Source organism: Coptis chinensis, chromosome 8 (assembly GCF_015680905.1).
Source record: "Coptis chinensis isolate HL-2020 chromosome 8, ASM1568090v1, whole genome shotgun sequence".
Taxonomy (NCBI): Eukaryota; Viridiplantae; Streptophyta; class Magnoliopsida; order Ranunculales; family Ranunculaceae; genus Coptis; species Coptis chinensis.
This window is the reverse complement of record NC_141463.1, coordinates 42025712-42169890: the sequence shown is the minus strand read 5'-3', so window position 1 is coordinate 42169890 and position 144179 is coordinate 42025712. Positions and strand designations below refer to the sequence as shown.

The window sequence follows — 144179 nt, the reverse complement described above, 5'->3', positions numbered from 1 at the left end:
TATTGTCAACCCGAATCAAAATATGACTAAATGCCATAAACAACAAGAATATAAAGTTAAGAGATCAAGGAAAGGAAAGACCAAACACCCCACCCCCAAACAAATTTTATACAACATAGTTTAAAAAATTTGTTTAAAAACGTGGGTATTTTAAAGTCAGATTCCCGAGACTTGCTAGATTACTATTTTTATGGTTTTAATAGTTTTTACTTTTTATGAATACGAATTAATATAAGGGAAAACAATAAAGCAATAAAGAAATAATTCACACCATAGAGAGACATGACTCAAAAACCTAGAAAACATGCAAAAGTGGAAAACGTGGATTTAGGATTCGGTACTTACAGCCACATACTCCAAACTATAAGATTGGAATGGAGTACACCGAAGAATAAAATGAGTCATTTATAGTCAGATACTCGAGACTGTATTTAAAACATAATATTAACCTGCAGTTTACCATATATCAACAACCGAAAAAGTTGGGGATCTGTCCATACATAATTTACACGTAATGCACCACCGAACAGAATCAAGCACCAAGATGGCCTATGACGCGGTGTAACAGAATGAGAGTGAATACTGGTAGATCTAGAACCTAACATAGCATGCAAAGTCTTCTTGTTTCTCCAATGAAAGGGTGGCCAAGTGAATGATTGTGAGAAACTAGATGGTTGTGGAAGATATGGTAGATGTGGATGAATTTTAGAAGTAAGGAATGGAAGAAATGAGAGTGTGGGTTTATCACAAAATTAATTTATGGAATGGGTTGGTATAATCACACAATTGAAAATGAAAGTATCAGGTGGCTCTTGAGGTAGTATTTTCTTACTATGAGAGTTTAGAAAATCATTAAGCACAGGGGAAACAAGAGGGTCAAGTGCAAACTTAAGGTTCCTTTGAAAAGGTGAAAGGAGGGGAATATTGATGGAAAGTCAATGAGTGACAGGATGATGTGAGGTGGGTGAATGGTGCTCAGATAGAGCTCTCAGGTCTAGATCATCAGAAGCTTTTAGATATGTAAGACATTCTTTAATAGGTGGGCTAGAAGAATCACTGGGATAATGGGTTAAAAATTCTTCTTCTGTCATAGAGTCAAGGGAAGAATGGATATCAATAGGAGGGGACTTGTGGGGTGGCAAAGAAGAGTTGCAAAAGAGGTGAAGGAAATCTTCCTCGATTTCATCTACTTCCATGGAGTCCTCGTCGAAGTCGGAACTTCTGAAGGAAAGGAATTTGTGCATCTAATTATTAGAAAATGTGTTTTTAAAATAATCTTGAGCTAAACTCTCGATCATGCTAACTTTCCCATCGATAGTCATATCAGGTAACTGTTGTATCATTTTAAAAACATTTACCTCAACAGAAAGATGGCCAAAAGACATAGACATCGAACCATCGCGGTAGTTTATGAGCGCGTTGGCAGTTGCCAAGAAAGGACACCCTAAAACGATAGGAACAGAGTCATTAGCGACTTCTGTATCGAGGATAACGAAATCAGCTGGATAGTAGAAATCTTGAACCTTAACAAGCACGTTTTCAACCACACCCTTATGATACTTAATAGAACGATCAGCTAATTACAACGTCATTTTAGTTAGTTGCATATCTTGTAGACCTATATGTTTATATAAATAATAAGGGAGTAAGTTAACATTTGCCCCCAGGTCTAATAGCACAGTTGTCGTATGGGTATTTCCTAAGGTGCATTATACAGTAGGACGACCAGGGTCCTTGTACTTAACGATTCCATTATGTTCGGATAAAGTTGAAAACTGTTCAGTTAAAAAGGCGTCTTTAGGAATATTTGTTTTACGCCTAGTAGTGCACAACTCTTTGAGAAACTTAGCATGGTGTGGTAACTTTTTAATTGCTTCAAGAAAAGGTAGGTTTATCGTTAGATTTTTGAAAACTTCCCTAATCTCATCAAAATTCGTATCCTTGGTTAACATGGCTAATCTCTGGGGAAATGGTGGTTTCTCTCTATATTTAGTATATGGATCAACAGGATGTTTAACCTTGGCCTTTTGTTTATTAGGTTGTGGTTTAACTGGTACCTCTACAGGGGTAGGATCTTCAGTTTCTAGTTCGGTATCTAGTAAGTTTGCATTTGTTATGACTACTGGTGGTGTAACGACGGCCATATTTACGGCGTTATCAACCACTTTGCCATAACGGAGAGTGGTGATAGCATTTAACTCACCTACATTTCCATTTTCATTACTAGTATTACCGTTTACCTCAAAGGTTGTGTTTTGTGTTTTAGGATTAGGTATAGCTTGACCTAGAAACACACTTTTTGGTTGTACTTTCTCTTGGGTTAACTGCTGTAAGGAAAATAGGATGGACTGTAAAATCTATTGTTGGGTTTGCATGAAGGCTTCAAAACGATCCGGTTGTGGAGGAGTGGTTGTTACAGGATCTATCTCACGTTGATTATTAACGGATGGGTTGTGATAGTTATTATTAACCGGAACGATACCTCTATTAGCATTATAATTATTATTGCTATTATTATTATAATTACCTTGTCTTTGTCCTTGTCCTTGTCGTGGTAGAGCTTGGTTGTAGTTGTTCACTGACTTAATATTTTGATTATTAAACCCTGGAGGTGTAACTTGTTGATTATTTCGCCAACCGAAGTTGGGGTTTTGTTGCCAAGGTGCGTTAGGTTCGCTATTAATGGAACATACATTGTCCGACTGTGCGGATGGATGTTCATAGACTAGAGGACAATAGGAGTTAGGATGCGCAGGACTCAAACATAAATTACATGGAATAGCATTGACATTCATGACAGGGGTAGGCTTTTGTTGAACAGAAATAGCTTCTACCTTTTTAGTGAGAGATTCGATTAAAGTTTTAAGCTCAAGATCAGATTTAATCTCAAACATACTGGCAGCCTTAACTGTTGAAGAAGAACTAGTGAAACGGGGGATATCGTTACTACCCCCAAGTTATTATTACGCTTTATTTGATCTTCTAAAAACCTATAAGCCTATGAGGCTCCTTTACTGAGGAAACTACCCCCATTCATTATATCAAGGACCTTTTTGTGATGGTGTAAAATCCCCTTGAAAAAGGCAAAAAGGCTTTCAATTAATGTAGTTCTATAAGAAGATCAAGAAACGTTCAAAAGGAGGAGGATTCTGGTGGAAAAAATGAATCTTGTAAAGCATTTCATCTGTCTTTAGTGGTGGGTAAAACTGTTTCATAAATAATTGAACAAGTTTGGCCCATGAGTCCATAGAATTAGGCGCTTTGGCAGTTAACCAAGACGCCGCCTTGTCAGCTAGGGTGAAAGGGAACACCTTCAGTTTAATTTGTTCTGTGCCTACCGTAGGATGATGGAATGTGGTAAGAACTTATTCAATCCTATACATATGCTGATAAGGCTTCTCATGGTCTAACCCATAAAAAACTGGCAACAAATTAAATATATTTGGGGGGATTCGAAAATCCCCCATTGGGTATGCAAGAATGATGCAAGACTTAGGGCTATCGTTCAGGGCCTTTTAAAAGTCAGAGAGAGGAGTCTCTCTTTCTTCAGCCATTGCTTCAGGTGTAGTGTGTGGTATACTAGATAGGTGTGTGCGTTGACATTCACAATAGATTACGTTAGTTGTTTTTTCCTTATCTGACCTTAATCTCATGCAAGGCTAAGTCCAAAGTTAAAGAAACACGACAACAGTCAAAACAACCCTGATATACTAGAATAAATCCTCTAACATGAGAGGCGAGGAGTGGAAAAAGGAGTACCTAAATGTCTCCTTGCTACGCGATTGAATAACATCTTGTATACGCGATTTCAGTGTATGCAAGAATATAGCAACACTGAATAGCTTGAAAAAAATGAAAGTTTGAACTAACTTGTGAAATCGGGCTTATTCAGAAGAGGGCGCGTGGCGCGCTTGGAATTAGCCTAAGCAGGGCATGAGGCGCGCTCTTGCCTTGGACAAAGTCTAGGCACTTTAGAGCGGGGCGCTCTTTTATTTGGTCTGAAATGGGCGTGGGGCGCGCTCTTGCCTTGGACGATGTCCAAGCACTTTAGCGTTGGGCGCGCTTAGAATTTGCCTAAGAAGGTGCGGGCACTCTCTTTGTATTCCTGCAAAAAAAATTAGTTTCTGAGCCAAACAAACACAGTTAGAACCAAACAAGGGTGGGTGGGTTTCATGTGACTTTGGTAGGATTAACACTAGTAAAGGAAATGAAACTAAGCAAAACTAAGATGGCAGCGGCACCATTTGGTAAAACGAAAAAACAATATTTTTACCTACTCTTAACTAGTTATGCTATGAATAAGTAAAACTAAATGAAATTTACACTATATATCAAAGTTCTACTCTCGTGAATCAAAATATAATTGGAGTAGAGAATTCGTTCCACTCCTAGCTCGTTTAGATGTAACAATTCCTAGTTTATGTAATTCTAACAAAATCGATGAGAGTAATGAAATGAAATTATGCTAAGACGGTGATTTAATGCTAATAGAAATGATGTAATTTATACTATGGCAATTCAATACTACGATGTGAATATGGGAAGGAATTAGGGGAATTTGATTCCACCTTGATTCGACTTAATAAACTAGCATAGAATTTGTTGTAATCCTAATCTTTACGTTTTCACGTAAAGGTTGGGTATTTCTAATCCCTAATTATTCATGGCAATCTCTACCAACTAATAATTAGCATGTGAAGCAATTAAACCCATTCTCATGGTGAACTAATTACTTTCTAGAGTAGAATAGATTATTACAACCATTTCAAGGCTAACACAATCAAGTTTTCATCAAAGCTTTCTCAAACCCCTCTAATGGAGATTTTAGCTTTGATTCATCAAACTATCATTCATAGAATAAGAACAATAAGAACAAGACATTATTGAAAGAATAATAATTTCTTTATTAATCTACTTGAAAGAGTCTAAGAATTCAAACTGTATTAAAACTGAAATAAAACTAAGTTTATAGATAACTAACTAAATTATGGATCTAATCTATATATCCTATGAGTGATGCTTTAGTCCTATTTATATAGAAGAGGGCCAGGTATACAGATTCGTGCATGGGCTTTGGAGCCATGTTTTGGGCCATAAAATCGAGTCCAAAACTTCGTTACTTCAGTCCACAAAGGGGTTTTCTGCTGCAAATGGCTTCAATAGTATTTTCTTCTACTTTTACTCCTCCGATTGGATCAAACCCTAGACCATTAGAAGGCTCGTTCCGAGCTGGTCATTTTGACATATGGTAGGCTCAATTCCGAGGTCTAAGTCCAAAGCTAAGGCCTGCGGAAGTTTTGTTAACTTTTGTGCGCTATTTCTACTCGCGTTGACTTTGACTTTTCAGCTTGATTGGGCTTTAAAAAGGCTTTCTCTCCTTGAATCTTGGCCTTTAATCATAGAACTTCTTAGTAGCCAACCTTTGCTCCTTTATCTCGCAAAAGGGACACATTTCTACACAGAATTGACTCCATTGCCTGAAATAAATAAAAACACGTAAACAACACTAACTCTTATTTATTAATCATATAATTGGTCTAAAAGCAATATTGTTAAGGGGTTAAGACTACAGTTTTAGGCTCTTATCTGAAATCATCACAGAGATGTTTCTTAAGCTTTTTCCTTGCAACAATTTTAGATTTACCTCTTTATTGACGGGTCGGCTTCAACTGTTGCCACCAAGACATAACCTCCTTAAATTCCATTATAACAAGTGTCACTTGTTTGTTATTGGGCACTTCCCTAAATTCCATAACCTCCTCGACAATACCGATCCAATCAATCAATTCATCCAGTTGCAAACTACCATGAAACTCGGGTAAATTAATTTTCAAACCAGATTCCCAACACCTGTTTTCTCTGGGAGGTGGAACAAGCGGTAGGTCATCTTCATCCTCTAAGGTGGCAAAAGGATTAGCCTCTTATGCCTCCAAACCATCCTCCCCTAATGGTGGTTCACGATCTTGTGGTAGATCTGTCTGCCGATTTAGGGTTTCTAACTGGCGGGTTAGCGATGCAACCAGCTGCCTAGAAAGTTTGGTCATTCGCTCACGGTCATATACATCTTGCAGAGCAGCTACTCTCTCTCTCTCTCTTTCTACCATGACCTCGATCTTCCTACTAGCTTAGACAATACATGCCCAGTTCATTACTGATATGATTCTGACACCAACTAATGTATGACTAAGAATGTTAGCTCTCAAACAATCCAAATATCTCTCCTTTAACCAAGAAAAGATAGTAAATAATCAATCTTTAACCAACAATTAATTGAAAGTAGAATAATAATCAAGAAGTGTCTTCACTTATCCTTACTAGTTTTGAGCACGTGGCGTAGGTCTATGCACAATTCATTTGTTTTGACCAACTTTCTCAAAAAATCCTACATATGTTTTTGCCCCTAAAGTATACTAATTATTAGCATGATATCCAAATGCTTATCTTGTAATTTAAGAAACCAAATAGGTAGAGAATCGTCTAAAGTGATTGTATTGATAGAGACAACTCAATGAAGAAGTTGGCCCACAACAATCATAAAGTCAACCTTCTTCTTTACCTTTTAGCCCTTAAAATCTCATCAATATTACAATGATATTTAGCTGACTTTATGGTAATTTTAGCTGGAAACTAGAGACAAAATCGTCATAAATGGTGTGAACGGATTTGTCATTTTGTGCGAACGGATTTTCCACGGCTTCCCAGCTCACTTGCCTACGCCTCATTATAACGAAGAATAGATATATGTGACCTAACAGACAAGAAAATATGGACCAAAACAAAGGCCCAAAACTACCGAAAGAAAATAAACATGTAATAAGAATCACTATAGGCGCACACCTATTATTTGAACTGAAACTACGGGCTCCCGCCCATGTTTTCCACCTAACAACAACTAAACTTTTGATGCACCTATCTTCCACCTAACAACAACTAAGCTTTTATGCATGATCAGGAGCATCCAGGAAACTAGCTATTATGATTTCCCATCTAGTGGGGTATGTAATAATACTAGTTAACCCTTTTTGTATTTGTGGCTAGCTGTTAATATATGTGCATGGCACGAAACTAAGTTAATGAGTGATTTTGAATTCGAGTTCAAATATCTATATTTGACCCTGTTATTCTTGTGTTTATTAGCAAGACATCAATCTGTTGGGGAAAACGATACCAATCAATCCCCTCTAAGATAGCTTGAATGAACACTCTATTCTCCAATCGAAAAATCTAAACTTTCACTACAATCAACTTAGCAAGACCAACTCTCTAAGCAATCAACAACTATCACAAATAAGTAATAATAATGCAAAGAAAGTAAAACATACCACAACACAAGATGTAACGTGGTTCGACCAATGATACCTAATCCACAAGAGCAAATCCTTTATAAGATTGGGAAGGAAGATTACAATCACTCCTCACAAGTCTCTCCAACACTTACTAGATCTCTCTTCTACAAATCTCTCTCTTTACAAGCTTTATCTCTTTGTAAGGGCTTTATCTCAATTTTGGTTTCTCTCAAAATTGGGTTTCTCTCACTTCTGTGTTATACTAACATATGAGAGTATTTATAGACTCCCAAGTTCCAATTTGGTTTTCTAAAAGAATTATAAACCCAAGTCCAATAGGCAACTCCAATTGGTTTCCAAAACGAAACCAGTTTCCAATACTTCAAGAGGTAAGGGACCCAACAATGTCCCCTCCCCGAACCAAGAGGGGGAATACTTCCATGTATTCCCAAATCAGTGGGAGGTGTGCCACCAATCCGGCGGTAGCACAACAAGCATTGAATTTGCCTTTGGAAAAAACCTTGTTCATCATATCCGACCCATTCTTGTCGGTATGGATCTTCTTTATTAACAATTGCTTCTCTTCAAGAACTTCTCTAATCTAATGATAACGCACATATATGTTCTTGGATCTAGAATGAAAACTCGGATTCTTGCTCAAATGGATGGTGCTCTGACTGTCACATACAACTACAAACGGTTTCTGCTTTAGCCCTAGTTCATTAAAGAACCTCTTCATCCATAATATCTCTTTGCAACACTCAGTTGCTGCAATATACTAGGCTTCTGTAGTAAAGAGGGAAACACACTTTTACAACTTCAATTGACAAGAAACTGCTCCCCCTGCAAATATAAACAGATAACTAGAAGTAGATATCATCGAGTTAACATCACCTGCCATGTCAGCATCTGTGTAGCCTTCAAGCAAGGTCTTACTCCCACCAAAACATAAACACGCCTTGGAAGTGTCCTTGAGATATCTCAATATCCACTTAACACCTTCTTAATGCTTTTTACCCGGATTTGACAGAAATCGACTTAAAACACCAATGGTGAAAGCAATATTCGGTATTATATACACCATTGCATACTTCAAGCTGCCTACTGCGGATGCATAATGAATCTTTTCCATTTCATTCTGCTCATGCTCACCCTTCGGACACATACCTTTGGTCATGCAAAACTAGCCACCAAGCGGACAACTGATTGGCTTCACTTGATCCATGTTGAATCTCTTCAACATCTTCTTAATGTATCTTTCATTTGAAAGCCACAACTTCTCACTCTTTTTGTCATGAGTTATCTACATCCCAAGTATCTGCTTTGCTTGACCCAAATCTTTCATCTCAAAGGACTTACTCAAGTCTTTCTTTAGCTTGGATATCTTGTTGATGTTCTAGCCAACTATAGACATATTATCCACATAAAACAAGAGCACTATGAAATCCCCATCTAGAAATTTCTGAATGAACACACAATGGTCGGAAGCGGACTTCATGTAGCCATGCTTCACCATAAAGGAATCAAACTTTATGTGTCACTGTCTCAGTGCCTGCTTTAATCGATACAAGCTTTTTTAACTGAGACCTCAAACCCCTCTGGCTGGTCCATGTAGACATCTTCTTCAAGGTCTCCATGAAGAAAAGCTGTCTTAACATCTAGCTGCTCAACCTCTAGGTTCATACTTGCGGTCATACCCAATACTACCCGGATAGAAGTCATCTTCACTACAAGAGAGAAAATCTCATCAAAGTCAATCCCTTTCCTTTGACCGAATCCCTTCACAACAAGGCGAGCTTTGTGCCTTGGGTGAGGATTGTTCTTCTCATGCTTGACTTTGTATATCCACTTATTCTTGAGAACTTTTCTCCCTGTGGGTTTCTCAACTAACTCATAAGTGTTATTCTTATGCAAAGAATCTATCTCGTCATGCATGGCCTTCAACCACTTTTCTTTGTCTGTACCTTCAAGTGCCTCTTGATAGTACATAGGTTCTCCACCATCCGATAGTAGCACGTACGTATGTAGTGGATACCTGGTTGAAGCTAGTCTCCCTCTGTCAGACCTCCTTGCCCCATCTGCTGGTGCCTCAGGAGGATGCACTTCTGCTTGCTCTGGTGGTGGTTCATGCATCTCATCTGCATCTTCTATACCAATAGGTTCTATCCCATCATGAGCAATAGGATTCTCATCATGAGCTTCAAACTCATGGTTCTCTACATTCTCAATGCCTTCTGCAAGTTCCACAGTAGGAACTTCTGGTTCTGAATCAACAAGATCATTGGTGAAAGCCTGTAGCTTCTCACCCTCCTCAAAGTCTGCTATGGTTTGGTCTTCTAAGAACACAACATCTCCACTTCGGATTACCTTCTTGTTAATCGGATCATAAAGTTTGTAACCAAACTTCTCATCCTCATAACCCAGAAAAATGCACTGCTTGGCTTTGTCATCAAGCTTGGATCTCTTATCCTTGGGAATATGAACAAATGCCCTACACCCAAATAACCTCAAGTATCCATAATCAACATGTCTTCCTAACCATATTCTCTCTGGATAATCACTATTCAGAGGCTTCGAAGGCGATAAGTTGATCACAGGTACAGCTCTGCGCATTGCTTCTACCTAGTAGCTTCTTGATAACTTAAAGTGAGACTACATGCATCTCATCCTCTCTATAATAGTATTGTTCATCCTCTCGGCTATACCATTGTGTTGCGGTGTCTTGGGAAGGGTGATAAACGTAAAAATGAATAATCTTACCTACGAAATAAAGCGATTAAACTTACAAACGCAAGTAAAACTAAAACTATTTACGTGTCTATATTTATCAAAGTTTCTACTCTCAATTCTATCGAAATAGAGTGGAGTAACAAGTTCGTTCCACTCCTAGTTCTCTAGCATGTGATGTTTTCTAATCTAATTAATCGGTCTTAAGTCTAATGAGAGTTTTACGAGGGGGAATTATACTACGATGCAATATGAAATTGATTATTTGAATTTAAACTACGAATGCTATGGAAATATGATTGTTTTTTAATCTAGATAAAGGATTAGAGGGGAATTGAATCCACCTCGAATCCAACTTGATAACCTAACATAGGTTCTTGTATCTCGATTCTTACGTTCTTACGGCAAGAATTTCGAGTTCTAATCCCTAGTGTTCATGGCATTTCTACCAAATACTAACTAGCATATGAGGTCGTCCACCCATTCTCATGGCGAATCACGACCTTCTAGAGTGGAATAGATTCTACAATGCTTCTACACTATACCACTAAGTTTTCATCAAAGCTTCATCAACCCGTCTAATGGAGGTTTTAGCCTCGAATCATCAACCCATCATTTCCCATTAAATTATAACTACACATCATATCAAAATTCTAACTTTACTAATCTAAATTAAACAATAATTGAAATCTAATTAATTAACTAAGAATGAAATAAGAATAAGAATTTAAACTAGATCTATAAATGCAAATGACAAAAATCAAAATTGAATAATAATAACTATTTTATTTATCTAATTAAATGACGAACAATCATTCAAGGAATTAAATAAAAACAAGATATGAAACTAATTAAATTAAACTAATTAAATCTAAGGAAAACTAGATCTAGAATTAATTAATGGAGGCTACTAATCTAATCTTTAATCTAGGTCTAACTATCTACCATTAACAAAGAGCTAAGCTTTTGTTTTTATACTTTCAGATCCAAAAATCGTGCATGGGCTTGGAGCCATGTTTTGGGCCAGAGAATCAGGCCCAAAACCCAATTTCTTTAGTCCAAAATGGGCTCTTCAGCTGCAGTTGGCTTCGACAGATGTTTCGTCCACTTCTGCTCCTCTGATTGGCTCAAGTCTTGGACCATTGGAAAGCTCTTTCCGAGCCGGTCGTTTTGACATAAGGTAGGCCCAATTCTGAAGTCTAAGTCCAAAGATATGGTCTTCGGAAGTTTTGCTGACTTTGTGTGCTGTTTCTGCCCGCGTTGACTTTGACTTTTCAGCTTTGACCGGACTTTAGAAAGGTTTTGTCTTCTTGAATCTTGGCCTTTAATCATAGAACTCCTTAGCAACCAACCATTGCTCCTTTATCTAGCTAAAGTGGCACATTTCTGCACATAATGGATTTTGAAGCCTGAAATGCATAAAAACACGTAATCAGTATTAACTCTTACTTATTATTCACATAATTGGTCTAAAAGTATGATTATTAAGGGGTTAAAACTACAGTTTTGGGCTCTTATCAAACGGTCTGCTCATGACGAATCCCATGACTTTTGCAATACTTTTTAAATGGCCCAATGTACTCTCCCCCATTATCTGAGTGAATACACTTCAAAGGTTTCCCTGTCTCTCTTTCCACCATGCTAAAGAAAGTCTTGAACATGCCAAATACTTCATCCTTAGTCTCCAAACTATATGCTCATATATTTCTTGATGTATCATCAATGAAAGTCAAGAAGTACAAAGCTCCCCTGTGGGACTTTACTTTCATAGAACCACATAAATCTTTGTGTACTAGCTCAAGGACATTCTCCTTTCTGTGATAAGGGAATCTTTGGAAAGACACCCTCTGTTGCTTTCCAACCAAACAATGAGTACATCTATTTAAATGCGTACCTTTTATGTTTGGCAAGGCCTTTTGCTTGGCAAGAACTTCCATGTTTTTTTCCATGTTTTTTTCTCCCATATGACACAGTCTCTTATGCCATAGTTCGGAGGAAGCTTCTTCTTGTGCCGCATTTAACTCTGCTTTACACAAGCTAGCTTGTGTTTTGTAAAGCGAGGAAGTTTTCTTCCCTTTGGCTACTACAATGGAACCTCTCCTCAGTTTCCATACCCCGTTACCAAACGAGTTTTGAAAGCCATCATCATCTAACTTCCCAGCGGAAATTAGGCTTAGCTGAATGTCAGGGACATGTCTTACATTTTTGAGTGTCAAGGTGTAGCCGACATTGGTTTCTACATGAACATCCCCAATGCCTATTATCTTTGAGTCACCACTGTTATCCATCTTTACCTCACCAAATTCATCACAGCTGTAGGTAGTGAAGAATCCCCTATGCGGTGTGACGTGATATGATACTCCTGTATCTATCACCCACTCTGTATCCTGACATGAGGTGCTAACACAACACTCACCACAATCTGACACAATTCCCACTAGACCATCGTCTACTAGTGCGGTAGTTGATAAGAGCCCAAAACTGTAGTTTTAACCCCTTAATAATATTATATTTAGACCAATTATACTTATAATAAATAAGAGTTAGTACTGTTTACGTACGATTGTGTATTTTAGGAATTAAAGTCAAATATGTGAAGAAATATGTCACTTTTGCAAGAGAAAGGAGCAAACATTGGTTGCTAAGAAGTTCTATCTTTAAAGCCTAAGTTTCAAGGAGAAAAAGCCTTTTTAAACCCAGCCAAAGCTGAAAAGTCAAAGTCAACACGGGCATAAATAGAGCATAAAAATCAATAGAACTTCCGCAGGCCGTATATTTGGACTCAGAACTTGGAATTGGACCTACAATATGTCAAAACGACCGGATCGGAAAGCGATTTCTAATGGTCTAGGATTTGATCTAATAAGAGGAGTAAAAGTGGACGAAAAGGCTATTGCAGTAATTTCTAATAGAGAAACCCCTTTTTTTTTATTGAAGTAATTAGGTTTTGGGCCTAATTTAATGGCCCAAAACATAGATCCAAAGCCCATGTACGAAATTGTAAACCTAGCCATCTCTTATATAAAGAGGACTAAGACACAACTCTAGAGAGCACCCATTAGATAATAAATTAGTTTTCTTCTTTAATTTTAAAACCTAGTTATTATTTTATTAACCTAGCCACCATTAATAAAAGCCAAGTTATTGTTATTATTTCTATGATGTCTTATTCTTTTAATTATGATAGTCTAATGAATTTTAGCGAAACCTCTATTAGAGGAGTTTGATTAAAACTTTGATGAAGACTTGATGTGTTAGTATAGAATAGTTGTAGTAAGATATTCAACTATAGAGGGTAGTTAATTCACCATGAGAATGGATTTCAATTGCCTTACATGCTAATTATTAGTTGGTAGAGATGCCATGAATAATTAGGGATAAAAAGACCTAACCTTTATGTGAAAACATAAAGATTAGGGTTGCAACAAATCTACACTAGCATATTAAGAATTAATCAATGTAGAATCAAATCCCTCTAATCTCTTTTTCTCATTCATATCTTCTCATTTTTCTATAGTATAATTTAGAATATCTTAATTAGTTATTTTCACCATATTAGTATAATTAAACAATTGCTCTCATTGATATTGTATAATTGTTTAAGTTAGAGAAATTATTACATCTAAGCAACTAGTAGTGGAACGAATTCTGACTCTAGTTTTATTATAAGATAATCGAGAGTAGGACTTTGATAACAAATAGAGTTAATCCATGTTTTTACTTCTGTCGAGTTTAATTAATTAAGTAGGAGTAAAAGCCGTGTTTTTACGATTATGAAATGGCGCCGCTGCCTAGCTAGTTATTGTTTTTACAATTATCAAATGGCGCCGCTGCCGTCTTAGTTATGTTTAGATTAGTTTCTCTTCGTGTTTTCAATTCTACCAATATCCCACTTCACCCACCCACCCAATTGTCTGTGTTCTCACTGTGTTTATTTTTTTTTCAGAAAAAATAGGATTTTTGCTCTTGGAAATTTTTTCAACATAGTACTCGGAGCGCACCCACGCCCTTTTAACTCTATTTCTGAGAGTGCCCGCCCTCTTATTAATGGATTTTTTATTTCAAAACAGTACTTTGATCACACCCGCACCCTTGTGTACTCTATATTTGAGCGCGCCCGCGCCCCTTCTGAAGAAAGCCCGATTCACAGGTTAGTCACAGGCTCTCTTTTTGTTCAAGTTATTTTTTATTAAGTGTTCCGAACTTCTTCAATACATTGAGATCACGTATCGAAGACGCTATTCATTCGCGTAGTAAGGAGGCATTCCGGTACTCCTTCTTTTACTCCTCGTCTCTTCTGTCAGAGGAGTTTTAATTCTAGTATATCAAGTTGTTGTTTGACTGTTGTTAGTGGTTTTTTTTTTTTTTCATATTGGCCTTAGCCTTATGTAAGATTAAGGTCTGGTAAGAGTAAACCATCTAACATTATGTATCATAAACGTCAACGCACATGCCTATCTAGAATATCACACACTACACCTGCATCAATGGATGAAGAAACAGAGACTCCTCTCTCTGATTTTTACAAAGCCCTAACCGATAGCCCTAAGTCATGCATCGTTCTTGCAGACCCAATGGGGGATTTTCAAATTCCCCCGAATATATTTAATTTGTTACCGGTTTTTCATGGGTTAGACCACGAGAAGCCTTATTAGCATATTCGTAAGATAGAACAAGTTCTTACCATATTTCCTCATCCTACCGTAGGTTCAGAACAAATTAAACTAAGGGTGTTTCCTTTCACCCTAGCCGATAAGGCGGCATCTTGGTTAACTGCCCAAACGCCTAATTTTGTGGACTCATGGGCCAAACTTGTTCAATTGTTCATGGAACAGTTTTACCCACCACTGAAGATAGATGAAATGCTTCAAAAGATTCATTTTTTCCGCTAGAATCCACATGAATCCTTTTCAGAGGTCTGGAATCGTTTCATTGATCTTCTCATTGAATTACCGCATTATACCCTTGCGTAAGACACGCTTGTTCATGCCTTTTTCAAAGGGCTTTTACATCATCATAAAGAGGTTCTTGATATAATGACTGGGGGTAGTTTCCTTACTAAAAGAGCCTCAGAGGCTTATAGATTTTTAGAAGATCAGTCTAAGCATAATAATAAATGGGGGGGGGGGGTAATCGACATCTCCCACTCCGCTAATTTTTCTTCCACAGTTAAGGCTGCGAGTATGTTTGAGGTTAAATCTGATCCCGAGCTTATAACTCTAATCGAATCCCTAACAAAAAAGATAGAAGCCATTTTTGTATTCAACATAAGCCTACTCCTGTCATGAACATCAACTATCTTTCATGTAATTTCTGTTACAGCCTTGAGTATACCGACTCTTATTGTCCTCTTGTATATGAACAACTCTCACAACCACCATCACAGCCGGATAATGTTTGCTCCGTTAATAGCATTCCTAATGCACCTTGGAGACAAAACCCCAACTTCGGTTGGCAGAATATTCAACCCGTTATACCTCCGGGGTTTAATAATCAAAATGTTAGGCCAGCAAACAACTACAACCCAGCTCCACCACGACAAGTACAAGGACAAGGTAATTATAATAATTATAATAATTATCATAATAATAATAGAGGTATCGTTCCAGTTAATAATAACTATCACAACCCACCCGTTAATAATCAATGTCAGATAGTTCCAATCACACCACCTGTGGCCACCACACCTTCACAACCGGATCGTTTCGATGTCTATATACAAGCTCAACAATAGATTTTACAATCCATTAATCAATCCATACAACAGTTAACCCAAGATAAAACCCAACCAAAAGGTGTGTTTCCAGGTCAAGCTATACCTAATCCTAAAACAACAAACACAGCCTTTAAAGTAATCGGTAATACTAGTAACGAAACTTTAAACGTAGGTGAGTTAAATGACATCACCACTCTCCGTTCTGGCAGAGTGGTTGATAATGATGTAACTATGCCCGTTGTTACACCACCAGTGGTCATTACAAATGAAAATTTACTAGATACCGAAATAGAAATTAAAGATCCTACCCCTATAGAGGTACCAGTTAAACCACAACCAAAGAAGAAAGCGCCAAGGATAAAACTCCTATTGACCCATATGCTAAAGATAGAGAGAAACCACCATTTTCCCAGAGATTAGCCATGTTAAAAAAGGATACAAATTTTGATAAGATTAAGGAAGTTCTTAAAAATCTAACGATAAACCTACCTTTTCTTGAAGCTATTAAAAAATTACCACAACATGCTAAGTTTCTAAAAGAGTTGTTCACTACTAGGCGGAAAACAAACATTCCAAAAGACGCCTTTTTAACTAAATAGTTTCCAACTCAATCTAAACATAATGGAATCGTTAAGTACAAGGACCCTGGTCGTCCTACTGCAAAATGCACCTTAGGGGATACCCACATGACAACTGCTCTATTAGACCTGGGGCTGAGCGTTAACTTACTCCCTTATTATCTATATAAACAAATAGGTCTACAAGAGATGCAACCAACTAAAATGATATTGTAATTAGCTGATCATTCTATTAAGTTTCCTAAGGGTGTGGTTGAAAACATGCTGGTTAAAATTCAAGATTTTTACTACCCAGCTGACTTCGTTATCCTCGACACTGAAGTCACTAACGACTCTGTTCCTATCATCTTAGGGCGTCTTTTCTTGGCAACTACCAACGCGTTCATAAACTGCCGCGATGGTTCGATGTCCATGTCCTTTGGCCATCTTTCTGTTGAGGTAAATGTTTTCAAAATGATGTAACAGTTACCCGATATGACTATCGATGTATAAGTTAGCATGATTGAGAGCTTAACTCAAGATTATTTCAACAACACGTTTCCAGATAATCATATGCACAAATTCCTTTCCTTCAGAAATTCCGACTTCGACGTCGACTCCTACAAAGAGGAAGTCAACGCCCTTTTTGAGTCTACTTTTATCTTAGATCCTTCTGTAGCTCCATCTTCTGAGTTTGAAGACCTCTTACCTAAATAAGTTTTCACTACTCAAGACGAGGACCCTCCAGAAGCCTTTTTACCCATTCCTCCCACCCCTGTGCTTAAACCTCTTCCTGCTGAGTTAAAATATATCCATCTTGATCCGGATGGTAGTCATCCGGTGATCATATATTCTTAGTTGTCTGCTGATGAAGAGGCACATTTGATTAGGGTGATTAGGGAACATCGTTCCGCGATCGGTTGGTCCCTAGACGACATTAAGGGGATTGACACTAGTGTATGCACGCATCGCATACATTTGGAGGATAATGTGAAGACTTCACACGAACCTCAGTGTCACTTGAACCCTACCATAAAAGAGGTGGTCAGGGAAGAAGTCTTATGGTTACTCGATGCGGGTATCATATATCCCATCTCCGATAGCGAATGGGTAAAGCCCCAACCACGTAGTTCCTAAAAAATTGGGGGTTACCATTGGGCGTAAATGCTGCAGGTAAATATGTTTCCACACAAGTTCCTATGGAATGGAGGATCCGTATTAACTACAGACGCTTAAACGCAATGACATGGAAGGATTACTTTCCTTTACCTTTTATATATCAAATGCTCGAACGTCTAGCTGGTCATGCTTATTATTGTTTTTTAGATAGCTACTCTAGCTATTTTCAAATTATTATCGATCCTGAAAACCAAAACAAGACTACCTTCACATGTCTTTTTGGAACATATGTCTATAAACGAATGCCTTTTGGCCTTTGTAATGCTCCTGATACCTTCCAACGGTGTATGCTTCATACCGTTAGTGACATGGTGGAGCACTTCATGGAAGTTTTCATGGATGATTTTTCTCTCTATGGAGACTTTTTCAGTGAATGCCTGTCTAACCTTTCCAAAGCGTTAACATGGTATGAGGAGAAGAATCTGGTTTTAAATTGGGAAAAATATCATTTTATGGTAAAAAGAGGAATAGTGCTAGGTTATATTGTATCTAGTGACGGCATAGAAGTAGATAAGGCCAAATTAGATAAAATAGTGTCTCTACCTATACCATGGACTATCTGTAACATTAAAGCCTTTTTAAGCCATGCAAGTTTCTATAGACGTTTTATCAAGGATTTTTCAAAATTAGCTAGGCCTTTAACTAATATGCTTTTAAAAGATGTCATCTTTGATTTCAATTATGACTACAAACAGGCTTTTGAAACTTTGAAAACCGCTTTAATATCTGCACCGATTATACAGCCTCCCGATTGGTCTAAACATTTCGAGCTTATGTGTGACACTAGTGATTATGCTGTTAGTGCGATGTTAGGCCAGAAACTAGATGATAAGTCCACTGTTATTTATTATGCTAGTATGACTTTACATGATGCTCAAAGAAATTACACTACTTCGAAAAAAGAATTTTTAGCTGTGGTTTATACTTTAGATAAGTTTTGTCCTTATTTTGTTGGTTCAAAGACCTTAGTCTACACTGACCATGCAGCTCTTAGATACCTTCTCACCAAGAAGGATGCTAAACAGAGATTGATCCGATGGATTCTTCTCCTGCAAGAGTTTACCCTAGAAATTAAGGATAAACGAGGGGTCAAAAATGTAGTCGCCGATTACTTATCTAGACTAACAAATGACTGTGATAATGATTATGAGTCCATACCCGATTCTTTTCCTGATGAGCAACTTTATTTTATTTTTTCTACACCTTGGTATGCCGACATTGTGAATTTTTTAGTTTATGATATTATTCCAGATGTTTGGTCAAAAAATGAACGTAATAAATTTTTGGCCAGAGTTAAGCTATACTACTGGGATGAGCCCTACCTTTTTAAGTATTGTGCGGATCTGATTATTCGTCGTTGTATTCCCTAGTGGGAATATAATGAGGTTTTATCCTTCTGCCAGGACAAAGAGTGTGGTGGCCATTTTAGTGGTATGAAAATGGAAGCTAAAATTCTTCAATGTGGTTTTTATTGGCCTACCTTTTTTAAAGAGGCCCAAGTTCACTGCAAGACGTGTGTTCATTGCCAACAACTTGGACATATCACTAAATGTAATATGATGCCTTTAAATCCCATTATGGTACTTGAAATTTTTGATGTATGGGGCATTGATTTCATGGGTCCTTTTCCTATTTCCCTCAATTTTATTTATATTCTTGTTGTCGTGGACTACGTTTTCAAATGGATAGAGGCCATGGCTTACCGTAGCAATGACCATAAGACAGTTGTGTTTTTTTGTTAAGGAATACATTTTCTATCATTTTGGTATCCCTAAAGCCATCATCACTGATGGTGGAACGCATTTTTGCAATAGAGTTGTTGCTTATTTAGTTAAGAAGTACGGAGTTACCCATAAGGTGGCAACTCCTTATCATCCACAAACTAGTGGCCAAGTAGAAGTCTCTAATAGGGAAATTAAAAAAATATTAGAAACAATAGTCAATTCTGATCGGACAGATTGGTCTAAGCGTCTAACATATGCCTTATGGGTGTATCAGAGAGCTTTTAAAACTCCTATAGGAATGTCTCCCTTTAGACTTGTGTTTGGAAAACTTTGTCACTTGCCCGTTGAATTGGAGCATCGTGCTATGTGGGCTATAAAAAGCCTGAACTTCAATATTGATGAGGCAAGTGTCAAGTGCAAATTGCAATTAAATGAGCTTGAAGAAATCCGTAGCGATTCTTATGATCTCGTGAAGGATTATAAAGCTAACATGAAACGTGTTCATGATAAACAGATCTTGCGTAAAGAGTTTGTAGTTGGTCAAAAGGTTTTGCTTTATAACTCATGTTTGCATATTTTCCCAGGGATTTAAAACCCGTTGGTCTGGTCCTTTTCTGGTTACTGAAGTCACCTCTTATGGGGCAATCACCTTGGTAAATCTCAGGGACAACAATACCTTCCAAGTTAATGGCGAACGTTTAAAACATTTTCACGAGTTAATGTCCCCAGATGTGGAGGATGTCCTTTTACAGGACCCTGTCTATGAGGACTGACCTTTGATGTTTGGTGTAATTCCTTTCATTTCCATATATTGGTAAGTGCACCATTAAGGTAACAAGGCCCTCCCTTTAGAGTGTGTGGTTGTAAGTACCAGAGCTTAAGTCCACGGTTACTCTTGCATGTTTTCTCAATTCTTTTAGTCATGTTTATCTAAGGAGTGATTTATGTCTTTATTGTTTTATTGTTTTTCTTTATATTAAACCTTATTAATCAAAACTAAAAAAAATTTAAAACCCTGTAACAGTAATCTAGCAAGTCTTGGGAATCTGACTTTAAAAGAGCTACGTTTTTTAAACATTTTTTTTTAAAACCTTGTTTTCAAAAATTTGTTTGGGGGTGGGGTGTTTGGTCTTTCTATTCTTGATCGCTCAACTTCCTATTCTTGTTGGTTATGCTATTTAGTCGTACTTTTATTCGGGTTGACACTATCTATGAATTTATATTTCTTTTGATCACATAACTTATGTCATTCACGCATTTCGAGGCGTTTCCCATTTTCTTATATGTCAACCACAATTAGATTTGAATTTTTTTAATAGATCATTGGATTGTACTTTCTCTGCTGATCGTTTTCATAGCTCATTCGCAAAAATCAGACCGTTAACGAATCGGGAATTTTAGTTTTAAGTTATACGAGGCATAAGACAGGATGGGCATTACAGGATTTGTTTTGGGCATGGGCCCAAACGATTTAAATCCTACGCGGTCATGTGCCTCGTACGTGACTCCATAAAAATTAAAAATTAAAAAAAAAGAAAAAAGAAAAACCCACGCGTTCTTCTTTCTTCCTCGCCTCCATTCCTGACCAAAGAAAAACCTTGAGCACACACAGCCCTTGGGCCAGACAAACTTGAGAGCACCCATGCCCTAGCCTCCACACAAACCCTTATCAAATTTCAATCGAGTGATTCAATCACTATTCCCCACCTTACATTCACCACAACTTCCAAATCCAAAACTAAGTGGCTCCTAAAACCCCAAAGATTCTTTCGGAACAAATTTTTACTGCTCAACAATTTCCTCTCTTTTTTTGACCGAAATGTGTATTAGGAAGTGGAATGAGCTGTGGTATTCTACGAATGATTTTTATCACACTGATTTGGTGTTTGATTTTTATAAGAAGAGGGAGATTGATGGTCGTACGATTTTTGTAAAGGCGAATGATAGTCAGAAGGAATTGACTACAGCAGTGTTGTCTGAGATTACTAGCATTGAGCAAAGAGACATCGTTGTCATAATGTAGGAATCTTAGTTTGGTGGAATGGGTCCTTTTATGATGGAGACTGTAGTGGAAGGACTGTATAACCCTGGTTCGCATTGTGTTTGTCAGACGTCTCTAAGACTTCCTACCAATCCACTGAGCCACAGCAAGCTGGTTTCGTCTTAGAGACGTAAAACCCAAAGATAAGTGACATCAATTTGAGTTGTCTGCACATTCTCTAGACCCTTCAAAAAGAGGTATGGGTTTTGCATCCTTAACTTTTTGCTAGCAGTTGGTAAATTGACCGCAGCCTTCCCTACATTGATTACGAAGGTTATGTTGTACTTGGGATGTGTTCCAAAGATTGGTAAGGTTAATTTGAAGTTGCATGAAAATGCACGTATTTATTGGGAATGTATTCAGAAGGGTTAGCATTTGCCTGAGCTTTTGGGTGCTGAGATGGTATCGGATGAGGACGATGCGGAAAACATAACATGTTTTGATGCAGACGCTTTGGAAAGGGCTACTACGGATGTAGCCCGCGACTCATTAGTTCATTGTGGCCTGCAAACTCTCCATAACGAGTATGAGACGATTCGTACAGGCCAACGTTCTCTGTGTGACCTCTGTGAGGCTATTCAGACTAGGCAAGGTTTTATTGTCCGTAGCCAAGCAAACTTTCAGACTAACGTGGAGACTCTCGTCTAGAGTAATAATGAGTGTTGGGAAGCCATGGATGTTTTTATGGAGCAATAGCGCACGTTTCAAGTAGAAGTTTTACTGCACCTTCCACCTCATGCTGGTTCTTCTTATGCTGACTCTAGAAGGCATGAGCGTCATAGACGTAGGACGGATAACTCTGGCCCTTCCTCATCTCGTTGCTAGTTCTTTAGTTGTATTGTTGTTTTTAAGAATTTTTTTTCCCTGTTTTAGTAGAATTTTTATTCCGAGTTGTTTAGTTAAGTAGTTGATATTGGATTATGTATTTGGTTGTTATTTGAATTTCAAGTTAATTATTTTTTTGTCCAAACATGCTATCTATTTTTCATGAATCCCACCTTTCCAACTTGTTTAGGGGTGACATTATTTGTTTAGCATTGTATTTACCCTATCCATATGTTTTTGAAAGTTAATATTTCAAGGTTGGAAGAATATAGTTTATATATGAGCATGGTGCATGCTAATGTGGTGTAGCTAGAATTAGCTACTGTTATTTGGTGCAACCTCAAAGGTTAAAGGCATTGAGATTGCTATTTTGATAGGCTGCTAAAACCATATAGAATTGCTACTGAGCATGTACTTTTAGCTATTTCTATTTTGATTTTTGGAAGCCTTTTCTTATTCCATCTCTTTCTTTATCAATTAGGGAACCTTAAGGACCTTTGTTTGAGAAACTAGTGCTTTATAAATACATGGCACACCATATACTTCACACCACACCTCTCAATTTCACCTCTCAATTCATACCAACAAATAGTACTTTCGCGCCACAAGACTCTCTCTCTTTGCCTTTTATAACAGAGCCTTTCGCACTCCAAGGTCCCGATCACAGAATTTTCTTTTGTCAAAATTAAGCGCACCCGCCCCCTTCCATAGGCTATTTTGAGCGCGCCCGTGCCCTGACCTCAACACACCTCCAGTTATGTTTTCTGGGGTTTTCCGCACTCACTACAAGGAGTTTAGTAATGTATTTGGTTGCTATGAAATCTCCTCAAATCATACCGGAGCAGTCTTTTGAAGAATTACTTGTGAGTGACACATATGGGTACTGGTTCCGCGACTTGACTGTGCAGTTAGGATGGCAGCCTCTAATGGTAAGCGCGAATAAAACTTATTTCCTTGTACTTACTGCTTATTTCTATGATCATTGTAAGTTCTTTTATCGACCGGATGGGGAACAAGTGTTCTCTGTCACCATTGATGATGTAACAATGGATTTAAGCAAGTTTTTGTTGGGCTTTGCTATTGGACTTTCTATGCCTACTGCCCAAAACTCATGGGGTTATATGGCTGATAATAGGGGTGGGCAATGGGTCGGGTCGGGCTAGCCCGGCCCTAAACATTTAAAGCCTTTCAGTTATTAGGGCCGGGTCAGCCCGGCCCTAAAGTCCCCATAGGGTCGGGCCGGGTCAGGTCATAAGTCTAAATTTCAAGCCCTAACCCTACCCTAAGCCCTCTTTAACAGTTTAGGGCCGGGTCAGGCCGGGCCTATATATTTTCTTCTTTTTATTGCATCAGTTTTAAAACTCATTTATATTACAAAAAAAAATCAAAGATTTGCAAACTCAAAGTCCCACCACTTTGAAATTTGAATAACAACCAATCTAGTAATAATTTTTGATAAGTCCAACAATTTAAAATGCATATCCACAATCTAATAAACTGAAGTACATAGAGACTCATATTTATATTTCAAAATTACAGTTAAAATGCACAAGACACATTTTGGAATGAGCTTTCACTGACATAATTCCGTTATTTCTTGTACTCAAATCTCACCAAAATTACATTTAACATTGAAGAACACAAAGACAAATAAGAGTATGGAATGAGTTTTTACTGACGTCAACCTATTTTTCATTAGGCTAGTGCCCAGTGCTCATTATTGTTCTTGGCGACTAGGTTAGATGGGGAGTTGTGAGGTGTAAGTGAGTTGTGAGATAGAAACAATTAGGTTTACAAGTTTTTATGATATAAGACAAGTTATTATAAGTACTCATACGGTAAGTGATAAATTACAAAGGACAGTGTTATTTTAATTGAAAATATGTAACAAGCAGTTGGATAGTTTTAGTTGTGTATTTTATAGTGAAATTATAACTAGGGCTTGGTTAGGGTCGGGCCTATGTTTCATAACCTTAGCCCTGACCCTGCCTTAGAAGGCATTAGGGCCGGGTCGGCCCTACCCTAAACTCTGTGAGGGATTTAGTTGTGAGGGCTTTATAAAGCTTAGGGTCGGGTCGATCAGGGCAGGGTTAGGGTTGTTAGGGCCAAATTCCCACCCCTAGCTGATAATATGTACATCTACAACTATGAGTATTTGCATGACACCTATGGGGTGGGGATTGTTCGTATAGAGGACCAAGGGCAATATAAAGTAGCCCTTGTCCCTTAACATTGCACTATTATGTTCTTTATCATGTTGAATATCTTAGGGGAATGTCATTTTTCTTCTGCGAATAATGCCACTTGTGAAGGCTTCCTTGTTCTAGCTGAGGGACGTATGCTCTATGACCTTTCCCAGACCTTAGTGTCTAGTTTAGCACGAGCCCATAGTATGAAGCATAAGTACCTTCTTATGCCTGTCTTAGTTTGCCACATAATGCTATTTTTCTTTCCTGAGTTCTGTACCCATTTCACGGATTAGGTTATTGTGAGACCCACCAATTGCATTATACACTCTTTCCGTGCGATGATTTGGCCGGGGTGGAGGCTACAATCTAATTAGGTTGCACCTTACACCCTATCCGACCAAGTGGCGCTTAATAGGTTAGGAAAGATAGATGATAAATGGTGTGAGGCCTGACAAATTACCATGGCTTGGCAGGATGCAAAGGAACCTTACTTCTTTATAGAAGAGGAGGATAACGCTTAATGTTGGATATGATGTAAGTTTTATTTTTTGTTAGTGTCTGCTTATGTCCCAAGCAATTTAATTTTTTGTTATTCCCATAACGGGTGAAACTCATATAGAGTTGCGTCTGTTTTTCTTTACCTATATTAGTATGTTCGAAATTTGTTTTGCAGGTGTTCTAAAATTTTCACGCGTTTTAATGGTATTTTCTATCATTCTTATTTCTATACTTTGAGGACAAAGCATGTTTTTGTTTAGGGGTGGCATAGAAACACGCGTAATTTAAGGCACCTATTAGGATATATATATATATGTATAATATGCATTTGTTTTATAGTAAAAAAATAAAAATATATATAAATAATAAGTATTTATACTATGCACTTAGGAATATTGGTATTGTTTCTTCTTCTGTGATGATAGTAGTCTAGAAGTTTCACGTTAGCTCTTAAATTAGAATAGTTTTTAGAAACTTAGGTTAATATGTAGATAACATTCAATGCATCTTTCCATAAATATATTGCATGAGCAGCTATGTTTGTATTGACCGTAAGCTTCTAAAATCTAGGCTAGAGTACTTATTCTACAAATCCTATGAGAATATAGCCTAAAATCCTTATATGAGTGAAATATTTGAGTAAAGACACAAGGAAGAAATAAATTCCGAATAGAGAAATCACACGTCCACTTGCTTGATCACTATACCATATCCTAACCGAGAATTTAGGCCCTTTTTAGATCGATATAGCCAAAAATTCAAACCTATATAAAATTATTTACCGCTAGTTACCCCTCTGAGCCTTTCTTTAGCCTTTTCATAAGCCACAAATCCTTTACCCTTTTATAAGAAACAAAACAAAATAAAAATCAGCCTACCTATTTTTGAATGAGTCTGAGAATAAAGATGAAATGAAGAAAAGAAAAGAGAAAGGCGTGGAAAACCAAAAATTTGTTAGTTGCTTCAAATAAGAAAAGAAGAGAAAGTTTTCATCAAAAGAAAAGAAAGAAATAAATAAATAAAATAAATAAAAAGTTAAAACTCCAAAAACAGAATAAAATGAGTCAAAAGCCTAAAGAAAAAAAAAAGAAAAAAATTGATAAGGATGGAAACAAAGTGTAGAAGCAAAGTAAGAACAAGGTTTTCTCTAATTATATATTTTGAAGACTCTATTATCTCAGACTTATCCTAAACGCCTTATATGAGTTAAATATTTGATAAATAACACAAGAGAGAAGTAAATTCCGAATAGAGAAATCACACGTCCACTTGCTTGATCACTATGTCATGTCGTAAGAGAGAATTTAGGCCCTTTTTGGATCGATATAGCCAGAAATTTAACCTTATGTGAAATAATTTTCCACTAGATGCCCCTCTTAGCCTTTCTTTAGCCTTTCATAAACCACAAATCTTTTACCCTTTTATACAAAACAAATAAAAATAAAAAAATCGGCCTACCCATCTTTGAATGAGTCTAAGAATAGAGATGAAGAATAGAAAAGAGAAAGACCTTTGAAATCAAGAATTTGTTAGTCGCTTCAAATAAGAAAAAAAAAGTTTCCATCCAAAGAAAAGAGAAAAAATAAAAATAAAAAAATAAAAAGTTAGAACTCTAAAAATAGAATTAAAAGAGTCAAAAGCCAAAAAAAAAAGAAAAATATGGCTAAGGATGGAAACAAAGTGTAGAAGCAAAATAAAGAACAAGGTTTTATCTAGTTACATAATAAGAAGACTATATTATCTTAGATTGGTTCTTTTTGAATATCAATTTCCTTCATTCTTAAACCATCACCTAATCTCCGCAACACTTAATAAAGACCTCTAGCTCAATTAGGAATAGATTAGTGTGATAGTAAGTGGCAGATATGTTTGAATAATCATTGAGTTTGTAAGGTAAAGTGTGCCTACTGTGCACTGGAGTCAGCGAAACTTGAGTGGAAAAATTAGAGTATTTTTGTCTTGACATATTTGTGAGGACCTACTTAAGGACGTTATTCCAAAGTTTTAGAAACGGACCTGTTATTGCATTTCATAGCATAGTTCAATATATATATATACCCGTATATGATTGATTATTATGCACGCATTAGCTTAGGTTTCGAATTGATTATTCTATATTCATTGCTAGTGAAATGTATATATATCTAAGAAAAAATAAGGAAACAGTAATTTTATTTCTTACTCGTTGTAGTATAGATGAAATTTGTGAGTACCTTCTCTGGAAAACTCTCACAAGGAAATAACTCGTCCACTAGGGAATTCCTAGTGGTTTAAGGCCTTATTGCATATGGTCAATGCAATCGCACTAGGCGAAACGAGATTAGTTAGAACTCCATTTTTGGTCATTTATTTTAATTTCTCATATTTGCTTGAGGACAAGAAAAATGCTGTTTGGGGGTGGTTTGATAAGAGCCCAAAATGGTAGTTTTAACCCCTTAATAATATTATATTTAGACCAATTCTGCTTATAATAAATAAGAGTTAGTACTGTTTACGTATGGTTGTGTATTTCTGGTATTGGAGTTAAATATGTGAAGAAATATGTCACTTTTGCAAGAGAAAGGAGCAAAGGTTGGTTGCTAAGAAATTCTATGTTTAAAGCCTAAGTTTTAAGGAGAAAAAGCATTTTTAAAGCCCAGTCAAATCTGAAAAATCAAAGTCAACGTGGGCATATATTGAGCATAAAAGTCAACAGAACTTCCGCAGGTCGTATCTTTGGACTCAGACCTCGAATTGGGCCTACTATATATCAAAACGACCGTCTCGGAAAGAGCTTTCTAATGGTCTAGGTCTTGATCCAATAATAGGAGTAAAAGTAGACGAAAAGGCTATTACAGTAATTTCTAGCAGATAAACCTTTTTTTTTAATTTAAGTAATTAGGTTTTGGGCTTGATTTAATGGCCCAAAGCATAGCTCCAAATCCCATGTATGAAATTGTAAACCTAGCCCTCTTCTATATAAAGAGGACTAAGGCACAACTCTGGAGAGCACCCATTAGATAATAAATTAGTTTTAATCTTTAATTTTAAAACCTAGTTATTGTTTTATTAGCCTAGTCATCATTAATAAAAGCCAAGTTATTGTTATTGTTTCTATAATGTCTTATTATTATTCTTTTAATTATGATAGTCTAATGAATCTTAGCTAAACCTCCATTAGAGGGGTTTGATTAAAGCTTTGATGAAGACTTGATATGTTAGTATAGAATAGTTATAGTAAGATATTCCACTCTATAGGGTAGTTAATTCACCATGAGAATGGGTTTCAATTGCCTCACATGCTAATTGTTAGTTGGTAGAGATGCCATGAATAATTAGGGATAAAAATACCTAACTTTTATGTGAAAATATAAAGATTAGGGTTGCAACAAATCTATACTAGCATATTAAGAATTAATCAAGGTGGAATCAAATCCCCCTGATCTCTTTTTCTCATTCACATCTTCTCATTAAATTGTCATAGTATAATTTAGAATATCTTAATTAGTTATTTTCACCATATTAGTATAATGTAGAATATCTTAATTAGTTATTTTCACCATATTAGTATAATTAAACCATTGCTTTCATTGATATTGTAGAATTGTTTAAGTTAGAGAAATTATTACATCTAAGCAACTAGGAGTGGAGCGAATTCTCACTCCAATTTTATTATGAGATAATCGAGAGTAAAACTTTGATAACAAATAGAGTTAATCCATGTTTTTACTTCTGTCGAGTTTAATTAGTTAAGTATGAGTAAAAGCGTGTTTTTACAATTATCAGTAGTATCTTGGCCTATGCTTCCGTTCCTCTTTACCATGTCTTCATGTACACAGTTATTCTTCTCATCCCTCTTTAGTGTTCCACACTCATACCTGAAGTGACCTTTAGTGGCACAGTAGTAACATTGTCTTTCTGCCTTAGGAGTTCTAGCTTCACCCCTAGATTTGCTTCTGTCATCACCTCTAGAATGTGATGGTTTTTTGCTCTTACCTCTCTTCCGCTTCTCTGTGACAAGGATATCTGAGTGAGAGGAGCTGCTTCGTGAACCCCTTCTTGTCTCCACATTCAACAATGCCTCGATAGCCATCTCCATGGAAATGATTCCATCCTTAGCGGCTCTGCCAAGAGAAACTGCTAAAGTCTCCCAACTATCAGGTAGAGAGTTTAATAGTAACAAAGCCTCAACTTCGTCACCCATATCAATCTTCATTAAGTGCAACTGATTGATGGTATTCTGTACTTCATTAAGATGCTCAGACATTGAGGAACCTTCTTTGTACCTCATGAACTTCTTAATGAGAAGTACCTTGTTTCCGGCCGACTTCCTCTCATAGAGGTCTTCGAGTTTTTACCATAAGCCAAAAGCGATAGTCTCTTGGGATACATGGTGGAAGACACTATCATCAATCCACTGTCGAATGTACCCAATTGCTTTTTTGTCAAGCTTACTTCACTCAGCTGTCGCTATTGTGTCTGGTTTTACTCCTCCATTCTCAATGGGTTGTGCTAAATCCTTGCAATAGAGCAAGTCTTTCATCTTGGCTTTCCAAATAATGTAGTTACCTCTATTCGGACTAGTCATATGAGTGTTTACAAAATGTTCCATCTCAACAAGCTATTTCAACTCAAACCTCCTCTCAGGAATTTTATCGAACACCTTCCGAGCAAGATTTGGATAACTATCTTTGTGATTAATCTAACCACGCCTCTGATACCACTTGTTGGGGAAAATGATACCAATCAATCCCCTCTAAGATAGCTTGAATGAACACTCTATACTCCAATCGAAAAATCTAAACTTTCACAACAACCAACCTAGCAACCCTAACTCTCTAAGCAATCAACAACTATCACAAGCAAGTAATAATAATGCAAAGAAAGTAAAACATATCACAACACAAGATGTAACGTGGTTCGGCCAATGATATACCTAATCCACAAGAGCAAATCCTTTATAAGATTGGGAAGAAAGATTACAATCACTCCTCACAAGTCTCTCCAACACTTACTAGATCTCTCTTTTATAAATCTCTCTCCTTACAAGCTTTATCTCTTTGCAAGGGCTTTCTCTCAATTATGGTTTCTCTCAAAATTGGTTTTCTCACTTCTGTGTTATACTAACATTGAGAGTATTTATAGACTCCTAAGTTCCAATTTGGTTTCCTAAAATAATTAGAAACCCAAGTCCAATAGGCAACTCCAATTAGTTTCCAAAATGAAACCAGTTTCCAATACTTCACGAGGTGAGGGACCCAACACAATCTTCTCCCTTGCGGTCCAAGTAATATAACGGTGGATAGAAACATACAAAAAGTAAATTATTTTAGAATTTTAAATGATGGCCTGATACTCCAAAATTAAATAATATTACAATTACAACACAATTATAAATCATTAGAAGCGACTGACACTCTATTTTGTTAGTACAATAACAATGTCCATTGAGAACGTTTTTTTTCTTATTGGAGAAGTACATGACTAGTATAATGCTATTACAAGTTCTAAACTTTTTATTTCCTTCATTATTGAACAAAGCTTAATTGTCTCCTTTTTTCGGTTAATGGATAGCGCGCCACTTTCGCACAAGGCGAGAATAATAAACCGTGAAAGTCCTCATGGAAGTAGACAAAAGCATCATTTTAAATGATATAGTGGTAGCGTAGTCAGAGCTTTAGACATGCGCAGTTCCCTGATGCCTTATTCTTTGGAGCAGGAATCTGCCATAATACCTTATGTTGAGACATTGGATAGTACAACTGGGTCAGAATTGCAGTATAATGAAGATTACAATGCCTTTAACATCCTAGAAGTGGATGTTAGAGATGGGGAAATGTCAGATGATGATGAAATCTCAGTCGAAGAAACCGAATACTTTAATGATAGGAATACAATTCATTTGGAACCATCTGAACACACCACTCTATTGTTCCAGAAAAAGAAGGGCCCTGTCTTGAGATCACATAATAAACCACAGGATGATAATGCAAGCAAGAATACTGGGAAGAAGAGTAGGGGTCATCTCAAGGGTTCAAGAAATAAAAGACACCGTTAAAGATGATTGCTCCTTTAAGTATATGGAATGTGAGAGGCACCAATAACATCCAGAGGGCTAAGGAAATAAACAAAATTAGGATTGAGAAGAAGCTTTGTTTTTTTGGTCTCTTGGAGACAAAAGTTAGAATCCATAAGTATGATGAAATAAGGAATGTATGTTGCCCTTCTTGGCAACATGTCCACAACTATAATAAGAGTCCTGCAGGGCGCATATGGGCCTGCTGGGTTCCTTTCTTCATGAGTGTCCAGAAAATTTCAGAATCATCACAGTTCATTCATTGCAAGGTGGTCTATCTTCCGGAAAATGAAAAATTATTTTTGACAGTGGTATATGTAAGTAACTCCCATTCTGAGAGGCTACAACTATGGCAAGATATCATGCTCATCAATAACTCTATAAATGGCCCGTGGTGTGTTGCAAGGGATTTCAACAACATTTTGTTTGCAAATGAAAGGGTTGGAGGAGAACCTATGCATCCTCAAGAAGCAGTGAACTTTAACTTGTGTTTCCAAGGGGCAGGAGTTTCGGACCACTCTCCCATGGTTTTACAATGGATCGACTTCAAGAGTTCTACAAAGCCTTTCGGATTCTGCAACTTCTGGGCAATCCAAGATGGTTTCCTTGTTGTGCTAGAGGATGTTTGGAATACTCCCATCTATTCCAACAGTGTATTCCAACCATCTATTCCAACCATCTAGAGGATGATAGAGGAAGATGGAATACTCCCATGTATGTGCCGATTCAGAAACTCAAATTACTCAAGGAAAAGGTTAGGCCGTGGGCTAAGCTAAATTTCTCCAACCTTCATGAAAGAGTACTCAATGCCAAGCAGGAACTACATGATATTCAGATTCTCCTACAAAAAAACCCAAATGATGCAATGATTGGTGAACAAGAATGAGTGGCATTGAAGAAGTATAAAGACCTAGCTCTCGTAGAAGATATGGATATACTGCAAAAAAGTGATTGTCATTGGATGAAGGATGGGGATAAAGGAACTACCTATTTCTTTAATTATATCAAAGAAAAGAAAGCTAGGAGTGGTATCTGGTCTCTCTTTTCAAACCAAGGTACGGCCTCTGGTCAACATGAAGTGGTTGCGCTTATGGTTGAGTACTATAAAGCTCTATTAGGCTCACTTGCTGCCCCTGTCAGTGGCGAGGATTTACTTATGCAGCTACAAGTTTGAGAAGTAGTTCCTCCTGCTCTACAACAACAACTCGATGAATGTTCAACTGAAGTGGAAATCAAGCGAGCCCTTTTTGATATGCCGGATAACAAAGTGCCAGGTCCAGAAGGTTTTAACCCATTTTTGTTCAAGCATTGTTGGAATGTGGTGGGTTCAGACTTTACACGAGCAGTCCAGAATGTATTCACAACAAACAAGATACCCCGAGGAGTTAACGCCACCTTTTTGTGTGTCATCCCCAAAGTGAGCAACCCATCTAAAGTGGAGGACTTAAGACCCATTGCACTTTGTAACACTATTTACAAGTGTATCTCTAAAGTCCTCACCAACAGATTCAAAATTTTCATAGATTCACTCATCTTTTCAAATTAATCAACCTTTATCCCTGGAAGATCGATACAAGATAATATTCTTTTATCACATGAACTCCTCAGAGGCTATGATAGGAAGAGAGGAACACCTAGGTGCTCTGTCAAGCTCGACATTCGGAAGGCTATGACACGGTAAGCTGGGACAATATCTCATGCATGCTAAAAAGATTTTAGTTCCCATCTAAGTTCATGTCATGGATCTATATGTGTATTTCTTCTCCCTTTTACTCAGTGTTAGTGAATGGTGTTCCCGAGGGTTTTTTCCCTGGAGCTCGAGGTCTTAGACAAGGAGATCCCATCTCTCTGTATCTCTTTGTTATGGTGATGGAGATCTTATGTTGTGTTATCAAAGGAAAAATATGCTCCAGCCAGATGAAGTACCACTCGAAATGTAAAAAAATACAAGTTACTCACCTAGCGTTCGCAGATGATGTGCTTTTTTTTTTTTTTTGCAAAGGGGATGTGCAATCTATCTATGCTCTCAAAGACTGTCTTCAGGAGTTTGGGTATGCTACTGGGTTTCAAATTAATTCTCATAAGACAACCATCATGACTGGTGCTTTAAGTCAGCAGGCTGCTATGGATTTGGCCAATATCTTGAACATAGAACTTGTGAAACCTCCTGTTCGATATCTGGGACTACCTCTACTCTCCGCCTGTTTAGGCATTAGAGAATGACAACCCCTCATTGAGAGAATCACTATCCGTATTGTTGATTGGAAATCTAGGTTATTGTCTTATGCTGGTAGATTACAGTTGATTTCTTCTGTTCTTAGCCAATTCCACATCTATTGGTCCAGAACATTTATTCTCCCTATCACTGTCTTAGAACAAGTAGAAAAAATTTGTGCTAACTTTCTTTGGTGTGGGACTGATTCCAAAAGAAGTCTTTACCAAGCAAGTATACATACTATTTGTAAACCAAAAGAGGAAGGAGGGTTGGGTATTATGAATATGAAGGTGTGGAATAAGAGTGCATATTGCGGTCTCGTTTTCAAAGTAGCTGCAAAGGATGAAAGTGTCTAGGTTGAATGGATATGGCAGAATCACATCAAGAAAAAATTCTTCTGGACCATGAATATTCCCTCTGACTGTGCGTGGTCCGTGGAGGAGTATACTCAAAAGCAGAACTGATGCAAAAGAGCACATCAAGTACTCTATAGCCAATGGTGAGAATACTCTTATATGGCATGATTTGTGGTGCAAGAATAGTCCTTTGCTCTTCCACTCACAGGCAGTTCTTGAGCTCCATTTTCCTTTGGATGCTACTGTAAATCAACTCTCACATAATGGTACATGGAGTAGTGTCATCCATAATCTACAATGTGCAGAGCTTAAGGAAGACATCTTGAATACTATCATTAATGACCATTGTATGAACCTCAAAACTACAAATCAAGACTGAAGAGCTCAAACTTAACCAAGACTCAGTCTCTCTTTCTCTCTCTCTTCTTCTCCCTCTTTTTCCTTTTTTTTCACTGTGCGGCCCCCCTTTTCTCTCCATCCTTTTCTTTTTATATCCCTTCCTCCTTCCATCTAGATCGTCCACCTGTCTTTCCATCCCTTGGTTCCCTTTTTTGTCGTACCCCTGCCACGTCCGGGGTCTAGGGTTCTACGGTTATGATTCCATACTACTCAACTTCCCCTATTATGTTACATCCCATTCATTATCCTGTTGACCTAGTCCACTTCTCATTACTGGGCCACTACAAATACCCCTTCTCGACTCCGCGGTTCTGTTAAGGGACTCGGGGTCGAGAATTCCCACCGCTTTCTTTCTACCTTTACAGCTCATCAGGTTCTTCATCGGTTTGCGTGTGAGGTTGATGGCAATCATCACGCGTATTTTCTACATCCCCTCGTACCTCGAGCTTCCACGCATCACCCTTTGCCTGGGTCTACTATCCGACTCTTCATTTTCTCAATCTCTAAAAATTACTCTTCTATTCTCCTTCTCTTCCTTCTCTCATTTTCATTTTCCCCCTCTCCCTTTGCTTTTCAACTACTCTGCCATCTTTTCTTTTTCTGACCAACCTCCGACTCGCTTTTGCTTTCCCCGTTCTTTCGGTGACTCTCTAGTCCTTCCAGCACATTCTTCAGGCTTATCACTTCTCTCTTCACTCCTCTCGGTAAGTTTTCTTTTTAGGCCTTACTCTCTTTTGCTTATACTGTGTTTTGAGTTGTTCGATATCTTGGGTCTGTTCATCTTCTTACCCAATGTCGAGCTCCAAAACCGGTGACTCTTCCTATTCCCAACACGACAGAGTATCCTCTCCCCCCACTCTTGCCCCTGCTGCGGTCCCTTCCACTTCTGGTTGTCAGGCCCCTTTACTTCCAACCCCATCTAGATGTCGTAGTCCTAATTTGACTGCAATTAGGGCTACCTATGGTATTCTAGCCGATATAGTGCTGGAACACGTGCCATCTGTCACCCATTACCCACACCTGGTTCCACGATGTCCGGGGTACCTTGTAATCACTGTAGGTCAAATCATCGCCGGTCTACGGATTCCTCTCACCCTTTTAGATGTAGAGGTGTGCAATCACTTCAATATTCCCCCCTGCCAAGGTATATGGAATTTTTGGAGAATTATGTACATCGCGAACTCGTACAATAAAACCGGCAGACCCAAGATTACAAGCCGCGATATCTACTCTCAATATTATATCAAAATCAGTACTAAAGATGTTAGTACGTATAGGGTACCAATCCTTCTGTGTACACCCTCAGAAGCAATCCTTTGTACTCCGTGTCACAACCTCAGACAAGGTATGGTACCACTACCCGTTATACGTGTCAAGTCCATTTCTTTCTGCAGACATTCCTTCTAATTTAAATCTTACCCACCTCGCCTTCATAAACCGTGGTGAGTTCCTTATCTCTTCCCTTCTCTCTTGATGTGCTACACGTGTTATCACTAAACCGCGGTTCCTTCTTTGTTTTGCAGGTTGGCGGCTAGATTCCAAGTCCAGAATCTACTCCAACATCTCGTGTCCCATCTTCCAAAGGCTTCGTGAACTCGGTCATGCTCAAGCCGACCACCTGGGCATCCATCCCACCACTGCTACTCCCCTGTTGCCAATCCCCGATCTACACAATATTGGAGGTTTCTCTACCCTATTTTATTGACCGCCCTATCCCAAAGAGTGCAAACCCAGAGCCTCTCCTTCTCCAAGGAAAAGGCCTCGCACCCATACCTCCTACCGACATCATCCCCGCACTTCCTCTCGCTCCCCCGCCTCCCTTGAATCTCACGATCCCACCCACTCCTCGGCTCCTGAAGACGTCCCTTCCTATCGCTCTATCTCAAATTGGGACGATCAGTACACTTCACCTTCCTCCCCTCCTAATGATATGGATGTCCGCAAACAAAAACTATTCGACAGTGATTCTGATGAGGATGAGGTGGTGGAGGTTCCCTCCACAGAGGTGCAGGTTCCTACTGACCAGCCTCCGTCCAAGAGGCAGCGGACTACCGCATCTGAAGAACCTGCCCCTATCACTCAACGGACCTCCGCATCTGAAGAACAAGCCCCTATTGCTTTACCCTTTCATCCTGCTATCTCCTCCCCCCGCACATGTTGATCTGGCAAAGAACCAGCTCTGCCTACTGCCCCGGCATCCGAACTTGCAGCTGTAGAGGACTTTTGTCCGATTTTAAAGGTGAACAATCGTAGGGAGAACACTGCGGACTCCACTCTGGACAATGCTGTCGTAGCCTCCTCCCTATTTTATAACGCTCACTTGCCCAAGGACATAGCATATGTGGACTGGGGTTCGTTTGACCAACACCGTACTTCTTTGTATACCAACTGGGAAAGGGTACAACTTTTTTTTTTTTTATCCATCTTCCTCTTTGATCCTAGGTGAGCCTAGATATCTCCTTTATGATCCGTGGTCTTTTCAATGCCAAGAATAAGGTGGCAGCCCTGGAGCAAGAACTTAACGGCCCTGCTGACTAAGAGCTGCCTATGCTGGACTCCAATCAGATCTTGAAGCTGCCAATTTGGCTAAAGTCAAGGCACAGGACGAGCTCCGGTCCGTGGAGTCATCTCACGAACAATACATGGATAAGGTCAACGAACGCCTGAGCCATCAAAAGGAAATTCTCCTCCAACAACACCAACTCAACTTGGATGCCCTCACCTAATAGCACATGGAGGTAGTGGACTCCTCAATCATAAACATCAGGATGCTACCGCCCAACTGTTGCAGCAGCACCAAATGGACATGACTGTTCTTCGCGACCGCTTCAAGGCCCTGGCCGACAAGAGGGTGGCCAAGAAGATCCAGGAAGAGCATTCGCGGCTCACACAAAAAGGCCGACTTCTCCCCACAAGGCCTACCACTGGTGGTCGAATCCCCTGAGGTTGCAAAGGAAGGAATATTGGCCACGGATGTCATTCCAGAACACCCTGTGATAGAAGAAAACCCCTCCCCAGCGGCAGCCACTGATGAGACCACTGTTGCAGCCACTGAGGAAGCTACTAATGAGATGACTGTTGATGATTCCACCTTGGGAATGCCCTAGACATCTTTTTTGTATTAAGACACTGTTACAAACTCATGATTTGTCTCGCTCCATGTTTAGTGACTATGATGTTTGATTTTGCTTAGTGTGCATGTTGTCTTTTTATCTTTGAGCTTTATATACTTGCTTAACTTGCAAAGTATCTCCACATATAACTTTTCACGTCTCTGGTCAGTCCTTTGCCCTCTCTTTAGCGCACTCCTGAAATTTACACCCCTGAAGCTTTCCACACCTCATTAGGGCACTCCACAGCCTCGGCTAAGTCATGCAACATGCCCGATTAGGTGGTGCAGTCTAATGAAGGAAAATTTCTTTGCCCTATGTGTCTCGCACATCTCTCGTCCGTGGAGGGCTCACCCCACTCTGTGGGCTCGCCCAGATCCCGTGGCCTGCTGGAACCACTCACCGTGCTCTAGGCTCCCCCCAGCACTAGTTTCAGCGAAGGGCTCATCCCCTCGGCTGCCTCTCCCTCTGATGGGCGCAGAAGCCTGATGGGGTACGGTCACTCTCCTTGCCCCATGAGTTCTCTCACATCTCTGATCTGCGGAGGGCTCCTCCCACTCCGCAGGCTCAATCAGTCCATGAAGCCTGCTAGAACAACTCATCTTGTTCCATATTCCCTCTAGCTCTAGCGTCAACGAAGGGCTCATCCCCTCCGCTGCCCCTCCCTCTGATGGGCGTGGAAGCTTGAGGGGGTCACTCTCTTTGCCCCATGTGTCTCTCATATCTCTGATCTGCAGATGGCTCAACCCACTCCGCGGGCTCGATCAGGCTATGAAGCCTGCTGGAACAACTCATCTTGTTCTAGGCTCCCTCCAACACTAGTGCCAGCGAAGGGCTCCTCCCCTCCGCTGCCTCTCCCTCTGATGGGCATAGAACTCTCCTTGTCCCATGCGTCTCTTGCATCTCTGATCCGTGGAGGGATCAATCCACTCTGCGGGCTCAATCAGGACATGAAGCCTGCTGGAACAACTCGTCTTGTTCCAGGCTCCCTCTAGCACTAGTGTCAGCGAAGGGCTCATCTCTTCCGCTGCCTCTCTCTCTGATGGGGATAGAAGTCTGGTGGGGTCACTCTCCTTGCCCCATGTGTCTCTCGAATCTCTGATTAGCGGGGGACTCATCCCACTCCACGGGTTCGACTAAGCCATGAAGCCTACTAGAACAACTCCTGTTGTTCCAGGCTCCCTTTAACTCTAGTGTCAGCAAAAGGCTCATCCCCTTCTGCTGCCTCTCCCTCTGATGGGCGTGGAAGCTTGATGGGGCCCCCCTCTCCTTGCCCCATGTGTCTCTCGTATCTATTGTCTACTATCTGCATCCTTATTTAGACATCATACATAGCAAACAAAATTCTTTTCACAAAAGTGTTGTGGTCTTATATATTTACAACATCTCTAGCCCTTTGCCCTGGACTTTCCTTACATTACTTTGTAACTTCATTACATTCAATTGCAAAACTTTTTCAACATTCTTACATTCCAAGGTTTTTCTATCAGTTTACCTTTCATTGTTTATAAGTACCCGACCCTCCTACTTCCACCATAGTGTATGGCCTTTCCCAATTTGGACCCAATTTCCCATATTTTTCCCTCTTTGTACTTGGAGTCACTCGGCAGAGCACCAACTCTCCTATCTTGAATTGCCGCGGCTTGACCCGCTTGTTGTATCGCCTCTGTAATCGCCTATGATACTCTTCTAATCAGAGGCGGCCGAAGCTCTTTTCTCTTCTGCCAAATTCAAATCCCCTATCAAGATGCACCAATTCGATCCCTCCTCCACAGCCTTAGTTCGCATGGTAGCCGCCACCATCTCTGAAGGAATCATGGCCTCTACACCGTAGGCTAAGGCAAATGGGGTCTCCTTAGTGGTTGTCTGAGGTGTGGTTCGATAAGCCCAAAGAACATGGTTTAACTCGTCTGCCCACGCGCCCTTCTTGTCTTCCAACTTCCTTTTAAGGTTGTTCATTATCATTTTGTTGGAAGACTCAACCTATCCGTTGCCCTCGGGGTTGTAGGGGGCAGAGAACCCCTGTTTTACCTTGTATGCTTGCAGAAACTCAGTCACCTTTGCTCCTGTGAACTGTATCCCATTATCTGCAATGATGGCATATGGCAGCCCAGACCAACATATGATGTTCTCCCATAGAAACTTAATCACCTGCGTCTCCTTCACCTATTGCAAAGGTACTGCTTCTATCCACTTGGTGAAGTAGTCCATGGTTGCCAGCATATACCTCCTTTTGCCACTAGCCATGGGCAACGGTCCTACGATATCCATCACCCACATAGCAAAAGGCCACGGACTTGAGACGTTATGCAGAGGTTCCGCGGGAGTGAATATCAGCTATGAAAATCTCTGGCACTTGTCACACTTCTTAGCAAATTCCACAGCATCTTTTTTCATATGGGGCCAGAAGTAGCCCTGCGTCAATAGCCGGTGTGCCGTAGTTCTCTCGGCGGAATGGCTCCCACAGTCCCATTCATGCAATTCTGCCAGCACCTCCAAGGCTAACCTCGGCCCTAAACATTTCAACAATGGCCCATTAAAGTTCTTTCAGTACAGTTCACCTTCCAACAAAACATATCTTTGAGAAGCCTGTCCCAACCTTTTTCTTTATTTCTTATCTGTCACCTCCCTTCCCTCCAAGAAATGCTTAATGGGATCCATCCATCCACCTTCTTCTTCTGTAATCTGACACACCTCTATCACTTCCTCTGTGCTTGGTTTCTCCAATCTTTCTACCCGTATCGTTCTTTCCTTAGACCCAGGTATGGCTGCAGCCACGTATGCCAGGGCGACCGCATGCCTATTCTCACAGCGACCCAAGTGTACAAATCTGAGTTTCACAAACTTGCTGGACCTTTCGTGCATCACCATTAAATACTTAGCCATTCGCGGACATCGAGCAGCGAACTCTCCATTTTCCTGACACACCACTAGATTTGAGTCGGAATACATGGTCAGTTCCTTTACTCCCAAGTCCTCGGCCATTCTCAACCCCGCTATTATTGCCTCATACTCTGCTTCATTACTTGATGCCGTGAACCCAAGTTTCATAGTCTGTTCTATTCTATTATTTTCAGGCGTAACCAACACAACCCCTATGCCGCTGCATGCGTCAGTGGCAGATCCATCTGCGAATACTCTCCACCCATTCCTCTTATCCCAAGGGTCTAGTAGGTCAGGCTCTACATCCCTTTTCGGTTCCATGACCATCTCTTCTCCCCAAGTAGGATCTTCTGCGGGGAACTCTGCCAGAAACTCCGCTACAGCTTGCTCTTTCTCTGCAGTTCTTATCTGATATTGTATCTCGTACGAACTAAGCATCACTGCCCATTTCAACATTCTGCCTGACGTCTCTGTCCTTAACGCTTGTTTGATAGGCAGGTTGGTCACCACCACCACTGAGTGTGACTCGAAGTAGGGTTTCAGCTTCAGAGCCGAGAAAATTAAAGCAAGGGCATACCTCTCAATTCTACTATACCACGTCTCTGCATCCAACAATGTTTTGCTTTGAAAATACACCGGCTTCTCCACTCTGTCGACTAGACGGACAAGAACTAAACTAACTGCATACTCGGTAGCCCCCAAATACAAGTATAATTTCTCCCCCTACTCTGGTCGTGATAGCAAGGGAGCCTTACCCAAATACCTCTTCAACTCTTGAAAATCCTCCTCGCATTCTGATGTCCACAAGAAATTTGGGGTGCTTCTCAGTAACTGATACAGCGGTCTAGGTTTGTCAGATGATTTGGAAATGAACCTATTCAAAGCCGCAACCCTACCCGCAAGCCGCTGCACTTCCTTGACATTCCGTGGTGACGACATCTCCACCAAAGCTCTTATTTGTTCAGGATTAACCTCTATTCCCCGATGAGTAACAATGTAGCCCAAGAACTTTCCCGTGGTCACTTCGAATGCGCATTTCTCTAAATTCAACTTCAAATTGTACTTTTGTAGTATCTCGAATGTCTCTCTTAAGCCCTCTAAATGCTCCTCCTCATACCATGTCATCTATGTATATTTCAATCCCCTTACGAATCTTGTTTTTGAACATTTTCTCTCCCAACCGCTAGAAAGTGGCTCCGGCATTCTTCAATCCAAATGGCATCCTTGTATAGCAATACGTGCCACCTTCTACGACAAATGTTGTCTTCTCCTGATCCGGTCCGTACATCGCGACCTGGTTATATCCTATAGATGCATCCATGAACGAAAATATTTTGATAGCTATCTATAAGACACTCTACATTCACATCTATAAAATCGACGCACATACGAACCTTGCCATTCTTTTTTGGTACCGCAATCACATTGGACAGCCAATATGTGAATTCCACTTCTTATATTATTCCAGCTCCTTTTAAACGCGCAACCTCTTCACATATGCCATTCGCATACTTTAGTCTAATGCTCTGCATCCTTTGCCTCACTGGCTTGGCATCCTCTTTCATGTGTAGCCGATGACACGCAAACTCTGGATCAAACCCCGTAACATCCTCAATTACCCATGCAAACACATCTTTGTTTTCTGACAAGAATTGTATTAACTACTCTTCCACTCCTCCGACAACCTGGACCCTACCGATGTGAACCTCTCTTCCTCTCCTTCCCCAATATTCACTACTTCAATCTCGTCGAGCGTCTTCGGACCCACCGTTGACTCCTCTTCCCCCTCCACAGAGGCGCACTGTAATTGCTATGCCTACCTCTTCTTAGGGTTTAAGTTCTCTTCTTCTGGTCCACGGATCAACCGTTTCACTATACCCCTATGACTGTTCTTGGCTGTCACCTGATCTCCGCGAACTTCGTACATGCCCATCGGGGTAGGAAAATGTTTCACTTGATAGTATGTCGACGGGATTGCCTTCATCTCGTGAATCCACCGCCTCCCTAAAATCGCATTGTACTGAGAAGAATAATCTACCACCATAAACCGTGCAAATACCGTCACTGGACCAATGGTTACTAGCAATAAGAGTTCTCCCATAGGCTCCGTCATACTCCCATTGAACCCATATAAATTAGTTTCCGGAGGCCTCAATTGCCTAGGGTCAATCCCCATTTCTTCCAAAGCTCCTTTGAATAACAAATCTACCGCACTACCACAATCGATCAACACCCTCTTCACCATGTAATTGCCCATTACTACTGTGATGAGTAACGCGTCTTCATGGGGAGAATCCACTGCCCACAGATCCGCACTGCTAAACACGGTCCTGTCTCTGTCTTCCGCTGTCCCTACCCTTGGTCGCGGCCTATCTATCCCGTTATTGATCTGCGGGATGCTCGCGGTTCTCCTCACCTTATCTCTATGAGCATTATGACTTAGTACCTCTCCACTAAAAATCACATTAATAGTTCCCCAAAGATTCGGTCCCGGCGCGACAAAGCATCCTCATTCTCAGTACCCTCACAAACTCCCTCATCCTCCCTTTTTCCACCAATCGCTGAACCAACCACTTTAGTGCATAGCAGTCGTCAATCTCATGATTTCGTATCTGATGATAGGCGCAGAAAGGTTTATCAGGCAGTTCTATTGGCATGTTTCGTGGCCCTTCATATCCCTACAGGTTCTTAATCAACGACAATATTTCACTCAGAAGTTTATTCAGCGGCGTCACTTCTACCTCGCGGTATGGCTTTCTTTTTCTAAACTTCCTTCGAATCCCCTCTCGGCTCCTTTCGCCCTTTGGGGGTATCCATGATACTCACCGCTTTCCTTTTTGGACGCCCCCGCCCTTCGGTGTTCCTTGTCTTTCTCCAACGATAGCACTGCTTTTCCTGACCTCTTAGACTCCTTCTATATGGTGTCCAGATACCTGATATATTTTTCCTCCCGCGGATATAGCTCATGCAAGGTTGCAATCTCATTCTTCGCCACAAAATGGTGTACTCCCGTTCCTGGCCGCAACCCTCTTTCAAATGCGATCACTGCGGTTCTCTCATCCAGATTTTCAACCTTCAATGTCTCAGCCTTGAATCGACACAGATACTCCTTCACTGACTCCGTGGATCTTTGTCGAATATTGAATAATGCCGCGATATCCACCACTCGCTTTTTCTGGTATATGAAATGATCTATAAACGCCTGTTCCAACTCTTGGAAATTACTTATGCTTCCCGCTGGCAACCGATAATACCAGTCCGACACCCCTCCTTTCAGACTAGTCGGGAACATCATACAGTGTAGTCCATCATACTGCGCCTCTTGCCAGAGAGGCATATGTTGTCGGAAATGATGGATGTGGTTAGCCGGGTCTCCTTTGCCGTCGTATCTTTCGAACCTAGGTTGGTTGAACCTCTTCGGCATCTTTGATGCCCAAATGTTGTCCACTAAAGGATTGTGATTCAATCCGGCTACCACTTGGCTAGCCACTCCCCCACGACCTTTTGCCTATTGTTGATTCGCCTTTCTATCATTATCTATCATCTCCTGAACTTGCTCCATGGTCAACCCAACCACCGGGTTTTCGACGAGGTTCGGCCCACCCTCTTCATCGTCAGACTCCTCACCTGCTTCTTCCCCTTCTTCTTCCTCCGCTCTTTCTTTTTCTCTCCTCAGTTCGTCGTTCTCTTCTCTCAGTTTCCCAATCTCCTCTCGCATAAGCCGGGTCTCTCTTGTTTCATGCTCCACTTCTTGATCTCCCTTTTCATCAATCATCGCCTCTGGTGTTGGCTCTTGCACCACTGCCCTCTTTGGTCTACCTACCCCTTTCTTCGCTTACGGTGCCATTTCTGCCTTCTACAATCTCTTCGGTCCCCACAAACGGCGCCAAATATATGAACCTCAAAACTACAAATCAAGACTGAAGAGCTCAAACTTAACCAAGACTTAGTCTCTCTTTCTCTCTCTTCTTCTCCCTCTTTTTCCTCTTTTTTTGTACTGCGGCCCCCTTCTTTCTCTCCATCCTCTTCTTTTTATATCCCTTCCTCCTTCCATCTGGATCGTCCACTTGTCTTTCCATCCCTTGGTTCCCCTTTTCGCCGTACCCCTGCCACGTCCGCGGTCTAGGGTTCCGAGAGTTATGATTCCATACTACTCGACTTCCCCTATTATGTTATATCCCATTCATTATCCTGTTGACCTAGTCCAATTCTCATTATTGGGCCACTACAACCATCTTCCAGTGGACAGAGTGATATGGAAACCACATCATAGTGGTCAATTTACCTCCAATAGTGCATATGTTGCTTTGAGTCGACAAGGACTAAGGGTGAGATGACAGCGATTTGTGTGGGGAAAGTTGGTAATCCCACGACACTCATTCACTTGTTGGCAACTGTTTTCTAATAGTTTGTCAACTCAAGACAAGCTTGTCTATAAGAAGATCCTTAATCACTCATCCTGTTGTTTTTGTAATCAAAGTCGAGAGTATTCCAACCACCTATTCTTCGAGTGTCCTTTCTACTGATATCATAATAGGTATTAAAAGTTTCCTTGGTATTGCAACTGATTCAAGGAGTTCAAATAGGGAATGGTCCTCCATCTTGAGAATCTATAAAGAGAGGAAACATGTGGGGGAGATCTATAAAGTATAAAGAGAGGAATCAAAAGACAATTGAAGTTGTATGTATATTCAAGTTCAAGTAACCTCCTTGATTGATACTGCTGAGACACGGTCCTTGTGTGCACCAGTCACTAAATGATGCAACTGGATACCTCCCCTGAACCAAGAGCAAAATTGAATACTGATGGAAACTTGCATGGTCCTGACACAGGTCATGGAGGTTTGATAAGAGATAGTAACGGAAGGTCATATTCACAGGGTCAGGTGGTAAACAGTCGGTGATTTTCCAAGAGTTGAAGGCAATCGAGATTGGCTTGAGCGGATGTGCATATATGGATATCCATGGAAGTAGAATGGAAGTAGAATCAGATTCGTTGATAGCCGTTCAAGCTATCACCAAATTAGCTGCACCTCCTTTGCTTGGACTTAGGGCCTATAGAGTTTTTATCTTTTGTTGGGCCTCGTATAGATAGGGAACTATGTATGTTAGCAGAAGAGGATGCTAACTATGTATGCTCGTTTTTCTTGATTAATACAGGTGGGGTCTACAGGTGGGTCTCGCATCCCTAATACTAGAATACATTGTTCCACTTCTAAGGAGACCAATATGCTCAACTAGTGACAGAGTTAAGTATATATAGCTGCAGATTATCTCAATGTTCATAGCAAATGTTGTTCAGACTTGGACCTCAGTTTCATACATCAGTTTCACACATTTACAGTGAAGTCTGAGCTTTCATTCAACTGGTACTTGAATAATATTGTGTATGCATCGTTACTTTCCACAACTAGGGGACCCCAACCTTTTATTAATGACAAAATCTCAACCTTTCATTAATGACAAAATCTCAAGTACAAACTCTTGACAGGTAATCCGCAACCTGATTTTCTTCTCTGAAGACATCGTTACTTATTAGTTACGCAGTACCAGATATCTTGCTATTTAAGAGCAATAATTAAAATTAATATAATTACTATATTTCTTGAGTAAGCTCTCAAGTATCGACCACCTTGATTATCGTTTTCTCTGTTACTTCCCTCACCCAAGGGGCAATAATGTAAAGGTTCTTTAATCTAGCTACTTGATATCGGGGGTGAAGTTGCATTGGTGAATTGGAAGCGGATGCACGCTTAAAATGTTGATCATGCTCTTTTGGGGAGCTATCTGTCTACAGTGTCTTTGAATGAAAATTTCGATGTTTACCACGTAGATACCTTTTATTAATTACTTCCTCTTTTAGTGAAAAAATTCGCTCTTCAGCGCTTAGCTGAGACAAGGACAACTTTAGTAATTAAAAGATCAAAGCAAGAACCATATATAGAGAAGGCAAAGGAAAACTTTAGTTAAAGATAAAAGCAATAACCATATATGTTATTAGACTTCTGACTGCCACAACGCCATCTTAGACCCTACTACATAATCTAAACCACGAACAAACAGTACTTACTAAACACAAAAAAGAAAAATAGAAACCATATGGACCTCCAAAAGCCTCATTTTCCCTCCTCATTTAGCTTCAAAGCATGCATTCACGTCCTTCCGCCTTCTTGGCTTCTAGCCTGAGCTTGTTGGCTGATTTCCTTAGTCCTCTGGCCCAGTTGTCCTGAAGTTTCCTGCATGCGACGCTTTGCAGCTTCCATCTGATCAGGCATTTGTTGAACCTTTTCACCCAGTTGTTGAGCAACCTTCCCACTTACCTGACGCACGTAATTCATGATCCAAGCCAAGGCTGACATTCCAGTAAGCCCGAACGCACCGGATGTGAGAAATCCAATAACAGCAAGCCCAATCGTGATTGCAGCAGGTACTATCACTGGGCTGAAAAGGATGAAGACGGGGGTGGCCAGAACAAGGGCGATAACAGTACCAGCTAAGGTAAGCCCAGCAAGAGTTAGAAGAAGACCACCTAAAGGAAATAGTGTGATCACAGCAATGACTTGAGTGGCTTTTGGGCCCTTATCAGGTAGCATGCTTTTGATAGAATCAGTTGGGACATGTTGTTGGCCAGGGTGGTGTTGGCCTTGATGTTCAGCCATTGATTGAAATGCTTCTTGTAATATTTGACTGTTTTGTTAAATTGTTCTGTGAGAGAAATTTTGATAGAGTTGGTGAAGAAAGATTGAGAAGGGAAGGAGTATTTAACAACTAACAAGAGAGAGATGAGTGACAGGTGGAGGTATTGTTTGACACTTGTTTGAGTGACGAGGATTACGGACTTGCATGGAAAACAAGTCTCTTGCGGTCCAGCTCCACATATTCGTTGGTTTGTGGTTTGGTGGTGCATTTCATGTGCATCCATTTCCTACTTAGCTTGTAATAGCTGGACTAACTGTTGGGATTGACTGCTCTGGTCACCTAATCTTTCTTTAACAATATAGAGAAGGTATTTATGGTATTTAGGGAGATGCGCAGTAGACAGTAGTGTACACTATAGTTTATGGATCAGCAGATTCGGTTCGTTTCTTCTTTCAGTTGCCATGCTTATTAAGCTCCTTCGATCAGTCAGCTGCCATGCTCAATCAAATTGAATTCCGCTAAGCTACTATTTCCCTATAATAGTCCTAAGAAATCTTACTATTTAGGCGACCATAGTATATGCATTAAATATTGTTTTTTTTTTTTTTTTTTTTGGTAAACCTGTTTTAAATGAGATCAGTAACTCTTTGATACTGGCGGAATTCGAGCCCAGACCTCTAGTATCATCACCTAAAAGTTTAACCGACTTTGCTACTGCACATTAAATATTGTTTCAAACCGGAGTTCATAATCAAGACCAAGGAGAACTACATAACCCTTTTAGAGCAGAAAATTATAAGCAATGGATGCTGCTGATTGCTTCAGAGAAGGGTCCTAAGACCCAGACCGGTAGGGATCTAATGCTAGATGTCGGAAAGTTTATTTGGATTAGACTATTGCCATGGAACACACTTTTGAGACCGTTCTGGACTTCTGGTTGCTTGAGTTTTAGACGCTTGGGCTGGAACTTGGTAGCTAAAGTCGCTAATTGTACCCATTAATCGGGAGCATGGGAGCCCTGCACAATGATGGTACACGTAAGGGCGGGAAAAACTATCCCAGCTTACTTATCCGTTCTAAAGCATGTAAACTCCAAAACGTTGTATTCCAGGAGAGGGATGTGAACTGATATATAGTTTATCTAACGCCTAGCTAAAAAGTGGCTTTGTTTACTGGCCACATTAACTTGTTAATTATTATACATATATAGGTTACATCATGGGTACAGACATGTACTTGTTTACTAGGAGAAAGGAATGAGCAAAGCAACTTAATTCTATTTGCTTGCCCCCGAGTCACCATATTGTAATTCACTTTCAAGTTCATCAAACTCCCAGCCCCCAATCTCCTCTGTTGAGTAGTCTCTGCCATCCTTCCCGAATTCTGATTCCAGCTTAGCAAGTTCTGCTTCTGCGTCCAACAACTGCTCTGACTTGGGTGATGGTTTCTCCAACTTTTCTTCTTCCCCAGGAGGTGGCGTTGTCACAGCTGTAGGTGCTGTCAGATGCAATCGACTCTTCTGCGGCGTCTCTTCCCTTGATGGTGGACTCTCCATTTCAAGAGTTGGTCTCTCAATGGAATCAAATTCTGCTCTTATTTGCTCAATAGAATTGAAAAGTTCTTTCACTCTTGCGTCTTCTTTTCTGCATTATCAGGGACTCCAATTCTCAAATTTCAAGAGAATATACAATGGTGCATATGCAGGAGTAATACACAGATTCATGTGTAAGAATGATAATTTCTTCGATAGGAGTACCATACCCAGATACTTTTCCATGTAGAGCATAAAATTGTTCTTTCATGTTATCCACTACACTGAAGGTAGTTACAATCTGCAAAGAAAAATGAGGAAAATATTTTCGGAATAAAATCTAGCCAGGTAAATAAAAGAGACTGATGCCTAATCTAAAGTGAAAAAGATTGTGCATGTATGATATGATCTGACAAATATCAAGGAAGAATGAAAACTGATGAACAGAAATTAGATCTTTGGATCAAAATTCTCCACGAACACCTCGAAAGGAACTATGAAAGAGATATTTAGGATACCCTACTACGGAAAAAAAACACACTAGAAGCAAAGTACACTTTTGTGATATTTAAATGCAAACTGTGCACACCTTGGCTTCATAATCAAGATATTCCTCTTCAAGATTTTTCTGCGGATTTATAATTTGGGAATTCTCACTAGCTACACCAGATGCCATCTCTGACCTGCTATATTTGACAAAGACAGAAATTAGAAGGAAGGGTAGAATGATACTCATGCCAACCATCTAGTTCAACAAAATTTGTCTTACCCTTCATTTAAATTCTTCATGTTCTCCACAAATTTTCTGATACGGGTGATAGAAACCCCCAACTCCCCCTATGCAAAGATACGATGGTGCATGCAATTATGAATATATTTCATGAAAATGTGGAGAATAATAAGACAAGGTACAATTGCTAGCTCATATAAAAATATCTTACCTTGTAAGCGGAGAGATGATGAACAACAACATCCAAGAAGTAGTTTCCAGATTTGTCCAACTCATCACTTGAAGATGTGGAGAAACAGATGCCAAAAACAGTCATAATCTTATTAAAACTTGGTGCAGGATCTACAACAGTTTGAGCACATAAAATGTATGTGTTATATATGATGTAATAATGGTCTAGAAGAAAAGGAGCTTCTCCACTCTCTAACAAAGCCAAATGGTTAGTGGATCACCTTCCAAATATTTTTGTGTGGACACTATGGAAAGAAAGAAACATGAACAAAAAGAAAAGTAGGGGAAATCAAGAAGCTTCTATTCGATTGGGCATGTGCTACATCATTCTTTACAGGTGTAAGATTTGTTGGTTTCATGTGTCATTGCGATGGGATAGTGAGATGAGTGAGCTCTTGCAAGGGGTATTAGGGGAGTGTAAAATTTGGTCTAGTGGCTCCTTGCTGGTTGCTACTGGGACCCATATCACTATGATTTTTATTTTCCTTCTAATACAAAGTGAATTTTACCGATCAAAAAAGAATACATAAACAATGTTCACAATGTTCTAGAAGAAAACAAAGTATGCAGTATGTACTTGGCCTGCTTATCCTTCTGCTCTGTGTACGAAGACTGCAGAACCCAGGTATCCTCAAGAAAATTGATCCATGTTTTGACAACATCAGCTTCTACTCTACATGAAGAGATGGATCTTGACTGCTCATCTTCCTAAATTGCAGAAAATACAGTGAAGATAAAGAACAGTATACCAGAAAAATGACATATCAGCTCCATAAAGGCTTATCGGTCATTCAACAGTATCGTCGTCAAGAAACAAAAGCGAGCATAATACCTTAGTTTTCAAGTGTGAAACTATTTGATTGTTTGCTTCATCAAATTGCTCCCTCTCCTCCCTAGTATTATGTAGACGTTTAAGAGCAGAAGACAAGGATATATTCACCTGCAATGATTTGAGGTAAGCCATTGACTTTGACATTGATGTGAAAATGCTAAATTGCCACAGGGCTCAAGCATGACGAAATGTTTGAATTAGGTTCAATAGTTTGTTTACCCCAGTTACATAGTAACTGAACACTGACATTGTGAAGGACTTTCAGGTCATTCCAAATAAAAAAATTCACTGATTTCCAGACTTCAAATGCTCGACTCTTGTTTTTAACACTCACTTTAGATAGGTCACTGGAAGGAATAAATAGAAACAACTAAATTTTTGTTATTTATCTTTGAAACTGAACAATTTCCCATATGACTAAGGTTGTTTCGTCATTTGAGCAAAGATTGTGGGTGGTGTTGAGGAAAACAAGTGATTTTTTTTGAAAAAACAATTTTAAGAGTCGGGTTACTCTGCCATTGAGCCTATAGCCTGAAGGCCCGATACATTTTATCAAACACTGGTAACTTTTCATGAATATTAGTTAGTACAAAAACAAGAAAGTACAAAAATGCATCCATGGATTGACCAGAGAGCAACATTATAGAAAGCTTTCAAGCAGATCGATAGCAGGTGCAGATCTTCAATTTGTCCTTTTTATAGAGTCAAATATGATATAATTGCTAAGTATTTTGATCTTATGAAGAAGTAACAGGAGAGAACGAGACAACCTGAGAGAAAAATGACAGGATTAAATAGGACAACCTTGGCACTACTTAGAAAGATTGATAGCTAGGGTTATGATCCATTCAGAATAAATCCTAGGTAGTGCATGAGATTAATTTTCTGATATTTGGATTACAAGATAATGTGAGGGAAAAACTTTAAAGTAACAGAAAAATGACACAAAAAATAGATTATTCAGGAAGAACAGTTAAACTGGTAAAGAGTTGTTTTTTTTTTTTTTTTTAAATTGGTGAATGAAAAGATAGAGCCAGAGGTAAGAGCATGAATACCCTTTTCAATTCAGCCTCAAGCTCATCCCTTTGTGTTTCAAGAGCTGAAATCTCTGCAGTCAAATCCTGTAAATAAGACATTAACAAGATGGTTGGCAACATATTCCTTGAGGCCAAAATGATCCATAATGGCAATAGATTGCATAATACAATTATTAATCTATTCATGCAATCAATATAACCCCAAGAGGAAACATAAACAAGAGGTTGTCTATCAGAGACTAATTCTTATTTTCCTTGTCTAAGCAAAGCAACATATCATTTATAAGGGGAAAAATGAAGGCACAAATATACAGTATCCTTTAAAGCTAGTCATTAATGGATGCAGGAAGACGGACATAGTGGACGAAACAAATACAAAGACCATTACGGTGCCCAGCAAACAATACTTTTTAAAAGATTTGTTTCATATAAACCAAGAGAAATCACAGGGAACAAATGATTCTCACCTACACTAACTAGCAATGAGAGAGAGAGAGAGAGAGAGAGACCTCATAATGTCCATCAAACGAATATGTGGGGAGTGTGGTTGGAAAGGAATAAAAGACATTTCAATGGTGAGATGAAGACAATGGAGGGAGGTCAAAATGTCCATCAAAGGCCTCTTATTTTTCTGGTATAAGGTGCACGTAAAGACTCAAGATATACCATTCGAGCATTCTGTGTGTAGATGAGAGAGTCTATTATGTTTTGAGAGGATGCTCTTGTTTTGCAGCTGGTTCCTTGGTTTTCTTGTTTGGCATTTTTCCTAGGTTACATGGACACACCATATTTTAGGAAAAATCTGTATCAAATACGTATCCACGTGTCTGTGTCGGACACAACATGAGAACATATTAACTGTGATATACCTCAATTTAAAATATTTTTTCGTGACAGATATGGACACACAGATCAGAGCCAATGTAACTTAGTTTTTTTTCTCTTTCTAGCTTTAAATCCTTGTAATAGTAGGACATTTCATCCTACTTCCTTTTGATTGGAATTATATCAAATATATAACATACCAATCAGAGAGAGAGCACCTCATCTCAACTTTTGAAGAATACTTTGAAACATAATTTAAGCATGAAAGATCATGATTTTATGACACAGTGATCACTTGACTTCTAGAATGACCAAAAGTTCTGTCAAGCTAAGTGTGAAGAACATTCTTGTTCTTTACAGCAACAATACCAGACAAGAAAGGGAAAAAAAAGAGAAAATTGGTCGACAGGCACTAAAATGCTGTCCGGTGGACAGCAGCTTCCTATTGGACAACATAAGCCCATTTACCACGACAGATTAAAGTAATCATTAAACGAGAAAAGGACAAAAATATAGGAAAAGTAAAACAGAAAAGGGAGAAGCAAAAAATCCCAACTCATCCACTGTTAGTCGGAAAGAACCAAAATCCAGAGTTTGTTATTGTTCAACACCCAATTAACAAACCCAAAAAATCCCAACTCATCCACTGTTAGTCGGAGAGAAGCAAAATCCAGAGTTTGTTATTGTTCAACACCCAATTAACAAACCCCACTTCACCAACCCAGTTGATTATGTTATGTTCGACTTATGGATATATCTTTCTTGGTTCCAAGGGTTCCTTTGCTGGTTTATAGCAATTTCCAACCCATTTAAACAAGAAATTAAGCAATTTCTTTTAAGGATTTTATCAAATTGAAGAATCAACTTTTTTGTCTAGTACGATTTGTGGATTGAACATTGCTGGGGTAGTGGGTAATGTACGCAGTTGCTTCTCAACAAAGTGAACGGTTTGCTAACTCTGTTCCTTCAATTTCCTCTTTTCCATTTCATCTTTTTATTTTATATTTGTTTTCAGTTAAAATATGACGCAGTAAATGGGCTTATGCAGGCCAACCAAGAGCTGCTGTCAATGGGACAGCATTTTAATGCCCATCCACAAATTTTCTCTAAAAAAAAGTTTGGGATATACCAAGCAACTGATGCCACAGGACAGTTTCTGTCCACCTAATCGAAACTTTCCAAGAATACTTAGAAACAGAAATCTAAGCATGAATGGTGGTGGTGCTATGAGGCACTGATCAATTGACTTCTAGAATGACCCTAGCCACCTAGGATCCCCAGAAGTTCTTCCATCTGTAGGGAACATTCTTGTTCTTTACAGAAACAATACCAGACAAGTAAAAAGAAAGGTTGATGAAGACCAAGGAACTTAAGCAACAAGACAGCTTCTGTCCACCAGGTGCACAGGATGCATGTGCAGAATGAGAAGCATGCTTGACTGTTTTCTATACTTTTGACTGTTGACTGTATAACTACAGTTGAAAACAAATGTCTAAATTCGACCATATCTATCACTTGGAAGCGGATATCAAAGGTAGTAGGCCCAATGACTCCGACTATAAAAGTGATGCAATTTGCTATGCAACTGTTAATATAAATGAAAACATAGGAGGGGAAGAAAGATCTAGGTTTACTAATCTAAGAACGCCAAGTTACTTGGACATAACAACAAAACTTTCATACTTAGAATCAGACGCCTCCACAATCAAAGAACCAAAAGGTTTCAAATTTACCTTCTCAACTTCACTAACTTCACTGGCTTTAGCAACACGAAACTTTAGCGCCTCTTCTTTCTGATGCCTGCTTACAACATTCAAAGAAAGCATTCCATAGCAAATTACACTAAGGTTGGTATCAATTAGTCATGGATTTATATTATCATAACAAGGTAATAAAATTTAGTAGAAGACAAATTACACTTGAATCTACAACACCACAGGTCAAAGGGACCTAGAAAACTGGATAAGACTGAAAGAATGTTTGGTATGAATGTCGGAAGTACTGATTTCAAAGGATTAATATATATGGTTGTAATTCTTTGAAAGAAAGGATGATATATATGGTTGTAAAACACCATGTCCCCATGTCTAAGAACATAATCCAAACTCTTTAAAGACTTTAGACAATCAAAACAACAAAGCCTTTATCGAGAGATGATCCCTTTGAGCAACGCTGAGATGCATTCAAAGTCACTGGTTTTGTGACAGAAAATAAAATCACGCTCCTACGCAAATGCAGTTAGATAAGAAATTTAAACAATGATCCAACGATATTTTTACGGACCTGTGATCTGAAATACGCTTTTCTGCTTTTGAAGTGGAACTTGCAAGAGAATCTGACAAGATCTTCAACTTGTCAATCTACGGATCAACAAAAAGAGTTGAAAATAGAAAATTAACATGTGATACCCATAAAATCGAACAATATAAGAATAATAGATAATAAATCATGATCCTAGTATTGAGTTGATCAGTGACATTACAATTGTAATTTTCTCATTGTGCGAGTTGGCTCCATTTACCTAATTGCTTTAGTATCTTGCTAAGGTTAGTAGTTGATGGGAGCCTGTATACTTCCATCGTTAGTAAGTGTATTGCCTATAAATGGATTCAAATTGTACTACTACAAAATATAGAATAAGCTACATCAGTTATAGGAATTACAAACCAAATAGAATCACAAACAACTTTTCAAACTAGACCACCTTTGTGCACTTTGTAATTTTTTGTGGATGTCATCTCCCCACCAGGGATAACATCCCTGTAAAAAATAGGCTCATTTGGAAATTTCTAAATATGCCAAAGAGGGTTGTAGGGTTTCAATTCTAACATTTTATGTTTACTTAGTGCATATCTTATTTATGGCATAATATACTCCACCTCTTCATCTAGAAATGTCGGTGTCAAATTTGAGTCGTGTGGGGTAGGGGCACGCCGGTCACGGCACAAAATATGGAGTACCCATGCAACAAAGTATATAAATAAATAAATAATTTGAGCTACCCAACCACACTAAGAAAATTTTGGATTCCTCATTCCTTAAATTAATTTTTCGTGATTATGTCATGAGATGAGCCATGCAACGTGGCTCCCTAAGCACTAAGGATTTGGTTCCCTATCACCTCTAGGCTTAAACTATAGATATTAAATAATGTTGGAGATATGAGTTTTCTGTTTTATTTATTTACTTGTCTTTATGTGTATGGTGAAACTATCATTGATGTGGGTGTGTTTAACATTATTGTTTCTATAATATAAAAGGGTCCACGGTCTGGAAAAAGACACAGCCGTGAGATTTTTTTCTCTCCTTCACAGACCTATTACTAAAACTTTACATGGTATCGAGCCATAGGGTTGATCCTCTCTCTCTCTCTCTCTCTCTCTCATCTACTCAGGCACATCTATGTTTACAATTTTTTTTTAGGTGCTGAAAAATGCCTATATGGTGTTTGATGTTTTATCTGGTTGCTATTTGATGTGTGTGCTGCTGATATTTGGTGTTGGTTGTTGTCTCGTCTGCTCGTGAATCAGTTCTAGTGGTAATTTTGTTTTATCAGACTTTCTTTTATTACTCTTTGTGATTGGCTGTTTGTGACTATTATTCATGACGGAGGAAAAACAACCGCCACAAGCGGTAAAGGATGATGATTTTTTGCCCAAATCCATTACTGCTAAAAAACTAAATGACGTCAATTATCTAGCATGGGCTCATGCAGTACGGGTTTATTTACGGGGGAAGAAGAAACTAAAATACTTAACTGATAATCCTCCTGCAAGTACTGACACGAAGCATGAAGATTGGATGTGTGAAGACTCTATTGTGATGGGTTGGTTATGGCATAGTATGGAGCCCCACATTGCCACCACAGTTGAGTTCTGCGATTCTTCAAAGAAAATTTGGAACTCCTTAAGTGAGTCGTTTTCTCATCAAAGCAATGTGTCTCGGGTGTATGACTTGTATGAGCAAATTTTTGCTACAAAACAGTCTGGAAGAACCCTTTCAGAGTACTATGGTACTCTTAAAAATTTATGGGAGCAACTACTACAGCATAGACCCTTTACAGCTGATTTGGAACAACAAAAGCGTCACTGGGAGGAGTTCACAATTGCTACTTTATTACGTGGGCTAGATCAAGAGTTGAAGGGTTTTAAAGATCAGATTCTCGCCAGTGAATCTTTACCTACCGCTGCTAATGCGTATTCACGACTTTTAAGATCTTCACTAGGCCAAAGTTCCACTCCTAGTCCTAATCTTACAGAGTCATCAGCCTTTGTCTCTAGCAGTGCTGGTCGAGGTGGTTTTCGTGGTGGTTTTCGTGGGGGTCGTGGAGGTCGTAGTCCTCGTGGTGTACGTGGTGGACGTACTGGTGGACGAGGTGACAGGAAGTGTGATCATTGTGGTGGAACCAATCATACAGAACCCTACTGTTGGATTAAGTGGGGTAAGCCAGAATATGTGCATCAAGTTTCTGACGCCCAGCAGCCAACACAACCACCCATTTCATCTAGGCATGTGCCTTCTAATTCTGATACTCGTGATGCACTTACCACTCAATTGAGCGAGCTAGTTCAAACATTGAAAAATGTGGCTCCCCATTCATCGTCCTCTACTGCTACCTTGGTTAATTCAGGTAATGTTGCATGTGTGGCCCATTCTTCCCCATCATGGGTCATTGATTCAGGAGCTAGCTCTCACATATCCGTAATTGCATCCTTCTTTTCTGATTTGACTCCTATAAACCACCAGATTGTATTAGCTGATGGGTCTTCCCGTCCAGTACAAGGGATAGGTGTTCTGCACCCTAGTTCTTCTTTGTCTTTATCATCTAGTCTCTATGTACCCAAGTTTCCATTTAATCCTTTTATGCCCGGCTAACCAAAACTTTGAATTGCTTTCGGTAACATTTTCTCAATCTTCTTGTGTATTTGGGACCTCTTGACGAAGAAGACGATTGGTTCGGGGCATGAGAAAGATGGGCTATATTTTCTAAATTTTGGTGAAATCCCTACTTCTTCATCCTTTGATTGAAAATTGTTTAATTTCCGCTTAGGTCACCCATCGTTAGCAAAGTTGCGGCTAGCTATCCCTCAATTGGGTCATGTGTCGAGTCTAGAGTGTGAGGCTTGCCAGTTAGGCAAACATCATCGTAGTTCCTTTCCTAGTACTAGTCATAGTCGTCAGTCACAGTCTTTTGATGTAGTCCACACAGACATATGGGGTCCTTCTCGAACCAAAAGTATGAATGGATATCTTTATTTTGTTATATTTGTTGATGATTTTTCTCGAATGACTCGATTATTTATGATGAAAGAGCGGTCTGAGTTGCCTCGCATTTTTTCTGCATACTATAACGAGATTTTTACTCAATTTGGTAAGCGAATTAAAGTTATTCGATCTGACAATGCCTTGGAATACACTCAATCTATTATGCATTCCTTTTGTGTTGATCGAGGTATCATTCACCAGACTAGTTGTGCTCATACCTCGCAACAAAATGGGATTGCAGAACGAAAGCTTCGCCATTTGTTAGATGTTGCGCGTACCTTGAGGTTTAATATGCACGTACCCAAATATTTTTGGGCTGATGCCGTCCTCACTTCTTGTCACCTTATTAATCGTATGCCATCTCTAGTCTTGGGTAATCAAACTCCTTTTTCTCTTTTATATTCCGATAGTTCTCCCTTTCAACTAACCCCTCGTGTTTTTGGTTGTGTTGCCTTTGTACATATCTTGGATCCTGGTCATGACAAGTTATCTCCCCGTGCTCGCAAGTGCATATTTCTTGGTACTCGCGACTTTCGAAAAAGGTACCGATGTTACAGTCCTGATGCACGACGTTATTTTGTGAGTGCTGACGTTACTTTTTTTGAGTCCACTCCTTTTTTTTCATCACCTGGTCAAAGTTTATCTATGGATCTTATATCATCTCGTGAGGGGGAGCATTCCTTGCCTTCACCTACTCTTCCAATGCCGATAGCACTGCCCAGTGATCCTCCTTCACCTACTCTTCCGATGCGATATAGCACTGCCCGGTGATCCTCCTCCCTTTACAGTTTACCAACCGCCGCAAATATCGACAAGGTGTTTCTAATGCTCCATGACCAACTACTTCTCCGTCAGAGGCTCCTCTTGCTTCCTCCTGTGATTCAATTAATGAGCCCATTGCAAAAAGGAAAGGTACACGTTCTTGCACTCTACATCCCATTAGCAATTTTGTGTCCTATCATCGTCTTTCCTCTTCATTGCAGTCATTTGCTTTCACTCTTTCTTCTGTTTCTATTCCTTCCTCTTATGAACAGGCATTGTCTTCACCTGGTTGGAAACGTGCTATGGATGAGGAAATGAGTGCTCTTTACAAAAATCTTACATGGGAACTTACTCCTCTCCCTGGTGGGAAACATACAGTAGGATGTCGTTGGGTCTTCACTATTAAATACCTTCCCGATGGTTCTATTGAGCGCCTTAAGGCGAGGTTGGTGGCTAAAGGATACACACAGAGATATGGAGTTGATTACTTAGAGACTTTCTCTCCTGTGGCTCGCCTTAATTCTGTGCGGATTCTTCTTTTTCATTCTTCGCTAATCGTTCTTGGCCATTATATCGACTTTGATATAAAAAATGCTTTCCTTCACGGTGACTTACAAGAAGAAGTCTACATGGAGCAACCTCCTGGTTATGTGGTTTCGGGCAGCGAGCACCTTGTTTGTAAACTGCATAAGGCTCTTTATGGCCTTAAGCAGTCTCCTCGTGCATGGTTTGATCGTTTTAGTGCTGTTGTCATTGGCTTTGGCTTCCAGCGTTCTAACTGTGATCACTCTGTCTTTGTGCGCCGCTCCTCAGGTGGTACCATTGTTCTTATTGTATATGTTGACGATATTATTATTTCTGGAGATGATTCTGAAGGAATTACATCGCTGAAAATGTATTTGGGCCAAAAATTCCATACTAAAGATTTGGGTGCTCTTCGGTATTTTCTTGGGATTGAAGTTGCTCGCTCTCGACAGGGTATCTCTCTATCCCAAAGGAAGTATGTTCTAGATTTGCTTTCTGAGACAGGTTTTTTGGGTGCTCGTCCTATTGATACTCCTATGGATTCTACTGTCAAATTGGATGGCGAGCAGGGGGAGTTGTTTGCTGATGTGGGCAGATACAGACGCCTAGTTGGGAAGCTCATTTATCTTACAGTTACTCGTCCAGATATTACTTATGCGGTTGGTGTCGTGAGTCGCTTTATGCATGCTCCACGTCAACCACATTTTGATGCTATTTATCGCATTTTGCGATATGTGAAAGGTAACCCAGGGAAGGGTTTGTTGTACCAGCCACTGTCTTCTTTGTGTGTGACGGGATATAGTGATGCTGATTGGGCTGGTAGCCGTTTTGATAGACGGTCTACATCTGGCTATTGCACCTTCGTTGGGGGTAACCTTGTGACTTGGCGTAGTAAAAAGCAAAATGTAGTTGCTCGTTCTAGTCTGGAAGGAGTATCGTCGCGATGGCTCACACTTTATTCGAAATGTTGTGGGTTCATTCTCTCTTGAGGGACATGGGTATTGATGTTCCTACTCCAATGCAAATGCATTGTGACAATCGAGCGACCATCTATATTGCTAGCAATCCCGTCTTTCATGAACGCACAAAGCATATCGAGTCGATTGCCACTTCATTCGTGGACCTACTATTGAAGAAACAGATTACTACTCCCTATATTCGATCCAATGACCCGCTAGGTGATATATTCACGAAGCCATTAGCTTCGCCATGTGTTTCAAAATCTCGTTTCAAGCCGGGCATGTTTGATGTGTATGCTCCACTCCGGGGAGTGTTGGAGATATGAGTTTTTCTGTTTTATTTATTTACTTGTCTTTATGTGTATGGTGAAACTATCATTGATGTGGGTGTGTTTAACATTATTGTTTCTATAATATAAAAGGGGTCCACGATGCGGAAAAAAGACACTTTTGAGATTTTTTCTCCTTCTTCGCAATTACTAAAACTTTACAAATAACTATATCAATCTTCTAATCAGGGTATCCTGCCGGTAAGAGGTAAACAATTCGATGTCGGGCCATCAGTCGAAGCTAAAGCTTTGATGATTCCAATATCTGAAATGCAATGTGAAAGCCACGATCTGGAAATGAGTCCTCTAGCTCTAACCATGTATTCGAAAATTGAGGATACAAACTTAAATGCCGAAAATGCTTTTTGGAATCTCCTTCTGGAGGTATGATCTTTCAAGAGAATGACGTATTGGGGGAAGGTGAAGAAGGGTTGGGTAGTCCGTCTGTTGTTAAACCCATTTCGATGCATGGTCCGTTAGAAGATTCCATGGAGGAAGGGACTATTAAATGGCTTTTGGAACGTGTGAATGAGTTAGCTAATATAGCGGGTCTTTCTTACGGGGAGAGAGAGCAAGAGGCGTTGTCTCTACTAAAAAATATATTGTGTAAGAATCTTAGAAAATTCGAAGGCGTCCATACTTTGGAACGGGATCATGTTGTTTTGGGAAAGGCTGGTCAGTCTCGGTCGGAGACAAAAGATAAGTTGAGCAAAGAGTTGTGGAGGTTGTCTAGTTCTGTTAATTATGGGGATGAGTCGTCAGTAAGTAGTGGTTGTAGAGGGAGGGTGATTAAACTTAATAATGAATCATAAAATTCTCTCTTGGAATGTGAGGGGTCTTGGTGCGGAATCGAAACATCCCGCTATCAAGGATTGTATTCGTCGGGTTCAGGCTAGTGTGGTCATCATTCAAGAAACCAAGTTAGAATGTATTTCTTCCCGTTTGGTTAATGATATTTGGGGCATTCCTAATGTTGATTGGATTTTCCTTCCATCTATAGATACATCCGGGGGTATTTGTGTCATTTGGGATAAGGATAAGGTGCAAGTGTTTGAGTCCGCTACCGGTTCTTTTCTGTGTCTATTCTCTGTGTGTTTAAGGTCCATAAGGTTATCACCGGTGTGTATCGTCCTCCTTGTGGAAAGAACTTAGATATGTTTTGGGGTGAGCTGGACGATACTTTTGCTTTTGCTAGTGGGTTGCCTTGGTGTATAGGCGGGGATTTCAATATTACGAGATATTCCCAGAAAAGGTGGGAGTCGTATTAGCTGAGAAGTTTGAGGAGTTTGTGAATAGATGTGAACTCATGGACCTCCCTCTTATAGGTAGCAAGTATACTTGGTCTAACCATCAAGAAAATCCAATTCTTTCAAAATTGGACCGTTTTTTGGTGAACATCGAATGGGAGGAAGAGTGGCCTAGACTAATCCAGTCTATTGTCCCATGTGCAACCTCATATCATCATCCGATTGTTTTGGAGTGTGGGTGTGATGTTAGGAGACCTACCCCGTTTAGGTTTGAGCTTATGTGGTTCGAGGATCCGAGATTCATCATTAATATAAAAGATTGGTGGGATTCGTTTCATTTTGAGAATAGTCCAGGTTTCATTTTTGCTAATAAATTGAAAGCTCTAAAAGAAAAGATTAAAGTGGGTCGATCGGAAAAAAGAAGAGTTTCTCAAGGAAATAAAAGTCCTTAATATGAAGGAAGAAGAAAATATTTTGTCGTCTCCAGAGAGGCGAAGAAGAGTTGAGCTCAAGTCGGAGTTTGAGATTTTGGCTAGGAGGGAAGAGATTTCTTGAAGACAGAAGAGCAAAACTAAATTACTTTTTGAAGATGATCAAAATACGAGTTTCTTTCATCAAATGGCTAGAGTTAGAAAAAGAATAAACCACTTAGAGTGTCTTAACATCAAGGGCAAAGATATTAGAGGGGAAAATTGCCTTAGAGAAGAAATTGTGAATTTTTATCTTTATACTGAGCCAACTCAGGCACAACCTTTGGTGGATGATCTCCCTTTGGCGGGTATATCGCTACAGGATAGAGATGAGATGGAAGAGATATTGATGAGGATGAGGTTTGGGATGCCATTTGTAGTATAGTTCAGATGGTTTTCCTGTAGAGTTTTATAGGAAATGTCGGGAGATTATCAGAGTTGATTTCATGAACATGGTTGTGGATTTTAATTAGTCGGGTTTTCTTCCTCATACCCTTAATAAGACTTTTGTGACTTTGATTCCTAAAGTTGATGATGTGGAAAACATTGGGGACCTTCGCCCTATCAGTTTGATTGGGAGTGCTTATAAAATCATTTCGAAAGTTCTCTCATCTAGACTGAAGAGAGTGACCAGTTGTGTGATCTCCCAAGAGCAAGGAGCTTTTGTGTATGATTGACAAATTTTGGATGGTATTCTTATCACCAATGAGGCAATTGACGATCGAAATAGGAGGGGTGTGGGTGGTATTGTTTGTAAAGTGGATTTAACTAAGGCGTATGACCATGTGAGTTGAAAGTTTCTTGATTATGTCTTAGATAGAATGGGGTTTGGTTCTAAGTGGAGAGGATGGATTAGAAAATGTATTTCTACCGCCTCTTTTTCTGTGCTTGTGAATGGGTCTCCAGCTGGTTATTTTAAGACTACTAGAGGTCTTAGACAAGGAGATCCTTTATCTCCGCTCTTGTTTATTTTGGTAGTGGAGGTGTTGGGTAGAATGCTTTCGAGGGCGAACGAGATGGGAGTATTGTCAGGGTTTAGAGTTGGTAGGGAGGATGTGCTCATTTCTCATCTTCAGTTTGCTGACAACACCATTGTCTTTTTAGGGGATGATATTGAGCAGGTAAGGTGGTTTAGGGGCATTCTCGGGTGTTTCGAAGTTGTGTCGGGTCTATGTGTTAACCTCTCAAAGAGTAAGGTGTTTTCAGTGGGGTAGGTGGGAGACATTCGCATCTTAGCCTCTGTGCTTGGATGTGGTTCGGATCGTTTGCATTCTATGTATCTAGCCCTTCCTCTTGGTGCTCCTTTTCGATCTAAGGCTATTTGGGATCCTGTAGTTGAGCGGTTCAGTAAGAAGCTTAGCGGTTGGAAGGCTAAGAATTTGCCTAAAGGGGGGCGTCTTGTACTCATTAAGAGTTCTTTATCCAACCTACCTGTATATTCTTTGTCCCTTTTTTATGCGCCTCTGAGTGTTGTTCATAGAATAGAGTCGATCATTAGGAATTTTTTGTGGGATGACACAGACGAGAACCATAGGTATCACCTCATCAATTGGAATTTGGTTTGTTTGCCTAAGATGGATAGGGGCTTGGGTGTTCGGAGTATACATACTTTCAGTCTAGCGCTTTTAAGGAAGTGGCTTTGGAGGTTTGGTATAGAGAGGAATAGTCTATGGAGAAGAGTTATCGTGTCTAGGTTTGTTGAAGCTAATTTTGGTTGGGAGGTGGTCCCGTTTGCATTCCTAATGGGTGTGACGTTTGGAGGGGTATTATGAAAGTGTTGCCCAAGTTTAAAAGAGGTATTAGGTATAGTTTTGGTTTAGGAGATAAAATATTGTTTTGGGAAGACACATGGCTGGGAGATAGACCTTTAAAAGAGGTGTTTAATACTTTGTTCAACATAGGGTGCACAATTAGCGAATGCATGGTTAGATCTGATGGAGACATTTCTTGGAACCTTGGTTTTCGTAGGGCTTTCAACGATTGGGTTATCGATGAGTTAGCCTCTCTTATGGCTCAGCTTGGAGAGGTACATCTCAACCAACGGGACTTTGATTCGATGGCTTGGTGCCCTGACAAGAAAGGGATCTACTCTACCAAGTCGTTTTATCTCATTCTTCGTTTTTGGTATCCCCAAAATAATGGGGTTGTTTCCATTCCCCATTTTCCAGGTTCAAGAATTTGGGGTTCCAAAGTCCCTACGAGAATTGCTTTCTTTGTTTCGTCTACAGCTTTAGAGCGTATTCTTACTGTTGACAATAAAAAAATTTTAGGGGTCAAACTCTAGATTTTTGTCCCTTATGCTCGATGGTTGAGGAATCGGTTAATCATGTGCTTTTGCATTGTCCTTTTTCCTGGACAATTTGGTCTTGCTTTCATTGGGAGTCTCGTATCGTTTGGGTCAGTCCTAGTTGAGTGGTGGATCTCCTTACTCAGTGGTACACAGGGCCTTTTTCATCGAGAGGGCAAAGAATATAGAACATGCTACCTTTCGCAATTATGTGGGGTATTTGGTTAGAACGGAATAGACGTATTCTTGAGGGCAAAACTATAGTGATCCAGAAAGTCGTACTAGATATCAAAGGGCTCCTTTGTTATTGGAGTAAATATTTTATGGATCTAAGAAACATTCATTTTGAACAATTTGTAGCTAGATGGGAAGATATTATGTATAGAGAGTCTTGAGGAGGGTAGTTGGTTTATTTTTGGGTTGTTTTTATATTTCCGTTGTAATGGTAGGCTATCTCGACCTACGTTTTCTTTGACTAATACAATTTAACTTTTACCAAGCAAAAAAAAAAAATCTAAGCCGAACTGAAAGTGGATGTCTTTTATATACTTTTTGCAATAATCCTTTTTTCTTTTTCTTTTTTATCGGTAAAATTCACTTTGAATTTATAACAATGATAGTAAAGATTATATGTTTTTGGGTCCAAGTAGCAATGAGCTACTCGATCAATTTCACTCTCCCAATAGCCCTTACAGAAGCTCGCTCATGTCACCACCCCAATACCCCTTGCAGGTTCCTTTATAATGTGTCATATTCATTTTGAGGTTTCCGACTTTGGTTTTTACAGTACTTAGTACTGTTATGTAGTTGAGTTTAACTTGACTCTAGCAAGAAGGTAATAGAGTTCACATATGGTGAGTTTTATCCTACCATTTGCAAGATTAAGATAGCTATTTACAAGTAGAAAAACAAACGACCTAGACATATTGATGAATATATTAAGAAGGTATGCGACGATAATCTTAAATGGACATTTTCTAGCAAGTATTATCTATACCCAAGACAAGTCATTAACAACTTGATTGGCCCCGAACCCAAAAAAAAAAACAACACAAAATCTATGCTAAAAAGAAAAATAAAACTCCCTTAAACACAACAAAACCACAGTGACCACCCTTTCTATCCTCCTCTCATCATCCCTCTTCACCTCACATCCTCTACCCCAAAAGTCCTCCTCCAGCTGAATCGTGCATGGTCATCCTCCTCACTATCTTTATCATCTAGGTCAACAAAGTCGCTACCGTCATCAGACAAGGAGTAGGTACCTTCCACCATGCCTTCCTCCATCTTACCAAGAAGCTTCACAATCTTCTTGCCATGGTTGACCTTGAAACCCCATCTTTCCCCAAAACGGATCATCTCCTCTTGCTTTTCTTTCGAGCTCAAAGGCTTGACACCGCTGCTACTGCCCACACTACTTCTCCTCTCCACCCAACTCTTGAGCACCAAACTTCCTCCTTTTGGTCTTCACGAAAATCTCTTGTCGACCACCACCTCCAATGTGATCCCCTCTAGTCTTCTCCACAACTACCAAGGCCCTTGTTCAGGCTCCCATTTCTTCTTCATTCTTCTTTCATAGACTTTTAGAGAATTTCCATTTTCTTTGGGTTGTCATATTGACACCACTAGTTCTACTAAGGCTGACCCAACTAACTAGTGGACCACCACTTGACTAATCCCTCAGTTAAAACTTGCTAGGGCGGTCCAAACTGAAAAAAAAATAACAAATAAATATATAAAATGAGCACCAGTACCTGTTAAGTTGCTACAAAAATATTGCCTAATTCTAGTAAGATTAATTCTCTTAATGTTTTTTGGTAATAATTTAGCCTCGGGATATTCACATTTTGGATTTCGTAATCATGGCTTTGAGGGGTATGTCTTTGGAACTGTAAATAAACTTGAAACCGGTAGAAGCTTTGAAAGAATGAAAAAGGTAAGCCATTGAGAAAGCAAGTAGTCATTGTTTGAAACATGCCAATACGACATTCTGAATTGGGGTTACCAATTAAAACAATCAGATTAATACAATAGATTAGCCATCTGACTTTAAGAACAAGTAATCTAAGACATTGTCATGTAATCAAACACAAACACATTGTAATCTGATCAGCATTAAGATTTTTTTTTGGTTTTGTAAACTTTGTTTTTGAGAAGAAGAAGACATTAGGGTTGAATAGAAAGAGTTTGCGGGTTTTATTTTTTATATAGAAGAACACGTTGTCAAGGCTATCCCTTTAAAAGTCAATAAAGTAGAGCTAAAGTCAATAAAGTAGGTTAAAGATTTTTTCACTCTCTATCTCTTTTTTCTTCTATTATAGAGAGTAAAATAGGAAAAGAAATGTCCTAAGTTAGTTTTAACTAGAATTTTTAAAGTTAAGTTAGTTTTAACTAGAATTTAGTTAAGTTGTGGTTACTTCTTAGTTAAGTGGCTCTTATAAAACTGGTGGTGTCAATATCCCTTTCTTTTTTACTCCCTTTCCCCTTTCACAAGGCAGCCAACAACTTCTCCAACTGATTAATGACTGAGCCAATGTTCAGCACCTAACCTCTACTTTTGTGCTTAATTCTATCTGATTGTGGGTTGGGCCTTTCCTTATTTTTTGAACTCCCTCTCTTCAGCCCTTCTCTCCTTTTTTATTTATTTATTTTTGCTCGGTAAAGTTGAAATCTCATTAAAAATGAAAAGAAAGTAGGCCGAGTTTCTTTCCTATTGTTGTTTCTTTGTGTTTGGTCTCCTCAAAGAAATAGCTTTTGGCCCATCCATTGATCCACCACCTTTTTCTTCATAATCTCAGATTTACCCTTGGACCCCCCGCCGAGTTTCCACATCTTTAACTTCCTCAACCCACCATCACTCAAACCCATATTAATTTCATTTATTTTTGTTCCTTCAGGTCTAGCCAGTTTTAAATATGGGCATCCAACCCAAAATCAATTGTTGATAAGTGGAGAGGCCCCAAGACTTACATATTTTGAATGTGGCTTAAGATACCCGATATGGAATTATAAATCTCAACACTCCCCCTCACTTGTGGCTAATATTTTAGCCTAACACGTAGACAATTTTTAAATGGGTGGTGTGGAGTGAATGGGGCCCTCTAGGCCAAAGAAATAACCCGCTCTGATACCATGTTAAATATGGGCATCCAACTCAAAACCAATTGGTAATAAATGGAGAGGCCCCTAAGACTTACATATTTTTCTGCGTACACTTAAGATACCCCGCTATGGGATTATAAATCTCAACAGCCACCTATCTGATCTCACTACCATATGTTATTGCATTAACACTAGCTACAACCTTGCACCACGTCCTTCCATTGCCAGTTTGTCACGCTTTGTGGCTGCCACATGCCCCCTCCAAAACTCCATAATCAATCCCCTATCCCAATCTACACTCACTTAGCATGGGCCATACTCACTTAATCTTGGGTGGACATATGGATTTGGTTGTGAGGCTTGCTCTAGATTCTTTCAACAACAAGAGATTGTGGAAAGTCACTAAACAATATCTATTGAACTCACATTAAATTCTTTTTATGAAAATGGAAAATGACCAAGATAATCCTCATTTTATTTACCAACCTACTCTATTTTACATTTTTACAATAAAGACCATACTATCACTTAATATGAAACTTTCATTTGTTAGCCGAAACCTGAATGTGAATGACCTCAACTTGGTAAACTCCTCCAATGAGCACAAAATGGATACCACTCTACTCATTTTATAGCTCTCTTTTGTCTCTGCCTAACCATCTCCTCTCTCCAAAGTTCCATGGAACATGGCTTCTTTGTCTTGGTTTGCCACCTTGAAGTGTAGCGCACCACTAAAAACGTGGAAAAGAAATGATATCATCATCACTGGCATTAAGGTATAGATGGAATATCACTCCGACATACTGAATCCTAACCACCTACAATCAATCTAAGGGCTGATTCTAGGTGAAAATAACTACTATAACATGGAGATAACTCTCCAAAAAAATCTACCCATTTAATGACTTTAGCCTTTCCGAAGTTGGAACAAGTTGAACAGTACATAAATTGTCACTAATTCCAACCTTCTTCTGCCAGTTAAAAATGTACAAATAAGTCAAAAAAAAATTGTGGGGATGGTCTCCGTGGCAAGAAGATGACATTCGCAAAAATCATCCCTTAATTCATTGTTTGTCGAAATAGTGTGTCTGCAGTCCAGCTATCCTTTCCCGCTGATCATTACGTGTATAAAGTCGGATGAGGATGCTGTTCTTCGCCCTTTGTTTTCTTTTGCTTTATTAACTTAGTTTTATTTTTCTTGAGGAGGATTTCTGTTAATCATGCATGTGCAAGTCTGCCAAACCTAAATTTTCCTCCTTTCAGTAGGGATTAAGAAAGCAACATTTTGCAGTGGTGTATAGAAGCATTGCTCTTAGCTCTGCTTGGTATCCACAAACTGATAGATAGTTTTACGGAGAAGCCACTTAAAGGTTTTGGGCCCTACTAATTAAGAAGAACTTTTGTAAGTAAACAAATTCTAACAAAATAAAAGCATACAAGGACAGACAGAAATGAGGACAAGAAGTAATCATGCCTTTTGAAAATGGATCTCAGGTGAGTCACCGTTGTTTAGCGATTTCTTCTGCAGTAAAAGCGCTTCTAAACGTGAACAAAGTCTAACTTCTGCCAGCACCCCTTTTAGAGCCTACATATGCAAACACAAAGAACTATTGCTTAAATTGGGTAGTGCAAAAACATTAAGGGTGTACAAATATCATACAATACTCAACATAGAAAGGAATGGTCAATAAAACTTCAGATATGAAGATCTGCAACAGATGTTAGATTTTTGGAGAAGCGGGATCAACTCCTTGAAAGGAATGGTCAATAACTAAAAAAATAAAAGTGTATACATCTTTGTGTTTTAAGCAAATTTACTTTTATCCTATAGTTAAAGTAGCTGAGAGACCTATTGAAAAAAACATATAAAGCCACCACAGTTAATTTCCTTGAAGTGGTCAAGTGAACAAATCAATATGCTGAAACTGCGCAACAGAATATTGAGCCCAACATGGTAATGTATCAAGAAGACACTATGGCTGCTTCTAGCTTCTTTGGAACGGTTAGATGCTGTTGAATCTCAACAGAAACCTATTGAGCAGGTAACCAAATGCTATACCACTCAATCCTCAATCTTTTCAACAATGCCCTGAAACCTATCTTACTGACCAACAACATAGTCCTAATGGTGAACCACCCATCAGTGAGTAGCAGCCAAGTCTGAATCCTGATTTTGTACCATGCCCTTTTATAGGTGATGACTGCCAGGATGCACAGCCTGAGATGAAGGAACATAGGGCCTTATTTTCTCTATATGCATAGAGGAGTCGCAGAGAAGCTGAGGAATCAGTGAAAGATTGTATCTACTGAGATTGGGGCGAGAATCAAGGTTAAAGTACCACAACACTAGAAGAGCCAGAGAGAGCTGTTAACCAAATAAGGTGCTTCTAGAACTCTCACATAATGAGGTTAATCCTCCGATGAATATGATCGAGATAAAAATGTTCCAATAGGAAAACAATAAGGTGCAACCGTACAACATTATAAATACTGTAGCAAGAAAAATAAGATGATGTCCATGTATGTCCTGATGGATGTGGTGTTTGATCTAGAGTTTTCATCGTTTCAATTCTCAGATAGCATAGATGATACCACAGTTAAAAGGCAGTGGAATTCAAAGTAAGATCTCAAAGAAACAATTCTATGCCAACAGCAACATGGAGACCCTGATCCTTGAAATGGAAAGGAACAAAGCCAAACATAACCAGAGAAGATAGATGATGTCCTAGATGTGTTTCCTTGTTAGGCTTGGTGAGCAGTAGACAGAAGCCCCTGTCTATTGTCAATTTGAGGATGTAACCTCAGGGATAGGGTTTCCTTTCATTTTTTGAGTCATTAACTCTTTTGTGACTGAGCCTCCCAATATTGTCAATGGTGGATTTATTGCCAAAAAATGTATTATACGGTGTTGGGCGTTTCCCAGGAAACGTGTGCACGCAGAAACTGGTGAGATCCGCAGGGCAAACATCAAAGAAACATGTCGGGAATGCTGTGAAAATATTGATATAGGGAACTGCAAGCATGTGAAATGGGTATTATATGTGCAGGAAGCCCAACCTTCATTTTAGGCAGATTTGGAGAAATTTTAGAGAGTTAAATTACTAGCACTCTAAGAACATCTTACTTCTTAACCAAAAGTTGATCCACCTACTTACATCTTTTGAGGTCACATGTTAGAAGGGCGTTCACGCCATTTGAGGTCAAAATGGCTCACTAGGCTGGAAAAGCGGCTGACTAAGCTGGAGTCAAATCTCAGCTTCACACTTTCATCAATCACCACTGGCTGACCACCATTGTTGATTTTTGTTAAATGTAAGTGTTAATTCACTTTAGGTCATTGAGTGTAAGTTGAGATGGAGATAGATTATGGTTGGGGAACTTTTTAAATGGCATAATAACAATGTTCATTGTTGAATAATCAGGTGTTCACATAACATTTTTTGCATCATGAACAGGGGGAAAAAAAACAGGGTCCATTGCCGTTCCCCTTTTCCTGAACCCGCATCACTTTCTTAGAAGAAGATTGTATCCTCAAGGAGGTGAATGTGAACACTTTATGATTAATAAAACTGGTGGTGGCCTGCATAACACCAACTTACTTTCACAATAACAACAATAATACTAGAAATAATAATAATAACAATTATACTTTAGTTTTGCCTTTCAATTAGATTTATATAGTCAAGGTTTCTTTTTAACTAATGGTGAGCAAAGAATTGTGCTGATAATGACAAAAGAATAAAAAAGTGCATGTGTTAATGTATGCAAGAAAGATGAGACCGCATTTTATTACAAATTGCAAGCAACATTCTCTATGATTGATTAAAAGATAGTCTGTAACATGTAGTGTTGAGATGTTTAATATAGTCCCACAATCCCACATGGGACAGTGTAAGCCTTGCATTAAAGTATGTAAGTCCTGGGGCCTCTCCACTCACCAATTAATTTTGAATTGGATGCACCGGTGTTTAATAAATAGGAACATACTGCTGGAAGATCTGTCTTCTTTTAAAACACGAGTATACCGATCTTTAAGAAGCATACTTGTGTTTCAAAAGTCAAGACCATTTATAGACAAAATGACTTTCTAAAAGTCTGTAACTACATCCTATAAACATCTCTATTGAGCTCAAAGTTAGCCATGTCGCAAGTGAATTTTAAAGACTTTATAAATAGAAGTGCCATAAAAAAAAAAGGCCAACTAGTATACCTCTATTGTTATTAATTTTCCTGGTGCTTCATGACCTTCACTTGAAGGCACTTGAGTTGCTTTAATTCCATCAAGCTTTTGTTGTAAACCTGAGACTTCAGCATCTATTCTGTGACCACACAAAGAAGAAGAAATTATTAGTAAAGATTATCTTGGTGGTCATGAATAATATATGATGATGACTATCTTAGTCCTTTCGCAAAAAGAAACCCACCCCACTACCGCTTGGCACCTAAGATGTAGGAAACAGTATGAACAGATAATTTTCATATCAAGCATAACCAGTTGTGAAGCCAGGATCTTTTTCGTTGGAGGCGGGCAGGTTTACAAATGGAATGTGCACGAAAAAGAAGGGGGGGGCCAATGAGATCATTCCTTTTGTGCATGCATGCAAACGATGACCAATTAAAATTCAACCAGCAATAAAAACTTTCAGAGCATCCAACGAAAAACCAATTGACAATGATTATCTGTTCCCAGGATTTGCATATTTTAATAGGAGGCTTTAGAAACCAGATATGGGCTTATAAATATCAACATGCCTGTTCACTCGTGACGTTTCTACGTTCCATTCAGTTATAGAAACATTGTAAAGTATCAGTCCCTTTGATTCATGATGGGGTATTTGGTTGGAGCGGAACCACATACAGTTCTTTGAGGCTAATCCCTTTATTAATAATTAAAATCAAAGTACTCTTCCTTTGTTGCAAAAATTAGCAAGATTAGAGGTCATTTCCCTTGAGGGATTATTTTGTTGGAGTTTTTGTTAGCTCAATGTTGTATTTTGTTTCAGCCTTCCTTTTTATTCTCCTCTTTTGGATGTCTTTTTCGTTTTATCTTTGGTTTTTGCAGGTCGTCTCCAATCATGTGATGCTTGCAAGATAAGATGTAAAGTTAAGACTGCCGTTTCAAGGCCAATGCACACAAACGCTTTAAACAGATAGGCTTAAAGAAGGTTCACATGTGATGCTTGCAAGATAAGCTATAAAGCTAAGGCTACCGTTTCAAGGCAAATATGCACACAAACGCTTTAAACAGATAGGTTTTTAATTACCTTGCAATATCAGCATTTTGCTTTAACCCTGAAATTGCGCCCTGTGCAAATTGGAGTAGTTCTTCTCGTTTTACCTGAACAAAAAGTGTCGAACACTAGTCAAACTTACAAGTCTTCGTTTTCCATCCAAGCTTTCTTTTTTATTTGATCGGTAAATAGATATTTCATTGATATAAAAATATAAAAACATAGGAATAGTAGGATGAGGTATCCTTACATCGATAACCAACTGAAAGAAAGAACAACAACAAATGTACACAAGAAACAAAAAACACCGTTCTCAAGTCAAAAATATCTTCCCATCTACACACAAAGTGCTCAAAAGGAATGTTACTAGTTTCCTCATGAGCTTTGGCCCAGAAGAATAAGAGACCTTTAATTGACATGATTACTTCCTCCAAACAAGCCACAACACCCTCAAAAGTTCTTCTATTCCGTTCCATCCATAGGCCCCACAAAACCGCAAAAGGAATCATTTTCCATATACGTCTTCCCCTTTGAGAGGCTAACACACCTTTCACCGAACCTAGACTGACCCATGAACTACTTGACCCCTGAATGAGAAAACACCAAACTTGCCAAGAAAAATGACACCGAAGGAGGATATGATTCACTAACTCACCATCTTTCAAACACAAAGGACAAAAGTTGACTAAGGCTCACTTGAAATGTCTCTTTCTAAGATTATCGACAGTTAAGATTTTACCCAAGGTTGCACACCATACAAAGAAAGTGTCCTTTAAAGGAACTTTGGACCCCCAAATAACACGACTAGGAAACAGGGTGTGTCTGAGAGCTTGAGGTCTGTTATGAGAACTCAAGGCATAATACCAAGTTCTGATGGAAAATTTCACCTTATTATTGATTGACCAAAGACGTTTATCTTTGTCTGGTCTCACAAGTGGGATGGACTCCAGCATGTCTGTAAGAGCTACCACACTCACTATATCCCTGTCAGAGAGTGCTGTGTCAATTCCCATGTTCCAAGCCATATTACCATTATCAATCCTCATGAACAAGCGAACTGGCTGATTTTTCAAAACAGACAAGGCATATAATCTCGGGAAAATCCTAAATAAGAACCTATCACTGATCCAAACATCCTCCCAAAACCTGAAACTCTCTCCATTACCTAAGACATATCTAATGTTCTTATGAAACTCATCCCAAACTTTTAAAATCCCTTTCCAAAGCTCGCACCCATAAGGACTCGCAACTGGGCCACTAAGCCACCCAAGATGGCTCTCCCCAAACCTCGATACAATAACCTTTCTCCAAAGGCTATCCCTCTCTTCCCCGAATCTCCACAACCACTTACCTAGAAGTGCCACGTTAAACTCATGTAAGCTCCTAATACCTAGGCCACCATTTCTTTTAGATTGGCACACTAAATTCCAAGCCACAAGATGATATCTATGCCTCTCTTCAGTATTATCCCATAGAAAATCTCTAATGATCACCTCCATTCTATGTGATATACTGAGAGGCATGTGAAAGAGAGACATAATAAACACAAAGGCTAGACAACGTGCTCTTGATCAGAATGATCCTATCAACATAAGACAAGAAGCGCCCCGTCCACCCCTCTAGTTTATTACTAAATCTCTCACTCACATTATCCCAAATAGCTTTAGACCTATACTTCGCTCCCAAAGGAAGACCCAAGTACCTCATAGGCAAGGTGCCCACCACACAATCTACAGAGGAAGCAAGATGATTCAGATTGTCCCTCTGACCAACGCCATAAATCGTGCTCTTACCCATGTTAACCTTAAGACCAGACACAGCTTCAAAACAACACAAGAGACCACTAAGAAATCTAAGTTGATCCAAATCGTGCCCCAGAAAAACCACTGTATCATCCACAAACTGGAGATGAGACACTAAAACCTGCCCTTAACCAACTCTAAAACCCTCAATAGCCCCCAACTGATTCGCTTTGTCAATCATCCTACCAAAAACTTCCACAACCAGAAGGAACAGGAGAGGAGATAATGGATCTCTTTATCTAATACCTCTGGAGCTCCTGAAAAAACCAGCCGGGGACCCATTAATGAGAATAGAAAATGAAGCCGATGAGACGCACCTTCTCACCCAACTCCTCCAACGCACTCCAAAACCCATGTGTTTCATGATATAATCAAGAAAGTCTCAATTAACATGATCATATGCCTTGGTCAAATCTATCTTACACACAATCCCAGGATCTTTTTGCGTAATCCTATCATCAATAGCCTCATTTGCTATCAACACACCATCCAAAATCTGTCACCCAAAAACAAACACCCCTTGTTCTTGCGCAATCACCCGAGCTAACACTTTCTTTAGCCGAATCGAAAGAACCTTAGATATATCTTATAGGCACTCCCAATAAGACTAATGGGACGCAAATCACCAATATTTTCAATGCATTTCTTTTTAGGGTTCACAAAAGTGTTGTTAAGACTATGAGCTAAAAAGCTAGTCTCATGAAAATCTTTTACCATCTCCATAAAGTCAATATGCACCACATCCCAAACTTTTCTAAAGAATCCAATGGGAAAGCCATCCGGACCCGGAGATCTATCACTTTTCGGACTTTTTATGGCTTCCCAAACCTCCTCCTCTAGAATGTCATCCTCTAAAGCATCTCTTCCCACGTCCGAAATACGAACCACTTCAAGATTATCAACGAAAGGTCTAACGGGGTATGGTTCGGTATACAATTTCGAATAGTAATCAACTACCTTATCTCTGAGATTTTCTTCTCTGGTCACCACCTCTTCCTCTATAACCAATCTATCAAGATGATTTTCTCTTTGTCTGGCTTTGGCACAAATATGAAAAAATTTAGTGTTAGATTGACCCTCTTTAATCTATCTAACCCCCGACTTGCGTCTCCAAGATATTTCCTCTAGATAGGTGACCTTTTCAAAATTCCCTTTCAACTCCTGACGGATAAACCTCTCCTCCCTAGTAAGAATGCATTCCTCCTCCTTAAAATCTAGAGTTATTATCTCACTCAAAAGCTTTTCTTTTTGCCTTTCAAGCCTGCCAAATTCATTTTTATTCCAATATTTGATTCTATCTTTCAAGTACCTTAACTTTTTGGCGAAACAAATACTTGCCCTATCACCAATCTGCTCCACCTCCCACCATTCTCTGATTTTTCCGACTAGGTTAGGGTTCGAGAACCACATAAGCTCAAACCTAAACAGTGTGGGTCTGCCCCTACCCATCTCTTTCACCAAGCAAATAGGATGGTGATCAGAACTCATACTCGTAACCACAGATTGAATTAAGGCCGGCTATTCCTCTTCCCACTCACTGTTAACCAAAAACCTGTCCAGCTTGGAAAGAGTCGAAACCTCTATTTTACTAGACCAAGTGAACCTACCCCCCGCAAGAGGGAGATCAATGAGCTCACATCTCCTCACAAAATCATCAAAATCTCTCATATGATAGGAGATGCGACATCCTCCTTTTTTCCCATGAGAGAATCTAATCACATTAAAATCCCCAACAATACACCACGGTCTACCACTACTAAAGGCGTAAGCATCATCAAGCTCATTCCAAAAAGAGGAAAAGTCCTTGTTAGGAGGCCCATAAACTGCGGTGACAAGTTTAGAACTCTCCTCTCCCGAAAACTTACACAAAATAGAAACCGAAAAACCCCCAACTAGGTTATCAAAAACTTCCACCTTATCCTTGTCCCAAAGGATGCACACCCCACCCTTGGAGCCAACCAAAGGAAGCTCCACACGATCGATATGATGGTTACCCCAAATCTCTCGGACACACTCAAGAGAGAACTTGTTAAGCTTAGTCTCTTGCAAAAGGATCATACTAGGTTTCTCCTTCCTAATAACCTCTTTTATACCTGGGCGCTTTTTCTTTTTACCCAAACCCCTCACGTTCCAAGTAAGGATTTTATGATTCATAAAAAACAGGTTTTCTCCCCTTCCTAACACTACCCTCAAGCACTTCTTCTCCATAGTTCACCGAAGTTGCAAGCCTAAGAAGCTCCTTCGTTGCTCTTTTACCTGACTCCCCGCAAGATTTCTCCTTGTTTTTCTTAGAGTTCTCTTTATTTTGACTTCCCCCAACTCTTTCGGCTACTGGATTAACTAGGTCTGTTTTGACTAAAGAAAAAATAGACCTTCCACTTCCCTCCCTTCATACGATAACCCCGCTAATCAAATAAGGTTGTTAGAATGCTTGGACAACCAAACTGAAGTAAGAACCTCATCGGGTTCAGCACCTACCTCTACCATCTCTAAAGGTGTCCGATCTAAAGGCTGATTAGAGGTAAGCTCCTTTCCCTGATAGACCTCCCTTTCATACACACCCACTGGATAATACTCTGCTGCCAATTTCCCGATATTATAAGCCTTATCTGTTTTGAGAGACCTCACAACCATCTCCCTGTTATAGCATATAGTTATACCAGATTGCACTTGTTCAGAAGGATTGATACCAGTAATCTCAGCCTGTTCAGAGTTCGAAACAATTTTCTCCGACAAGGCTAGAGTGAGAGAAGAAGCTTCCACGCTTCTCTGTTTGAATTCCTTCCCCACTGATTTGACCGGGGCATTATAATCATTTCTGGCCAAACAATGAGGGGAAACCTGGTCATGATAGAAGATGGAATTAGTAGGATACTCAAAACTATGGTTAAAATCTAAAACGATAGAAGGGCGGACAGAAAAAAGACTCCCTGGGCTCAGATGGGATACTACATCCGATACCGGTGAAGGTAAAGTTGCCTCCATAGTCTCCTCTTCCATAATTTTCTCAAAGTAGACCTCTTCATACATGATTCTGTTCTCCATATCATCCCAAATCCTGTTCCAAGCCTTCTCTATCAGAGTTTTTGTATAGTCATCAATCTGCATATTGTTTTCATCCTGAAACTCAAACTCGAGATTTCGCTCTTCTATGTTCCTGCCCTGTGTAGCCTTTGCACTGCAACCCCTTACAAGGCATCGGTTATCCAAAGTAGATTCTGCTTGCATATGAAGATCCAGAATAGTATTCGCCTCCTCCCTATCTCTAGAAGAATTCGGGGACTCACTCCCTTCTGGTTTGTCACTCTCAAGGTACCTTCTCTTCGATCTAGCATCTTCTCCAATCTCCACTCAAGCCTCTCTATCCACTGATACTGCCTCGCCGGAAATTTCTAATGTCGTGTGTGCCTCTCCCTCCGAACTTATCACCATTATCTCTCCCTCTTCCTGTATATGGTTAATTGTTTGAAGAAAAGGCTGGTCTCTACTTCCATTGAGGGCAAAGTGTGGAGTTTGCATCATCTCCTCATACTCATTGAAACAAAAATCCTGTGAACTCTGAACAGAAACCCTCTCCTCCTGGACTTCCACCACTTCTGAGAGTGGAGCGAACTTGTTTAAACCCAAAGGTGCCTGCTCTTCCTGGTGGTTAATGGACTCATTCCCCTGAATAGTCTGGTCTCGGCCCACTATTCCAGTAGATATAAACCCTGGCCATGTTCTGTTACTAAGTCCTCTGTCTGAGTTAGTATTAAGGGCTTGGGCTTGGGCCTGACTAAAAAGAGGCTGGTCCTTATCAGACCCCACGTTTCTATTATTTCTCCTTAAACTCTCGTGAAGACTAGGGAAGAGATAAGAACCAGAAATTCTGGTGGTAGGAGAGGCCACGTGAATATTACCAGCTGGGGCCATGATATTTTCTCTCTCCAGAAGAATCTCCTGTTGCACCTGCGCCCTACTATTAGAGTTTGAAATAAGTTGACCTTCCACTTCTGTAACATGTTGATCTCTGTCATTTTCTCCTCCATTCAAACTTATTCCATTTTGACTCAAAGACGCCACATCAGCCCTCTCTCCAGAAAAGTGATCTGAGTTTCTTCTAGCCTCTGTGCTCCTGGTAGTGGCTCCTCCCTCTGTATTTTGGACATTACCCATCTCTGCTGATACAATATTCCTCAAGAGAAGCCCAGACGGTTCTAAATCTATAAATACCTTAAAGATTCTGCCTTCCACCTCTAGGTTCACAGATCTGGGGATATTTTGTTTGCTCAAATTTACCGCTGCTAATAGACCGATCTGGTCTGAGATGATGCAAATCATAGATTTAGCTCCTGGGATGATGCTCTTCAATTTCTCAAGAGTCTTTGGGGTCCAACAATCTAAATTAAGGCCCCACAGTGATACCCATTGAGTAATATTCATGACTTCATCTCTTTCTCTTGCTGGATTACTAGAATTTCTTTGTAATGCTTCAGCAAAAGACACTCCTTGAATCACCCTGCTAGCACCAGGTTCTCGATCTGCCAATCTTTCGCCATGGACCCTTCTAATCTCCATGAAACTAGGTCCAGCAGTTGTTCTAGCTAAGCTTTCAGCAAAGAGTCTCCATCCCTCATGCTCACTACCTTCAGGAACAGCCAAGTGTTTAGCTTTACCTCTGCGAAAGTAAACCGACACTAGCACATATCTCCCAGCCCTATTTTCTCTGCCAAACACGGTGATGACCCTACCTCTGAAGGTGCTCCTGAACCATGCTCCGTTATCAAAACCAGACTCTCCAAAAGCCCTAAAGCTTTGAATGACCCAGACGGCCTCATCCAGTTTGAAAGCCACATTTGTACTCCACTTCTTACCCACCTCAGAAACTCTAAAGGAGGTTCAACTCACCAAAGTCTCAAACACACATTTTTTTTCTTCTATAGTAATATGATTTGTCATGGATCTATACTTAAAAATTCACTCCATCAAAGGTATGAAAATTTTAGCTCTAAATCCTCTAATCCCAACCTTAATATTTGGCCCTCTCAGGCAGAAGAACAAATTTGCAGAAAGAGAAAAAGGGATAGGGAAAAAGTAGCCAACCCCAATAGCATTGCAGAAAGAACAAATTTTCTATCTAAGCTTTCGTCTTCAAATTAATAGACAATTATTGCTCACATAGTTGTTTGGTACCGAATTAACCATTGTGATAGTATTTCATGAACTACAACAACAATAAATGTATACACATGCGAACGACCACACAAAGTTTTAACTTTTAAGTAATATCCCCTAAAAACACCATCACGTTATAACCTTGGTCTACCTACAGGTGAAACACACGCTTAAACTCTTTTTCTTCAATTTTTCAAAAAGATTTTTCAAGCCAGACCAACAAATGAATGCCTTACTGTCAAAGCATTGATCACGAGTTTGAATTTTGGCAAATCCTTAAGTAGCTATTTACTATGTGTCAAAATATATCTGTAATTGTATAAAGCACACAATTCCACAGAAAACCATAGAAACTAAGAACTAATGAAGAATAAAAAACAGCAAAAAGTATGAACTAAGATACAAAACTTTAAGATGGAATCTGATATGCAGGAAAAAAGATAGCAGATAATTTGAACCTGTTTAAACATCTCCATTATCTCATTAATGGTGGCCACTAAGGGGTGATTTTCTTTTTAGGGGCAAAACAGTCTTTTTACAATAAAATTAGGAAAATATGGAAAAAACACAAATGAACGTTCGGATTACACAGGAAAACAAGGAAGAACTTGCACTGAATGAAGGTGCTCTCACTAGTCCCCTAGGGATTATGATGTGGAGGAAGTGGAAGTTATGGTGGTGAACTGATTTATCTTTGTCGCGGAAGCAAGAACAATAGATACACAATGTATAAAGATACACAAAACTAGGGTCTAATGAATAAAAACGAATTCTTTTAATTCAATAATAATAATCAAGTCTGAAAATCTTAAGGTTTACATCTGCTTATATAGAGAACTAGTTAACAAATCCTAATCATAATAGAACTTGGGAAACTAAAATAGAAATTAACTAAAGATTTAAAATAGAAGTAGAATAAAAGATAAACTCTAGCTGTAGCATTATGCATGTGTTGTGCACATGATAATCTATTGCGTCCTCGCATCAATCCCCCCAGCTTGAGAAGAGCTCGTCCTCGAGATTAAGTCCTTGTATTTCTAGTAGAAAGTAGGATCCATGAGTTGAAATGTAGCATCAGAAATCCATGAATTTTCTGAGAATGGACGGTCACACCACTTCACCAAATAACGATCATAAATTACCTGGCGAAGTCGTAGTAGTAGAAACATCAATGACGGTTTCAATCCGATCCAGCGATGGCGGGAACAACACTATGTCTGGTGGGGAATAGGTGGAATACTATTGCCAACAAAAGGAGTGAGATCCGCTACATTATGAGTGCGAGAGATACGCATCTCGGGAGGGAGGTCCAATTCATAAGCATTTTCTCCATGACGGGCGATAATGGGAAATGGGCCAAATCGTCGCATCATTAACTTGTGAGATGAAGGCCGACGTTCTTTTCTCAAATAAACCATCACCAAATCACCAACCTCGAAAGTCACTAAAAGCTTGTGTTTTATGCGCATTAGTCTTGTACATGGCATAAGATTTCTCCAAACGCTTCGACATCCTCATGAATAAGGTGAATCCGGGAAGCAAATTCCTCTGCGGATGCACAAACGGGAACGATCGATGGAATAAGAGCAAGATCAAGAACGATAGAGGAGTTATTCCGGTTACAATCATGAAAGGAGAAAGGCACGTAGAGCGGTTGTGAGAGTTATTATAAGCAAACTCGCTTGTGTTAGAACAAACTCCCAAGATTTGGGATTATCATCAATCAAACACCTCAATAGGTCACCCAAACTACGATTTACAACCTCAGTCTGCCCATCAGTCTGTGGGTGGAAAGTTATAGAAAATTGGAGCTTACTCTTAAAAAGCTTCCATAATGTTTTCCAAAAATAGCTAGTAAATTTGACATCTCTGTCAGAAGTGATAGTGCGAGGTAAACCATGCACACGAACAATCTCACGGAAGTATAAATGAGCAACCTGTGCAGCATCTGTAGTACGAGTGCAGGGAATGAAATGAGCCATCTTTGAGAAACGATCCACAACCACAAAAATAGAATCCTTTCCGTGTGTAGAACGTGGTAAACCCAACACAAAATCCATAGAGACATCAACCCAAGGTTTGTCGGGAATCGGAAGTGGAGTATACAAACCAGCATTAGTGTGCTTACCTTTCGCTGTCTGGCACACATAACATCGCTCAATAAACCGGTTAATATCTCTACGCATAGTAGGTCAAAAGTACTTCTCCCTGATAGAGGCAATAGTCTTTATGATCCCAAAGTGACCACTCAACCCCCCAACATGCATTTCAATCATAATCTGATCACGGAGGGAAGAAACGGGAATACAAAGCTGTGAACCCCGAAATATGAAACCATCATGGAGAAAAAATTCACCAGATACACCATGATGTACCAAACAGTCGGCATGAATAGGACCAAAATAGGCATCCTGAGCATATAAGTCGCGTAACTCATCAAAACCAAACAAAGAGGTATGGAGAGTAACCAAGAGATGTGAACGACGACTCAAAAGCATCGATAACTTCGATTATCCTTTCCGGCTGGCCGTAAGTGGAAAGTATATTTACGCAAGAAAGAGTTCCACTTGATATGTCGAAATCGACATCCTTCCGAGTATTAAGATAACGAAGAGCTTCATGGTCGACTTTTATGAGGAATTCCGCGATGAATAAGATAATGATGCCAATGTCGCACTTGGACAACCGCATAGTACTCCAAGTCATATGTAGAATAATTCAATTTAGCACCGATGAAGTTTCTCACTATAGAAAGCAACCGGCTTGCCATTTTGGCTCAAAATAGCACCAATGCCGTACTTACAAGCATCACATGTTACCTCAAAGAGTTGAGTGAAATCTGGCAAAACTAGAACAGGAGCAGAATTCATCTTCTTCTTAAGCAAGTCAAATGCCTCATTAGCTTCAGGAGTCCATTTGAAAGCTTTCTCACACGTCAAAGCAGTTAAAGGAGCCATAATACTGCTGAAATTATGAATGAACCTTCTATAGAAAGAAGCTAAACCATGAAAACTACTTAACCCGAAGTCATCGTAGAAGAAACAGGCCACTCAATAATAGCCCGGACTTTGGAATCATCAACACGAATACCATCGGCGTAAACCACGAAAACCCAAAAATACCACGAGTCAACCATGAAAGAACATTTCTTGAGTTGTAAATAAAGCTTCTTAGTGCGAAAACACCCAAAAGAATCTCAATATGCTTGATATGTTCGGACTCGGAAGAATCAGAATCAAAATATCATCAAAGTAGACAACACAAAATTTATTCAAATAAGGCTTCAAAACCCGAGTCATAAGACGATGAAGGTAGAAAGAGCATTAGAAAGACCAAAGGGCATGACCAACCACTCATATAAACCCGTCTTTTGTTTTAAAGGCGTTTTCCATTCATCTCCAAAGGCGGATACTGAATGTGATGAAATCCGGATCGCAAATCAAGCTTGGAAAACACTTTAGCACCATGCAATGAATCAAGCATATCCTCAAAGCGGGAATGGGAAAACGATATTTCCGCGGTGATTTTGTTAATAGCCCCGCTATCAACACACATTCTCCAACTCCCATCTTTCTTAGGAGTAAAAGTCGCCAAAGCCTGAGGGGACATACTCTCTAACAAATCCCTTAGCTAATAACTTCGGTAACTTGCCTCGCCAGAACTTCGGCGTGTTCAGAAGGAGCCATGCGATAATGTGGTAAGTTAGGGAGGGGAGCTCCAGGAATAAGATCAATAGCATGTTGGATATCTCGTAAAGGGGGCAATCCTCCATTAGCAGGCTCAATACAAACATCAGAATATGAATCTAGCATTGCTTGTAACACAGGTGGTATAGTAGTAGGGTTTGCAAGAAATGACGCAGTAAGAGCAAGAAACATACCACAATGACGTCCGTCTGCTAGAAAACCTGGTTTCACTGGTGGGCGTGGCTGAGAAGGTGGGCGAAATGGAGTCAGTGGTGCCAAAACAATTTTCTCGCCACTAGAAGTGAAAGTATAAGTGTTCTCACGCCCATTATGAATAACAAGGAGATCATACTGCCAGGGACGACCAAGTAACAAGTGGCATGCGTCCATGGGTGCAACAGAACACCAAACATCATCCTTGTATTTAGGACCAATGGAGAACGAAACTAGACAACGGCGAGTAATCTTGACTGTGGCACCATCCTGTAACCAAGAAATAGTGTAAGGTTCAGGATGTGGCTCATCCTTGAGTTTCAGCTTGTCCACCATATCTTTAGAAACAATATTATCACTGGAACCACTGTCAATGATAACATTACATAACATGCCATTCGAAGTGCAGTGAGTACGGAAGATATTATGACAAAGCCATGACGGAAGTTATTTGCCACCGACTATAGTCAATGGCAAGCCAGTCATTCATGTTAAACGCTCGCAATTCTCTGCTTACAATAAAAAATTCGAGAACTAGGTGGTGGGATCTTTTGTGGGGAAGAGGTTAAACTATAACTATGTAAAGGAGATAGTTAGCAGAACTTGGAGGATAAAGAACTTCACAATGAAGCCTTATGGTGATACAATGTTCACTTTTCAGTTTGAGAAGGATGACGACCGCAAGGCTGTGTTGGATACAGGTTCATTCCATATTGCAAGCAAGCTGTTTGTGATAAGGCCGTGGAAGCTCTTTGTTGAAGCAGAAACAAGAGAGCTAAAAACGATTCCGATTTGGGTTGTTGTCAAAGGGTTACTGTAGTAGCCGTTTTCATAGATGGACCATAGCATGTATTGGGCCAAGAGATAGGGTCCAGACCACAGTATGTATTGGGTCAAGAGAGTGAGCCCAAGACGACACTGTGGCCCATGAAGTAAACCTAAGAGAGGGATATAAAAAGAAAGGAGGAGAAGAAAGAGGGGAGCTGATAATGGAGGCAGAGAGAGGTGAGAAAAGAGAGGTGAACTACGGCGGCTTGATCCCAAAATGGGTACATAGGCAACCAAATTGGTGCAGCCGATCAAAGATAGAGCTTGAGTACTAGTAAAGTTAAAAGTTGCGGTATTGGGGTGCGACAGTTACCAATGGAGATGTGGAATAAGGCTGGGTTCAGCCAAGTGGGGAGTGCTATAGGTGTGCCCATGTTTACAGATCGATTGACAGAGAATATGGCTCAAACAACTTATGCAAGAGTGTGCATAGAGATAAATACCAAGTGTCCATACCCAGAAAATATCCCAGTAGTCTTAGATCAAAGAAGAATATACAAGGTAGCTTTTGAGTACAACTGGAAACCACCAAGTTGTAGTACTTGTAATGTATTTGGGCATACTGACCAAAAAACCCATGACAGAAACGGGAATGAAAACAGTATGGCTGAAGAAAGACCCCAATAATGAGGTAGTGAGCAAAGGCACTGAAAGCGAGGGTGAGCAACAGAAGGAAGCTAACCCAATAGAGAAGCAAACTGAACAATAAGTACATATTATAGATGAGAACAAAGGATGGCAATCTCTGAGTAAGAAACACAGCTGTAAAGCCAAGAGTGTCACGAGGGAAAGCAAGTCAGATGGAGAAGAAGAGAAAGGCAAGAATGAGGCAGCAAACACTGAAAGTGAAGATAATGGGCGAATGAGGCTTCATCTCCTTCAGCATGGGGAAAACAGATTCAAGCATTTGGTTATAAACTCAGAACAAAAAGAGGAGGGAGAAGTAGCAGCCACAGCCACAGCCACAGCAGAGAAAAATGCAACAATAGAAACACAAGCAAGGACTGAGAAGGTTAGCAGCAGAAGTAAAGAAAGGACTAACACCAGTCCCTCTAGTCACCCTCAACTTCGTAGATGATAAATCTAGCTTGTTGGAATATGCGAGGGCTTAACAAGGCATTTAAACAAGTTGAAGTCAGAGATTTGGTGAGGAAATATAATGTTAGTTTAATGGGACTAGTTGAAACTAGGGTGAAGCAAAAAAATCAAGACAGAATTTTCAATAAAACTTTCACAGAATGGCACATGGAGGGGAGTATGAATGGTACTGAACAGAGCAACATTTGGCTTTGCTGGAATCCAAGAATGTGTGAGACAAAACTGATGAAGAAAGATACACAACACATTACTATGGAAGTGGCCACAATTACAGGAGAGGAGTTCATAGTAACAGTGGTATATGCGAGTACTGAAATGAGTTTGAGAAGGAGCCTATGGAGAACAATCATCGATATGTCATGCACTATACAGAAGCCATGTGTAATAATGGGGGACTCAACTCGATTATGAGTCCCGAAGAGAAAGTAGGTGGTTTGGAGGTACGACCTTATAACTTTACAGCTCTTTTGGACTGTGTTACTGCTGCTGGTTTAGTAGATATTAAGTTCAAAGGAAACTTGCTCACTTGGAGCAACAAACAAGTGGAGAGAGTCAGTTGCAAGCTAGATAGAGTGATGGGCAATGTAGAATGGGTAGGAGAGTTTGGGGACCATGAAGCTGAATTTCTGAGCCCAGGAGCCATCTCTGATCATTCCCCAATGGTTGTGACTTCCATAACTCAGAGAAACCAGAAAAAGAAAGCTTTTAAGTTCTTCAACTTCTGGTACACAGAGAAAAACTTCATGAGCACAGTAGAGGAAGCGTGGAAGAGTGCAGTAGTAGGGAATCCTATGTATGTCTTCATGAAGAAGTTAAAGCTAACAAAAGCAGCGCTTATACAATGGAATAAAGATCGGGTAGGCAATATCATGAACAGAGTTAAAGAAACAAAGCAAGCAATGGATTTGGTTCAGACGGAATTGCAAGCACAGCCACTGGATAGGGATATAATCAGAAAGGAAAGGGGAGCCATTAAATCATATGTACAAGCAGCAACTTCAGAAGAGAGCATGGTGCGACAGAAATCGAGGGATCAGGTGATTGGATTAGGGGATAATAATATACAATACTTTTTTAAATCTGTGCAAGCTCAGAGAGTGATAAATAAGACCTCGTCTAAAAGATAGTGCTGGAAATGTTCTACAAGACTTCAATGAGATAGGTGAAGAATGCGTGCAATATTACAAGGAACTATATAGTCCAGCTGCTATGCCGAATATGGATTTTTCTGGTTTTCAGGAGATTGGGGTGAGGCAGCAGATTAGTACAGAAGACCATGAGAACTTACAGAAGGAGGATACCATAGATGAAATAATAGAAGCCCTGGCTGACATTGACAATGACAAAGCACCTGGAAGTGATGGTTTCTCATCCTTTTCTTCAAATGCACTTGGAGAATCATAAGAAAAGACTTCATAAAGGCAGCAAAGAATTTCTTCCATTCAAATCAAATGCTGAATGAGGTAAATTCAACATGCATTTCTCTTGTCCCTAAAGTTCAAGTCCCTAACAAAGGTCTATAGCATGTTGTGGAGTGATGTACAAATGCATAACAAAGGTCATGACAAAAAGAATGAAAGAGGTGATGCCGAAAGTAGTTAATCCCAATCAATCTGCTTTCACCACTGGTAGAAGTATACAGGATAACATCTTACTATCTCATGAGATAATGCACAATTATCATCGAGATTCTCACCCCCCGAGATGTGCGGCTAAAGTAGATCTGAAAAAAGCTAATGACTCTGTGAGATGGGAAGCTATAGCTTTTGCTATGGGAAGAGTTGGTATGTCAGGCAAATTTGTCAAATGGGTTCAAGTGTGTGTGGAGACAGCTTCTTACTCCATAATGATTAATGGCTCATCTTATGGGTACTTCAAGGGTAAACGAGGTATAAGACAGGGTGACCCCATTTCACCTTATCTTTTTGTGTTTGTCATGGATCTATTCTCTAAGATTATGCTCCAAAGTGTAAGGAATGGGCAGTGCACACTACATTTTAAGTGTATAGACCCTATCATTACTCATTTATCTTTTGCAGATGACTTGATGGCTTTCATGTATGGAGATATACATTCAACCACAAAGCTCAAGCAGAACCTTGAAACTTTCAAAATGAGTACAGGGCTAGAGGTAAATATACAGAAAAGCAACATCTTCTTTGCAGGGGTGGATGATGCTACATGCCTTGAGATAGAAAATGTTATACAATTTCCAAGAGGAGAATTGCCTGTGAAATATCTGGGACTACCTTTGATAACCACGAGGTTAAGATCAGTGGACTGCTGTCCTTTGATTCTTATAGTCACAAAGAGAATACAAAGCTGGAAGGGGAAGCTTTTATCTTCTGCCGGAAGACTACAATTAATCAAAGCTGTTCTGAATAACTTGAGCATCTATTGGATGGCATCTTTTGTTATCCGTAGATGACATTAACAGATTATGTCGGAATTTTCTATGGACAGTGCCAGATTGCACCCAATCTCATGCATTGATTGGGTGGACAGATGTGTGTTACCCTCATGATGAGGGAGGACTTGGCATTAGAAGCTTGGAAAAGGTTAACCTTGCAGCTACACTGAAGAACATATGGCATATTGTTTCAAAAGCAGATACCTTATGGGTAAAGTGGGTGGAAAAAAATTTAATCAGAGGTCACAACTTCTGGTCACTAAAGCTTCCAAATGACTGTTCGTGGTGTTGGCGCAACATTCTTAAGGCAAGAAAGGAAGCAGCAGAAATAGTGCATCACCAAATTGGTAATGGCAAAGGGACTAGCTTCTGGAATGATCCTTGGCACTACTCTGGGATATGACAGATTTCCTCAAACTTTATTATATAGAAGCATTTGTAATCTGAATAGCAAGGTGTCAGATGTCATAGAGAGAGAAGAGTGGCACTATCCGCAACATGTCAAGAATCATTTATCTGACATTCTAGAAGAGTATGAGGAAGTGGAAATTATGGGCCAGGAAGACAAGATTGTGTGGACTGCATCAATTCATGGAGAGTACACCATGAAAGAAACATATGAGAGCTTGCGAGGAAGAAGACAATCAGTTCAGTGGGCCAAGCTGGTATGGTACCTAAACAGAATCCCTCGGCATTCTTTCATCAGTTGGATGGCGTTGAGTGGAGCACTCAAGACACTTCAGAAAATGAAAGAGTGGAAGGTAGTGACTACTGATCTATGTGTACTCTGCTGGAAAGATATTGAAACAGAAGAGCATCTATTCCACGTGTATGTTCGCACAGGCAGTTTGGAGTACAATTCTGAGGAGAATGGGTTTTAACAGGCTCATGGCGATGACTTGGCAAGATGAGATACAATGGGTTGAAAATATTACAAGGGGAAAAGGATGGATTCAAGATGGGTATCGACTTTTGTGGAATGGGTTCATGTATTGGATCTGGAAAACAAGAAATGATAGAATCTTCCAGAACATACAAGTATTTGCAGATCAAGTTGCAAACTCGGAAATAGGAGATGCAAGAACACGATTGCTAGTGCTGAACATCACGATGGAGCAAGGGCCTGAAATTCAGGACTTCATGAATAAATGGAATGTAGAGGTCGAGATAAAACAGAGAAAGAAACAGTTCTGTAAATGGGAGAGAGCTGAACAAGGGAGCTATACGCTTAACACAGATGGGACTTTACAAGGAGTAGAGGGTGAATGGGCAGCAGCGCTGAGAAATGAAATGGGAGAAGTGATTGCAGCAAACCATGGGAAATCAGATAGCCAGACCGATCAAATTGCAAGCAGTTGAGCAAGGGTTGGAAATGGCATTAAGGCATGACATCAAGAACATTACAATGCAAACGGATTCCACAAATGTTGTCTCTTTTCTCAAGAAGAAGACCAAACATCCTTGGGTGGCAGAAAAGCTGATCAGAAGCATAGAGAAAATGAAAGGAGAACTAGAGTTTTTTAAAATTATTCATGTATACAGGGAAACTAACAAACTAGCAGATGCTTTAGCTAGCAACATTCCTACTGTTAGTTATATAGAGTTAGTACCTAGTTCTTTTTCAGAAGATGTAAAAAGCATAATCTATGATGATGCTAGAGGGAAGCAATATGTAAGAATGTAACAAGATCTATTCTATTTTATGAAAAGGGGTAGGGGACCTCTCTAAAAACCTAGCTTAAAAAAAAAAAAAAAAAAGTGAAGATAGCAGATGTAACCAATGAAGATAAAAGACGCAGCTTGTTTTAAAATGTCGAAAGACTAATATAAGAAACCATGGCTGATATATGGAAAAGGGTTTTGGCTGATTCTATCAACATAGTAATATAAGATTTATATGGTCAAAAAAACAAACTAACAGCCTAATACTTCGGTGCAGTAAATTGTTTATCAAATTTTATGACTACATGAAAAAAATCAACCAATAATCAGAAAGATCTCAACAAAAAGAATATCAGTCTTGATAATTATGGATACAGTCCTAACTACGAAGATGTGTTCTTTACCAGTACTTCATCATGGTAGCTCAAAAATGCTTTTGCCAAATCTTGTATGCTACTCACAATCGCATTATGGACTTCCTTCCCTCCAGTAAGACAGAGCCTGCAGGAAACAACTAAACCTAGGCACATCAGAATTTTACTTTCAGTTTCGCCATACTCTTCAGAATCCTAATTGTCAGATAGAAAATTCTGGAATTAATACATGCAGTTGCGTATTTCCTCGTAAGCATTGACCAAAGAACAGAAAATATTCAGGCAATTTGGTGAGTCAAGTAAAAGTTGTAAAGTGTATTACCAATTTACAGAATGTTGAATCCCATGGCATGCCAGAATGCTGTCACTAAACTAGAAAACTAGTGACACAATTCACAAAGTTGCAGGGACCCCTACCTAGGGTTCAGTTATCAGGCTTAGGGCTCGACTTAGAAACGAATGTGCCGCCTCTTTACCAGAAATAACAAAATCCCTGCACATCCAGGCATTATGAGGACATGCAGGCCTTTTTTTCCTTTTTTTTTTGGATACGTAGGTCTGGTTTCACAAGGTCATACATAACTTCTTTGTCACATACTCGCATCTTGGTATCCTCACACTAGTCCAACAATATATTTCAACAAAGATCCGAATATATGAAGTGGGGTGAATGTTACAGTAAGAAACATAGAAAATTTGAAAAGTGGAAAGTTGGAAAAATAGACAACATCCTCAACGTCGTAAAGTAGGGGTGTGCAAAAAACCAAGAGAACTGACTTAACAGAACGAACCAGACCCGAGCGGTTACAGTCAGTTTTTACATTACAGTTGGTTCAGTTTTGAAAATGCAAAAACCAATGGATATGGTTCGGTCATTGGTCATCAATTTTGAAATTTTAAAAACTCTTAAAACCGAACCGGCCCGACTGTGAGATAAGTTTACATGTTAAGATCTAATCTAATCCGTTGATCTTGACATAAATTATAACACCCTAATTTAATTTCATTCTCTCATTCTTCTCTCTCAATGGAGGCTCTACCACTTTCAAACACTAGTCCTCTCTCTTCTCCTCTCCCTCTCCTCTGTTCTCTACTACGAATAGATATAACACAGTAATAATGATCTGCTTGGCGAGATCTACATGAAGAAGTAGATGACGACTTGGGTTTCAAGCAAAGAAACCAAATTTTCAACATTGACAACTATTTTCTATTCTCTCATCTCTCTCTAAACAAAATTCTTTATTTTTCTACTGACATCTATTTTTCCTTTTTCTTTGTCAATTTAATTTTGGCTTTGAAACCGATCAAACAACAGATCCGAACTGATTTTTCGGATTGGTTTTGGTCGGGCATTCGATTCGGTTTCTGTAACTTTCAAAACCAAGTTAGGTAGGCTCAGCGTCGGGTTTTGTCAAAATCCAACCCAGACCAACCTGTGCACACCCCCTATTGTAAAGACAATCAAGCCTAGGCTGTATGCAGAAGGTCATAAAACCTGGAAGATGTCTTCTAGGGATAATTTTTCAATAAAGTCCTACCATTGTTTAGATTGAAAATGTAGACCTCTCTACTTGGCTGATACCTCTTCCAATCTTCAGTTTCCCGCTCGTATGACATTAAGCCTATACTATCCAAGGCATGGTCCTTTTTGTTTTTTTTTATCGGTAAATAGATATTTCATTGATATAAACATATTAAATACATAGAAATAGTAGGATGAGGTATCCTTACACCAAAAACAGCTGAAAGAAAGAACAACATCAAATGTACACAAGAAACAGAACACAACATTCTCAAGTCAAAATGTCTTCCCATCTACACACACACAAAGTGCCATTTTCAAATGGAATTACTAGTTTCCTCATGAACTTTGGCCCAGAAAAATAAGAGGCCTTTAATTGACATGATTACTTCCTCTGAAGAAGCCACAACCCCCTCAAAAGTTCTTCTATTTCATTCCATCCATAGGCCCCACAAAACCGCAAAAGGCATCATACTCATATACGTCTTGCCCTTTGAGATTGCAAATTCAAAGACCACGAGGCTAATACACCTTTCACCGATCCTAGACTGACCCATGGACTACCTGACCCCTAAATGAGAAAACACCAAACTCGCCAAGAAAAATGACACCGAAAGAGGATATGATTCACTGACTCACCATCTTTCAAACACAAAGGACAGAAATTAACTAAGGCTTTCTTGAAATGTCTCTTTCTAAGATTATCAGTTGTTAAGATTTTACCCAAGGTTGCACACCATACAAAGAGAGCCACCTTTAAAGGAACTTTGGACCCCCAAATAACACGACTAGGAAACAAGTTGTCTGAAAGCATGTGGTCTGTTATGAGACCTCAAGGCATAATACCAAGATCTAATGGAAAATTTCCCCTTATTATTGATTGACCAAAGATGTTTATCTTTGTCCGGTCACAGGTGGGATGGAATCCAGCAGGTCTGTAAGAGCTACCACACACCATATCCCTGTCAGAGAGCGAGCTGTATCAATTCCCATGTTCCAAACAATATTACCATTATCAATCCTCATGAACGAGTGAACTGGCTGATTTTTCAAAACAGAGAAGGCATAAAATCTCGGGAAAATCCTAAACAAGGGCCCATCGCTGATCCAAAACCTGAAACTCTCTCCATTTCCTAAGACATATCTAATGTTCTTATGAAACTCATCCCAAACTTTTAAAATCCCTTTCCAAACCCTGCACCCATAAGGACTCGTAACAGGGCGCCACTCCAAACCTCGATACAATAACCTTTCTCCAAAGGCTATCCCTCTCTTCCCCGAATCTCCACAACCACTTACCTAGTAGCGCCACATTAAACTCATGTAAGCTCCTGATACCTAGGCCACCATTCTTTTTAGATTGGCACACTAAATTCCAAGCCACAAGATGATATCTATACCTCTCTTCAGTATCATCCCATAGAAAATCTCTAACGATTGCCTCCATTCTATGTGATATACTGAGAGGCATGTGAAAGAGATACATATAATAAACAGGAAGGCTAGACAATGTGTTCTTGATCAGAATGATCCTATCACCATAAGAAAAGAAGTACCCTGTCCACCCCGCTAGTTTATTACTAAATCTCTCAATCACATTATCTCAAATGGCTTTAGACCTATGCTTTGCTCCCAAGGGAAGACCCAAGTACCTAGAAGGAAAGGTGCCAACCACACAATCAACCGAGGAAGCAAGATGATTCAGATTGTCCCTCTGACCAACGCCATAAATCGTGCTCTTACCCATGTTAACCTTAAGACCAGACACAGCTTCAAAACAACACAAAAGACCCTTAAGAATTCTAAGCTGATCCTAATCGTGCCCCAGAAAAATCACAATATCATCCACAAACTGGAGATGAGAAACTAAAATCTGCCCTTAACCAACTCTAAAACCCTCTATAGCCCCCCAACTGATTCGCTTTGTCTATCATCTTGCCAAAAACTTCCACATCTAGAAGGAACAGGAGAGGAGATAAGAGATCTCCTTGTCTGATAACTCTGGAGCTACTAAAAAAACTAGCGGAGACCCATTAATAAGAATAGAAAAAGAAGCCGACGAGATGCACCTTCTCACCCAACTCCTCCAACACCCTCCAAAACCCATGTGTTTCATGATATAATCAAGAAAGTCCCAATTAACATGATCATATGCCTTGGTCAAATCGATCTTGTACACAATCCTAGGAGCTTTTTTCGTAATCCTATCATCAATAGCCTCATTTACTATCAACACTCCATCCAAAATCTGGGGCCCAAACACAAACGCCCCTTGTTCTTGAGCAATCACCCGAGATAACACTTTCTTTACCCGAATCGAAAGAACCTAAAATATTATTTTATAGGCACTCCCAATAAGACTAATGGGATGTAAATCACCAATATTTTCGACGCCTTTCTTTTTAGGGACGAGTTTCACAAAAGTGTTGTTAAAACTATGAGCTAAAAAGCTAGTCTCATGAAAATCTTTTACCATCTCCATAAAGTCAAAATGCACCACATCCCAAACTTTTCTAAAGAATTCAATGGGAAAGCCATCCAAACCCGAAGATCTATCAATTTTCAAACTTTATATGGCTTCCCAAACCTCCTCCTCTTGCATGCTATCCTCTAAAGCATCTTTTTCTACATCCGAAATACGAACCACATCAAGATTATCAACAAGCGGTCTAACGGGGTATGGTTCGGCATACAATTTCGAATAATAATTAACAACCTTATCTCTGAGATTCTCTTATCCGCTCACCTCCTCTTCCTCTATAACCAATCTATCAAGATAATTCTCTCTTTGTCTGGCTTTGGCACAAAGATGAAAATATTTAGTGTTAGATTGTCCCTCTTTAATCCATCTAACCCCCGACTTGCGTCTCCAAGACATTTCCTCTAGATAGGTAACCTTCTCAAATTTCCCTTTCAACTCCTGATGGATAAACCTATCCTCCCTTGCAAGAATGCCCTCCTTTTCCTTCAAATCTAGAGTTCTTATCTCACTCAAAAGCTTTTCTTGCCAAATTCATTTTTATTCCAATCTTTGATTCTATCTTTCAAGAACCATAACTTTTGGCAAAACGAATACTCGCCCTATCACCAATCTGCTCTACTTCCCACCATTCTCTGATTTTTCCAACTAGCTTAGGGTCCGAGAACCACATAAGCTCAAACCTAAACGGTGTGGGTCTACCCCTACCCATCTCTTTCACCAAACAAATAGAATGGTGATCTAAACTCGTACTCGTAACCATAGATTGAATTAAGGCCGGCCATTCCTCTTCCCACTCATTGTTAACTAAAAACATGTCCACCTTAGAAAGAGTCGGAACCTCTGTTTTACTAGACCAAGTGAACCTACCCAACCCCCCCCCCTCCCGCGCAAGAAGGAGGTCAATGAGCTCATCTCCTCACAAAATCATCAAAATCTATCATGTGACGGGAAATGCAACATCCTCTTTTTTCTCATGAGAGAATCTAATCACATTAATATCCCCAGCAATACACCAAGGTCCACCACTACTAAAGGCATAAACATCATCAAGCTCATTCCAAAAAGAGGAAAAGTCCTTGTTAGGAGTTGGGCTATTAAATCGTTGAGTTCTCACCGAGTAATCAGTGAGTACTTGCTACTCGCTGCTTAGCCGACCTGATTAACAATTTAATCCCCGATCACAATCAGGCTAAAAAACTCCCCGAGTACTCGGCCGATTAGCCAATTAATATGTGCCGATTAGCCGAGTAATTGTGTTCACTATTTTAACTATTTCAATGTTAAACATCGAACTCGACATTTCACCGATTCGATCAACCCTCGATTCTGTAAAGTTCTACACTTTAATCATATTTATTTTAATTGATTGAGCGTTTTAATTGTTTATTGATTGATTGGGTTCTTAATTGGCTCCATTATGTTGGTATTTCAAAGTTAAATATATTTAATAAGTATTTGTAAAAAAATATAGTGTTATGAAAAATAGCCTAATTAAAGCCGATTAATCCCTGACCGATTACACCTACTCGCTACTTGCTCTTCAAACGAGTAGTGACCAAGTAGCGATTTAATTGCACAACTTAGGAGGCCCATAAACTGCGGTGACAAATTTAGAGCTTTCCTCTCCCGAAAACTTACATAAAATAGAAGCCGAAAAACACCCAACTAAATTATCAAAAACTTTCACTTTATCCTTGCCCCAAAGGATTGCACACCCCACCCTTGGAACCAACCGAAGAAAGCTCCACACGATCGATATTATGGTTACCCCAAACCTCTTGGACACACTCAAGAGAGAACTTGTTAAGCTTAGTCTCTTGAAAAAGGATCATGCTAGGTTTCTCTTTCCTAATAACTTCTTTTATACCCGGGCGCTTTTTCTTTTTACCTAATCCCCACATTCTAAGTAAGGATTTTATGATTCATAGAAAAAAAACAAGTTTTCTCCCCTTCCTAACACTACCCTCTAGCACTCTCCTCCATAGTTCACTGAAGATGCAAGCCTAAGAAGCTCCTTCGATGCTCTTTTACCTGACTCCCCGCACGATTTTTCCTTGTTTTTCTTAGAGTTCTCTTTATTTTGACTTCCCCCTACTCTTTCGACTACTGGGTTAACTCGATCCGTTTTAACTAAAGAAAAAATAGATTTGAGGAGGTCTAAGGCTTCCACTTCCCTCCCTTCATACGATAACCCCGCTAATCGAATAAGGTCGTTAGAATGATTGGACAACCAAACTGAAGTAAGAACCTCATCGGATTCAGCACCAACGTCTACCATCGCTAAAGGTGTCAGATCTAAAGGCTGATCAGAGGTAAGCTCCTTACCGTGAAAGGCCTCCCTTTCATACACACCCACTGGATAATACTCTGCTGCCAATTCCCCAACCTTATAAGCCTTATCTGTTTCGAGAGGCATGGTCCTTCAGAAGACTACTTATAAAACATAACATGATGACATACAAATAAGTACGAATAAATGTGTGTAAATTTATGAGAAGTGATTCCTCTATCCTTTGTGTAAAGACCTGCTAATCATTGTCTCTCAAGGCATAATCTGCCTCTGAAGTTTTCTTACTGTTAAGTGTGACCGACTGACCGTCGTTCCATTTGAATTAGGTGTTAAGTGGGTTATGCCAATAAATTGATGCTCGTTGGCTCCCCTTGTTTCGTTCATGGAAGTTACTCTCACTGTGTCTTATTCTATGTCTCCAAAAACACAGCTTTCCTTTATAAAAAGATAGTCAGCTGAACTTAGTCGTCCACATTCTCCCCACTAACACCACTTCAATCTAAAGTAATAACCACATTTTGCACTATCCACTTCAATCTAAAAAAATAAACACATTTCGCATTATCGTCTTAAAGGCTTTGAGTTATAACCATATTCTCGGATACAAAGTAATTTCAAGATGAGTAACCATTCAAAAAAATCATAACTTACAGACTCACCCAAATATTTCCAAGAGTATAGAAACTTCTTCCTCATCTGGTGCTTCAAGAATCTGAATCATAGAAAAGAGTCAACCTGCGGTTAACCTCCATGATCAGAGAGTACAAACCCCAACTTAAATTTGCAAGAGTACAACTTCAAAAAAAAAAGATAAAAATATCCATTTAGCACTGAGGCTTGGGCATAAATTATAACTTCAATCCTACACTCCCAATAAAACAACCAGCAAAATATGTAGCAAAATCCCATGACTACTCTCCGAACATAAGCACATTCCGGTCGGACAAACTTTTTGAGAGCATTTGGAAAAGAAACGAAAAGAAAACATTTAAAAACAGAGCAATATTCTAAAAAACGCTAGGCAGTAGTCGGACGGTAGGGGAGCGCCTAGGCCTTCTAGGCGGCGCCTAGACGGGCTAGGCGCTAGGCGGTTTTATTTAATTAATTAATTATTTAAATATATATATATATATATAATTATTTAAATATATATGATTATATGTATAATTAATGCATGATTTGTAATTACGAAGTGATACAAAGAAAGTTTAGTGAGAATGGGTATGCATAAGCGCCTGAAATCGTGTTTTGGAATCTCCAAGAATCCAGTGCAACTCCAGTTATGAGCCATCAGAAAGGAGAAGAACAAATCGTGTTTTGGGTTTATAAAAAAGTGAAGATTGCACATTGGCTGACTCCTATCGACATCGACGAGAAGAACAAATTGAGACATGCTAGGGTGAAGATTCAAGAGAAGAAAAAAAAAAGGGGAGAAAAGAAGATTAAGAAAAGAAATACATACCGATCTTGACCTTGCGTCCTTGCTGGTGATCAAGAGAGAGAGAGAGCAGCTGATGAGTGAGAGAGTCAGAGAGAGAGGTTTGTTGAAGGAGAGAACGAGAGGTTTGGTGAAGGTGAGGCCCGATTGTTTTTTTAAATTTAATTGGGCTTTTAAATTTAATCGGGCTTTTAAAATTTAATTGGGCTTGTAAGAAGGCCAAAAAAACAAACTGGACCTTCTAAACCGTCCAGCCCCGCCTAGGCCGATTAATCCGCCGCCTAGGCCCGATTAAACGGTCCACCGTTTTATCAACCGATTAGATGAAATACAGTACGGCTAGGCACCGCCTAGGCGGTTTTTTAGAACACTGAAACAGAGAGAGAGAGAGAGAGAGAGTTTTTGAACTCTACGTAATTTTATTCCCAGACTGCCCTTCATTCTTTTGACTTTATTATGTCACTAGTTCACTACCATCATTAATTAATTACTCTTTCTCCAACAAAAATCTATTTCTGCTTCATCACACAGAAAAAAATGCTAGATAAGTAATCACTTGTAAGGGACATCACAATGTTGTTTTTGGTTAAAGAAACATGGAGCCTCAGTAAAGTTTACCAAAACAAATGTGGATTGTTGTTTTACTATTTCAGCCTCTACACACTTGGGCATTTTGCCTCTCTGCTACTTTTCAAGGCAAAGCACATACACTGATATCACTACTAAAACCTTACAGACAAACTAATGCTCTCTTATAGGCACAAAAATGTATGAGATAGATCTTCTCTTGATATTCAAAGGATTGCATGCCAAAAAATGGATATAAACAAATGTATTTTATACTCACCATAGAAAGTGTTATGCCTTCAAGAGCATGACTATGAAGAAACACATCTCGGAAGTTCATTGGTTCTCCCCCCAAATCAGAATCATAATATAGAACCTGCCCAATAAAAACCATACTAATAAGTTATAAAACAATAACAATAAATAAAGAAAAATAGTTTTCAATATATAGTTTAGAGTCCATGAGAACAACCAGGAACAAATTTCCATAAGAAGCATCTGTTGGATCTAATTTATTTATTATAGTAATTCTTAGTATATTATTCTGACCATGATGATCAAATAATAGCATATTAGACGAGTAATGGAAAACGAAAAAAAAAAAAAAATTATAAAAATATAAGTAATTTGCAAGGGAGAAGGAGACAACACGCAAGAAACATCTGACGACCAACATCATGACTCAACTTGGTGCAAAGCAGAACATTTTACAGATAATCTTAACTAGCTTTAGGTGGACAACAGCCAGATAGCAATGGTGGATGCAGGTCAAAAGGAAAACAGAGAGAATAGCAGTAAGGTGATGCAGATGTTTACTAATCAGGTCCCATCCAATCAAGAGAAGCTACAGGTGAGTGTGGAAAACCCCCCAGGAGGAAGAACTCCTAATTTTTTTACTTCAGCAAACAATACGGTGTCAATGTAGGGCTATGCAAAGGAAATATTCTGACGTTGTTGATGAAAGGGCACAGGGAAAACAGAAGGAGGTGGAGAAGGAAAATTTTATAACTGACAACAGCACTTTCGATAACGTGGAAGACGAGGAAGAAGATGGAAGACTGGATTTCAAGTGTTCGGACAAAATTGAGTATAAATGAGGAGGTATGGGGTGGAAGACAACTTTTAAGGGGTCTGCTGGTGATTTGGCATGGTGGAGTGGGAGATAGAAGGGGTTGGCTGATACTCCTTAGATGATGGTGGTGCTAGCACGGGTGGCATTCATTGGGATTTTGCATCTTCTTCCATTTTTCTTTTTAGATTTTTGTCCTTAAGCTTGTATTGATGTGTTTTGTCTTTGCTTTTGGGTGTTCCTACTTGGGTCTTGGGTGTATGAGGATTATGGATTCAGAGCAGTGGCCCTAGCATTTATCAAAAAGAAGTACTGATCCTACCATTAGCTGCCGGCTAATAGTAGGTGTTGACAGAATTTCATAGTTATATCAATATTCTCTTTTCTTGAAAAGGTTCTTGGGGGGAAAGGGAAGGGGGGTCAAGAGGTAATTTTACGGTGAGAGTGTGGCAACACTAAATACAAGACATGGATGCCAGAGCAAACATATATTGATAGCTTTTAAATGCAGCGAACGTTTTGTCCAATAATATTTTTTTGGTTTAAAAGACCTCACTTTTACTTTTATCTTCGACAGAAAACAATTTGCTATATGTGCCGGTATACAAAGTGCAGCACATTGTTCAACATTTCAGTATCTGGGACTTCTCGACCAAGATGTATTAGTCCTAAATCTAACTGGAAACTGGTAGGGATCAATGGATTGTATAGGACTTAATCACACTATCTCTGCTCAGCTAATTTGTCAATGTGTTTATTTTTGTTCTCTGCTTCAATCGATATGTTTCACTTTCTACTCACTGACAAAGAGATACCTTGGAAAATACACTTATACCATGACTGAGGTACCACACTATCAATTACATGTAATTTATGCTTACAGCTGAATTTTGATATTGAATCAATGACATGGGATTCAACAAGATATACTACACATACTAAAAGTAAAAATTATGTCACCTAGCTAGGGTGCCAAATTATGAAGGAGCAGCAGTTTCTCTACATTTGGTATGCAAACAGCTTTAGATTTATTCGATGACTAAATTCGGCATGTAAACTACTTCTGATTTATTCGATGACTAACAACAACTGGTATCATCAACTCAAAAAAGAGAGACGAAATCATTTAAATTTAGTCAACAATAATAAAAACACAGTTTACTCACCAAATAAGGTTGTCTTGGAGAATCCTTGGATTCAGTAGAAGCTTGAGTGTGGGCAATAACTTTTTCATTCTCATCAAGAGAACCTGAATGTATTCTTTCAATTTCTTTCAATGCAACTAACCATCTTCTCAGCAATTGCAATCTTTCTTCCCCCCTGCAAGAAACAGCAACTTCTTCCAATCTTTTTACAGTATGCTTGAAGCTTTTAAAATTACGAGCTCCCTGTATTATCATGCAAGTCACATGAGACAAAGAAACTGGAAAAGTGACCTACAAGCTAAACAAAAAATGCTTTAAATTCTCTACAGTTAAGACGTCTAGTTGAGGAGAAGGAAAGGGAAAACAAACAAACAGACAAAAAAAATACCATGGAGAAGCACAATGGTAGTTCTTAGAATAACGGAAAAGAGACAGTGAAAAATAAAAGGGTAGAAAGAATAAAATGGAGAAAGCAATGGTACCAGTTGCAATGCTACATACATTCACATATATATGTAACCAATCCAAAGGAGTTCACATACATCAAAGTATTTCTTACACGTGTCTCAGTTTTCGTTGAATTACTCTTACGTAAATGTATATATGTGTACTGTAACTGATATATTGAGTATATCATACAATACACAGTAGGATTTGATACTAAAAAAAAAAAAAACGGGATATGATAACTATGGGTAGGAATGTCTCAGTTACATTACAGTACACACACACACATACATAGCTATCAATATACATAGGGGCCCCAAAATATACATATGGGTGAGCAATAAACCAACGAATCCAATTACAAATACGTGAAACAAAATATCCACGAAAAGTAAACAGCCATGGACAAGTGTAGACCCTATCTCACCTCATATAACTTATACAGTTTTCTTTATATTATTTACAAATTTTATGGATGTTAGCACTAAAATTGTCATAGGATCATCATGGTGAGAAAAATAAAAAATATGACTTGATTTTCAACAAGATCTTCATGTGTGTCCACCAAGTAAAATAGACCCTTCCAAGCGTAAGCAAAGCTGACTGGAATTAAATTGGTCATGTATGAATTAAATTAAATGCATGCAAATGAAACAAACCATAAAAAAAAAAACATCAATTCATTATAATACATGTAAATTTGGATAAATTACAATGCGATCTTGCAAAAGCTTAGCGCCTTCAGCAACAGCTTGACCGGCATGTTGGACGACGGAATCCGCGTAATTACGAACAGTACGCGTCAAATTGTTCTTTCCCCCAACTTCCACCGCTTTGTTCACCGCCGATCTTAACCATGATGACATCACGAACCTAATTTTTTATTATTATTATTATTATTATTAGGCTAAATCTATGGTTGTGCCAAGAATGAGAGAGAGAGAGAGGTTGGGATAATGATGAAAGAGAGAGTGAGTTGTTAAAATGTTGAGAATTGGTGAAAACAAAAGAACCGGGAAGTGGTCATGCTCGATTCCGCATGCAACACGTTCGTTTTGTTTACTCGTAGTCAGCCCAATTCTACAAAAAGGCTCGGGCCCAATCAAGTAAAGCCCAAATAAGTATATCCTTCTTCCTAGTTCCTTCAACACACAAAATATGAGCATTGTTAACCAAGAACTAGCAAACAAATTCTTTCCTTTTAACGCACCCAGATATTCCATAACCATAGAGAAAGTCCAATTCAATGAAGAAGTATTAATCATGGTTAAGTCAGATGGTAATAATACTAGTATATTGCATAGCAGTGGGGCGTGAGAGGAGAATTGGAAGGGCATGGAGAGTGGAGAATGGAGAGGGGAGAGGGAGAAGGGCGGTGGACTTCTTAGGTTTGCAGAGCTGCTCCCAAATGAAGGTGACGATGCAGAAGCTATTCTTCTGCTCCTGGAGAATCCACAGTGTGGAGCATCGTCTTTCCGATATCAGAAGGCTTGGCTGAGCCTAGCAAAAGTAAGGCCCAATCGAGATAATTGCCAACCGATTCTTTTTCGCAAATAACTCAAACTCACAGTGAGACTTGGGGTTTTTCACCCCCTCGAGAAGTGTCTCTACCATCATCACATTGATGGTCATACTGTCTGGGGATTGTTCCGTCTTAACATAAGCCTTCAGATGAATCCCCAGAACTTCACTCACCACCTCTTTGGTGAGCTCAAGCGAGCGACCATCCTTGACAACCATGATGCGGTCATCCTCCCCTCTAAGCATGTGATTATAAAATGAAAAAGTAAGAGAGGGAGAATAACTCGCACCTTCCAATAAAACCAAGGGTTCCCATCCTATTCTTCTAATCTCAACATTGAAGTACACTTCAAATAGATCGGAATTGAAGAGGTTTTGAAAATTTTGCTCCAGCACGATTTTAAGAACTCGAGCCATTTAGAGTAGGAATTGATAAAATTGAGGTTTTTAGTTGGAGTGGGGGTTCTAAATGGAGCAAGTTGTGAAAAAATTAGGTGGTGGTATATATGGCCGGGTGAGCGGGTGGTCGCGAGCTAGCTTGGGCGGCTAGGGTTTAGAATTTTGTGAGGAAGAAGATGGGAGGTTGGGTGGTCGCGTGGGCTAAATAGGTTTGATGGCACGTGGCTCGCACATGCCTTTTAAGTGAAAAGGAAATTTTTGCCCCAAGCCCAAATAAAATCAGGAAATTCCGATCTTGTCTTCAGTGCCTTGCCAACTTCAAGAGCCGATCTAGGCTTCGTTACTCGTCCGAATCCGTGAGGTACCAAAATGATCAACATCGAAAATGCCACGCAAAGATATAGGGTACACTCATATCCAACAATAGATAAAAAAAAACAAATGAGGGAAAGAAACAAAAAGGAATTGTAGGGAAATATGTACAAATAACAGAAGGAAAATTTTAATTAATTTTTTTGGGTTTTGAATAAATTTGATTAAAATTTTAAAAAAGTAGATTGTTTTAAGTTAGATTCCCAAGACTTGAAGTTTTTGAAAACTAGAATTAATCTCAACCAGATGGTTGGATTACTCTCTTAGACTGAGCGTAATGCACTGAAGATAACACATGTAGACTTTATAAACATAATTATTATGAGGTTGAAGACCTGGACAAGTTGGTGTTTGACAATTCGAGCACCATCCTTCTCGCATAGCTCGTCTCTTACGTGTGTATGAACTCTTACCTAAACCAAGAATGATTTTCGGTATATATGTCCATATCTTCAGCTGCAATTCTCTAGGAAGTGCTTGCACACGATCATTGAAACTTATCCATCTAGTCTTGCTAGGTGGAGGGTTTTTGTTCATTACAGAAGACATTTTTGAAAGTTTTAGAAAGTTTTTAGAAAGAGAGAGATTGAGAAAGGGAAAAGATTTTTAAAAAAGGAAAAAAAATTTTAAAATGTGTACAAGTTTGCAAGTTTGAGTCTTTTAACGTTAGATTCTCGAGACAAAATAGAGAGGTGGAGGCAAAAGATAGAATTAAATAGAGAATAGTATCACTTTGGTTACTCTATTTGTTTAATTCTTGTTTTGCAGACGCCTCGCTTTTTTATTTTTTTTTAATGTGAAAATTTTATTGATAATGATAATGAATTTTACAAATAATTTGGACAAACGTGCAACAAGCTGCGCCGCAAGTCCTTTTTGAATAGCAAATCATATCCTCCTAAAGATAAACTTGTTAGAACTTAACTAACTATTATTACGTTGCAGTCCATAACTTTCTGCAATCTCTTAAAGAGCTCAACATATTGTTGTGCCAAGAAACCAAAAGTGTCGAAACTTAACGGAATAAAACAATGCTAGTTAGCTCTACAAGCTTTCTCGTGTTTCTCAATTTTCCCTGCCGCTGCTCTATTAACTGGTTCTCCCACCTCAAAGACTCCATTCCCAAGCCATACCAACGGAGAGGTTATAGTTACATCAACACATGCATGTCTCCCTTCAGACCAACTGTAGATCAATACATCCGCAGGTCGAAGTGTCGATATTCCCTCATTGGATCAGTAAGAAAATTCACGGGAGCCTCCTTCTTCACTCGTACCCCAGCCCTCCAAAATGCATCACATAAAATAGCTCTTACATGATCATGTCGGTATTTGAAACCTGAAAAATGTATACAATGTGCTGCATGGTCCCCGAAAGCATCTAGTCTACTATTTTTGCAAACAGGGGATAGACCACCATCAGAGTACAAAGGAGTCATAAGACGGTACCGGATAATAGAACGATACTCCACAGGCGACATACGCTGTCCAAGTCCCTCCATTGGAATAGCAAGTAGAAAATCTTTTGCGTGTTCTGACTGCAAGCATCCAATAACTGCTTTCTGACAAGCATATAACACAAACTCCCTCTCAAGACCAGCAACAATCTTACCATAGAACGCTTCTGCCAAAACTTTTTATGGTTTTGAGGGAACGTAGCATTCACAGCTATAGAACTGAGGTTAAAATCGGGTAAACAAAGACTCAATGCACTGCTAGCAACATCAAGAATCTCATCCAAAGGCATTGGGTCATAGCTCCAATGTGGTTCTGAAGCTCAGAAGTCTGACAACGGGAGGCCACAAAAGCAAAAGTAAAGACATTAGTGGCACAATAAATGCCTAATCCACCAAGACGTAATGAGAGTATCGATAAACCCCACTGCAAATATCAGAAGCCACAATACCCTAGAGAACACTGCAGAGATGCCGATCAAAAGTCTTAGCTGCCTCTCTAAAAAGTGATGGTAGACAAGTACGAATCGTAAAGACCAACTTAGAAAGCCCAACACAAGCACGTAAGAGATCTAACTCACATTGTGGATCTTCCAATATAGCTAAACTATCCATCAAAGTCACAACCTTTTCAACACGCTTGCGAGCAAGGCCCATGATAAAGGATGAATCAGTGTTGACCGCCCTCTAAGTAACCTGACTCCCTGCTGAGGACGGGACAAATCTGAAGGAAATAGACCAGGAGTGGAGCGACGTGGATCCAGTGTGGCCAAAATATCTCAGTTTTAGCCACATTAAGAACCAGCCTGTAAGAAGGTTCTTCTTTATGAATCATACCCAAAGCGGTCGCCACCTGTTCTGTATCTCTAATCAGAGTCCCATCATCTAAATACCAAGCCTGTAGCAATAACTAATAATTGGACTGGATTCTCAGAATCAGGGAATGCAACACCAGTGCAAATAGAAGGGGACCCAAAAGGTTGCCTTGCTGGACCCCAGTAGTAAACCATATGTAGTCATTCCCCAAATATAACCTCGCAGGTTGACAATACAAGTACTCGACCCAAGGGGCAACAGATACAAATCTCTCTCAACATGGTAGTCCGATCAACCATGTTAAAAGTATTCTAAAAATCTACAAGCAACATCGAAAGAGAGGTACTGTTGCTGTTAGCATACACTATGCGGTTGACAGAGTGCAAAATCGCTTATGCTCCACCAGAAACATTAACCCCATACTAAAAATCCTGTAAGTATCCTACCACATCTTTGGAAACTCCTTTTATTGCAATCTTGGAGACCAAACGATGCCAAACCATCCCCACAGCTATAGGACGAATACTATTATCCAACTTGAGAAGTGGAGTAAATGGAGCACTCACAATGAATTCCACTAACGGCTGTGGACATCGTCCCTGTAACCAAAGATTCACCACAGGGGTCAATACATCTAGCAAATCAGACGATATAGCTGTTGCAGCACCACTAATGGCATCAAACAAATGCTGAGCTCAAAGACTATCGAGACCACAAGAAGTACCTTTCGGAAATGATCTAATACATGACAATAGGGTGTCTCTCTCTACCACTAAAGGGGGCTCAGCAAAAGGAACAGTTGGTCTTACAGGTGGTTGTCGCATCGGTGCTTCTCCTCTAATGCACATAGAGTCTTCGCAGTATTGGAAGCAACTCCTGATGATGACAACACTTTTACCTGCAGCAAAATATCCATCAACAACTTTCTGCAAGCATCGACGCACATTCTGAGAGGGGATAGATCTCTGGGGTGGCTGGATTGAAGGAGGCTCTATTATAGACGTTAAAAGACGAAACATCCCACCAGGCTCATTCCATGTCGTCAAAGCATGGAGAATTTGTTTCTATTGAAGGTTTTTTCTAATACCAGAACAATGTTCCTGACGATTCTGTGGTTGAAAAACTTGCATAGTACAGCGCGGCAAAAGAAGGAGGCGAACCCAAGGGTTTTTTTTTTTTTTTTTTTTTCAGTTGGTTTTCTCAAGCAAAAGATATCTCTAACCATATAGAAATTTTGACAATAAGATAAAAGTTATAGGTGAATCCGGTATCATTTTGGTTACTTCGGGGCGTATAATTTTTATTTTTATAACCTCTAGTTTTGAAAACTATGGAGAGATATTTTAAGAAACTCGTACTCAAAAAGTGGTGATGAAAAACAAACCATAACAGGAAATCTCAGGCAACTTTCATGTCGGCTCTGTGGCGAACCCAATCTAGAAAGACAAAGCTTCAGCTACCTGAGTTGAGGGATTTACTGTGTAATACATGGAATGTCTTGACCCGGGCAAATAGCTCGGTGATATAGGCGACCCTTAGTAAGCAAAACTGGTTTCAAACCGCCCTTAGATTGCTTTGTTTTAGGGGTTGGTCTATGTAAAATCCATTGCCCGTTTTGTTTTTGAAAAAATCACATAACTATTGATCTATCGAGAATCTATAGCATTAATAGAACAAAGAAAACAACTACTTTTGAAAAAGAAATGTAAAATAAAGAAAAGAAAAATTATATACTCGCTTCACAGGTTGACGAGTAAAAAGTGTTTTACAAAGAATATTCAAGATATACGTAGACTAAGGCTCTGACACTTATAACCACACACTCCAAATGGAGGGTCCGGTTACCTTATTGTTGTATTCCCTTTAAAGCAAAAGATGGAATATAATGGGAAAGGAATACATCACAGAAAAAAGGATTTAATCCTTATAGATGGGATGATTAAGAAAGAGTTCTTAGCACTTCAACTTCGTTCACATCACTTGTTACTTCAAAAGCTGTGTTTTTGGTTTAGGGTTTGGAATAGTTTGTCCTGGGAACACACCTTTCTGGGATTTGTCTTAGGCTAACAAGTTCAGAGATAGTTACATGGATGCTAGAATTTGGGTTTGTTGTTGCATGACAGATAACATTATTTCGGTGGGCTTATCTGTTTGGACACTAGTTGATGCTCTAATGGGAACTATATCTCTTTGGTTTTTGATAGGTGGGTTTTGGTAATTCTGGTTAAAATGGGATTGAACTAATGCTCTGTTCTGATTGTTATAGGTACATTGTCCTTATCCTTGTCTGAATGTATTGGGTGGTTTGTTAAAACCTGGAAGTGGTTGGTTTTGTGGAATGTTAGTCCATGCGAAGTTTGGATATTGTTTCAATGGTTCATTTGGTACATTGAAAACACGTACTTCTTCTAGCTGAAGTGATGATAAGTTTGTGATCAAAGGACAAGTGACATCTATATGATTTAAGTTTAGACAGAAATTGCATGGTGACGTATTTATATTTATGACAAGATAAGGGGTTTGGTCTTTTTGTTTGGTTGTGAGGGCATCTATCTTTTTGTGAGGATTTTGATTAAGGTTTTGATTTCTGGGTCTGACTTCACCTCAAAAATACCACTAGCCTTAGATGTATTGTTTTCTGGAATTGTTTATATTGCTCTAATGGGTATTCTTTTCAGCTTGGTTTTCAAGAGGAAAAAATGAATTTCTGGGCATCAAACTATGGCTAATTTCATAGAGTAGGCAACTAACTTTTTTTGTTAACACTTTGGGCATCCAACTTTTCAATTTTAACAATGTGGGGATTTCGTCAGTTTTTCATCCAAATACATTTAACAGTTGTATTTTTTTTTAAAACATAAAAAATTATAAAATCATCAAAAAAAGTGAGGCTGCAAGTTTGGATAATTTTTTGATATTTTGATATTTTTGATGATTTCTTAATTTTTGATAATTTTTTTTAAAAAAAATGTAACTATTAAGTGTATTTGGATGGAAAACTGACGAAATCCCCACATTGTTAAAATTGAAAAGTTGGATGCCCATAGTGTTAACAAAAAAAGTTAGTTGCCCACTATGTGAAATTGGCCATAGTTTGAAGCCCAAAAATTCATTTTTTCCTTTTCAAGAAAGGTTAAGGCTTTGGTTGCACCTCTATCCAAAAAATTACCATTATTCATAATGTCAAAAGTTACTTTATGTTCTTAGAGAATACCTTTGAAGAAACATTAGACAAAAGTGGATTTTTCTAGTTTATGGTGAGGACATGAATGTAGTAGGTTAGAGAATCTATGCTATGCTTCGAAAAATATCTCACTTGGACTCTATCTGGGAAACTGTATCTTACTTCTTATCTCTTCTGTTTTCTTTGGCGGAAAATACTTCTTCATGAAGGAGAACACTACATTTTCCCATGTATCAAAATAATCGGGCTTCTGAGAAAGAAGCCATGCATGACTCTTACCAGCTAGAGTGAAAGGAAACACTCGTAGCTTAACCTGATCATCGGTGATGCCCATATGGTGGAAAGTATTGCATACTTGATGTATCCGGCGTAGATGCTCGTACGGTAACTCATATTCTAACCCGTGGAAGATGGGTAGAAGATTAAACACATTCGGTGGAATGCAAAAGTTGCTCATAAGCGGTGTGAGTCGTATATAAGATGGAGGCCCATCTTGCAACGGTGTGTAGAAGTTGGAGAGAGGCTCTTTAACTTGCACTACTTCATCGGCCATCTTAGTAGATGGAAGACTAGAAACAGGAGATTGTCTAGGACGACGTGCTCTCCTACGTGAGTAAGTTTTATTCTTGCTAATACATGTAGTGCCTGAACGCAATATCATGCACTTTTAGCAAGACCATAAACTATCCTAACATGCGCAAACGATGCAAGGTATACTCAAGAAATCGAAATTCGTTTTTGCAAGTATGGAGTTTTGAAAACTTTGCTTTGGTTTATAATTTACTATACCCTATTTAAGGGAACAATTTGGCACGAGACTAGGATGGCTCTGCTACATGTCTCAGATAAGTAGGCAGTCACTTCACCAAGTGGTGTGCTCCCAAGAATCTCACTCACGATAAATTTGAGGGAGGGGAGTGAGGAAAGTAGTTGGTTTATCGGAATCTGGTAACTGATTACTCTAAATCCTCGTGGCTATATTTTTGTCCTTTTCTGGAGGAGCATGACTACTTTGGGCTTTAGTTAGTTGATTTTAATTCATTTTTTTTGGTATAGGGCTTCAAGAATCAAGCATCGTCCAATTTAGCTACATTGGGGAATGACTTCCCAATGGTTGTTATGTGGCTCGGGTTCAGCCTTATGCGTGAATGTAAATTGCAGTGTGGAAATTAAATTTCAAATAATCACGTAAGCATGCTTGAACACACAAGGTATCCTCTTATATAGGCTTTGAGGAGGTTTAAATTTACCTCTCAAGTCGTGCTTACATGTGAAGCTTTAGATAGTGGTGGTAACTTCAAAAGAGTTTGTTTTTAGAAGTGAGGTTCATCCTAAATTGTTTAGAGTTTGAGTGAGGGAGATGTGAAGAAGAAATGTAGACTCTTCTATGGATTAGAATTGTTCTAAGCTAATGAAAACATTGAAAACTTTAGTTATTTGTATTGAAATGACTTGAAAACATTGAAAGAACAAGATTGAAGATTGAAATAGGAACAAGTAAACAAGATTGATTGAAAGGAAATAAGAAACAAGTAAACAAGATTGTTTGAAAGGAAATAAGAACAAGTAGCAAGATTGATTGAAAGGAAATAAGAACAAGTAAATAAGATTGATTGAAAGGAAATAAAACAACAATAAAGTAAAAACATGAATTGAAAAACAAGACAAGAAATTAAACAAACCAAATGGTTTGGATGATAAGACAATGGATGGTTTCTCTCTCCCTTGCTTTTTGATTACATACCCTTATTTTTGCCTTTTACAAATTTGCCCTTCTCCATTACAAATTAGACACCTCACACTTCACTTTTGCTTTTGCTTTTTGGTGCTTTCTTGACCAAGATAGGTTTTAAGGAGAATGTCATATTTAGAGATAAGGGCCTCAATCTCTGGTCTTCTGATTTGTAGGCTTTAACTTTTGACCTTAACCTTTGACCGTTAACTTTGATCGTTGATTTTGACTTTTTTAGGACTTTTCCATAGCAGCTTTTGGTCTTCATAATAAGCGTGATTAAGGTTTCTTTTGGTGTTAAGACTCAACTTTTATGATAAGTGGTCTGAAATACTCTATAACCTAAAAAAGGTACTAAAAACTATGAGTTGTCTTTTCGTTAAGCGTAAGAAAGGCTGTAATGCGGCAATATACGGGTAATAAAATGCACATTTGGGAGATGATCACCACCCCCAAATAGCATCTTGCTTGTCCTCAAGCAAGGATGAGAGAAAAAACTAAGATCACAAATGAGTAATTTATTATAAGTTATACTAATCTCGTTTCGCAGACTGAGATTACATTGACCATATGCAACAAGGCCTTAAACAACTAGGAATTCCCTAGTGGACGAGCTTTAAGCCTCGTAAGAGTTTTCCAGTAAAGGTACTCACAAACTTCTTCTATTTAGTACAAAGGGTCATGTTTCTTTATTTATATCTCATTAGCGGTGAATAAAGACAAGCTCCGATCCTTTGAACTTAGAATAACATATATATAATAATTTAATTATCATCTTAAGATAAATGTGTAAAACATGAGCAATGAAATGTGAAAACAGAGTTGTTTCTGAGGCTTGTGGAGAGCTTCCTTAAGGTGGGTTCTCACAGGGGTGTGTTGTAATCACAACTCTCTAATAGATTCACTCAAGGTTCATTCTCTCAAGTGCAGCGGGCACTTATATTCCTCACATACTCATATGGGGTCCAAAGAAATCGAGGTCGATTGATCACGCTTGCCACTTACTATCACACCATCCTATTCCTAATCGAGCTAGAAGTCTTTTATTAGGAGTTATGGGGCTAAGGGTGATGGTTTAGAAAGAAAAAGGAAGGGAAAAACAAAATCTGATAAGTTGAAAAACTACAAGATACTTGTAACTAGAGAAGAACCTCGTTTTGTTCTTTTGCTTTCGAATTGTGATACATTATATTCTTTTAGCCCTTTGGATTTGTGACTCCACATGATTTTGAATTTTGGGAGTTCTAACTTTTCTTTTATTTCTTTTTGTTTCTGATATCGTCTCCTTTTGATTTTAAACTTTTGGGAGATTCGATTTTTAACTCCTTTGATTTTTTTTTTTATTTTTTTTGAGTTTTTGGTTTTTGATGGGTCTTTCTTTTCTTTTCTTTTCTTTTTTTTTCTTTTTGAAGCAATTAACTGTTCTGTTTTTGTACAAGGTCTTCTCTTCTCTTTTTCTGATATCCATCCAGTTCTCAACTTGTTAGCTGGGTAATAAGCTTTTTATTGTGTGTAGTAACAGGTTAGGAATGTTTGGTGAATAATGAAAAGGCTTTTAGAAATGGTAAAGGCTCAAGAGGGGTAGCTAGATGAAAACTATTTTTAACGTTTATTTGGCTATATCTATCCAAAAAGGGCCTAAATTCTCTCTTAGAATATGGCGTGGTGATCAAGCAAGTGGACGTGTGGTCTTTCTATCCGGACATCCTTTGTGTCATCATTTAATAATCATTCAGATGAGGCTTTTGGCTAGATTCTCACAAGATATGGAACTTAATTGTTCTAACCTTGGCTTCGGAAACTCACTTCTATATACAAACAAATGCTGATATATATTAGTCTAAGTACGAAGACTATTGTACGTATATTAGTCTAAGTACGAAGAACAAGTCTTTACTCTATTGCTATAATGAGACTTCTAAACTTTTTATTCATCCCAGAAAAAGGAAACAAGACGTTTTAATACTAAACAGAAAAATAGTTTTGGTCTTTTTTGATTTTTTTTTTTTTTTTTAGAAAGGAAGAAATATACTATTATATCTACTATATAGGAAATGCCTAGTTTTTGTAAAATGTTACTATACCGGCCACCCCCTAATAGAACTATGCTTTGTCCTCAAAGTATGAAGAGATAAGGAAAGAGATTACCATAGAAACATGAGCAAAAATGTCGATACACCTGTATTCTATTCTTCATGATGAAAATACGCCACCCCCAAATAAGTTTGGGGTGTGGGTTGTTTGATATAGAATGAGAAATACATGGTTTATTATACTATGGATATTTATTCTACTATGAAATCTTTTTGGGTTTTTATATTTTTGAAAACATATATGAAATGCATGAAAGAAAAATGGAAAATTTTGGCATGATGTATCTGTGTTTTACCTTCTACTTATATACCAAATTCCACAAGAAAAAATAAAATAAAACAAGCAAATAATATTAAGCATATAATTAAACTTATACTACGTCATACACGTAAGAAAGAAATATAAAAATTAATAAATCAAACTATACGGACACTAGGAATCCTAGTTAAAATCCGTGTGTGACTCGTCTCGATGTCTAGAAGATCCTTCTCCTTACTGACGTCAGGACTTAGCATGTCTATCACTATGTGGGAGCGTGTCTCTGATGCTTTACAGTGTTCTAGTGACACTGTGTTGAAAACATCACTACTCCTGCTAGAAGGAACACTAGCTCCTTTCTGATGGTCCGTTGTTCCACTATAATGTTACCCTGAGTTTCCCTGAGCTGGTAGAGATACAAATGCAGAATCCTCTGGCCTCCATGGAGGAAGTGAATTCCGTCCATGGGCTGAGTGAACTGTCGAGTGGCATCTTCAGCGAAGTAATCCACCTTCTCAGTTGGGCATGCTTGCTCAGCGGCTCTGACTGCAGGTGGAAGACATAAATTATGGATGTAGTAGGCATAGATAGGACTTGTGGTAGCGTCCTTGACCTCCACTAGGGCGTCTGTGGCTTCGAACCGTGTTGCATGATCTTGGTGACCTGCACTGGTAGAGGGGCGGTTGACTTCTTTACAACCGTGATGCAGTCATCCTCCCCTTTAAGCATGCAGTTATAAAATAAAAGAGTAAGAGAGGGAGAATAAGTCGCACCTTCCAACAAAACCAAGGGTTCTCATCCTCTTCTTCTAGTCTCAGCCCTGAAGTGCACTTCAAACAGATCGGAATAGAAGAGGTCTTGAAAATTTTGCTCCAACACAATTTTAAGAACTTGAGCCATTAGAGTAGGGATTGATAAAATTAGGGTTTCTTGTTGGATTGGGGGTTGAAAATAGGGCAGGTTGTAAAAAAATTGGGTGGCGGTGTGTTAAGGTGAGGTCGCTGTCGCGAGTTGGATAGGGGCAATCGTGAGTTGAATTGGGTGGCTAGGGTTTGGGATTTCATGAGGAAGAAGAAGGGAAGTGGGTGGTCACATGGGCTAAATAGTTTGATGGCACGTGCTTTTTTAAAGAAATTGAAATTTTGGCCCAAGCCCAAATAAAATCAGGAAATTTCGATTTTGTCCTCAGTGCCTTGCCAACTTCAAGAGCCGATCCATGTGTCGTTATTCATCTGATCTTGACCCATGAGGTACCAAAATGATCAGCATCGAAAATGCAACGCAATGGTATAGGGTACACTCACATCCAATGGTGGATGAAAAACAGATGATGGAAAGAACTGTATAGGAACTGTAAGGAAATATGTACATATAATAGAAGGAAAATTTTAATTAATTTTTTTAGGTTTTGAATAAGTTTGACATAAATTTTAAAAAGGTGGGTCATTTTAAGTTAGATCCCCAAGATTTGGAAGTTTTTGAAAACTTGAGTCAATCCCAACCAGACAGTTGGATTACTCTCTTAGACTAAGCGTAATGCACTAGCGGGTAACACATGTAGACTTTATAAACAGAATTGTTATGAGGTTGAAGATCGGCTAAAGTTGGTGTTTGACAATTCAAGCACAAGCCTTCTCTCTTAGCTCGTCTCTTACATGCGTATGAACTCTTACCTAAACCAGGAATGATTTTCGGTATATGTGTCCATATCTTAAGCTACAATTCTCTCGGAAGTGCTTGCACACGATCATTGAAACTGATCTATCTAATCTTGCTAGGTGGAGGGTTTTTGTTTGCTACAGAAGACATTTTTGAAAAGTTTTTCAAAAACGAGAGAGATTTAGAAGGGGAAAATATTTAAACGAGAGGGGAAAGATTTTTAAGAGAGGAAAATTTAAAAAATTTGAAATTTTTTAAGTATTTTAACGTCAGATTCTCGAGATAAAATAGAGAGGTGGAGGCAAAAAGTAGAATTAAACAGAGAATAATATCACTTTGGGTTACTCTATTTGTTTAATTCTCGTTTAGAGATGCCTTGTTTTTATTTTTTATTTTTTATTTTTTTTAGTTGGTTTCCTCATTCAAAATATATCTATATCCATAATGAGGTTTTGCCAAGAAGATACAATTATACGTTAATCCGGTATCATTTTGGTTACTCCGGCATAAAATTTTCATTTTTATATCCTCAGGTTTTGAAAACTATGGAGAGATGTTTAAAGAAACTTGTACTCAAAAGCTGTGATTCTAGATGTTACTACTTGAAAACAAAACATAACAGATAATCTTAGGCAACTTTCTTGTCTACTCTGTGGCGAACCCAATCTAGACAGACAGAGCTTCAGCTACGCGAGTTGGGGAATTTATGGCGCTAGACATGGAATGTCCTGACCTGGCCAATAGCTCGGTGATGTGGGCGACCCTTAGTAAGCAAAGCTGATCTCAAACTGCCCCTAGATTGCGTTGTTCTAGGGGTTGGTCTGTGTAATCAATTGCCCGTTTTGAAAAAATTACTTAACTATTGATGTATCAAGAATCTATCATTAACAGAGTAAAGAAAAAAAACGTTTTTGAAAAAGAAGTGTAAAATAAAGAAAAGAAAAATTGTATACTCGCTCCATAGGTTCACACTTACTCAAACGATAAGTAAAAAATGTTTTACAAAGAATATCTGAGATATACTGTGGACTAAGGCTCCGACACTTACAACCACACCCTCTAAGTGGAGAGGTCCGGTTACCTTATTGATGTATCCCCTTAACGGAAAAGATGGAATGGAATGGGAAAGGAATACATAAGAAAAGAGGAGTCAATCCTTGTAGATGGGAACTTGGAGAAGGATTTCTTTGACATCTGTAGACTGTAACTCATGAAAATGTTTGAGGCACTGTCCATTGACTTTAAAGGTATTGTTGTCCTTATGGTTTTTTAAATTAATAGTCCTATAAGGGGTGACTTCAGTTATATTAAAAGGACCAGCCCATTGAGTGTTTAGTTTTCCTGGAAAAAGATGCAATCTAGAGTTATAAAGCAAAACTTTTTGACCAACTTCAAAATGTTTTCATAAAATATGCTTGTCATGAATCCTTTTCATGTTGGTTTTGTAATCTTTTGAAAGGTTATAAGCATCATTTCGAATCTCTTCGAGCTCATTTATTTATAGTTTACACTTTTCACTTGCCGCATTGAGATTATATGATAAGAGCCCAAAACTGTAGTTTTAACCCTTTAACAGTTATACTTTTGGACCAATTATGTGAGTAATAATTAAGAGTTAACACTGATTACGTGTTTTTATGCATTTCAGGCTTCAAAGTCCATTATGTGCAGAAATATGCCACTTTAGTGAGATAAAGGAGAAAAGGTCGGTTACTAAGGAGTTCCGTGATTAAAGGACAAGATTCAAGAAGATAAAGCCTTCCTAAAGCCCGGTCAAAAGTTGAAAAGTCGACACGGGCTGAAACAGCACACAAGTCAGCAGAACTTCCGAAAGCCGTATCTTTGGACTCAGACCTCATAATTGGGCCTACCTTATGTCAAAACGACCAGCTCGGAAAGAGCTTTCCAATGGTCTAAGCCTTGACCCAATCAGAGGAGCAGAAGTGGACGAAAAATCTGTGGAAGCCAACTGCAGCTGAAGAGGCCTTTTTGGACTGAAAGAATTGGGTTTTGGGCCTGATTCTTTGGCCCAAAACATGGCTCCAAGCCCATGCATGATTTTTGGATCTGAAAGTATAAAAAAAAAAAGTTTAGCTCTTTGTTAATGGTAGCTAGTTAGACCTAAAATAATATAGATAATTCTAGATCTGTTTTCATTAATTAAATTAAGCTTTAGTTCCATTTTAAATTCTTGTTTTAGATTAAGTCTTTGAATCATTGTTCTTGATTGATTAGATAAATAAAATAGTTGTTTTCTCAATTTCGAATTGTGTTATTTCAATTTATAGATCTGATTTTAATTCTTGTTGATTATCATTCCGTAGTTTAAATAGATTGAACCATTGTTAGTTAATTTAGTTAAGTTAGAATTTAAATATGATGTGTAGTTATAATGAAATGGGAAATGATGGTTTGATGACTCAAGGCTAAAACCTCCATTAGAGGGGTTGATGAAGCCTTGATGAAAACTTAGTGGTATAGTGTAGAAACATTGTAGAATCTATTCCAATCTAGAAGGTTGTGATTAAGCCATGAGAATGGGTGGGCGACCTCACATGCTAGTTAGTACTCGGTAGAAATGCCATGAACACTAGGGATTAGAACTCGAATTTCTTGCCGTAAGAACGTAAGAATCGAGATACAAGAATCTATGTTAGCCTATTAAGTTGGATTCGAGGTGGATTCAATTCCCCTCTAATCCTTTATCTAGATTCAAGCACAATCATATTTCCATAGCATTCGTAGTTAAAGTCAAGTAATCAAATTTAGTAAGTATCGTAGCATATCACCTTCATAAAGCTCTCATTGACTTAAGACCGACTAATTAGATTAGAAAACATTCCATGCAAGAGCACTAGGAGTGGAACGAACTTCCTACTCCACTATATCTCATAGGATTGAGAGTAGAGAAACTTTGATAAATATAAGCATATAATTTAGTTTTAGTTTTACTTGCGTTTTGAGTTTCATCGTTTAATTCGTAGGTAAAACTATCAATTTTATTCTTTTATCAAATGGCGCCGCTGCCATCTTAGTTGCACTTTAGCATTGTTTTCATAGTATAATTAGTCATTTTTAAGTCCCATTAAACCCACCCACCCTTGTTTGATTCATACTGTGGTTATTCGTTTTCACCGTTGAAAAATTCGGACGAATTACACGGAGCGATCGCTTTAAAGAGCTGCTACCGCTTCTATAGTCTGGACTTCGAGCGACCACCCTCATACCAAAGCGACCACCAGCCACTTATCGACAAGGAGCGATCACCGCTTCTATGCAAGCCGCGATCATCGCCCTACGCAAAATTTTGCAGATTTCTACATGTTTGTTTCGAACTTCGATTTTTAAGTTTTTTTTCAGTGTTCTAACTTGTTATTTACACTAAACACGCGTAAACAAGACGCTATTCATAAGCGAAGCAAGGACGCTATCAGGTATTCCTTTCTTTCATACCTCGCATCTCCTATTAGAGGTTCATACTAATATATCAAGATTGTTTGGATTGTTTTCGTGTTTAGACTTAGACTTGCATGAGATTAAGGTCTGGTTGGAGAAAAACACCTAACGTAATTAACCGTCAACAAACAAACATATCGAGTATACCAATCACTACACCTCTAACTACTATCCCACCAACCATACCTGACATAATGGCTGAAGAAAGAGAGACTCCTCTCTCCGACTTCTACAAAGCTTTGAGCGATAGCCCTAAATCTTGCATCGTTCTAGCAGACCCAGTGGAGGATTTTCAAATTCCCCCAAACATATTTAATTTGTTACCCGTTTTCCATGGTTTAGGCCATGAAAAACCTTACCAACACTCGTGGGGATTGAACAAGTCCTTACAACATTCCATCATCCTACGGTTGGTGCGAACAAATTAAACCGGTGGTATTTCCCTTCACCTTAGCCGATAAAGGCGTCGTCTTGGTTAACGCCCAAGCACCTAACTCTGTGGACTCGTGGGCTAAACTTGTTCAGCTATTTATGGAACATTTTTACCCACCCCTAAAGACGGATGAAATGCTTACTAAGATTCATTTCTTCCGGCGAGAATCCTCATGAATCATTTTAGAGGCTTGGAATCGTTCACCGATCGCTAATAGAGTGTCCACACCATAACCTAGCAAAAGACACGTTAGTTCGTTGCCTTTTTCAAAGGACTTCAACATCACCATAAAGAAGTCCTTGACATAATGAATGGGGTAGTTTCCTAAGTAAAGGAGCCTTCGGAGGGCTTATAAATTTTAGAAGAACAAACTAAACGAAATAACAATTGGGGGAGTGATGATATCCCCGCTCTGCTAGTTCTTCTTCAACAAGCTTAAGGCCGGGTATGTTTGAGATGAAACCCGACCGAAACTTAAAAATTTAATCGAATCTCTAACTAAAAAAGTAGAGGCTATTTCTATTCAACAAAAGCCTATTCCCGTCATGAATGTCAACTCCAACCCATGTAATTTACGTTTGAGTCCCGAGCACCCCGACTCTATTGTCCTCTAAGCCTATGAACAACAACAATTAGAGCAAGATAATGTTTGCTCCATTAATAACTATCCTATTCCTAATGCCCCATGGAGACAACATCCCAACTTTAGTTGGCGAAACAATCACAAGTTACAACTCCAAGGTTTAATAACCAAAATGTTAGGCAAACAAACAACTATAATCAAGCTCCACCTAGGCAAGGGCGGGGACAAGGTCGGGAAATTATAATAATTATAACAACCAAGCGCTTGACCACGACAAGGTGTAGCACAAGGTCAGAATAATTATAATAATTATAATACCAATAGAGGTATCGTTCGGTTAACAATAGTAACTATCAAAACCCACCCATAAATAATCAACGGAGATAGTTCGGTCGCACCACCAGCGACTACTACACCTACACAACCGGACCGTATCGACGCCTTTATACAAAGTTACCCAACAACTTTTCCAATCAATGACTCAATCAAACCAACATATATTACAATCCATAAATCGGGGCATACAACTGGCGGTTAGCCCAAGAGAAATCCCAACCAAAAGTCATGTTTCGGGACAAAAGCGATACCAAACCCTAAAACAACAAACACAGCCTTTGAGGTAAATGGTAATACTAGTACGGAAAGCGACAATAGTAGGTGACCTAAATGCCATCACCACTCTCGCTCTAGAAAAAAGTGGTTGATAACAAAGTAACTATGCCTATAGTTACCCGTGATCTTCCTACACCGGATATCGAACTAGATAATGAAATAGAAACCAAGAACCTACCACCGTAGAGGTACCCGGTTAAACCACAACCTAAGAACCGAGAAAGCCAAGGTTACACATCAAGTCGAGCCATACGCTAAATATAGAAATTAAACCACCATTCCCTCAAAAATTAGCCATGCTAACTGGGGGATACCAACTTCGAGGAGATTAGGAACATTTTTCAAAATCTAACGATAAACCTTCCTTTTCTCGAAGCTATTAAAAGCTACCTAATCACGCTAAGTTTCTTAAAGAGTTGTGCACTACTAGGGGTAAGACCAACATACCTAAAAACGCTTTTAACCGAACAATTCCCAACTTTATCCGAAAATAATGGAATTGTTAAGTACAAGGACCCCAATTAGATCCTCTTCAAAAATGCACCTTAGGAGATTCCCACACGACGCTTTATTAGACACGGGCGAGTGTTTAACTTACTCCCCGTATTACTTGTATAAACAAATAGGTCTACGAAAATGCAACCTACAAAAATAACGTTGCAATTAGCGGATAGGTCTATTAAGTATCCTAAGGGTGTAGTGGAAAACTTGTGCTTGTTAAGGTTCAGATTTCTACTATCCCGCGGATTTTGTTATCCTCGATACGTAAGCTAATGACTCTGCCGATCATTTTAGAAACCCCCCTTTTTAGCAACTGCCAACGACTTATTAATTGCCGCGATGGTAAGATGTCCTTATCTTTTGGCCATCTCACGGTTGAGGTAAATGTTTTTAAAATGATGAAAACGATTACCGATTCGCCTATAGATGGGGAGGTTAGCATGATCGAGAGCTTAGCTCAAGATTATTTTAACAACACGCTTTCTAAAAACAATATGTACAAATTCCTTTCTTTTGGAAAGTCAGATTTTGTAAATGACTCCTACTTAGAGGAAGTCAACACCATCCTTAAGTCCACACCAATTGTAGACACTTCGGTTGCTCCACATATTGAGTATGAAGACTTGCTACCTAAGCAAGTATTCATTATGCAAAATGAGGACCCCGACGAAACATCTATTGATTTTCCTCCCACCCCAGTGCTTAAACCCCTTCCCCCAAAGTTAAAATATATTCAACTCGATCCGGATGGTAGTCATCCGGTAATTATATCTTCTCTGTTATCTATGGATGAAGAGACACGTTTAATCCGGGTGATTGGGGAACATCGGTCTGCGATTGGTTGGTCCCTAGCTGACATTAAGGGAATTGACCCTAATGTTTGCACTCATCGTATCCATTTGGAGGATAACGAAAGACTTCTCGCTGCGAACCTCGGTAAACGAACCCCGCCATGAAAGAGGTGGTTAGGGAAGAAGTTCTACGATTACTCGATCGCGGGTATCATATACCCCATCTCTCGATAGCGAATGGGTAAGCCCCATTCATGTAGTTCCTAAGAAATCGGGGAGTTACCATGGTTAAAGCGGAAAGGGGTGACTATGTTGTCACACAAGGTCCTATGAAATGGAGGATCTGTATTGATTACAGACGTTTAAATGCTATGATACGAAAGGATCACTTTCCTTTACCCTTTATAGATCAAATGCTCGAACGCCTAGCTGGTCATGCTTTTTATTGTTTTCTGGATGGCTACTCAAGCTATTTTCAGATTATTATTGATATTGATGACCAAGAAAAGACTACCTTCACATGTCCCTTTGGAACGTATGCCTATAAACGAATGCCTTTTGGCCTTTGTAATGCTCCTAGAACCTTCCAGAGGTGTATGCTTCATAAATTTAGTGACATGGTAGAGCGCTTTATGGAAGTTTTCATGGATGATTTTTCTATCTATGGAGACTCCTTCACAGACTGTTTGTCTAACCTGTCTAAGGTTTTGACAAGGTGTGAAGAAAAGAGCCTCGTTTTAAACTGGGAAAAGTGTCATTTCATGGTGAAAAAGGGCATAGTACTAGGTCACATTGTATCTAGTGATGGCATCGAAGTGGATAAGGCCAAACTAGATAAGATATCGACTCTACCTAAACCACGGACTGTCCGTGATATTAGAGCCTTTCTAGGCCATGCGAGGTTTTATAGGCGATTTATTAAAGACTTCGAAAATAGCTAGGCCTTTAACTAATCTGCTTTTGAAAGATGCAATCTTTGATTTTAATTTTAACCGTAGCGTGCTTTTGAAACTTTAAAAGCATGCAACCTCTCTGCACCAATTATACTGACCTCCGATTGGTCTAAACCTTTCGAACTCATGTGTGATGCTAGTGACTATGCGGTTAGTGCGATCTTGGGACAAAAACTAGATAATAAGTCCACTGTCATTTTTATTATGCTAGTAAAACATTAAACGATGTTCAACGAAATTATTCAACTACTGAAAAAAATTCTTAGCCGTCATTTATGCTTTAGATAAGTTTCGTCCTTATTTGGTTTGTTCTAAAACTTTAGTTTACACGGACCATGCAGCCCTTAAGTACCTTCTTGCAAAGAAGGATGCTAAGCAGAGATTAATCCGATGGATCCTTCTCCGCAAGAGTTCACATTAGAAATAAAGGACAAAAGAGGGGTCGAAAACGTAGTTGCCGACCACTTATCTAGACTCACAAACGACGATCAGACTAATTCTGAGTCCATACCGGACTCTTTTCCTGATGAGCATCTGTATGCCATTTTTTCAAAGACAATGGTATCTTTGACATTGTAAATTATCTAGCGGCTGATGTTATGCTTTTAATTGGTCAAGGAATGAACGTAAAAAGTTTTTGGCGGAGTTAAGTTATACTCTTGGGATGAGCCCTACCTTTTTAAGTATTGTCGGGATCAGATTATTAGCCGTTGTATTCCCCAAATGGGAATATAATGAAGTTCTATCGTTCGCCATGACAAAGAGTGTGGTGGACATTTTAGTGGGATGAAAACAGCCGCTAAAGTTCTGCAATATGGATTTTATTGGCCTACCCTTTTTAAGGATGCCCAAGTGCATTGCAAGACGTGTATCCGTTGCCAAAACTTGGGCCGAATTACGAAACGTAATATGATGCCATTAAATCCAATCTTGATAGTAGAAATTTTTGACGTTTGGGGCATTGATTTCATGGGTCCTTTCCCGATTTCCCACGGTTTCATTTATATTCTAGTTGCCGTGGACTACGTGTCTAAATGGATAGAGGCCCTAGCTTGCCGTAGCAATGACCATAAGACCGTTGTATTTTTTATTAAAGAATATATTTTTACTCATCGGTTTGGCATTCCTAAAGCCATCATTAGTGATGGAACAACACATTTGCAACAGAGTTGTTGCATCCCTAGTGAAAAAGTATGGAGTTACACACAAAGTAGCAACTCCTTATCATCCACAAACTAGCGGACAAGTAGAAGTTTCTAATAGGGGAAATCAAAAAGATTTTAGAAACAACTGTAAACCCTGATAGGAAAGACTGGTCAAAGCGTCTATCGGATGCCTTATGGGCGTATAGAACTGCTTTCAAAACTCCTATAGGTATGTCTCCCTTTAGACTTGTATTTGGGAAACCATGTCATTTGCCCGTTGAATTAGAGCACCGTGCTCTCATTGGCTATAAAAAGCCTTAACTTCAATATTGATGAGGCAGGTGTCAAAACGCAAGTTGCAATTGAATGAGCTTGAAGAAATCCGTGGCGATTAAATGCGATCTCGCCGAAAGATTATAAAGCTAACATGAAACGTGTTCATGATAAGTATATCTTGGCGCAAATAGTTTGTGGTCGGTCAAAAGGTTTTGCTTTACAACTCCCGCCTACATGTTTTCCCGGCAAACTAAAACCCGTTGGTCCGCCCTTTTCTAGTTATTGAAGTCACCCCTTTACGGGGCAATCACCTTGGTAAATCCAAATGACAACAAGCGGTACCTTTCAAGTTAATGGTCAACGATTAAAACATTTTCACGAACTTCGTCCCCTCGATGTAGATAAAGTCCTTTTACAGGGACCACGTCTATGAGGATCCACCCTTGTCATTTGGTGTACTTACTTTCATTTCCATATCGATAAGTACACCATTCAGTAACCGGGTCCTCCCTATGGAGTGTGTGGCTGTAAGTACCGGATCCTAAGTCCACGGTTTACATAATTCACGTTTTCCACTTTTGCATGTTTTCTCGTTTTGAGTCATGTTCTTCTATGGAGTGAATTATGTATTTATTTTTTTCGCGTGTTTCTTATAATAAACATATAAAATTAAAATTAAAATTCTTAAAATCATAGAAATAGCAATCCAACAAGTCTTGGGAATTTGACTTTAAACGACCCACGTTGTAAACAAATTTTGTGTTTAAAAATTTGTTTGGGGGTGGGCAGTCGATCTTTCCATCGGGATTGTTCGAACTTTCCATTGGTTTTGTTTAGGCCCATTAGTTTAATTGGGTTGACGTAATCTAAACTAAGATTTCCTTCGTTCGCATAACTTACATCACCCACGCACTTCGAGGCGTTCTTCCACCCTCTTATACGTCACCCATGGTTGGAATTGAGTGTTTTATGGATTATTGGATTGGAAATTCTCTACTGATCATTTCCATAACTCATTCGCCAAAATCGGGCCAGTAACGAAGCGGCAAATTGAGTTTGAATTTACGCGAAAAATCGGAAAATTTCCGAATTCAAACTGGGTTTTAGGCCCCACCCATACGCGCGCCGCGCGCGTCTCCTTCCTTCCCAACCCGCAAGCGCCGCGGTGTTTCCACTTCAATCCCAAACCGCCCGGTTACATGTTAAATTAAATTTTGGAAACCAAAATAAAAAAATAAATATAGAGAGAGGGAAGAAAACCTAACTACACCTACACCAAGGAAATCAAATCCACCTAAATCTTCTCTAAACAATCATCACCACCAACCCAACTTCAAAAACAGCCAACAATTATAGTTTCCACCACCACCACCAACCCACCAACGCCATTTTTAGTAGTTTTCTTCAAAACTCGCCTTCCCCACAGTCTACAAACCATTAGTAGTCTAAGAAATTTTAATGGCGCTACGATGTAGAATTTTACCGGAACATCGTTTGCTTCCGCGGTTTAGCGCCATTTTTTTACGGCGCCGGAGATGTTCAAGAGACATTGGAACGGATTGTGGTACTCAACCGAGGAGTTCTATCACTATGATTTGGTAGAACAGTTTTATAAAAAGCGAGAATTGGAAGGGATAGGATTTTCATAAAGTTAGGAGGAACGCTGAGAGAAGTAACGGCGGTTGTTAGTCTGAATGTTAGGAATTACGCTTTGAAAGCAACCTAGTAACGACAATTCAAGAACCCCAAGATCTTGGAGTTCCCGCTTTGATGAAAGATACCGGCCGTGGAGGGTGAATACAATCCGACATCCCATTCGTCCGCCCGACCACCACGAGAACCAATCAACCGGGTCAGCTCGGTGGATTGGTAGGAACGCCCCGGGAAAGACAAAGTCGGTGATATCGGCCTCGCAATGTCTCCGCGTTCTCTGGATTTTGCAAACAAAGAAGTATAATTTCTGCATCCTTGATTTAATGTTTAATGTGATTCGAGGAGTGGGGAAGAGTTTAGCCTCTTCCGTATTGATCACTAAGATCATGCTCTCCTTTAGAGTCGCCGCAAGATCTGCTCCTATTAAGATCAAATTGCATTCTAATGCAAGTATCTATATGGATTGCATCCAAGAGACTTGGCCGATGTCCGAAGAAAAAAATGGATGAGTCGGAGGATGAAAGGGAAGATATGACATGGATGGATGAAGATGCATTAGAAGTGTAATTCTAATGTAGAACGCGTACAAAGTGTTGCAAACTGCCTTGCGGTGTGTTTATGGTATTTGTGGAGATATCCGAAATAGACGGATAGTAGTTCAAAAGAAGCAAGGGAACCTTCGAGGAGGAGATTTGAAATGCTTTCGAAGGGGTTCCGATGATATCTTGTATAACATAGAGACTATCCACCGGGAACAACAAACCCAATATGCGACTTTCGATGCTTGAGATGGAAGCCCAACGCTTGTTCGAATAGAGATGCTACGACGATGCCACCCGTGGAGGACTCTGTTTTCAGCCGAGTCCGGCCGGGCATGAGCGTCGTCGCCAAAGCGACGAGGGTTCAAGCCAATCTCCATCTCGGGGTCCATCATCATCACAAAACTAGGTGTTCACCCCAAATGAGTTGGAGTTATTTGTTATTTCATAATTTCGTTTTATTAGAAGGATTTTGATTCAGTAGTTAAATTTAAATAGTAATGTGTTTATTTAATGTTGTTTGGATTTATATTTTATTTTATTTTTAATATAATTGGTTATTTTCGAGTACTGCTTGTTTTATCATTTATCCTAAGGGTTATCATTTTTAATATAATTGGTTATTAAGTATCCTAAGGGTGTAGTGGAAAACGTGCTTGTTAAGGTTCAGGATTTTTACTATCCTGCTTATTTTGTTATCCTCGATACAGAAGTCGTTATTTTAGGGCGCCCCTTCTTGGCAACTGCCAACGCACTTATAAATTGCCGCGATGGTAAGATGTCCTTATCTTTTGGCCATTTTACAGTTGAGGTAAATGTTTTTAAAATGATAAAACAGTTACCAGATTCGTCTATAGATGGGGAGGTTAGCATGATCGAGAGTTTAGCTCAAGATTATTTTAACAACACGTTTCCCGAAAACAATATGTACAAATTCCTTTCTTTTGGAATTTCAGATTTTGTAAATGACTCCTACTTAGAGGAAGTCAACACCATCCTTGAGTCCACACCAATTGTAGACCCTTCGGTTGCTCCATCTATTGAGTATGAAGACTTGCTACCTAAGCAAGTATTCAGTATGCAAAATGAGGACCCTGACGAAACATCTATTGATTTTCCTTCCACCCAAGTGCTTAAACCTCTTCCCCCGGAGTTAAAATATATTCAACTTGATATGGATGGTAGTCATCCGGTAATTATATCTTCTCTGTTATCTAACAATGAAGATACAAGTTTAATCGGGGTGATTAGGGAACATCGGTCTGCAATTGGTTGGTCCCTAGCCGACATTAAGGGAATTGACCCTAATGTTTGCACTCATCGTATCCATTTGGAGGATAACGCGAAGACTTCTCGCGAACCTCGCGGCCGCTTGAACCCCGCCATGAAAGAGGTGGTTAGGGAAGAAGTCTTACGACACCGATCGCGGTATCATATACCCAATCTCGATAGCGAATGGGTAAGCCCCATTCATGTAGTTCCTAAGAAATCGGGGAGTTACCATGGTACGTAATGGAAGGGTGACTATGTTGTCACACAAGGTCCTATGAAATGGAGGATCTGTAGATTGATTACGACGCGTTTAAATGCTATGACACGAAAGGATCACTTTCCTTTACCTTTTATAGATCAAATGCTTGAACGCCTAGCTGGTCATGCTTTTATTGTTTTCCTGATGGCTACTCGGCGATTTTCATATTATTATTGATAGTGATGACCAAGAAAAGACTACCTTCACATGTCCCTTTGGAACGTATGCCTATAAACGAATGCCTTTTGGCCTTTGTAATGGTCCTGGTACTTTCCAGCGGTGTATGCTTCATATATTTAATGACATGGTAGAGCACTTTATGGAAGTTTTCATAGATGATTTTTCTATCTATGGAGACTCCTTCACAGATCGCTTTGTCTAACCTCGCCTAAGGTTTTGACACGCGTGTGAAGAAAAGAGCCTCGCTTTTAAACTGGGAAAAGTGTCATTTCATGGTGAAAAAGGGCATAGTACTAGGTCACATCGTATCTAATGATGGCATCGAAGTAGATAAGGCCAAACTAGATAAGATAGCGACCCTACCTAAACCACGGACTATCCGTGATATTAGAGCCTTTCTAGGCCATGCAGTTTTTATAGGCGGTTTATTAAAGACTTCTCGAAAATAGCTAGGCCTTTAACTAATCTGCTTTTTTGAAAGATGCAATCTTTGATTTTAATTTTAACTCGCATACGTGCTTTTGAAACTTTAAAAGCCAGCCTAACCTCTGCACCAATTGTATACGACCTCCCGATTGGTCTAAACCTTTCAACTCATGTGTGATGCTAGTGACTATGCAATTGGTGCGATCTTGGGACAAAAACTAGATAATAAGTCAACTGTTATTTATTATGCTAGTAAAACCTTAAACGATGCTCAACGGAATTATTCAAATACCGAAAAAAAATTTTAGTCGCCATTTTTATGCTTTAGATAAGTTTCGGCCCTTATTTGGTTGGTTCTAAAATTTTAGTTTACACGGACCATGCAGCCCTTTAAGTACCTTCTTGCAAAGAAGGATGCTAAGCGTAGATTAATCCGATGGATCCTTCTCCCGCAAGAGTTCACATTAGAAATAAAGGACAAAAGAGGGTCGAAAACGTGAGTTGCCGACCACTTATCTAGACTCACAAACGGCGATCGAGTGATTCCGAGTCCATACCGGACTCTTTTTCCCGATGAGCATCAGATATCGCGATTTTTCAAAGACCATGGTATCTTTGACATTGTAAATTATTTAGCGGCTGATGTTATGCCTTATAATTGGTCAAGAAATGAACGTAAGAAGTTCTTGGCCGAGTTAAGTTATACTCTTGGGATGAGCCATACCTTTTTTAAGTATTGTCTTGCGGATCAGATTATTCGTCGTTGTATTCCCGATGGGGAATATAATGAAGTTCTATCGTTCGCCATGACAAAGAGTGTGGTGGCCATTTTAGTGGGATGAAAACAGCCGCTAAAGTTCTTCAATGTGGATTTTATTGGCCTACCCTTTTTAAGGATGCCCAAGTGCATTGCAAGGCGTGTATTCGCTTGCCAACAACTTGGGCTTAATCCACTTAAAATGTAATATGATGCCATTAAATCCAATCTTGATAGTAGAAATTTTTGACGTTTGGGGCATTGATTTCATGGGTCCTTTCCTAGTTTCCCACGGTTTCATTTATATTCTAGTTGCCGTGGACTACGTGTCTAAATGGATAGAGGCCCTAGCTTGCCGTAGCAATGACCATAAGACCGTTGTATTTTTTATTAAAGAATATATTTTCTATCGATTTGGCATTCCTAAAGCCATCATTAGTGATGGTGGAACACATTTTTGCAACAGAGTTGTTGCATCCCTAGTGAAAAAGTATTGAGTTACAGACAAAGTAGCAACTTCTTATCATCCGCAAACTAGCGGACAAGTAGAAGTTTCTAATAGGGAAATCAAAAAGATTTTAGAAAAAACTGTAAACCCTAATAGGAAAGACCGGTCGAAGCGTCTATCGGATGCCTTATGGGCGTATAGAACTGCTTTCAAAACTCCTATAGGTATGTCTCCCTTTAGACTTGTATTTGGGAAACCATGTCATTTGCCCGTTGAATTAGAGCACCGTGCTCTGTGGGCTATAAAAAGCCTTAACTTCAATATTGATGAGGCAGGTGTCAAATGCAAGTTGCAATTGAATGAGCTTGAAGAAATCCGTAGCGATTCTTACGATTTCGCGAAGGATTATAAAGCTAACATGAAACGTGTTCATGATAAGCAAATCTTGTGCAAAGAGTTTGTGGTCGGTCAAAAGGTCTTGCTTTACAACTCCCGTCTATATATTTTCCCAGGAAAACTAAAAACCCGTTGGTCTAGCCCTTTTCTGGTTACTGAAGTCACCCCTTACGGGGCAATCACCTTGGTAAATCCAAATGACAACAGTACCTTTCAAGTTAATGGTCAACGGTTAAAACATTTTCACGAACTTCTGTCCCCTGATGTAGAGGAAGTCCTTTTAATTTACGACCCCTGTCTATGAGGATTGACCTTTGTCATTGGTGTACTTCCTTTCACTTCCATATAGTGGTAAGTGCACCATTCAGGTAACCGGCCCTCCCTATGGAGTGTGTGGCTATAAGTACCGGATCCTAAGTCCACAGCTAACATAATTCACGTTTTCCACTTTTGCATATTTTCGGTTTTGAGTCATGTTCCTCATGGGGTGAATTATGTATTTATTGTTTTCATTTTTCTTATAATAAACTAATAAATATAAATATATATATAAATATATAAATATATATATATATATATATATATATATATATATATATATATATATATATAAATAAAAAATAAATAATAATAAAAAAAATTCTTAATCATAGAAATAGCAATCCAACAAGTCTTGGGAATCTGACTTTAAACGACCCGCGTTAGAACAAATTTTGTGATTAAAAATTTGTTTGGGGGTGGGCAATCGGTCTTTCCATTTGGATTGCTCAAACTTTCCATTTGTGTTGCTTAGGCCCATTACTTGTAGTTCAATTGGGTTGACGTATCTAAACTTAGATTTCCTTCGTTCGCATAACTTACGTCATACACGCACTTCGAGGCATTTTTCCACCCTCTTATACGTCACCCATGGTTGGAATTGAGTGTTTTATGGATCATTGCATTGGAAATTCTCTACTGATCATTTCCATAACTTATTCGCCAAAATCGGGCCAGTAACGAAGCGGCAAATTGAATTTGAAATTGTGCGAAAAATCGAAAATTTTTGGAATTCAAATTGGGCTTGGGCCCAAACCGCACGCACGACTGTGCGTCTCCTTCCTTCCCAAAAACGCGCAGTTCTTTCCCTTTCAATCCCGCCAGTTACCAAGTTTAAATCAAACATTGAACACCAAAATAAAAAAAAAAAAATAGAGAGAGAGAAGAAAACCTAACTACACCCACACCAAGATAATCAAATCCAACTAAAATCTTCTCTAAACCATTACCACCACCACCCCAACTCCGAAAAACAGCCACCAATTCAAGTAACCACCGCCACCACCGTTGTTTTTAGTAGTTTTTCTTCAAACTCGCCTCCCCCACAGTCTACAAAACCCATTAGTTGTCTCAGAAACTTCAATGGCGCTACGACGAAGAATTTTGCCGAAGCACGCTGTTTGCTTCCGACGACTTCTATCCATATTACGACGCGGAGATGATTAGGAGGCATTGGAACGGACTGTGGTACTCGAGTGAGGAGTTCTATCACTATAATTTGGTAGAATAGTTTTATAAGAAGCGAGAATTTGAGGGGATAGGATTTTCATAAAGGTAGCGAGAACGAGGAGGGAAGTAACGGTTGGATGGTTGTTGGCTGACAATTAAGAATTACGCTTGAAAGCAACTGGTAATCCACAATTCAGGAATCCCGATTTACCGGAGTTCCCGCTTTGATGAAGGATACCGTCGTGGAGGGTGAATACAATCCGACATCATCTCATTCGCGCTCGACCACGAGAACCCACGAGAACCAATCAAATTGTCAGAAAGATCTTGGCCAAGTGTCAAGAAAAAAAATGGATGAGTTTTGCATCCTCGATGAAAGGGAGGATATGACATGTCCGGATGATGATGCATTAGATAAATGTAGTTCTAATTTTGAACGATGCAAGTATTGCAAACTGCCTTGCGTTAGTTTATGGTATTTGTGAAGATATCCGAGATAGACAGATTGTAGTTCGAAAATGAAGCAAAATTTTGACCTTCTGCAACGAGACTTGAAATGCTTTCGAAGGGGTTCAGGACGATATCTTGTCTAACATGGAGACTATCCACCAATATCAACAAGCCCAGTATGCAGTACTCATGACTGAGATGGAAGCACAACGCTTGTTCCGAATAGAGATGCTATGACGCATGTCATCCGTGGAGGACTCTGTTTCAGCCGAGTCCGACAGGCATGAGCGTCGTCGCCAAAGGACAGATGGTTCAAGCCATTCTCCATCTCAGGGTCCATCTTCATCACATAACTAGGTGTTAACCATCAGTTTTTGTTCGCTGTTATTTCATGATTTTGTTTTATTAGTTGGATTTTAATTTAGTTGTTAAATTTAAATATTAAGGTGTTTGTTTTATGTTGTTTGCTTTTAAATTTTAGTTTTAATATAATTCGTTATATGATCATCTGGCGTAAAAAGTGTTTTGGAGGAAAGGTTGAGAATTTGGCCGATATCGGCATATCTATGATTTATGTGGTGGTAGCATGAAATCTAGGAGAGTTTAGAAGTTACTATTCTAAATCCATTATGAAAGATACCAGGATTTTTAGAAAATCACGAAAATGGTTTGTTTCCGTTTTCGGGGTTGAAATTTTTCTATTTTCGGAAATTGCCTTAAAACAATTTGGGAACTTGCTGATTCGCTTTTGGAAGCTTCGGAACCTATTTAAACTCCCTTCATTCTACACTAACAAACCACACTACACTCCACCATCATCCCGCACCTTTCACTCCAAGCTTTTCCTTCTTTTTCCTCTAAACTCCTGTTTTTGCTTTCTGGCGCCGCTTGCATACAATTTCACCGCGGTTTAGTCGAGGCCGACCAGCCGCCAAACTCTATAATTCTAAAACTCAGATGGCCCATTCGACCAAAACACTGTAATTTTAAAAACCCGAAGCGACCACCATAGCATAGCGAAGCGACCGACGCCGCCATCCGTGAACACGGAAGTTCCAATTTTGTGGGTCTTTCCAGGATTTTGAACTGTTCAAGGAGTCGCTGAGATGACATCTCCTATAGTCATACCTGAACAGTTTTTCAAGACGTGTGGGGGGAACCGAGACCTATGGACATTGGTTCCGGCTACGGGATCCTCGCGATTAGGATGGCGCCATCTACATCGGTAAGTGATGACGATTCATATTCACCAAAGCTTATCGCTTATTTCTACGACCACGTTAAATTCTATTGTAATCGGGATGGAGAACAAGAATTCTCCGTCAGTAGTCGGCGACACGACCCATCAATTCAATAAAAATGTGGTCGCTTTAGTTTCGTGGATTACCAATACCGATCCTGTTCACACATGGGCATATATGACCGATAATGCATACCTTTATGATTATACATATTTCCATGAGTATTATGGGGGAGGGGTATTTCGAGTAATGGACCAGGGGCGATATAGCATTACCCTTGGTAGCCTTTCCCTAAACGTAGGCACCACCATGTTATTCATCCCGATGAATATTTTGGGGAATGGCGCTCATTTAAAAAAAGATCGCAGGTGACATTTTCCTCACTTTAGGGTGGGGGCGTCGCCGATATGACATTCCCGAAGTTTTAGTCGCTAGTCTTAAGAGAGCCCAAAGCATGAGGCGTAAGTATCTTTTTATGCCTGTTTTAGTAAGCCGCATCATGCGTAGTTGTTTACGTGATACGTGAAAAATTCACAGATTGGAAAATGGTTGAAGTCATGAGACCCACCAATTGGGGTGGTTCGCTCATTCAATAAATAATGACTTGGCGGGATGGCGAGGTGCAACCTCATTTGGTCGCCCCGTACATCCCATCAGACATAATAACACTTAACAGGTTAGCATTAGTAGATGATAAATGGCGGCAAGCTTGGCAAGTTATAATGGACTGGCAGGATGCGAAGGAACCTCATCTCTTTAAGGAGGAGGAGGATGCTTAAGCGGGAGATAAGGTAAGTTTTTAGTTTTGTTATTGTCTGCTTAGCAAATTTAATTTTGTTAACCCCATAATGGGTGGAACTCTTAAAGAGTTGCGTCAGTATTTTTATTTTCTATATTAGTATGTTCTAACCTTGTTTTGCGGATGTCCCGCATTTCACGCTTTCCATGGTATTTTTCTACCCTCTTTATTTAAATGCTTTGAGGACAAAGCATGTTTCTTGTTTGGGGGGGGGGGGGCATAGAAACACGTGTAATTATGGCATCTGTTAGGATATAGAAATGTATAATATGCATTTGTTTTCAAGTTAAAAATTTTCAAAAACATAAATAAATAAGTTTATGCTATACACTTAGGAATATTGGTATTGTTTTCTTTCTCTATGCCCTTAACAATCTAGAAGTCTCACATAGCTTTTGCATCAAAATAATTGTTAGAAACTTAGGTTAATATGTAGGTAATAATCTTTGCATCTATCTATAAATATATTACATGAGTATCTATGATTGTTAGCAGTAAGTTTCTAAAAGCTAGGCTAGAGTACTTATTCTACAAATCCTGTGAGAATATAGCCTAAAACCTTATATGAGTGAAACATTTGAGAAATGACACAAGGGAGAAGTAAAATCCGGATAGAGAAATCACACGTCCACTTGCTTGATCACTATGCCATATCCTAAGCGAGAATTTAGGCCCTCTTTGGATCGATATAGCCAGAAATTCAAACCTATGAATTATTTTCCGCTAGTCGCCCCTCTGAGCCTTTCTTTAGCCTTTCATAACCCACAAATCCTTTACCCTGTTACAAAAACAAAACAAAATAAAAAAAATAAAAAATAAAATCAACCTACCCAATCTAGAATAAGTTTGAGAATAGAATGAGGAAGAAAGAATAAGAGAAAAACAGGTGTAAACAAAAGTTAGTTAATTGCTTCAGAAAATAAAGAAAAGAAGTTTCCATCCAAAGAAAAGAAAAATAAAAATAAAAATAAAATAAAAACTCTGAAAAAATAGAATAAAAGGAGTTAAAAGCCAAAGAAAAAGAAAAAAAAATATGGCTAAGGATGGAAACAAAGTGTAGAAGCAAAAGTAAATAACAAGGTTTTCTCTAGTTACATAATATGAAGACTCTACTATCTCAGACTTGTCCTTTTGAATATCCATTTCTTTCCTTCTTAAACCATCTCCTAATCCCCGCAACACCTAATAAAGACCTCTAGCTCAATTAGGAATAGGTTAGTGTGATAGTAAGTGGCAGATGTGTTTGATTGACTCTGGCTTCCTTGTTGTCATTGAGATTGTAAGGTAAAGTGTGCCCACTGCACACTGGAGTAGCGAAACTTGAGCGGAAAAATTAGTGTGGTTTTCGTCTTGACATTTATGTGAGGACCTACTTAAGGACGCTATTCCGAGTTTTCAGAAACGAACCTACTAGGCATTTCATAGTATTACTCATAGTATTTATATTCGTATCATAGATGATTGATTATTATGCATATATTAGCTTAGGTTTTTGACTTGGTTATTCTTATTCATTTGCTAGTGAGATGTATAGATAGTTGGGACATGAATGAGGAAATAATAGTTTTATTTCTTAGTCGTTGTAGTATAGTTGAAATTTGTGAGTACCTTCATCGAAAACTCTCACGAGGCTATAACTCGGTCACTTAGGGAACTCCTAGTGGTTTAAGCGCCTTGTTGCATATGGTCAATGCAATCACACTCAGCGAAACGAGAGTAGTTAGAACTCCATTTTTGGTCACTTATTCTAATTTCTCATCTTTGCTTGAGGACAAGCAAAATGCTGTTTGGGGGTGGTTTGATAAGAGTCCAAAACTGTAGTTTTAACCCCCAGAATACCATACTTTTAGACCAATTATGTGAGTAATAATTAAGAGTTAACACCGATTCGTGTTTTTATGTATTTTAGGTTTCAAAGTCCATTCTCAGGCAGAAATGTGCCACTTTAGCCGAGATAAAGGAGCAAAGGTCGGTTACTAAGGAGTTCCGTGATTAAAGGCCAAGATTCAAGAAGACAAAACCTTTCTAAAGCCCGGGCCAAAAGCTGAAAAGTCGACTTCGGGCGTAAAACAAGACACAAGTTAGAGAACTTTCGAAGGCCGTATCTTTGGACTCAGACCTCGAAATGGGGCCTACCTTATGTCAAAACGACCGGCTCGGAAAGAGCTTTCCAATGGTCTAAGCGTTGATTCAATCAGAGGAGCAGAAGTGGACGAAAAGTCTATTAAAGCCAACTGCAGCTGAAGAGGCCTTTTTGGACTGAAAGTATTGGGTTTTGGGCCTGATTCTCTGGCCCAAAACATGGCTCCAAGCCCATGCACGATTTTTGGATCTGAAAGTATAAAAACCAAAGCTTCACTCTTTGTTAATAGTAGCTAGTTAGACCTAAAAAATATATATAATTCTAGATCTTGTTTTCAGTAGAGTAATGAAGTTTAAGTTCCAATTTCAATTCTTGTTTTAGATTAAGTCTTGAATCATTGTTCTTGATTGATTAGATAAATAAAATAGTTATTTCTATCAATTTCGATTTTTGTCATTTCAATTTATAGATCTAATTTTAATTCTTGTTGATTATCATTTCGTAGTTTAAGTAGATTGAAACATTGTTAGTTAAATTAGTTAAGTTAGAATTTTAATATGATGTGTAGTTATAATTCAATAGGAAATGATGGGTTGATGACTCAAGGCTAAAACCTCCATTAGAGGGGTTGATGAAGCTTTGATGAAAACTTAGTGGTATAGTGTAGAAGCATTGTAGAATCTATTCCACTCTAGAAGGTCGTGATTCGCCATGAGAATGGGTGGACGACCTCACATGCTAGTTAGTATTTGGTAGAAATGCCATGAACACTAGGGATTAGAACTTGAAATTCTTGCCGTAAGAATGTGAGAATTGAGATACAAGAATCTATGCTAGGTTATTAAGTTGGATTCGAGGTGGATTCAATTCCCCTCTAATCCTTTATCTAGATTAAAAAACAATCATATTTCCATAGCATTCGTAGTTTAAATTCAACATAATCAATTTCATATTGTATCGTAGTATAACACCCTTCGTAAAGCTCTCATTAGACTTAAGACCGATTAATTAGACTAGAAAACATTCCATGCTAGAGAACTAGGAGTGGAACGAATTTGTTACTCCACTCTATTTCGATAGAATTGAGAGTAGAAACTTTGATAAATATAGACACATAAATAGTTTTAGTTTACTTACGTTTTGTGTTCATCGTTCATTTCGTAGGTAAACTATTCATTTTATAGTTTATCACAAGCCTATAGGGGGACATCCCTATAAGTGTTTTAAAAGTGGTTATGTATGCCTATAGTGCATCGTTCAGACGGAGAGATAAGTCTTTCCTATTTGGATTAAATGTTTTCTCTAAGATACATTTAATCTCTCAATTAGAGAATTCTACTTGACCACTTGTTTGAGGATGGTATGGAGTTGCAACCTTGTGGGTTACTCCATATTTTTTCAGGATATGTTCAAAAACTCGATTGCAAAAATTTGATCCACCATCAGTGATGATAGCTTTAGGAACACCGAATCTTGAAAAGATGTTTTCTTTTATGAAACTGATGACTGTTTTGTTATCATTGTTACGACATGGTATGGCTTTAATCCATTTAGATACATAGTCTACGGCTATGAGGATGTAGATGAAACCATTAGAAGTTGGGAAAGGTCCCATGAAATCGATGCCCCAGACGTAAAAAATCTCCACTATAAGAATGGGATTTACGGAAATCATGTTACGTGCAGAAATAAGACCAAGATGTTGGCAACGAGCACATGTCTTGCAATGAATAAATGTATCGTGAAAGGGTGTTGACCAGCAGAATCTGAATTGTAAGACCTTAACAGCAGTTTTATTAGCACTAAACTGCCCTCCATAAGCCTGCTCGTGGCAAAAGGAAAGAACAGTAGATTGTTCCCATTATGGAATGCAACATCGGATGATCTGATCTGGGCAATATTTGAAAACATATGGTACATCCCAATGATAGTACTTTACTTGAGCCAGGAACTTCTTCCTGTGATTTCTATTCCACAATGGCGAGTCTCTTTAGTCACCAGATGATTCACAATATCAGCATACCAGGGTGCAGAGAGGATTGCATAAAGGTTCTTATCAGGAAAAGAATCTAAAATAGGTTCAGAATCATTGTCACTATCATCAGTTAACCTAGACAAGTGGTTAGCCACTACATTTTCAACTATTATTTTATCTTTTTTCTCCAAGGTGAATTCTTACAAGAGGAGAATCCATCGGATCAACCTCTGCTTAGCATCCTTCTTCGCGAGAAGGTAGCTAAGTGCTGCATGATCAGTGTAGATTAAGGTTTTTAAACCTATTAAATAGGGACAAAATTTGTCTAAAGCATAGACAATGGCTAAAAATTCCTTTTCAGTGATAATATAATTTTGTTGAGCCTCATTTAGTGTTTTACTTGCATAGTAAACAATTGTAGGTCCCTTATCATATTTTTGACCTAGAACAGCGCCAACAGCATAGTCGCTGGTGTCACACATGAGCTCAAACAGTTTTGACCAACCAGGAGGTTGAATTATAGGTGCAGTTATTAAGGCGGCTTTCAACTTTTCAAAAGCCTGCATGCATTCCGGCTTAAACTCAAAGGGTGCATCTTTTATAAGAAGATTAGTTAAAGGTTTAGCAATTTTTGAGAAATCTTGGATGAATCTTCGATAAAATCTAGCATGGCCTAGGAAGGCTCGTATGTCACGGATGTTTTGTGGAATAGGTAGAATGGAAATTTTGTCTATTTTAGCTTTATCTACTTCTATACCATTTTTAGACACAATGTGACCTTATACTATTCCTTTTTTTACCATGAAGTGACACTTTGGATAGATTGGATAAGCAATCGTCGAACGAATCTCCATAGAGGGAAAAATCATCCATAAATACTTCCATGAATCTCTCCACCATATTACTGAAAATGTGTAGCATGTAGCATTGAAATGTGGCAGGTGCATTGCAGAGACCGAAGGGCATACGTGCATAAGTATATGTTCCAAAAGGGCAAGTGAAGGCAGTCTTTTCTTGATCGGCTTCATTAATTAAAATTTGAAAGTACCCTGAATACCCATCCAAGAAACAATAATAAGCATGTCCTACTAGACGTTCAAGCATCTGATCTGCAAATGGCAGGATAAAATAATCTTTCTTTGTGACGGCATTCAACTTCCGATAATCGATACAAATCCTCCACATGATGGGAACACATGCTGGTATTAATTCTCCTTCCTCATTACGGACCATTGTAATCCTAGCACCACTGCACATGAATAGGGCTGACCCATTCGCTGTCAGATATGGGGTAAATGATTCCAACATCTAGTAATCTTAATATATCCGCCCTTACTACTTTTTTCATAGCTGGATTTAATCGGCACTGCTCTCTCGAGGTCTTGGCAGACTCTTCCAAGTGAATCTGATAGGTGCAAATCTTTGGATCAATTCCCTTTATATCATCAAGAGACCAACTAATGGTAGAACGGTGTTCTTGAATCACTCTAATTAAGCGCTCTTCTTCCTTTTTTGACAACTGGGATGAAATGATGATGGGATGTGTACCATCGGCATCAAGATAGATATATTTTAGGTCAACAGGAAAGGCTTAAGAGTAGGAGTAGGTGTTGTGGGTAACAATGTCTTTATCGGGTTCTGTTCTTCCAATGAAAACACCTGGGCTGGTGATGTCTCTTTATGTTCAAGTAACTCATCATCTAAGTGCATAAAGGAACTGATTCCAAAGTTACCAAGGTATCTTTTTTATACTGATCCATATCAAACTCTAAATCTCTGAAGGATAAGAACTGATGCACCTTATTTTCTGGGAAAGTCTGGTCACAGTACTTTTGCACTACACTATCTATCATACTAACATTGTCATCCAACTTTTCTTTTATCTGTTGTTGCATCATCTTGTAAACACTGACTTATACTGAGAGGTTCCCAAAAGACATGGTCATATATCCATTACGGCAATTTATGAGGGCCTTGGCTGCCAATAATGGGCACCCTAGAATGATGGGTATGGAATCATGAGCAATTTCGGTGTCGAAGATGACAAAATCAATAGGGTAGTAAAAATCCTTAACCTTGACAAACATATTTTCGACCACTCCTTTTGGGTATTTTATGGATCGGTCGGCTAATTGCATTGTCATGGTGGTAGGTGTAAGCTTGTGAAAACTGAGTTGTTTAAATAGGTAGTATGAAAGGGGGTTAACACTTGCTCCAAGATCGACCAAGGCAGTTGTAGTGTACTTGTCTCCTACAGTGCAAGGGATGGTAGGACGACCAAGATCTTTATATTTGACAATTCCGTTGGTCTCTATGAGGGATGGAAATTGTTCTGTAAGGAAGGCATCTTTTGGAATGTTAGTTTTCCTTTTGCTTGTGCACATATCCTTAAGAAACTTGGCATGCTTGGGTAAATGTTTGATGGCATCGAGAAATGGCAGGTTTATGGTTAGACTTTTGAATGTTTCTCTGATTATTTCATCAAAATTTTCATCCTCCTTAGGTGTCATTAGGCGAACTGGAAAAGGTGCCTTTGGTTTGTATTGTCTAACTAGGTTAGGTGGAAAAATTGGTGATTTAGGGACTGGAACATTGCTAGGGATGTGTGGATGTATTATTTCTGGTTTTGGTACAGGAATGGTTACCTCTACAGGTGTAGGGTCTTCTGGTAAGACTACCTTGTTGTCAACGGTTTTGCCAGATTCCAATGTTGTGACTACCTTAATTTCTTAGGTTTTAAGGTTTTGAAATTTTTGGCTTGGCAATAAACTTTTATGGGTTTTATCTTGGGCTAACAAGTTCAGAGATTGTTGCATGGATGCTAGGATTTGGGTTTGCTGTTGCATGACAGATAACATTATTTTGGTAGGCTTATCTGTTTGGACACTAGTTGATGGTGTAATGAGAACTAGGTCCCTTTGGTTGTTGATAGGTGGGTTTGGATAGTTCTGGTTAAACTAGGATGGAACCAATGCTCTGTTTTGATTGTTATAGGTACTTTGTCCTTGTCCTTGTTTGAATGTATTTGTTGGTTTGTTGAAAGCTGGTGGTGTTTGGTTTTGTGGAATGTTGGTCCATACGAAGTTTGGATGTTGTCTCCATGGTGCATTTGGTACATTGAAAGCACATACTTCTTCTGGCTGAAGTGATGATAGGTTTGTGATCAAGGGATAGGTGGCATATATATGATTTAAGCTTAGACAGAAATTGCATGGTGAGGTATTTACTTTCATGACAGGATAAGGGGTTTGGTCTTTTTGTTTGGTTATGAGGGCATCTATCTTTCTTGTGACGGTTTCGATTAAGGTTTTGATTTATTGATCTAATTTAACCTAAAAAATACCACTAGCCTTAGATGTACTGTGTTGGGCTGTTCTGGAATTGTTTATGTCACCCTAATGGGTACTCTTTTCAGCTTGGTTTTCAAAAAAGGTTAAGGCTTCAATTGTATCTCTATCCAAAAAATTACCATTACTCATGATGTCAAGTGTTACTTTGTGTTATGGGAGAAGGCCTTTGAAGAAACATTGGACAAGAGTGGACTTTTCTAGTTTATGATGAGGACATGAATGGAGTAGGTCGGAGAATCTATCCCATGCTTCAGAAAATGTCTCACTCGGGCTCTCTCTGAAGAACTGTATCTTGCTTCTTATCTCTTATGTTTTCTTCGGCGGAAAGTACTTCTTCATGAAGGAGAACACAACCTTTTCCCATGTATCGAAATAGTCGGCCTTCTGTGAAAGAAGCTTAGTGTGACTTTTGCCAGCTAGAGTGAAAGGAAACACTCGTAGCTTAACCTGATCGTCGGTGACACCCGGATGATGAAAAGTATTACATACTTCATGTATCCGGCATAGATGCTCATATGGTAACTCGTGTTCTAACCCGTGGAAGATGGGTAGAAGATTGAACATGTTTGGAGGAATGCAAAAATCGCTCGAGAGCGGTATGAGTCATATACAAGATGGAGGCCCATCTTGCAACAGTGTGTAGAAGTTAGAGAGAGGCTCTTCAGCTTGCACTGTCAGCCATCTTATGAGATGGAGGATTAGAAATAGGAGATTGAGTAGGGTGACAAACTCTCCTACGTGAGTAAGTTTTATTCTTGCAAATACTAGAAGTGCCTGAACGCAGCATCATTCATTTTTAGCAAGTCCCCCAAACTATCCTAAGATGCGCAAACAGTGCAATGTATGCTCAAGAATTCGAAATTCGTTTTTGCAAGTATGGAGTTTTGAAAACTTTGCTTTTGGTCTATATTTTACTATGCCCTGTTCAGAGTAACAATTGGGTGTGAGACTAGGATGACTCTACTACACGTCTCAGAAAAGTAGGCAGTCACTTCACCAAGTGGTGTGCTATCAAGAATCTCACTCACGATGAATCTGGAGGAGGGGAGTGAGGAAGGTAGTTGGTTCCACTGCAATCTGGTAACTGATTACTCTAAATCCTCGTGGCTATATTTTTGTCCTTTTCTGGAGGAGCGTGACTATTTTGGGTTCTAGTTGATTGATTTTAATTCATTTTTTTTGGTCTAGGGCTTACAAGAATCAAGTAACGTCCAATTTACCTACATTATGTAATGACTTCCCAATGGTTGTTATGTGGTTCGGGTTCTACCTTATGCGCGAATGTAAATTGCAGTGTGGAAAGTAAATTTCAAACAATCACGTAAGCATGCTTGAACATACAAGGTATCCTCTTACTTGGGCTTTGAGGTTTAGAATTTACCATTCAAGCCGTGCTTACACGCTGCTTGAGGAGAAGGCGACATCGGTTGGCACGTGATCTGAGAATCAGGCCTAACCTTTCGAGCTTCACCTTGTTTTAAGTTACAATAAAAGCCCACTTAAAAAGACCACATGTTGGATGATAATCAGACCTTTAGGGTTTTTGTTCTTTCGAGTCCAACTCCGATCCAAAGTCCAAAGTCCGTAAACGTCTGATTAGTCAAGTCACCTTACTCACGTGGGTTGGTACCATAGGAAAATCATCCATACCTTAGGGCTAGGCAAGGTTCACAACTGGATTTACAGCCTTTAGTGAGTAGGATTTTAGTTTGTTACTTAATTAAAACATGGAATGCAAGTAACGTAAAATTGCAACGATTGATTTCTACTTAAAATAAAGAGAGAGATACATGAAAAGGGTTAATCGTAATCATGTAAGGTCAATTTCAAAAGATAGAGCACCATATCACTACAGCTTTAATCCGTATCGAGTTCATAGACAAACTCAAAACGGCATCGAGTATCGATCCCTAGTGAGATGAACTCATCTCTGAGTTCATTTTACTAGCATGAGGAGTTGAATTAACATTCCACCTCTGAAATATCACTTCAGCTCCTGGTTTGATTATACACCAGCTGGACAAACCTGAGGGCTAACGGCCACCATGGGGTCTCACGTGAGACTTGAATGGGTCTTTCACGAGACTGTTCTGGAGTATCAACACTCCAAACTTGGCCAGACTCAATCATTTTGGGACCGGATGTATAATCTAAACCTAGTTTCTAAGTAGTGATTCTGGAACATTAAAATGTAACCTGATCCTCACATGAGCATCATTAACCCTCCCTTTGGGAGGATTTTGAGCTCATGGTCCTTGGATGGATTGATTGTTCTTGCTGTATGCAATGAATAAGTAACAAGAAATGAATGAAGAACAGGAATTTAACTTGAAGAAAAATAGATTTATTTAAAGTGAAATACTTACTCTTTAAAAGAAAGGAACTACTACTGTATGAAAGTGCAAAACAATGAAATGAAAATACAAGAATGAAAAAACTAACTAGCTTCCCCCCTTCTTTCATCCCAAATATATACCCCTCATTTTGAATTTCACGTGGAGCCTTCCATTTAATGTTTTGTCCTTTTTCCAATTTCTAATAATCCATTGACAAAGTTTGTCTTTTCTTCATTTGCAACATCAAATCATGTATTAATTCTTGTTTTGTCTTTTCTTTATTTGCAAGGTGGCACACAAGTGTCTTGTGACTTGTCTATGCATGATGACTAATCATTTCTTGTGGCCCCGCAGAGTGGGTCCACGTGCTGTGTCTAGTGGCGGCTAGAATTTTGGTGTTTTAACAACTTTTTGTCTTTGCATAGAGCTCATTGCCCTACTTGTTCTGGCCGTTCACTTGCCGAAATCGGCGTCTAGATTTGAAAGATGTGAGCTTCGGAAGTTTGCTGCTTCTTTACACGTGGACCCGTTCTGCACTGGTTTTGTCCTTTTGGAATCTTCGGCTCTAGTCAGGCTCTGTTATGCTTTACTGGGGCTGAGTGGGAAGACTTCAAGTATGCACAGTATTCCCGTACTTTGATGCAAGTTTTATCATCATATTCACGTTAACTATAAAAACCTGCAAAAGTATGAAAATATAATTATTTCATGATTATTAAACACATAAGTAACCAAAATGCTATGTCTCTATGGGGTTTAGTATTACAGTTTTGGGTGCTTATCATTGGGTTTTTGACAATTTATACAACTTTGCCTTCAAAGGCCCAAACTTAAAACTAAACTACTATTATACTAATTTAAAGGGTCTTTTTGAGTTATCCCCCCAAAGTTATGTCGAGTTTTGTGTTTAACCCCCAAAATTTCAATCATCACAATTAGACCCCCAATCTGTCTCAGACCTCTAAAAACACTGTTCATTTTTTTCATAATGCCCAAACTACCCCTTTGAAAGAGCCGTTAGAAAGTTAAAGAACCGTTTGAAATTTCTGACATCCTCTTTGACTTATCCGATATTGGTTGACTCCTTTCTTCCCCAACCATATAAAATCCAGCTCGCTTCTCTCTCTAACAACAACTAATGGGTGGTGGTGAACCAGCTAAGATGTCAAAAGGAGATGGTATCCGCTTTCCTCCACACCTTAAAATAGCCTTTTCTTTTGTCCATCTGGGCACAGCTTCGTCGAACTTCGTAGGAGAAAGGGTAGAAGAAAAAGTAAAGTCTGGTCTGGTGAGTTGTTAGACACAAAAGCTGTAAGAGCATTACTCGAGCAAGAGTCCGAGCTTCTACTAGTAAATGCATCACTACAAAAAGGAGTTCGAAAAGTAGAAGTCAAAATGGTGTCGACTTCTAAGGTGAATCATACACAAAAGCAAGCAACCTATGCTCAACCAGGTTGTGACTCGGCCTTTTTCCTCATACCATCACAGTACAACCGGGTTTGGTTCCCCAAGAAAGCACAGTGGTACCAACAAATGGAGAGAACGACTTTGTCGCAGCAAGGGAATGCGAAAGTTCGACCACAATCAACTTCGCCGCAATTGAGAGCATTAAGGTCCATCCCTCCGACAGGCCTAATCCTTTACCAAGATGGTACAACTCGAGGTGTGAGTTTCATTCCGCGAGTTGGTCATGACACCTAACAACTGCTATAATTTGAAACATCGGGTCCGGGACCTCATTGATCAAAAAGCTCCCGATATTCTCGAGGACAAGCCTTATCCAAAATCCTCTTCCCATTCATGAAGTTGGAAGCAAGAGTACCACTCCTGCGTCAACATGATGTTCTCTCTTCTATGCAATTAGAAGAAGAAGCCGAATCGATCTATTAATGAGTATGAATAGTAGGGGTGTAGAGTGAACCTTCTTATTCCAACGGCGATGTAAAGAAATCTTCTTCACCGAGACTCTCGCGACCGGATATGAGTTGAAAATAGCTCGTAGGGAGAGTAGTTAAGCTTGACCAAGAGTTGGTATGGCATGGCGGAGTGAAGGCTTAGCTTTGAAAGAAAATAAGGCAAACACAAAGGCTAACAACTCAAGCAATCTGCCTTTCTCGTGTTGAAGAAGCACGGAAGCAGAGGCACCAATGGTAGCATCGATGGGTTCAAGTGCGATTGGGTAGCAATAATTCCAAATGAGGGGTTGGAGGCGTAGCTTTATCTTTTGTTTGAGACTGGCAGCCCCCTTATTTGTACTCCGCATACAAGCGGACTAAAAAGGTAGTAAAGGCGAAAGCACGCTTGCTTAGTTTCAGAGCTCCGTTTGCCGGGCTCATC

General features: G+C 39.2%; 5 protein-coding genes across 6 annotated transcripts; all 5 read right to left on the bottom strand.

Moving 5' to 3' along the window:
• Positions 1–38030: 38030 nt before the first annotated feature.
• Positions 38031–40885, bottom strand: LOC147481497 (uncharacterized). The gene is made up of 5 exons (XM_086578953.1): positions 40516–40885; positions 39547–40416; positions 39241–39390; positions 38909–38964; positions 38031–38183 (listed from the first exon to the last, which is right to left on the bottom strand). The coding sequence occupies exons 1-5, from the start codon at positions 40883–40885 to the stop codon at positions 38031–38033; spliced, it is 1599 nt and encodes a 532-aa protein (XP_086435079.1).
• A 691-nt stretch (positions 40886–41576) lies between these two features.
• On the bottom strand, positions 41577–42017 carry LOC147481496 (uncharacterized). Its single transcript, XM_086578952.1, has one exon. The coding sequence runs from the start codon at positions 42015–42017 to the stop codon at positions 41577–41579; it is 441 nt and encodes a 146-aa protein (XP_086435078.1).
• Positions 42018–42674: 657 nt separating this feature from the next.
• LOC147481495 (uncharacterized) lies at positions 42675–43184 on the bottom strand. The gene has a single exon (XM_086578951.1). It carries the CDS (start codon positions 43182–43184, stop codon positions 42675–42677), a length of 510 nt encoding a protein of 169 aa, XP_086435077.1.
• A 2517-nt stretch (positions 43185–45701) lies between these two features.
• LOC147481494 (oleosin H2-like) lies at positions 45702–46507 on the bottom strand. The gene has a single exon (XM_086581042.1). It carries the CDS (start codon positions 46417–46419, stop codon positions 45913–45915), a length of 507 nt encoding a protein of 168 aa, XP_086437168.1. The 5' UTR covers positions 46420–46507; the 3' UTR covers positions 45702–45912.
• Positions 46508–47514: 1007 nt separating this feature from the next.
• LOC147481493 (structural maintenance of chromosomes protein) lies at positions 47515–101034 on the bottom strand. 2 transcript variants are annotated; one of them, XM_086580838.1, is made up of 18 exons: positions 100666–101034; positions 99527–99748; positions 97572–97667; positions 95946–95998; positions 89020–89116; positions 71796–71869; positions 70742–70850; positions 68006–68116; positions 53869–53945; positions 53319–53385; positions 50779–50844; positions 49724–49831; positions 49469–49599; positions 48872–48938; positions 48700–48767; positions 48520–48613; positions 48161–48231; positions 47515–48042 (listed from the first exon to the last, which is right to left on the bottom strand). In XM_086580838.1, exons 1-18 carry the CDS (start codon positions 100816–100818, stop codon positions 47676–47678), a joined length of 2031 nt encoding a protein of 676 aa, XP_086436964.1. In that variant the 5' UTR covers positions 100819–101034; the 3' UTR covers positions 47515–47675. The 2 variants fall into 2 exon arrangements, with proteins under 2 accessions (XP_086436964.1, XP_086436963.1); XM_086580837.1 differs by having other exon boundaries at positions 48520–48616; positions 100666–100959.
• Positions 101035–144179: the final 43145 nt, after the last annotated feature.

Coding starts and splice junctions, on each gene's coding strand:
- LOC147481496 (XM_086578952.1), bottom strand. CDS start 42,017: ATGGGCAATTACATGGTGAAGAGGGTGTTGATCGATTGTGGTAGTGCG.
- LOC147481493 (XM_086580837.1), bottom strand. CDS start 100,818: ATGTCATCATGGTTAAGATCGGCGGTGAACAAAGCGGTGGAAGTTGGG. Junction 49,832..50,778: donor TTGAGGCTGAATTGAAAAGG/GTATTCATGCTC, acceptor AAATCATTGCAG/GTGAATATATCCTTGTCTTC. Junction 48,043..48,160: donor CTACATGGAAAAGTATCTGG/GTATGGTACTCC, acceptor CTGATAATGCAG/AAAAGAAGACGCAAGAGTGA.
- LOC147481495 (XM_086578951.1), bottom strand. CDS start 43,184: ATGCCGAAGAGGTTCAACCAACCTAGGTTCGAAAGATACGACGGCAAA.
- LOC147481497 (XM_086578953.1), bottom strand. CDS start 40,885: ATGACATGGTATGAGGAGGAGCATTTAGAGGGCTTAAGAGAGACATTC. Junction 40,417..40,515: donor AGAGTTGAAGAGGTATTTGG/GTAAGGCTCCCT, acceptor TTGTCCGTCTAG/TCGACAGAGTGGAGAAGCCG. Junction 38,184..38,908: donor AGTTTCTGCAAGCATACAAG/GTAAAACAGGGG, acceptor ATAAGGATGCAG/ATAGTAGACAATAGATACGA.
- LOC147481494 (XM_086581042.1), bottom strand. CDS start 46,419: ATGGCTGAACATCAAGGCCAACACCACCCTGGCCAACAACATGTCCCA.